General features: G+C 37.9%; 2 protein-coding genes across 3 annotated transcripts; one reads left to right on the top strand and one right to left on the bottom strand.

Annotated features, from left to right (window-relative positions):
* Positions 1-2,545: 2,545 nt before the first annotated feature.
* Positions 2,546-107,242, top strand: UTP20 (UTP20 small subunit processome component). Its single transcript, XM_047740132.1, is given in 63 exon segments — positions 2,546-2,751; positions 3,693-3,773; positions 7,185-7,251; positions 7,383-7,515; positions 8,619-8,807; positions 11,514-11,595; positions 12,360-12,497; positions 12,950-13,105; positions 14,018-14,164; positions 14,248-14,382; positions 15,611-15,688; positions 17,339-17,517; positions 23,274-23,429; positions 23,576-23,664; positions 25,153-25,258; positions 26,957-27,107; positions 27,762-27,824; positions 28,583-28,741; positions 30,185-30,261; positions 32,983-33,062; positions 33,299-33,539; positions 37,610-37,795; positions 42,206-42,296; positions 43,322-43,407; positions 44,004-44,129; positions 47,998-48,164; positions 50,154-50,362; positions 55,956-56,099; positions 56,805-56,884; positions 58,581-58,798; positions 59,318-59,462; positions 61,263-61,350; positions 62,194-62,337; positions 62,732-62,782; positions 62,907-63,059; positions 65,091-65,142; positions 65,145-65,245; positions 65,712-65,852; positions 66,745-66,882; positions 70,339-70,478; positions 70,689-70,771; positions 73,489-73,778; positions 74,841-74,980; positions 75,198-75,354; positions 79,316-79,414; positions 80,521-80,688; positions 82,052-82,218; positions 89,699-89,840; positions 90,704-90,820; positions 92,216-92,386; positions 92,624-92,755; positions 93,451-93,561; positions 95,494-95,573; positions 96,012-96,081; positions 96,203-96,385; positions 97,102-97,233; positions 97,987-98,119; positions 99,414-99,601; positions 100,266-100,337; positions 103,380-103,679; positions 103,907-104,033; positions 105,874-106,019; positions 106,300-107,242. Coding segments are annotated over 63 exon segments (8,376 nt in total). The 5' UTR covers positions 2,546-2,706; the 3' UTR covers positions 106,456-107,242.
* Positions 107,243-110,537: 3,295 nt separating this feature from the next.
* ARL1 (ADP ribosylation factor like GTPase 1) lies at positions 110,538-120,941 on the bottom strand. Of its 2 annotated transcripts, XM_047740134.1 has the most exons (6): positions 120,709-120,936; positions 118,337-118,474; positions 116,339-116,420; positions 115,003-115,114; positions 111,676-111,854; positions 110,538-110,952 (listed from the first exon to the last, which is right to left on the bottom strand). In XM_047740134.1, the coding sequence occupies exons 1-6, from the start codon at positions 120,710-120,712 to the stop codon at positions 110,922-110,924; spliced, it is 546 nt and encodes a 181-aa protein (XP_047596090.1). In that variant the 5' UTR covers positions 120,713-120,936; the 3' UTR covers positions 110,538-110,921. The 2 variants fall into 2 exon arrangements, with proteins under 2 accessions (XP_047596090.1, XP_047596091.1); XM_047740135.1 differs by lacking the exon at positions 118,337-118,474 and having other exon boundaries at positions 120,709-120,941.
* Positions 120,942-144,179: the final 23,238 nt, after the last annotated feature.

The raw sequence follows: 144,179 nt of genomic DNA on the forward strand, positions 1-144,179 counted from the left end.
GTAACTAACTGAGATTTAAGTTAAAACCTTAAAAAAATATTTTATGATAAAAAGTGCTAACCATCATCTAAGCTTTCAGCAAGTCATAATCTCTGATGACAGTTAACTATAACAAATATAATAGTAATGAAACAATTTGAAAAATTGCAAGAATTACCAAAATGTGACACAGAGGCAGGAAGTAAGCAAATGCTGTTGAGAAAATGGCACTGATAGACATGCTCGATTCAGAGTCGCCACAAACCTGCAATCTATAAAAAAAAAACAGTATCTGCGAAGGGCCATAAAGTGAAACACAATAAAATGAGGCATGTGTGTATATGAGGATCATGTAATCGGTAACCATGCAATATGTAACAAACAAGTGTCGGTTCTTTTAGTGTCCTTGATTTTCATTTTTCTCTCCATTCCTTATAGTCCCATTAACTCCATTACAAAAAATAAGTAACAGAGAAAGAAAAGGATGCAATTATCTGGGGAGTGATTTTAGCAATTAGCTGGGAATATTGCTTAGAGTGGGGCCTCCTACCTTCAGATGACTGCAGACTTCTGATTTTCTGAAATTATCTCCACACTTCAGTGTGAATGACCTTATTGCTCTTTTCTGAGGAGAAGGTCTACAGCTTTTACAGACTTCCTTAAGAGATTGGTGACGCATTGGGGTGCCTGGGTGGCTCAGTGGGTTAAAGTCTCTGCCTTCAGCTCGGGTCATGGTTCCAAGGTCCTGGGATCAAGCCCCGCATCAGGCTCTATGCTCCGCAGAAAGCCTGCTTCCTCCTCTCTCTCTGCCTGCCTCTCTGCCTACTTGTGATCTCTCTCTGTCTGTCAAATAAATAAATAAAATCTTAAAAAAAAAAAAGAGAGAGATTGGTGATGCATTAAGGTGAAGAACCACCGAAAGAAAAAAAAGCCAATTAGCTTACTGGAAGCCAGCCAAATATTGGGCACCTCTCTATTTTATTTTTTAAAAATCCAGGGTGCCTGGATGGCTCAGTTAGTTAAGTGTCATGATCCCAGGGTCCTGGAATCGAGTCCCACGTGGGGCTCTCCACTCAGCAGGGAGCCTGCTTTCCTCTCTCTGCCTGCCTCTCTGCCTACTTGTGATCTCTCTCTCTCTGTCAAATAAATAAAATCTTAAAAAAAAAAAATCCATGAATGCTGGGGAGGGTATGTGCTATGGAGAGTGCTGTGAAGTGTGTAAACCTGCTGATTCACAGACCTGTACCCCTGGGGCTAATAATACACTATATGTTAATAAAAAAAATTTTTTTTAATTTTAAAAATCCACATTAAAATAATATCCATGAATGCTATGGAGCCATTAAAAATATTTACAACAACCCCATAATGACATAGAAAATACTGATGTCATAATGCTAATAATAATACAAAAGTGTTACACCTAATTCACTTCTTCACCCAATTTCCTCCACAATCCATGCATATTTTGCTTCCTTTCTTCAGCACTGGACTGTACTTGTCGAGGTCACCAGCGACCTTCACCTTGTCAGATCCAGCAGCCACTTTCCTAGTCTGGGCTTTCAGCATAGTTGACCACTGGTTCTTCTTCCATGCCAAGACTAGTCTGTATCTACCTCACTGACTCTCCATCCCATTCCCCTTCCAGTCCATTGCTAAATGTTGGAGCACTCCGAGGTCCAACTGGGTCTTCTTCATCCTCCTTTTCATCACTTTCTCCCTAAATGATCTCAACCAGTTCTGTGGCTTTAAATACCCAACATGGTTCAGCAGTGACGAGTATTTAAGGCATTTAAGCCACACCTCCAGCTCTGACCTATACGTTGAACTCTGGGCAGGAATATATTCAATTGTCTACTTAACATCTCTCCATGTGTAAGATGTAAACATCTCACTAAATACCTCCAAACAGAATTATAGTAATATTATTATTGTCTGTCTTATTCAGCTCACAGAACAGGGCATGGCCCATAGATTCTCAAGAAATACTTGTTGAGTGAGTAAGTGGGAAAAAAAAAACCAAACATGTAACTGTTTGTACAATTATCTTTCACAAGATAAGAGTGATAGGAAAAATACCGAAATATCAACTGACTGAACACGAAATTATAAGATTTTCCCCCCTAAAACTCCTTTTCTGTTTTTCAATTTTATTTGAACGGATAGTGGTTAAGAGTATCAGTCTTTGAGGCTCGGAGACTTCTGCTAGACTACCACTTACCAGCTGCATATCCCTGTTTCTTCGCATCCAAAGGGGTTTAAAAATATGCTCCTTAATTATGCTCATGCAGCGTTCACAATGAGCCTTACTATGAAATTATTGATGTAAAGAACCTTGCAGGGTGCATAGTTGAAGGGAAATGACTGTTAGCTAGCAATGCGGACTGGCTTGTTTTCTTTTATAATAAAAAATACACGTTTTTCTAGAAATCTTAACTGAAAGGACAAAAAGAACTCTACACTAGCACCCACGACAGCTCTCCGCTTCCTCGCGGGGGTTCCCAGGAGGCTGCGCCTGCTCTGTCACTTCTTCCGCCCACGTGATCTTTTTAGTCTCCTCCCCGCCTTCAACATGGCGGCGCCCAGAGGCATAAGCCGCACGTGATGAAGTCTGAGCATCAGGGAATCCGGGAGTGCGAGTGTGTGAGCTAGTTTCCCTTCGTACCGTCCGTTGCATACCCTCCCCCCGCGACCTAGGTCCTCGCGGGCCCCTGCCTCTCTGCAGCCATGAAGATAAAGCCCGTTTCCCACAAGACCGAGAACACATACCGGGTGAGCAAAGAGTCTTGGGCCCAGAGCCGTGGTGTGGGTCCCTGCTGCCTCAGCCTTGCTACCGGGTCTGAGCGGGATTCTCGGGGCTTCAGTCTTCTGGGCCGAGCCTGAGTCCCTTATCTGGCAAAGGAGGGAGACTTTCCGGGTGTAGTAAACATAGGGTGGGGAAAGACGTCTGGATAGCCGACTTCGCGCGTGGTTTGGGGGGCCTGGCCTGCCTGGGAATTTCCTTAGTCCAGAGTGAAATGCATGGTCTTAGACTTAAGTGCTTAGGAGATGTTCTCCACTTCTCTTTTATCCTTAAAGACTAAATTGGGGGGCGAGCCGGCGGGAGGAAATGAGTGAATGCCAGCTAACGGCTGTGACATCACTTTCTATTTGTTCCCTTAGAATTATTTTGTTACTGTACAACCGTTTATCTGTATGTTTTAAAACACTATTGCTGCAACGGCTTAACCAGACCCCTGTGCTTGTAGCGGGTTGTGAAACCTAACACATTTGGCGAGGCCACATCGCCAACTTTCACCTGGGTGCACCACAATCTAGCATGGAAATTTTATTTGAAATGACATGATTGAACTTTTGCAAATACATTCATGGAAGTATTTAATTATTTTCATAAAGTGGTGCAGGGCATTTAAGACTGTGTCTTTGAGTTTGTTCTTACACTTTGGTGATTCATCAGTGATGTCTGCTTCTAGTTACAAAACACAATTATATATTTTATGATTGATTGAAAATACAAGTCTGAAATTGCAAGCAAAGCAAACCATTATTTCTAATGATAGTACAAGAGTACTGTCTTATAGTACAAGCTTATTGAAACTTTAAACTTTGCGCAAGGAAATTGTCAACATGTGATTATTATACAGTACTCAAAACAGGTATTCAAGATGTGATAAGTATTAAATGATGATTGTATATTAAATATCCCCCAACAGTTTCTTACATTTGCTGAACGGCTGGGGAATGTGAATATTGATATTATTCACCGGATTGATAGAACCGCAAGCTATGATGAGGTAAGAGAACATTGTATTAGCTAATCTTCTAGTATTCGTAGTTGGTTTTTTAGTCTCTCCTTTTAGTATAAGTGAATTGTTTTTCAGGCCATTCCTTTATTTACATGAAATGCATTAAACCTGTGTGATCTTATACAGTAGCTACACACAGCAAATTAAATGTAAATTAAAGTAAATTAAAAATTCAGGGACTCAGTAGCCATATGTGGCTAGTTGCTACAATATTAAGCAAGTGCAGATATGGAACATTGCCGTCACTGTAGAAAGTTCTATTGGGTGATGCTGTGTTGGACAGTTAACTTGACACTTAGGTGACTTCTGTGATTCCAGCTTCTTCCTTTCCCATGTGTATTCTGAGCTGTGCTGCAGATTCATATTCCTGAAGCTGCCATTTTAAAGAGACTGAGCACATCACTTTCATGGGGCTTAGTTTCCTCCTTTATAAAAAGAAGGGGGCTAAACCACGTATTTTTTTCCAGTTCTAACCATGCTCTCAGTCACACCTCTACTGAAAAATCTTGTTTTGCTACATGAAGTCATTGTTCCTCCGTTAGCCTTTTAAGGTCCTGTATATCATGCCTTGAACTTAAGGGACTCATTTTCAATTCTTACAGTTCTTCACTTGGCTGTAGTCACTACTCACTGTCTTTTTGGATGTCTTATCTCCAGTCTGTGAATTTATTTCTTTATTTTTTTATTTTAAAGATTTATTTATTTATTTGACAGAGATCACAAGTAGGCAGAGAGGCAGGCAGAGAAAGGGGATGGGGGAAGCAGGCTCCCTGCTGAGCAGAAAGCCCAGGCCTCCATCCCAGGACCCTGAAGGCAGAGGCTTAACCCACTGAGCCACCGAGGCGCCCCCAGTCTGTGAATTTAGTGTGTTAACTGATGTGATCTGGGTAAGCACATAAGGCTTTGGCAACTCATACTGAAGGAGCCTAACCTAAATTCCTTGTGGGTATAGGGTGGAGTGTTGAAAAGGTAATGTAGACAAGATGATAGCTGAATTGAGTCTTGTTATTTGTATTTAGCATGGCAAAGAAGACAGGAAATGCTGGTTCAGGCTGAGAGAGAAGCCTGTATAAACAGACTAGAAAATGCATGTCACATTCAAGAAACTGCAGAACATTTCAGTGTGCTTATAATTGTATGTGTAATGTTTATGTGTATTGATGATTACTGGGATTGGGGAGGGACACCCTGGTGAGAGATAAAGGTGAAGATATAGTCAAGGAGCATAAAGGACTTCATATGTCAAGCTAGGTTTACATTTTATCCTGAAGCTGTAGGATGTCATTCTAGGACTATAAGGATTTTAAGTCAGTGAGTGACATGATCAGGTCTAAGTTTTAGATCTTTCTGCTTTAATGTGGAAGAAAGAGTAGGATTGGAGTCAGGACAACCAGTTGTGAGGATATGGTAGTTACATAAGTAAGAAATTATTGTAGTAGCAGCAGTCAAGAGGGAGAGAAGGGAAGGATTCCAGAGATATTAAAAAAGTAGGATAGGACTTACAACCTGCTGGTTATGAAGGGAGGAAGGGAATTAAGGTTTTTGTTCTAACAACTGAGTAGTCGAAAACATAACTTACCAAGATAGATTTATAGGAAGAGAAGCACAGGGTTGGTTCCATTTGGGTCTTGTTGAATTTGGTTGTTGAATTTGGTATACCTACTGAATTTGGTATGCCATCATCCAGATGATGGTATCCAAAAGATATTTGAATATATGGATCTGGAAGAGTACAGGTGACTTTGGAGGTTGAATTACAGATTTAGTGTTCAGTAGATGGTTTATAGTTTAAGCCACAAGAGACATAGATGAGTAAGAGGTAGAATGTTGAATTAATAGAGAATAGAGTCTAGGATAGGATCTTGTACTGGATGGTCCTCAGTGGTCTCAATCACATTTGACTGGGGCTTGTTAGTCTTGGTTGTCCTCATGGTCTCTTATTCTCCAATAAGCTAGACTAGGATTCTTTTCATGGTGGTAGGTTCTTTTCGAGAGAGGAAAAGCAGAGGCTACAAAGCCTCTTAACACCTAACTTTGCTGGTTGCATGTTCATTTCCATTGCACGTTATGGTCAAAGGAAGTCAGAAAAGCAAGGCCAGATTCAAGGAGTGAGGAAGCAAACTCCATCCCATAGGGGCTATGAATCACAATGCAAAGGGAAAGTGACATATTTTGAGATCGTAGAAAATTTGGCATGCTGTTTGTGTGTATACTAATTTGAACTCTCTCTCCATACACATACACACAGGGTAATAATTTATTGATTTACTTTTCAAAATATAATGTAGGGGCGCCTAGGTGACTCAGTGGTTAAGCCTCTGCCTTCCGCTCAAGTCATGATCTCAGGGTCCAAGGATCGAGCCCTGCATTGGGCTTTCTGCTCATCAGGGAGCCTGCTTCCCCCTCTCTCTGCCTGCCTCTCTGCCTACTTGTGATCTCTCTGTCAAATAATAAAATCTTTAAAGAAATAAAGTATAAAGTAATATATACTGTGGTAATAAGTTAAATAACATGACAACATAGGTGAACTTAGAAAAAAACCTGTTATCTCACCCCTCCCATTCCTTATTGTCAAAGAAACTAATATTGACATTTTGGTATATATGTATTCGTCTATACTTCTCTCTCTCATGATATGTGCAAATATGTGTATTTATAGAAGTCTTTTTAAAAAAATTGGTTCCTCCGATTTGCTTTATTATGTTTCTTGCTGTTATCACTGTGAGAGTTTATCATCAACATCCTTCTAATTCAATATAGATAGAACTTTTTAATAGCTGTATAATGTACCTGAGTATTTATGGGCCATAGGTTACATTAAGCATTTTCCTATTGTTGCATAGTTAGGGTGTTTGGTGTTTTCCCCCACTACAATAGAGCTGAATAAACATCTTCATACTGGTATGTTTTGTAAGTTTTATAAGAAATACTCCAGAATGGGAATTGATGGGTCAGAGCACATACCTGTTTTGTTGGTTTCCTTTTTTTTTTTTTTTTTTTTTTTTTCATTTTAATAATTGCCAGAGTACTAACCCACAAGGTTATAATTCATATTTCTAAAAGCAGAATGAAAGAACTGTTAAGAGCACCTTTTTTTTTTCCTGGGCCTAAAAGTGTAGAAAACAGAAAAAAAAATTTTTCTCTTTAGTATGGCTATTACTTGGGTTTTAGAGAAGTATTTGCTACAACCAAATTAATAAAATATTGTTTTTATAAATCATATGCCTATATTGTACAGCTGATTACTATTTAAGTTTGTTAGTTAATGCCCTTCATAAGAAATATTTTTAAACTCTTGACTATTATCATTGTCTCAAGGTATTACTGTTTCATTATTCTTATTTACTTTGATCATAGGTTTTGAGTTGCCAAATTAATGGACTGCTTTAATCTTGACAGGAAGTCGAAACCTACTTTTTTGAGGGTCTGCTGAAATGGAGAGAATTGAACCTTACAGAACACTTCGGTATATTCCATTTTGTTTCTATTTTATTCTCCCATCATTTGCACTTTATGTGTTTAAAACAACTAAATAATGGTATGGTAGAAAAGCAGAACATATTCTCTCTCTCTCTCTCTCTTTTTTTTTAAACCCAGGCAAATTTTACAAAGAAGTTATTGACAAATGCCAGTCCTTCAATCAGTTGGTCTATCATCAAAATGAGATAGTTCAGAGTTTGAAGACTCATCTGCAAATCAAGAACAGTTTCGCCTATCAGCCCCTTTTGGAGTAAGTAGTATGTTGAGAGAAAGCCCAATGACACTTACCTGAATTTTAAGGTTGTGTTTTAAAGGGTGCTGGGGTGGCTTAGTTGGTTAAACAACTGTCTTCGGTGGAGGTCATGATCACCGGGGTCCTGAGATTGAGCCCTGTGTCAAGCTCCCTGCTCAGTGGGGAGTCTGCTCTTCCCCCAACCCCTGCACCTGTCCCCCGCTTGTGCTCACTCTCTCCCGGGCTTGCTCTCTCTCTCAAATAAATAATCTTTAAAAGAGGCACCTGGGTGGCTCAGTTGGTTAAGCGTCTGCCTTCATTTCAGGTCATGATCTCTGGGTTCTGGCATCGAGCCCTGTGTTGGGCTCCCTGCCCTATGGAGAACCTGTTTCTCCCTCTACCTCTGTTCCTCCACCAGCCCTGCTTGTGATCATGATTTCTCTCTGCCCCAAATAAATAAATAAAATATTAAAAAAAAACAACTAAGAAATGTTGTTTTATAGCTACATTTGCCTTGATCTGGTGTTTGAATTTAAAAACAAGAATTTGCCTTTTCTGTTAGATTAGAACATTAGTGCTTTACCAAAAAGCAGAATCTTAATGGTATCCTTTTTTTTTTTTTTTTTTGCTGTTTTATATGTTTAAGAAGACCCCATTTTTTTTTCACACTACAGGAATGACTGAGTGTAACTTGTGATGAAGTGCACCTTCTTGCTCCAGCCTCATTTCTTTGCTAAACTCTTTTTTTTTTTTTTTGAAAGATTTTATTTGTTTATTTGACAGAGAGAGAGACACAGCGAGAGAGGGAGCACAAGCAGGGGGAGTGGGAGAGGAAGAAGCAGGCTTCCCGCTGAGCAGAGAGCCCGAGGCGAGCCTCAATCCCAGGACCCTGAGATCTTGACCTGAGCTGAAGGCAGACTCCCAACAGCTGAGCCACCCAAGCACCCCACTTTGCTAAACTCTTAAAATGTGAAAAATGTTTTACATCTCTTAAGACTTAGTTTGGAAGGTTAAATTAATCCTGAGATCATAGGCAACCTGCTATCATTTGTGAAATAGATTTACAGACTTTGTTTTTTGATACACATGCCTTGATCAGTTACTTCTTATTTTTAATCCAGCTTGGTTGTACAGTTGGCACGAGATCTGCAGACGGACTTCTATCCACATTTTCAGGATTTTTTCCTGACTATCACCTCAATCTTGGAGACTCAGGACACAGAGTTACTAGAATGGGCTTTCACTTCACTGTCCTATCTTTACAAGTACCTGTGGAGACTAATGGTGAAGGACATGTCCAATATATACAGGTGACCCTTTTCTCTCTGTAATACAGTTTGGTTTAGGGGTTTGTGACTTTTAAATTTTCTTTTATCTTATTTACAATTCAGTGCTGTTTAGTAAATTTATAAAATTGTGCAAATATCACCATAATCAGTTTAGGAACATTTCCATCATCCCAAAAGGTTTCTCATAGTTCGTCTCCCACCCTGATTCCCTGCCCCTTCACTTTTCCTTTCCTTCTCCTAATGTCTTCCATGTCAAGATTTTATTTTTTGGTCAAGTACAGTCTTTTATCAATACTGACAACAAGGATTTCACACTCCCACCCCATGTTTAGTTAAAATGTGCACAGTATCCATCATGTTTACCTGCTGATATGGCTGCATAATTCTGACATGCTTTTTTTATTGTTTTGGTCCTTGTTTATTGTTTTGTTCCTTGGGAGTCTGACAGATCAGACTCCACACTGCCTTTCCAACTCAGTCTCTAATTATACGAAATTGGTTCTCCAGCCATAGTGGTCCATAGTCTGTTCTATTAGTCTGCATTGACCTGATCTTCTCTTATCTCCAGCTACTGAAATCCTGCTTCATCACCAAAGTCAAGCTTGGTTTTCATAACCTCCACAGATATTTCTGGGCACCTTACCCTAAAGTGAAAACTTTGTACTCTGAACCTTTCTGGCATTCTACACATTTACATCACACAACTTCTGTTATATTTGTTTGTTCACAGTGTAATGATGTGTTTTATAAACCTTGAATTCTTCAAGAATCCAGTCTTAAGTATCTGAATTTACCTAGCCCCTAACATATTTATTAAGCCAAAAGAGGTACTCAGGGAACGCTGTGAGCAAATGTGAACAGGGAAAGAGGATGAATCCCATAGTCGCTTTCTTGCTTAAGAAAAAAGATGGATTATAGTCAATTTCAGTCAGGTACTTGACGGATTTTTCCCCTTGGTTTACTGGTTATTTCTGCATACTTTAGTTGCCACAGAACATGAAGATTTATGCCCTCCTCCTAAGTATAGGTGTCAGTATGGGATAGAACTGTTGATTTTGTTTTTGTACCACCCCCCCTTCACCCTCCCCTTTGTTGAGCCACCCTTCCCTTTACCCCACTTTGAACAAAGAATGAGAAAGAAATATTTTTTCAGCCTTTACTAGTTTTCTATGAAGCTTTTGGTAAAATGTATTAGAAACCAAGATTACTTCATTCAAAACCAGCAAGATCATTGGGCAGTGTGCAGTATGTCAGGGGTTTATGTTCCAAGATCCCCAGTAGATACCTGAAAGCATTGATAGTACTAAACCCTCTATGGGTTATGTTTTTTCCTACACACACATACCTATGATAAAGTATCATTCATAAATGCAAGTAAGAGATTAATGGCAATAACTAGAACAGTTATAACGACATACCATAATAAAAGTTGTATGAATGTGGTCTCTCTTCAAAAATATCTTATTGTACCATACTCAGCCTTCTTATGATGTTAGATGATAAAATGCCTGAGATGACATGAGGAGAATGACAACTCAGTTCAGTGAGTGTTTATTGAACACTACCTATGTGTTCAGCACTTGAGATACAATTGCAAATAAAACAGATAAAAATCCCTCTTTGGGCAAACTTTATAGATTAGCAGGAGAACATCCTAGGTGCATGCCTGGCATGTGCAAGGAAGAGCAAGGAGTCCTGGGCCGTGGGGCAGTGTGTATAAGCAGAGGGTAATTAGGTGGTGCCACACTCTATTAGTAGGGTCCCAATCATATAAGGTTCTTGTGGGCACTGTAAGTTCTTGGCTTCCACTGTAAGAACTCTTGAAATGCCTCTTGGATCCATCTTTCAGCATTTCCCTCTACCATAAGCCTCTTTCATGCCCTTGTTCACCCATGCTCGTATGACTTGAGCAGCTTTCTGGTAGGACTGCCAGCATCTTCATTTATTTCATCCTGCATACTGTTACTAAATTAATCTCTCCAAAACACTCATTTCCCACTCAGCCAATATTTATTAGTACCTTCTGTGGGCCAGATACTGAGAATATGGCAAAAATAGGAGACCATGCTTAAACCATGTGACCAGTTTAAACAATGAGATTATACAAGTAATTATTTAGTTACAGCTAAGTGTCTTTATGACCTTGAGCAGGTTGCTTGGCCTTTCTGTCTTGGGCTTATTATCTGTGGAATGGGGATAATAGTACCTATGCTCCATGGGGTTGTGTTGGTTAGAGGAAGTAACACAGAGTGAGTGCTGACATAGATAGAAGCTAAAGTCTAGATTCCTCTGGTGTTCAGAGCTACCTGTTTACCTGGGGTGGCTTTACCTGCCGCAGTCATCCTCAACCTCACCACCCTTTTCCTTTCAGACAGACTGGCTTCTTTGTCCTTTGACTGTGATCATTTCTGCGCACCCTGCCTTTGTTCTCACTTTTATCTCTAATCATATGTACGCCAGTACCCACCTGAATTCTTTTCATCATTCAGGAATCACTACAAGTTTTAGCTATTCATGGAGTCTTCTCTGTAAGATCTGTACCACCAATAGATTTTTCTTTTCTATTATCTTCATCTTCTGTCTTGGTAAATGAACGAGATTTTAAACCACTTGCTTTATACTGGCAATGTATTCCTCATATACCTAGCTCAGTGTTGGACATAGAGTTGATGTGGAGTGTGTATTTATTAAAATGTTAATAAACATGTCGTATTTTCTCATTTGTAGCATGTATAGTACACTCCTGGCTCATAAAAAACTACATATAAGAAATTTTGCCGCTGAAAGTTTCACTTTTTTGATGAGAAAGGTTAGTCTGATATCTTATATGTTTATTGCTCATTAATTCTCAAGAATCTGATGAACAGAAACATATCTTTTATAATGCGGTTGCATGGACTAATATAGGTAGATAGATAGATAATATAATCTATATATTATATAGATTATGAAATATGATAAATGAATTATGAAATATGAAAACATTAATATATAATATAACATATATATAAGAAGAAATCTTTACTATTTTATTTCATGTTTAGGTTGTCTTTGCTCACTAATGTGAAATAATTTGAGTCACTGTTTTATTGTTATTTAGGCTTATGGTAGCTTTCAGTATAAATATCAGAAGTACCCTCTAATTCAAGTCAGTAAATATATGAATGGTGAGAGTAATAGAAACTTTTATAGTAATTTCACAGAAGAAACTCTTATCATGATGTCGCTTGTGTTTCCATAGTAAATTTTAGAGGATTCTTGTAATGAAACAGAAACACTGGTATTAATTACTTTTCTACTCATAAGTGTATGATTTACTTCGAAAGATAGAATGTTGCTTTATGTAGTTTTTCGTGGCACAGACCTGTACATTATTTCACTGAATCAGTGCTATGTGTGAAATTAGAAGTGATATACTATTAGAAAAGTTTGAAATCACTGTAAGTGTCTCTTCCTTTTAGAATTTTATCCTAATTACATTTAACTATGAACCTGTGCAACAGTAAATAATATGTCTTCATTTGGATTTCTTGTGTTGTAAATATAATTTTCCATTTCCTTTATGTGTTTTAGGTTTCTGATAAAAATGCACTTTTCAATTTAATGTTTCTTGATCTTGATGAACATCCGGAAAAGGTAGAAGGAGTTGGACAGTTGCTCTTTGAAATGTGCAAAGGAGTTAGAAACATGTTTCATTCCTGTACAGGGAAGGTAAATGACTGGGAAGATCTTTTGAGTCTGTATGAAAGGAAAATGGACAAGATTTATGTAAATAGTATGGAGGGAGGATAGTCTGGAATAAATAAAAAGCACTAGTGGGAAGCATTAGGGCTTTAATAACAATGCTTACCTAGGCTTTAGGTGATTAGGTATATTTACTTATAAAATTATTACTGTTTTCTTTATCTTGGATCCTAGAAGATAACATAAATTGATTAATGAGCAAGGAGTGAGCATTTGGATGATAAAATTCTCCCTCCTAGTTTGAAAATTCCTTATGGGACATGTAGTTAACCATCAAAGCTGCCATATCTTTGATCATTCCAGATCAGATTTTAATATAGCTTAATCAAAGTGGGGAATAATCAGAGTGGGAAATAAGAGTATAATGCTTAAAAATAAGAGTGTACACGTCCATTTTAATGATTATTGGATTCCTACAGGCAGTGAAACTAATTTTACAAAAACTAGGACCGGTTACTGAAACAGAAACTCAATTGCCATGGATTTTAGTTGGAGAAACACTCAAAAACATGGTCAAATCAACTACGTTCTACATCTACAAAGAACATTTTGGTACATTTTTTGAATGTTTGCAAGTAAGTTCTAATTTTTTTTTTCTTTTCAGCATAACAGTATTCATTGTTTTTGCACCACACCCAGTGCTCCATGCAATCTGTGCCCTCTCTAATACCCACCACCTGGTTCCCCCAACCTCCCACCCCCCCACCCCTTCCACGTTGATACAAAAGTTGGGTATTCATCCTTTCTGATGGAGGCATAATACTCCATAGTGTATATGGACCACATCTTCCTTATCCATTTGTCCGTTGATGTAGTGAAAAGAGGGGCCATCTGTACCCCAATGTTTATAGCAGCAATGGCCACGGTCGCCAAACTGTGGAAAGAACCAAGATGCCCTTCAACAGAGGAATGGATAAGTAAGTTGTAATTTTTAAGGATTTGTATGTAATAAGGAGCCCGAGAGTTGATTGTTCTTGCTCTTAGTTTAGCAGACCACTCCTGGAGATTGTATTTTATAATTGTTGTCTTTATACTTTTACACACATAATTAGGATTTTTGTTCCCCTTTTTTGCCCCCTTCTCTATCCCCTGTACTTTTTTGATATTTTGAGATGCAGTAGAGCACTATGGTTAAGAGCACAGCCTTTGGAGCCAGACTGCTTCTGTTTGAATCTTGGCTTTGTCACTGACTTGGGAAAGTTACTTAAATCTCTCTTCCCCAGTTTTTTCATCTGGTGGGATTATGGGACAGTAATATTTTCTACCTTCTGGTTGCTATGAGGATTGTGAGTAAATACTTATAAAGCACTTTATAACCGTGCACTCAAAAATGTTAGCTATTACTATCCTTAGTGACTTCTGGGAAGTGTGTCTTTCTTTCAAAATTGTGAAAATTTGAACCGCTTCATCCAATACTTTCATTATTGGATTAACAGATAAGTTTGATATTTTATAGTTATTCTTTCTGTTAAATTCCCCATTGGCAGGAATCACTCCTAGATCTACATACAAAAGTAAGCACAACTAACTGTGGGGAAAGTTCTGAACAGATAAGAAGGTTGTTAGAAACATATTTGATACTTGTGAAACATGGGAACGGATCAAAGATAACCAAACCTGTCGATGTTTGTAAGGTGAGTTCCCAGCTTCATTTGCTTAGAGTCTGTTCATTAAAAGCTATTGCTAAGTGTGCACTGTTTTTTCTTTTATTTTATAGGTATTATCTCAAACATTACAAATAGCCAATCTTTCTACAACTTGCCGGGAGACCCTCTTGGCTGTAATTTCTGCTTTGATCCTGGGTGAAAATGTTTCCTTGCCGGAGACCCTTATCAAAGAAACCATACAAAAAGTAATTTACTTCAACAGATATTAATTGAGTAGTTAATAAGATATTTAGCATTGAGTAAGCCTCCTGGGGAATACAAAAGAAATGTGGCAAAGACTCTGCCTTCAGGGAATTTATAATCTCGTCAAGGAGATGTGAATTGCACACAATAATGGAAAGTGGCAAAACCAAAGGTGAAAAAGTAAATGGCAAATATTCAACAAACATGTATAGCTTACCATGTGCTGGGTATGGACTAGGTATTCCAGGGTGGGCATTGTGGTACCTGTGGTTTTTGATTGTTAGGGAGGTGGGGCCCTGGAAGTGAGTTATTATAATGTGTTGAATTAATCTGTTGTTGTCATATTGAAACATAATGATTAATTCTGCCCAGGGTTGAGGGACAAAGAATGCTTTCCAAAGGACTTATATTTGGGATAGTCCTTGAAGGTTAAATAGCATCTGCCAGTCAGTGAAGGGGTTAAAAATGGCTGGAGAGGGAATAGCACAAGATGCATCAAAAAGTCCAGAAATGGAAAAAAAAAAAAAAAACAAAAAAACAAATCCAGAAATGTTTGCCTACTGAGTATATGGACACATGAGGAGGTATGGCGTATACCAGCGAGACTCTGCTTGGCTTCGCAAAGTTAGGTTGGCTTTTATCCTGTAAGTAGTGAAAAGCCCTGGAGAAGTGTTAAGCAGGGTAATGATTTGATAAGATTTGCATTTTAATGAGTTTAGAAGATGGTTTGTAGGGTTGTGGGATTGAAAGTAGACCAGTTAGGTTCCTCCTAGACTCATGCAGTGCAGCAGTATATTGCATGGAAAAAGGGTATAAAATAGTACTGCCTGCCCTTTCGTAATTCTCTGTCTCTGGGAAAGAACTGAGGAGCTCTTAGGCAGAACCCAGCATCATCACTAAAATCCAGTGCCCCTAACATTTGTAAGTAAGTTCATGCAGCCAAAGGGCAAGCATTTGTACAGAAAACTGGTTGAAGTGTGCCTGCCACTTCCTTACTCCATCTGCTTTCCCAAGGAGAAGGGTACAGTGCCAGTGTCACACCTGGATGTGTCCTTCCACACAGTAGCAAATTCAGCAGTCATGTTCTTTTTGCCTCTATTAACTTGTGCCAAGTGTCCCACCACTTCCTGCTTGCAAATGAGAGGACCTTGAAGGTTTAAGATGATTTTATTTTCAGGAATGGGGAAAGTACTCTCTGTGTACTTAATGTTCTTTACCTGTGGTCCACAGGTTTTTGAGAGCAGATTTGAAAGACGTTTAATTTTGGATTTTTCTGAAGTTATGTTTGTTATGAAGCAGTTTGAGCAGGTGAGCAACTCAAGTTTTGGATTTGTTTTGTTAATCAATCTGTCATGATAAAATAATCAAACTTAAAAGTCCTGTGATTCTTGTTTGAGAGGAATAGAATAAATATTTGATATTTTAGTCCATATATTTTAAAGCAATTATATTTCAGTTTTAGTTCACGAGTAAAACTTTATTCCATATGCTAGGGCATTTAAAATGACATTATATAATCGACTTGTTTTTAAATAATCCTTGAGGAAGTTGTAGAACCATGTGGTAAAGTTGAAAAAAGACTATAAGGAAGTTTTATGTGAGTTTGAAACATAGAAAATAGTTTCTGAAACATTTGGATTGCAGGATAGTTGCTAATGCACTTCACTGTTAGTGTGTAAATACCTGATGTAGTGAGGTAGACATCTTTCCTGTTAAATCCTGAGTTTATTTTATCAAACATTTGCCACTCCTTGTAACTGATCTTCCACAGCATACCTCATGGAAGCCTGTCTCTGTATCTGTTCTCTGATTTCCCCTTTAGGCATTAATATATTCTCATTTGCTTCAAGAAAAACCTTCTTCATTCGTGTCCTTCCTTCCTGTCCAATGAGAGCCCTTTATCTTGCTCGGGTTTTCTTAGCAGCTACATCTTTTCCTTCTCCCCTTTTCCCTTTGGTCTTTTTATGAACATCTTATTTTTTCAGAAAAAATATGTAGTTTGTATATAGTTTTAAAAGTCAAGCAGGGCTAAAAGTTAGTCACTTGATTTCCACTCACATGTTCCTCGCCAAGAACAACCACATCTCGTGTTTATTTTTCTCTTACTTTATATTTTCTAATCATTCAGATACACTGCTTTTCCTTGATTCATTAGTTCTACTACTCTTCTGCAGACTTCCTCCTATGGTGGATATGTTCTGGTTTTTTTATACCTCTAATCTTCTCAACAAAGTTACATCACAAATTTTGGTTGGATTCCTATTCACCGTATAACTAATCCTTCTAAGCAAGTATTTTATATTTACGTTTCCTTTTTTATATACCTTTTCATTTTTCCTGAAGTTATAGATTGCCTCATTCTTTAAAAACTGGAAGTGATTTTTCTTGACTAGCTGGTTAGTGAGTCTATCTGCCAACAGCATTCTAAAATGCTTTCACCTGTCAGAAAATTTAGCAGCTCATTTTTTTTTCTTTCCTTTCCTAGACACATTCCTCCTTGAGCAGTGCGAGTCTGATATGGGTTGCTTTCTCAGCCCACGGCACAGATGGCATAATGGGACTCCTTTGCTTTTTTTCCTATTTCCTGGGTCCCACAACTTTCCCTTGCTTTAGTTTACTCTCTCATTTTGATGGTACATATTTTCCAGAGGTTCTAGAGAAAGGACAAATGGAAGTAAAATTTTGAGATTTAGTATCTTAGAAAATGTCTTTATTCATATTGCTAGCAAGATAGGTATAGAATTATAGATTTTGTCATTTCCCTCAGGTTTTTAGGTATTGCTCCATAGTCTTCTAGTTTTCATAGTTTCTGTGGAGAAGAGGTCTGATGCCTTTGTGATTCCTGATCCTGTATTTATGATTGATTTTTCCCTCTGTGGGAGTCTTAGAATTGTCTCTTCCTTAAGTGTTATGAAATATGTATGTGTTAATAAATGTGATTTCCTTTCTTATTTTTAGCTTTTTCTACCCAGCTTTCTTTTGTATATTGAAAATTGCTTCATGATTGATGAGGCTGCTGTCAAAGATGAAGCTCTAGCCATTCTGGCCAAGCTCATTCTCAACAAAGCAGCACCTCCCACTGCTGGCTCTATGGCAATTGAGAAGTATCCCCTCATCTTTTCACAACAGACGGTGGAGTAAGTTCTAAGATTTTATTCCCTGTAATGTTGGTAGGATTACCTATTTTATAATACATAAGAATGTAAAAAATGAAGATCTCTGTATATTAGCTGGGAAGATGTCCATGATATATTATTGTTCTGTGAAAAAAGGAAGTTGTAGAATAGTTGTTTAGTATGATACCATTTTGCAAAGTTAAAACAAAAAGTGTAAATAAGCAAAGGAAAAGACATGGAAGGCTACATAAACAGGTTAACCTGGTTAATGTCAGGAGGGTGGTATATGAAAGAGGTGACTATTGATTTTTTTTAATCTTTTATTTTTAAAATAATTGTACATTCATTTGTATTTGAAAGAAATCATACAGAGAGGTTCTAGGTACGCTTCAGCCAGCTTCCCCTGGTGGTAACATTTTGCACAAGTTAACTGCATATATCACAATGATAAAATTGACATTTTTCAGATTTCATCAGTTTTACATGCACTCATCTCTAGCTGTGTGTGTATCTGGCTGTATGGTACTATGCGGTTTATCACATGTGTAAATTCATAAGCACCAGCAAAGTCAAGATAACAGAGCTGTTCCATAACCACAAGGCTCTCTTATGCTACCTTTTAATAGCCACACTCACTCTGATACTCCTCCCTCCATTTTTTTTTTTTTTTAAGATTTTTATTTATTTGTGTGTGTGAGAGAGAGAGAGAGAGAAAGAGAATGAGAGAGTGAGAGAGCATGAGAAGAGGGAGTCAGGGAGGGAGAAGCAGACTCCCTGCCGAGCAGGGAGCCCAATGCGGGACTCGATCCCAGGACTCCAGGATCATGACCTGAGCCACCCAGGTGCCCCATCTGCCCTCCATTCTTAACCACCGGCAATTATTAATCCGTTCTCTGTTTTTATGATTTATCATTTTAAGAATATTATATAGATGGAATTAGAGAGTACACCTTTTGAGATCAGCTTTCAGTCATGCAATTCCCTTGAGACCCATCCAAGTGGTATACGTCAAGAGACCATCCCTTTGTTGAACATCTTTTTGTGTGCTTGTTGTGGAGTAGCATCCCATGGCATGGATATAGTGTAGCCCATGTAATGATTCACTTGTTGAAAGACATTTAGGTCACTTCTAGTTTTTGGCTAGTATGAAGAATAAAGCTGTTAACGACCATTCATGTATGTAACTTTTTGTTGCTCTGAGATAAATACCCAAAAGTGGAATTGTTGAATTATAAGTATATCCCTCATTTCATGAGAAACTGCCAGGAGTTTTCTAGAGTAGTTGGGCCATTTAATAGTCCCACCAGCAGGAGTGCCTGGGTGGCTCAGTTGGTTAAGCAACTGCCTTCGGCTCAGGTCATGATCCTGGAGTCCTGGGATCAAGTCCCAATGGGCGCCCTGCTCATCAGGGAGTCTGCTTCTCCCGCTGACCTCTCTCCTCTCATGCTCTCTCTCTCTCTCTCTCTCAAATAAATAAATAAAATCTTTAAAAAAAGAAAAATAGTCCCACCAGCAGTCTGAATGGTCAAGTTTCTCTGCATCCTCTCCAGCATTTGGTATCATCACTGATTTTTATTTTTTGTCAATCTAGTAGGATGTAGTAAGATCTCGTAGTGGTTTTAAATTGCATCTCCTTAGTGGCTAATGATGTTGACCATCTTTTTCTGTGTTTATTTGCTATGTGTATATCCTCTTTAGTGAAATATCTGTTTATTTCCTTGGCCCATTTTGTAACTGGATTGTTTGTTCCTTTACTATTGAGTTTTGAGAACACATTATATATTCTAGACAAGGGGTTTTTTTGTCAGATAAATGGTCTGCAAATATATTCCTTTAGTTGATAGTTTGACTTTGTTCACTTAAGATTTTTCACAGAGCACCGTTTTAGATTTTGATGGGGTTCTGTTGACCAACTTTTCTTTTATGGATAATGCTTTTGATGTCAAGTCTAAGAACTCTTTGCCTAACTGTAGTTCCTAGATATTTTCTCCTACTTTTCTAAAAATTTCATAGTTTTATGTTTTACATTTAAATCCATGGTGCATTCTGAGCTAATTTTTATATAAGGTGTGAGGTTTAGGTCAAGTTTCTTTTTTTGCCTGTGGATACCCACTGTTCTGGCAACATTTGTTGAAAGGCTGTTCTTCCTCATTGAATTGCTTCTGTACCTTTGTCAGATCAGTTGGGCATATACGTGTGGTTCTATTTCTGGTTCTCTATTCTCTTTCATTGATCCATGTATCTATCCTCCTCTAATACCACACTGTCTTATCACAATAGCTCCAAAATAAGTCTTGAAATCTAGAAAAAAAAAATTCCTCCCATTCTTCTGTTTCTTTTTGGATTGTTTCAGCTATTCCTGGTCCTTTGCTGTTCCATATAAATTTTAGAAGAATCTTGTCTATGTCTACAAAAAAACTCACTGGGAATCTGTTTGGAGTTGCCTTAAATCTAGAGATCAGTTTGGAGAGAACTGACATTTCCCTAAGGATACACAAAAGTTTTAACTTTATGTCAGGAGGATGGGAAGGGGAAAAAAGAAGTGACTGTTAACTTTTAGATTATATACCTTTGCATTGTTTGAGTTGTTAAGAGAGCCATGGATTATTTTCTTAATTTCATTAAAAATATCACATACTCTGAGCCACCCAGGTGTTAAGTGTCTACCTCCAGCTCAGGTCGTGATCTTAAGGTCCTGGAATTGAGCCCAGCGTTGGGCTCCCTGCTCAGCAGAGAGCCTGCTTCTCCCTCTACCTCTGCCTGCTGCTCTCCTACTTGTGCTCTCTATCTCTCTGTCAAATAAATAAATGAAATCTTTAAAAAAAAAAATAAAAATAATACATACCATTCAGATATTAAAAACAGGGTTTGTATAAATAAGTGAGAGGATTCTGCTTATCATTTTTCCAGTAGTTGTGCATGTGATTTTAGAAATTATACGTTAGGAAACCAGTTACTTGTCATTCCTATGTATTTATACTTAAGATTTGTATTTCTCTGGGATTTGTTAGACTTGCTGCATTTGTGGTTTGCTTTGGGGCAGTAGGAATAGATGGACATTCCTTGAGTTTTTGCTGAGTACTCAGTTTTAAAACATCACAGCATCCCTTGAGATGTGTGTCATTGTCCCCATAGTCACACAGAGTTAGTTTTTGATTCTGGATCATCATGAAATTCCGGAGGAACTCATCTTCTTCACATGTTGCTCTTCTGCAGACCTTAAAAGTAGCTTTTCTATCAAAACTTGCTAATAGAATCTGTTGGTTTTCCAGTTTACTGAGCTCTGATTCCTGAGGCAGGAATAATTACTAACTCCTGTAGAATTATTCCCTTGGAACTTTCCTCTTAAGATTGCAACACCAAACCAACTCCCGACAGGCATATTCCTTGCCTGTAGCCAAAGTTTATTCCCAAATGGAAATGAAGCTGCTTTGTTGGCTTGTGTGAGGCCATCTCAGTCATCTCAAATCCTCCTTGAAATGTGCCCTGATAAGAATAAACAAGTAAATGGAGGTATATTAGCTTAAGGCAGGTGCCACAGTTTCTGTGCTTTTTCTCTGAGAATATATACCTCTGCAACTCCCACAGAGATAGGATATATGTGAATCGTCACCTTTGTCTGAACATTCTTAGTAATATTCCATCCATCTATCTCACAGATTGTTGTGAGACTAGAAAGAAATAATAGATGTAAAAAGATTCTTTCGAAGATTGATTTATTCTATCAGTAGACACATGCTAATTGTATCAGGCACTATTCTAGGCTTTGGGATATAATAATGAATGAGAAGAAAGTTCCTTCTTTTTGGGGGAAATGACATTCTTGGACTGGAGGGATGTGAGACAGATAACAAATAAACAAGATAATTTTAATGATAAAAAGAAAAATAAAACTAGGGTGTTGAAAGGGAGAATGAATGGAGAGGCAGCATGACTCCTCTCCAGGGAAGGGACCTTTGGACTGATTGTAATATTGGGAAGGATCCAGCCCAGCAAAGGTCTAGGTGAAAGACTTTCCAGGCAGAGGGAAGACTTAGTGTAAAGGCTTTGGGATAGGAATAAGCCTAGTATGTTTGAGGAACAAAAGAAAGTCTGTGTGTGTACAGAGCATCAAGTAAGGAGGAGGGTGGAATGAGAGGACATGAGAGGCAGGCCAGGATCAGATCACATGGGGCCTTGTAAGGTAAGATAGGGAGTGTGGATTTTATTGCAGGAGCTCATCAGCAGATGTGATGAAGCAGCCAAGCTATGACTCACCTTTTTTTTTTTTTTTTTAAAGCATCTCAATGTTTTCTTGTAAGATTTTTACAGATTGTTGAGTCTTTACTACTAGAGAGACTATATATCAAGGACTTTCAAAAATTGTCAGTGAAATTGACTAAACTGTCTCTTACAATTTCCAAACATTGAATATCTTGATAAGTATGAAACAAAAAAGAATAGAACTTTTTAGTTGATTTTCATAATAGGGACACGGGAATAAAAACCTGATCTTCCACTTCTGTTATGTAACAAGCTAACCAACTGGACATGGAAGATAAATTATTAAAACAAATAATTTTACTTACTGTTTCTGTGACTTTTCTTTCAATTAGATTTCTGTCTTTCAAATTGAACTGAGGTGTAGTTCATTGGCAAAAGGGAAAAGAGGCAAACAAGAAAAGTGCCAAAGTAAAAAAAAAAAAAAAGAAAGAAAAGTGCCAAAGTAACAGATACCTAAAGCCAAATGTCATGTCAGAAAATGTCCTCGAATAAACTTTATGAGATTAAAGAAGCAGAGACGGTTTTAAATTGTAATCACTTTAGTGGCATTTGTCAGATTTACCACTATGTGTAACATCGTTCTACCTTTGTGAAGTAGTAAAATTTATGTCAAAAAGGAAAGGGGGAGGGCGCCTGGGTGGCTCATGGGTTAAGCCTCTGCCTTCAACTCAGGTCATGATCTCAGGGTCCTGGGATAGAGCCCCGCATTGGGCTCTCTGCTCAGCAGGGAGCCTGCTTCCCCCTCTTTCTCTGCCTGCCTCTCTGCCTAGTTGTGATGTCTGTCTCTCTCTCTCTCGTCAAATAAATAAATAAAATCTTTTTTAAAAAGTGGGGGTGGGGGAGAATAGAGGAAGTCCATTCATTACAGTAAGTTACCTCTGCAGTTTTTAAAAACATGTCCATCGGGCGCGTGGGTGGCTCAGTGGGTTAAGCCGTTGCCTTCGGCTCAGGTCATGATCTCAGGGTCCTGGGATCGAGTCCCGCATCGGGCTCTCTGCTCAGCAGGGGGCCTGCTTCTCTCTCTCTCTCTGCCTGCCTCTCCATCTACTTGTGATCTCTCTCTGTCAAATAAATAAATAAAATCTTAAAAAAAATGTCCATCAGCACATCGGACAGAAAAAAAGGAATCAGAATCAGAAAATTCAGAAATAATACAAAAAACTAGGAGAGACTTGCTTTAAGTTATGAAGCAAATTAAAATAACAAATAGAAAAAAGTAGAACCAAAGGCACCGAAAAATCTTCTTACCGAAAATCAGTAAATGACTCGCATTTGTTTGGTTATTTATATTCAACCACTACCACCAGTTCCCTCCTGCCCACAAATCTTCCACGTATGGAAAGGAATCAGTTTTATTTTAAATTTCAGGAGGCAAGAGCAATTATGTTCTCTTCTGTTTTAAACATTTGTTTTTTTTTCACAGACCTGTACCCCTGGGGCTAATAACACATTATATGTTTATAAAAAAATTTTTTTTAAATACATAAACATTTGTTTTTCTTCTCTTCCTTCAGATCCTATTTAAGGCAGAAGAAGACCAGATCCAAGGGAGGAAAAGAACAGATCCCAGTATTGGACCACCTCTTATCTATAATTCAGTTACCCCCAAATAAAGATGCTACTTATCTTTCACATTCTTGGGCAGCCCTTGTTGTGTTACCTCATATTAGGTGAGAAAATAAACTATGGTTAATTGTGAAAGAGTTACTTAGCATGCTGATTTAAACGTTTATTAGCCCTTCCTTGCTATTATTCCCTGAAAAAGCATTGAATGCCAGTTTGAACTTTTGCCTTTGTCTCCCGACTTCTTGGACAGACCTCTTGAGAAAGAGAAGGTGATACCACTGGTCACATGCTTCATAGAGTCACTCTTCATGAATGTTGACAAGGGAAGCTTTGGAAAAGGTCAGTTACAATCCCCGTTTGTTTTCTTCTCTTTCTTTTCTGGCACAGCCAAGGTGACTAAACACATGGAATACCAGACAATAGTGCTAACATTGTGCTCTGATGCAACCCCCTCTATGGTAAATACAGGAAAAAGAGGATAAGGTGGCAGTTGCACTTGTGCCTCATAATGTGGTGAGCACAAGCTGAATCTGAGGACTAAGTGTCAGAGGTTGCCATGGTATCTAAGACCCCTCGTTTCTAAGCCCTAGCTTGTGTCTTGTTCTCTGTCTCCCATTCACACTCTGTATACACCTTATACCCCAGGCACTTCCATGTGCTTTACCCTGCCCTACTCAGAACACCCTTTCCTGCTGTATACTTGAATATCTCCTCTCACTAACTTGAGAACAGCAATTTGAAAGTAGGTATTGTGTTTCATTCTAGTACAGTACTTCTTTTCTAACATTATGTATAGTAGTTGTTCATTCATTTAGAAATTACTGTGCTAGATTCTCTGTTAGATACGAAGCAGACACATTAGAAAATAAAGTAGACTCACTGCATTTCAAGTGCTCAGTAGTCACATGTTGCTGGTGACTACGGTATTGGACTGCAGCTGCGTATTGGCACAAGTACAGAACATTGTTATCATTGCAGCAAGTTGTAGAGGACAGTACTTTTCTAGTATCCAGAGCAGGGGTTGGCAAAATTTTTATGTAAAGGACCAGATAGTAAATATTTTAGGTTTTCATAGTCAGTCATGGCATATTCTTTACTGTTGGCTTATTGTTTCAAACAACGCTTTAAAAATTTAAAAAGCATTCTTAACTTGTAGGTTGTAAAACAAACAGGCTACATACAAATCTGGCTTGTGGACCAATGTTTGCCAGCCTCTGGTCTAAGATTAAATGTATGTCTAATTAAAAAAAATAGTGAGGCACCTGGGTGGCTCAGTGGGTTAAGCCTCTGCCTTCAGCTCAGGTCATGATCTCAGGGTCCTGGGATCGAGCCCCACATCATGCTCTCTGCTCATCAGGGAGCCTGGTTCTCCCGCTCTCTCTGCCTGCCTCTCTGCTTACTTGTGATTTCTCTCTCTGTCAAATAATTAAATAAAATCTTTAAAAATAAATAAATAAATAAAAATAAAAAATAAATAGTTTATTAGCTTTTGAAAAGTACAGATGCATTTCCTTAAAAATTCTAATTTGGATAATGCCAGTGAGTGGGACCATCAGACTTCCTCTTTATCCTCATTAATGAAACATATACTTTATTCTGTGTTTTTTAATATATTTTTCCCTTAAGAAAGCTAAAATACAAGACTTGAGAACCTTCTCTTTTCAGTTCCTTCCTGTTATATTCTGACATTTGACAGATGATAAGGAGGCACAAATACATTTTAATTTAAGAACTTCTACAAATAGCAAGTATTAGACAAATGAGACGTCTGGTAGTTTTTGTGTCAAAGGAATAAGTTATATAGTTTCTTCTTTTTTCTGCCCTTAGGAAACTTATTTGTTCTTTGTCAAGCTGTAAATACTCTGCTAAGTTTGGAAGAATCATCTGAACTTCTTCATTTGGTTCCTGTGGAACGTGTGAAGAATTTAGTATTGTAAGTAAAAATACCTCCCATTTAATCACAAATAATATATAAAAGCATCTGTTCTTGTGAAATCTTGGGCATAATGAAAGTCCTTATTTTGATCTACTTTATACCTAAGTTGTATTCATATTAGAAATTTATTATTGATTTGAATCCTTAACGTAAGTTTATTTTTTACACAGTCTTTAAATGCATATTTATCTTTGTGGAGAGGTATTTTACCATGTGTGTTAACTACTGTAGTAGACTCTGTCCAACCCTAACATTGCACTATGTTGACCTTCTAGAACTTCCTGAGTCGTTCCAACATAATATTTCTACTACACTCCTTCTGTCTTAGCTTGACATATTCACCATTTCAGAACACTTTCCTGTGGTACTTTTACTACCTACCGACACAACCCAGCTTCTTGTTTTTGTTTTTGTAAGTTGATGTCAGCCAGCTCCCGACTTTGGTGTAGCACTGGGCTGTTACCAGGAAGCAGTTTTCTACTCAGCTCAGCATCCTTTCTAAAGGTCATACCTTTTCAAAACCTGGTAAAGCAGTTAACTTCTCTTTCTAGAATCTAGTCCATTTTATTTTATTTTATTTTAGATTTTATTTATACATTTGAGATAGATACAGAAATAGAGCATGAGCAGGGCGAGAGGCAGAGGGAGAGGGAGAAGTAGACTCCCTGCTAAGCCGGGAACCCAACGTGGGATGCAGTCCCAGGAACCAGAGATCATGACCCGAATCGAAGGCAGACACTTAACCATCTGAGCCACCCAGGTGCCCCTAGAGTCTAATCCATTTTAGCTCCATGCTTTTTAAAACAGATTTATTCATTTCCTTCATTCAGTAAATATTCATTTGCTTTTTTCACATACCAAGCCCTTTTCTAGGCTCTGGGAGACACGCTCAGTGGCTGAAACACACAAAATACCCTGTCTTCGTGGAGCTACCATTCTAGCAAGAAGAAACGCTAAACAAAATAAGTAAAATATATAGCACTTTAGACAGTGGTAAGAACATTAAAGCAGAGTCAGGATAGGAGAGTCTGGAGGTTGGGGACAACAACAGTTTCAAATAGGGAAGGACTCATCAGGAAGGAGACATTTGAGCAGAAGTAGCAGGGAGTAAAGCACGAGGGGATCTGGGATTTGGGGCTCTCTGTGTTCCTGAACCGGGGAGACAAGAGTGTCACTGCTGTCGGGGGTGCCCCACAAGGAGCCGTCGTGGAACTTTTCTCTTATCTCAGTGCCAAGCCCACTTCCAACAGGCATATTCCTTGCATGTAGCCAAATCTGTAGGTTCTGAGCAGTGGGAATGGAGCTGCTTTGTTGGCTTGCATGAGGCCATCTCAGCCATCTCAAATCCTCCTTGAAATATGTCCTGACAAGAATAAATAAATACATGAAGGTATACTAGCTTAAGGCAGGTGCCACAGTTCCTGTGCTCTTTCTCTGAGAAAACATCCCTCTGCAACTCCCACAGAGATGGGATACATGTGAATGCTTGTACCTGTCGTCCTCGACCACATTACTCACTGTTGCAAGAAAGACCTCAGATTCTTTGTCTCTAAAATGACGCTAAATGTCCTCATTAAACTTTTACCTGGTCCCTTTTACAGTTTCTTCACCGGTCGTAATTTTCTGTAGTTTCTATTATAGTCCAAATATTCGACTATATGGCGCAGGTCAGGGCTAATAAATATCTTGTTGCAGAGCATTTCCTTTGGAGCCATCTGTGTTGCTGTTAGCTGACCTCTATTACCAGAGATTATCCTTATGTGGCTGCAAAGGGCCACTTTCTGAGGAAGCTTTAATGGAATTATTTCCCAAGTTACAAGCAAACATTTCAAGTGGTATATCCAAGGTAATGGTGTTTTGTGATGTGTCCTCAGTCTCTCATCTTTTGGTTCTGTATGTGTTGCCAGTGGTTGTCCGAGTTCCTTAATCAGAAGATGCTGCTGTGGGATGATTTCTGTTTAATGCAGTGATTCCTAAACACTGACCTACAAATTGATTGCAGCAGGTTTAATTGGGGAGCTTAATGGAAATACAAATTCTGGGTCCTCACAGGCTAAAATTTTGACTCAGTAGGGCTGAAACTGAAAAATCTGCATCATTTTTTAAAGCCCCCAGGTGATTCTGCTGTTTGGTCAGGTGTACGGAAATACCTAAATATGTTAACATACAAATAAAAATCACTAGTTACATCAAAATTGTAAACTTAATCAGATTCTTTGCACTTATTGATAGAGATGCTTATAGTGTCATAGTTGAAAGAAAAACATTGTTTCATGAGCAACTTTATCTTCTAGTCTCTTCTGGTCATTAAATTGTTCCATATACTATTTGAATAAAGTGTTGGTTGGTTTCTAATATGAAGTAAGGGATAGAGTAACATGTATTATCTCTTGACAGTGGAATATTTCCCTTATTCTCTAACACTTAGATCTCACTGGCTGTAAATCAGTTTCTTATGGGTAAACTTTGGAATTTGAAACATGCCTTTTATTTTCTCTAGATTCGGCTTTTGACAATAAGGATCCTAAACCATTTTGAGGTTCGACTTCCAGAACTGATGGAGGTATTTTAACTGTTAATTTGGATAGCTTTTTAAAAACGCAATTCTTTTTTATTTCCAAAATGACACTTTTGCAGAAAACTCAAACACTATTGTATAAATATCTATCTTAAAAACTGAAAATTTTATTGTAATTCTTACTCCTGCCCACACTGAAAATTCACAGGTAATTGCTGAATATTCTTTCAGATTTTTGTATCCACATGTATATTTTAAATAAATGGCATCATGGAGGTTTTGTCATATAGCACCTCGAGGTTTACCTCATTTCTTTTGAAGTGTGAACAGTATACCATAGTTTAAAATATCTTGCATAACCAACTCTCTGTTGATGGATGCTTAGGTGGGATGTTTGTAGGTTTTCAGCTTTTCCAGTAAAAGGGTAGTGAACATCCTTTTGCTGATAATAGGGAAATAACCCCATAATGCAAATTACTACTTCTAAAAATAGAATTGTAGAGTGGAAGTATATATACACATTTTTATTTCAACAAATATGGCCAATCGATTTTAGTCACTTTGAGAATAAGTTTCCTAGTTTTTACTGTTCATTTCTATGCTAAACGTTAGTCTTAAATTAACTACCAAAATGTAAATGCTGTGAGGAAAAATTAATTATTTACCCAAAAAAGTGTTGCTTATTTAATTTAAAAACATTAACATAGCCTAGTTTCTCTTTTTTAGAACTTTGGCCACATTTCATTGTCTTTCTGCGAAATCAAAGTACTGATCTACCTCCTTGGTTTTCTCCATTCACTTAGGATGATGGGCTCTCAGAGCGTCAGTCTGCCTTTGCTATATTACGCCAGGCAGAACTTGTCCCAGCAACTGTGAGTGATTACAGAGAGAAGCTTCTTCATTTGAGAAAACTAAGACATGATGTGGTACAGGCCGCAGTCCCTGATGGGCCATTACAGGAGGTATAAAACAGTGTCCATGTTTTTTAAACTTAATTTATACTTTATGGTCTGTTTTGCTGGCTTTTTAAAAATAATTTTTTAAGGATTTTATTTATTTATTTGACAGAGAGAGAGAGAGAGATCACAAGCAGGCAGAGAGAGGTGGGGAGCAGGCTCCCTTCTGAGCAGAGAGCCCAATGCAGGGCTCGATCCCAGGACCCTGAGATCATGACCTGAGCTAAAGGCAGACACTTAACCGCTGAGCCACCCAGGCGCCCCTTGCTGGCTTTTGAAAAGAGAAGGCTATCAGGTAGTTAAAAAATTTTTGTAAACTAGATAAATCTCCAGTTTTCTTAGATGGTTTGAATTATATGGCTCTGCAAGCTTTTTCAAAGTGGAATTAATTTACTCTCCTCTGTTCTCCTGAATAGGTGCATAAATATGTGAAGATAGGTAGGAAGTGGCAACAGGAGTTTAAAGTTTAAAACTTGATATTCTTCTCCAGATTTGTTCACCACCTCAGGATGTCAGGCCTCTACCTTTGGAATTGGGGATTTTTCGTCCATGACCCTTGGAGATAGGTCACAGATCCCTTTAGGAGGAAGGCCAAGTGGAAGCATTCCCTTTAGATCAGAGTGGTTCCGCTCTTAACCTGTTTTATATATTACTGTCCTGTGTTGTTTCATTTTAGAAAAGGGCTCTGCTGCTAAAAGAGTAATAAACATCTCACCCCCAAATATTATTAGAACTACCATTCTATATGATGCCTCCCTTGCACATGGAGATGTAAGTAATACTGATGGTTGTTCTCAAGGCAACTGAGAAAACTTCAGACCCTCTGAACTGCCTTTAATGCCTAGTATTGAAAACTCAGCTATCTGCTTGCAAAGCCCCAGCTGCCATTCACAGTGTACTGTCTTGGGTTTTTGGTATGTTTACTGCTCAGGTTTTGTCCTATAAGGTGACAGTAAGAGCAATGTTTGGTAGGTAGGAATTTGATCATGAGTCGAGTCTGTTGATTCAAATGCTGTGTCCTTTGTGAACATCTTAAGTGAGTTTGAATTTGCTTTAGTGATTCTTCTCTGTTAAATAGCGAGTGACATGGAGCGCCTGGGTGGCTCAGTGGGTTAAGCCTCTGCCTTCGGCTCAGGGTCCTGGGATCAGCCGGGCTCTCTGCTCAGCAGAGAGCCTGCTTCCCCCAACCTCTGCCTGCCTCTTTGCCTACTTGTGATCTCTGTCTGTGTGTCAAATAAATAAATAAAATCTTTAAAAAAAAAATAGCAAGCAATGTTTTGGGGAGGGTTGGAAAATTATACACTGAATTTTGGATTGGTACCTACAACTTGTTCCTTAAAGCACATGCTTCTTTCCAACCTTCGGTTGTCTGAATTGGAATATTTGTATTTTGGGGTGTTCTATTGTAGTTTATTACCCATTTACTGAACTTGCCTCCTATCATTGCAGGTGCCACTTCGTTATTTATTAGGGATGTTGTATGTTAATTTCAGTGCCCTCTGGGATCCTGTCATTGAACTCATAAGGTAAGTGTGTTAAACAGATGAAGCCGTTACATTTTTAACTATGGCAGAGTGATCAGGCCACTATTATACTTCCTCTAGGTGTGATTTAAATGAATGAGTGTGTATAGTATCTGTAGCTCCAATCCTTTTGGGGCAAAGTAAAGAAAAAGGAAACATCAGTTATTCTGTCTATTCTCTCCAAGTTTTTTGACAGTTCAGATGTTTTGTGTATGTTTCTTTGTGAAGTGAAATAACTTCGGAGGACTTTCTCTTTTTACTTTATATGATACATCTATATTGTTGAATTTTTTTTACAGTGACAAGATACTGTAGAATAATTACAAAATTTTATTTTATATATATTGAGTCAGTGAGCCACACTTCAGTTTAAAAATAAGGACTTTTTAAAACCCTAGTTGTCTAGTGTCCAAAATTCCCTTAGCTCTAAAAAGGACTTTGATAATCATATAGAAAATACATATACTGTGTCTCATATGTAGTCTGTCCTTTTGCAGGCATTTGTCTTCAGATGGTCTACTCTGGCTTTTTGTCAGATTAGAAATACATCATGTGTGACTTCTCAGAACCCTAACCATTAGTTTTTATCTGATAGAAGTAGAGTAAACAAATCTCTTCCCAATTTGGAACCAATATGTCTGCCTTTAAGAACCATCAAACCATTATACTGAAAATAAGGCCTTCCTTACATCAACTTCATAATTTTGTTTATTGCACTTAAGGAAGAATCTGATACATGTGTTACCAATAGCCCACTGTTAAAAATGTTGGTTTCTCACTTACTGAATGCCTTTAATGTTCTCCATGGCTGGTTGGCTGTCTCCCTGTTGGGTACATCTATCTGTCTGAAAACTGGTTTATTTGTCATGTATAGTCATCAACATTTATAATTCAGTTTTGTATAACACCTTTGCCTAACAATCTCTGTTTTGCCCAGGGATGTCCCTGTGGTCAGAGGCAGTGATGACTAGGAACTGGAGACTGATCTTTGCTAAGAAGCCCTTTAATCTGGACTGACACGGGCCTCAGAATGCATGAAAAAAGTAGCCAGGAAAAAGGGAGACAGGAGTCCAGCCTGTGTCACTATGGAGACTATCTTCAGGTTGCTGCTCAGTAGAGCTGTCGTCTAAGACCTGCGTAAGAGTCTCCACTGGCCCCTCATCTATTCAGGAACACAAACACCTAACACAGATACAGACACACACACACGCACGCACACACACACACTTAATCACAACCCGCTATAGCAATAAAAAGGTATTGGACTGTGGCATTATTAAAGATGATATCTAATCACCAAATGTAAAAAAAAAAAGGCTCTTGCTTCTCACCTATGCCTCTGACCAGGTGCTGATCAGGAAGGGCCACATCAGGAAGGCCAGACCTGCTCCTTCAAACTGCATCTCATGCTCCCTTCTGGGTGCTGGTGAATGTTGACCCCCTCCTTGGAGTCCATTTGGTTAAGCACAGGCCTAGAGGTGACCAATAAAATATTAGGAACAGGAAAAAAAAATCATTCTTGGAAAATTATTGGCAGAAAGAATTTAAACATTTTGAGCTACTGTTGCTAAGATACGAGATAATATAAACATTTACGTGATTCAGCTCTTCAAATTCAGCTCTTTGAAATGTTTGCATGTTTCATGTAGTTTTTATTTTGCCTTTTTGTTAACAATAAATATATTTTAATTTGGTGGCAGAAAAACCAACACTTAACATTAGCTTTGAACAATTTTCTCTCAAGTCCTCTCCTTTCTTTACTGTGCCATATATCTCATATCTGATGCCCTGTTCCCATTATTGTACCTTTAAAAATAGTCTACTTATGGGAGTCTGCTTAGATTTTTAAAAATATCCTTTAGTATTTTATGAGTATAAAAATAATTCCTCTTCAAAAACTTAAAAATAGAAATACCATGTGATTCAGTGTTTCCACTACTGGGAATTTACCAAAGAAAACAAAACACTAGTTCAAAAAGATATATGTTTGCTGCAGCATTATTTACAATAGCCAAGATATGGAAGCAACCTAAGTTGTCCATCAGTAAATGAACGGATAAGAAAGATGTGGTGTATGTATACTATAGAATATTATACAGCCATGGAAAAGAGAGAGATCATACCATTTGAGATAATGTGGGTGGACTAGAAGGTCCTATGCTAAGTGAAATAAGTCAGACTGAGAAAGATAAATATCAGATTATTCCACTTGTAAATGGAATCTTAAAAAAACAACAAAAAAATAAATAAAAAGCAGAATTAGATCTATAAATACAAAGAACAAACTGATGGTTGCCAGAGGGGAGGGAATGGGAGGACTGAGCAAAATGGGTGAAGGGGAGTGAGCAATACAGACTTCCCATTATTGAATGAGTAAGTCACAGAAGGCAGAGCATAAGGAATATAGTAAGTGATATTATAGTAGCCATGTAATGGAGCAGGTGGCAGCTACGTTTGTGGTGAGCATAACAAAATAATAAACTTGTGAAGTCACTAAGTTGTACACCTGAAACTAATATTGTGTGTCAGCTATATTCAAATTAATAATAATAATTCCTGCTCAGTGCAAGCATTTTGAAAAATATAAAGAAGTACAAATGTTGTTTAATTCAGGTATAACCTAATTAAGTTTTAGTTGTATCTTTTCACTTTTTTTTTTTTCCAGTGAGAGATCTTTTAAACAAGATTATAGCACATATTCTGTTTTGTGATCTTTTCTCTTAGTTCCCATGCATATGAAATGGAAAATAAGCAATTTTGGAAAGTCTACTATGAACATTTAGAAAAAGCAGCTATACACGCTGGTATGTAAGGGGAAATAAAGGGGAGGTTGGGAAGAAAAGAGGTTGTTTATTTAATTTTTTACTCCTTTATTGCACATGAATGGGGAAACAAATGAGAAATAAATTACTTGGTAAAACCTTCAGATATAATTTATTGTTTCCTCATATATTAGAAAAAGAAAAGTCCTCACTTGAGGAAACACATAGGACAAATAATAACATTTCTCTAGTGGTTCTGATGACTTTTTTCCTTGCAGAGAAAGAGCTGCAAAATGATGTCAGAGACGAGAGGTTCATTGGAGATGAAAGTTGGGAGCAGACTCAGGAAGGAGATGTTGGAGCTCTTTATCATGAACAGTTGGCATTGAAAACTGACTGTCAGGAAAGATTGGACCACACCAACTTTCGTTTTTTGCTCTGGCGAGCTCTGGCAAAATTCCCAGAGAGGGTAGAGCCACGGTCCAGGGAGCTCTCCCCACTTTTCTTGAGATTTATCAAGTAAGTATTCCTTTCTAGGAACATCCCTGGTAGAGTGTGAAGAAGAGAAGATGCAAAGTCTTAAGCTTCCAAGTAGCCTGAGTGTTTTTATAAGTCAGTCATGTTTTCAAATCATGGACATATCTGTTTAGCACTGGCTCTCAGAGAGCTAGTTTTTGTCACCACTTAATTTTAAAGGAGTCAGATTCTCACCAGCCTAGAAATGATGTTAATAAAAATTCCAGGTTAAATTTAAAAATCTAAAAATAAAAATTACAGGTTATAAAATAAGAAAGGCCGTGTTGAATTCGATCAATGTATAAAGTCCTTGTTGTTTCTTGCCCTGTTTGTTATTTTATTTCCTGCCCAGGGCTTTATTTTCCAGTAACCCAAATCCAGCCACTCTGTTGTGAGCCTCCTGATGTTTCCCAGAATGCTGAGGGAATGTACTCTCAAAGAATAACAATAACTTTCTGGAGCATTGTTTAATTGTGACTAGGTAGGCTGTGTGAGAGTTGGATTACTTTAAAACTCTAAAGGTAAGGGATGTGATGTACAGGACCGTACTAATCATTCAATAAAAAGTATCTTTTCTAGTAGCATTTCATTTATATGGGAAAATGCCATAGGTGTAGGTTAAGTGGGCTACAAAACACAACATGCTTGGTTTGTTCAAGGAACAGCCAGGAAGTCTCAGTGGCTGTAGCAGTGACCCTGGGGAGAAAGCAGTTGGAAATAGGGCAAAAACTTAACAAGAGACCAAACTGTGTAGGGCCTTTATTTATTTTTTTTTTTTTAAGATTTTATTTATTTATTTGACAGAGAGAGATCACAAGTAGGCAGAGAGGCAGGCAGAGAGAGAGGAAGGGAAGCAGGCTCCCCGCCGAGCAGAGAGCCCGACGCGGGACTCGATCCCAGGACCCTGAGATCATGACCTGAGCCGAAGGCAGCGGCCCAACCCACTGAGCCACCCAGGCGCCCCTGTGTAGGGCCTTTAAGTGATCGTAAAGGACTTTGTTTTTTTCTCTTAGTGAAATGGAAAACCATTAGAAGGTTTACATAGAGAGATGGCATGACTTAAATTTTCTTGAGGATTTTTCCAACTGTCATATTGAGAATAGACTGTAGGTTGGCCAGAGCAGAGAGACAAGTTTCAGAGATTATAAAAGTCCAGGCAAGAAATGATGGTGACTTGACCAAGGTACCAGGTACTAGTTATACCTTGTACATAGCACAACTGATGAAAGGTAGTTGAATTCTGGATATTCTTGGATTTTAATTCAGTAAAAAATATTTTTGAAGGATTGCAACCAGGTCAGCCTATGGGGTGTGGTCAGCCAACAGATTAGATGTATGGGTGTTTGGGGGCAGGAGTATGGCCTAGGAGGGTGGAAGGGAGGAACTAGGGATGTGTCTTAAGGGTTTGATCTGAATGACTGGAAGAAGAGAGTCACCATTTATTGAGATTGAGAGGATTGCAGATGTTTGCACGCTTGTGGGGAAGATTGGGAGTTCATTTTTAGACGTGTTCAGTTTGGGATACTGAATAGACATCTAAGTAGGGGTGTTAAGTGGGCAGTTGAGTTTGGAGTTTTGAGCTGAAGGGACAGGTTTGGCCTAAAGATTATAAATTTGAGGATCATCAGTATACAGGTGATTTTTTAAGTTAGGAGAGCCCAAATGAGGCCACACCTAAAGTGCAAATGTAGAGAGAGAGAGGACTTCCGAGGACTGATACTGATATTTAGAGGTTGGAGAGAAGGAACCAGCAAAGGAAGCCAGGAAAGAGTGACAGAGGAGGAACCAAGACTGCATAGTACCTCAGGAGCCAAGTGAAAAAAGTATTTCAAAGAGGTAGTTATCAGTTGGATCAAACGTGTATGAGGCATCAGTCAGATGAAGCATAAGGCTTGACCGTTGGCTTTAGAAGTGGTCTTAACAAGAATCGTTTTGGTTAACCTGGTAGGGATGAAAGCCTGATTAAAATGAGATTAAAAAGAAATGAAGAAGAAAAATGAAAACAGCAAGTATAGACAGTTCTTATAGAAAAGAAGCAGACAGGTGGAAGGAGATGCAGGAGCAGAGAGCTGATTTTGCTAGGTTGCTATTTAAGATTTAGACATCATATATCTGTATAATACTGGTATGAATGATCCAGAAGGCGGGGGGGTGGGTAGGGGGAATATGTAATGCAATAGAGGGAATAAAATTGCTGGAGTCATGTCATTGAATAGTTAAGATAGGATCCAATGCATAAGTAGAAAAGTTTACATGAATAATTCATTCTGGCAAAGGTTATAAGCAAAGATTCAGGCTGATCAGTAGATACCATGGTAGAAGAGTAATGGTTTTTCACCTGACTCCTCAGGCTTTAATTTACTTACAGAATGAAAACAGCGATGTTTAGCTTCTTTGCCTTGTTTTGAAGATCATATAAAATAATATTTATCATTTGTTTTGTGTGCATAGAGCTATACTTATGCAAGCTAGGACTAAGGGTGTTACTAGCAAATAAATTTCTTACCATGTTAAGTTTCCAAATTATTCCCTAAGAAAGAAGTAGATTACAAACGGATTATTAGAGATGGAGAGAGGAGTCTGTAAAAACAAGTGGTTTTGAGTTTAAGAAGACTTAGAGACTGAAGACACAATTTTTTTTAAAAAGATACACAATTTTTTAAAATATTTAAAATTAGTTGGCAATGATTACCTGTAGCGAGTACTTTTATAGATGATCCAAGCCAAGTAAAAACTCAAATGTCACCTTTAATTCCAACTTCAAAATATATTATGGGCTTTTATTTTATTTTATATTTTAGTTTTTTATCTGACATTTATATTTCTAAATATGTTTCAAATAATTCAGTGTTAGAATTTGTGAATCCCTTATAACCGTTCTTTGAAGGAACCAAAGCAGAAGTAAGAATGACTAACAATGACAATAATATACCGATAATAGGTGACGTCTGATGAGTACTTGCTGTGTACTAGGAGCACTCTTAAAAGCGCTCTGTGTGAGTTATCTCACTTAACAAACATGAGTGAACATGCAGTGCATGGAGAAAAGGTTTAAACAAATATGTCCTGTAAGGTTAATTGAGTGTTGAGAATATAGCAGGGATGTGATTAAGTAGATGATGGTATGGTTTATAACTGACAGAGCAACTTTGCTCATTTTAATTCACTCATCCACTTTTAATGTGTTAAGTGCTGGATCCTGCTGGGTGAGAAAAGCTAAATATGGTTTAGCATCCCAGCTCTCCAAGTATCATTCAGTGTACTAACCTGGAGTTTAAAATGTGTTAACCTGGAATTTCTTCTATGTGTTGGTAAGTTGCTGTCCTCAAACATGTTATTTTATCAGTTTATTTTTGAGTGAAGACCTATGAATAACTGCTGAATGAATGAATTAAAGTGACACAAAGCCAGTGCACTATGTGACAGCCTTCAAGATGATATTAGTTACTTAACACAGTGGGCCACAATTAAAGGGATAGAATTTCATAAAAATAAATGTGAATACCAATTGCACAAGCTTAGTTTGAAGAGACAAAAGGTAAAGACTTACTGATTTTCATGGCCTGTACATTCAGTTTGAGTCTGTGTCATGTTGTGACTGCCCCCTAAAGCAACAGAGTTGACTGTTCCATCTGTCTTACCAGACCACATCCAGAAGACTGAATTTCGTTGCAGCACTGTATTTTTGCAAATGGACATTGGCAAAGCAGAATATGTCTGGTGGAAAGTGACCAGCACGCTCTTAATGCTATACTTTAATTAGTTATTTAATATAATCCCACCCTACACCACTTCCTCCAGTTATGGTTCCAGAAAGAGGGAGACTGATTTCAACTCAGTCCAAAATATTTTCAAATATTTTTAACAGTGGGATTTTTAAAAGCATAACTGCCATTAGTGGTAGATTTGTCAAATAGGGTACTTAAGCGGGGCTGAATAAAAAAAGGCTGACATGAGGAGGCATGGCTAAGGTGCTGCTGATGACTCCTCAGTGCATGACTCTGAACCGTGGCCGTGCATCCAGCTGCCATGAACAGAGTGAGGAAATTCGGCTTCCTCTCTTTCCACTATAGCAATGAGTATTACCCGGCAGACCTGCAAGTGGCTCCGACCCAGGATCTGCGAAGGAAAGCCAAAGGCGAGGCAGCAGAGGAAATAGGAGAGGAACCTGCTGCTGGAGATGCCGAAGAGCTGGAGGAAGAGGTGGCGCCCGTGGATGAACCCTCACAGAAGAAAAAGACAAGAAGAGCCGCAGCAAAGTAAGTTCAGCGTTGCTGACAGACCATAGGTCCAAGGTTCTAGGAGAAATGGGAAGAGACCTCTGATGGCCTGTGTGTGACAGAGCCTTGGACAAGGTGAACCACCCAGATAATTACTTACATAAGTGCTATATATCCTGGAGATTGTCTTTTACAGCCCAAAGAAAACTTCCTGTCTTCAGAGTTTTTTGGTTACTTTCTTGTTATTATTTTTTTCTTATTTAGCCTCAGACTGTTAGAATTGGAGGGACTTCGGGGGTCATCTAATCATAAGTTGTTTTTACAGATAGAGCAGTGGGCCTGGAGTGTTTGAATGCTTTTTGACCTTTGTCCTTCACGTTGATGGCACCAGGTGTCATGTTTCTGTGCTGGGGGACCACATAATGGAACATCTCTTCTCTTATAAATAAACGTGTCAGCACTTTTACTTGGCCTTTTGACTTCTTGCCTGGCTGCCTTTTTTTCCTCATGCTTTTACATTCTCTTTCCTATTCTGTGGGTTGTTCATTTACCTAAATTGTTAAGAAACCTTGGAAAGAGTGGAGGTGATCAGGCTTTCAGAAGTTCTTGTAGCGTACTTGAAGACTGCACTGGGGCAGCGAGGATCCAGTGTACCAGTGCTACCGTGTTATTTTAAAACTTAGGATCTCAGTCTGATGTACACATTTGTTGAGTCTTCCCACAAGCCATTTATTGGTTCATCCATTCAGCAGCGGTATTGAGTGCCTTCTGTCTGCTAAGTGTTGGGCTGCAAAGATGAAGGGGTACTTAGCTTCCACTGCACAGGAAGTACAGTCTGATGCCTGGTCGAATTTTTTCACAAAAGTATTTCTAAAGGAGTTCAAGGACAGGACAGATACAAAAACAAAAACAACAACAACAAAAAAAAACAAGGCATTATAGGAATATACTAAAAAAGTGACTTATTCTACCACTAGAAGACCGTTAAAAAGGAGAGGGCCCCACTGAAGCTGAAAGATGAAAGTCGGCCAGGCAGCTGGGGCAGGGAAAGACTCTGCTAGCTAATGGAAACAGTGTGTAAGGCCCCAGGGCAAGAAAGAACATGGCCGCACGTCCTGAGACTGTAGTTCCTTCTCTGTTTCTACCTGGAAGATCTCTTGAGCGTTCTGTCCCCTCCTACTCCCTGTCAGACAAAGACTGCTATTTTGTTCTTCATGTTCTCAGCAAAGAGCTAGCAGAAGATGAGTCCTCCTCATCTTTGGTGAATAAATGAATAAGCTGTTTATCCAGTCATGCCCCTTCGTTTCTCACTCCTGGACCTTTGCTGTGTGCTCCCCTTTCTGCTATGTCCTTGACTCATTTCTGCCAACTGAAATTCTACTTATACTTCCAGAAACAGTTGCTGTGCTGCTTCTTCACTGAAGCTTTTCTTGTCTTCTAAACTGAAAGTTCTCTTAACTCGGCTTCAGACTTTCGAAGAGCCACCCATGCCTCTATCATGGTGCCTCTCCTTTCCTTGGATATTCGTTAATTTCTTATAGATCTGCCTTGTAAATTAGAAAGTCTCTAAAGATGAGGTCCACATCTTAATTTTTCTGCCCCTTGTAGCCAAACTTAGAATATTGCTAACATACACCATTGAAAATGTGAGTAAATTGGTAATCACATTCCTAGTGCCACCTCAGTACATTCATAATCCCAAATTTATAATCCTTCATGGAATATACTTCTCACTGGCAAGTATTTATTGAAAACATGTAAACTGGCTTCTGTTCTCTTTGGCTTTTTTTTTTTTTTTATAATAGTCTCCACCCTGGGCATGGAGCCCAAGGTGGGGCTTGAACTCAACAACCCTGAGATCAAGATCTAAGCTGAGATCACAAGTCAGATGCTTAACTGACTGAGCCACTCAGGTGCCCCTCTGTTTGGCTCTTTAAGGCTACGTGGTTCATAAAAATATAATAAATGTTGGGGGGAAGGAATGGATGTTTTGAAAGAAAGTTTTAAAAGTTTATTTGTAAAACTGCAAGGACTCAGTGGTAAGTGTATAGGGACATTGTATCAGTCAGAGCTCTCCAGAGAAGCAGACCAAGAGGATGAAGGCGCGCGCGCGCGTGTGTGTGGTGTGTGTGTGTGTGTGTGTGTGTGTGTGTTTGTATGTGTGTGTGTATATAAAGAGATCTATTTTATGGAATTGACTCATGATTATGGGAGCCAACAGGTCCAGAATTTGTACAGCAAGACAGCAGGCTGGAAAATTAGGAAGGATCCAGTGCTATAGTCTTGAGTACAAAATTCACAAACTAGGATTTCTATGCCACAGTCTTGTGGCAGAATTCCTTCTTCTCTGGGAAACACCAGTTTTTGCTCTTCAGACCTCATGAATGAGGCTGATCCACACTATTGGGGGTAATCCTCTTTATTTATGGGCCCAGCACGCTTCCTCTGCGTGACTCTGCTTAATCCTCTTAATATAAAGTCAACTGATTTTAAGTGTGAACATCTACAAAATGCTTAATTGCAATACATAGATTAGTATTTCATTACATGTAATTTAATGTTCTAATTAAATATTGTCATTTAGACTGGTTGACACATAAGACTAACCCTCATAGACATTTAAGCTGAATGTAAGCAGAAGTGCTACCTTCCCCCCATTTCTGTATCATATGTAAGAAGGTCATCACTTCCAGATTATTTTCTCTGTGGTAACCAGTAGGATTTTTTTTTAAAGATTTTTATTGGGTGGGAGGTTGGGGGCACCAGGTGGTGGGTATTGTAGAGGGCACGGATTGCATGGAGCACTGGGTGTGGTGCAAAAATAATATTGTTATGCTGAAAAAATAAAAATTAAAAAAAAAAAAGATTTTTATTTATTTATTTGACACAGAGAGTGAGAGAGTGCACGAGGAGGGAGTGCTGCAGAGGGAGAGGGAGAAGCAGACTCCACGCTGAGCAGGGAGCCCAACACGGGGCGTGATCCCAGGACCTCGGGATCATGACCCGAGCCAAAGGCAGACGCTTAACTGCCTGAGCCACCCAGGTGCCCCTAACCAGTAGGATTTTTACAGTTTTGCGTTTTTCTGCCCAAGAGCAGAGAAGGGCGTTGTTGACTAAACTTAGGAACAGAGGCCCTGCAACTCTTATTTTTTCATTCAATCCTTACATAAAGTGCAGGAGATCTTGTCTTTGTCAAGATGAGGAAAATGAGACTCTGAAGCATTCAGCCACCTTCCTCAAAGTCAGTACCACACAATGCAGCTTGGTTTCTGTTTCTCTTCATTCTCCCTGCTTTTGTTCCTGAGACAGGGAAATAAAACCTCTCCAAATTGTTAAGAATTTATTCATTTGGTTTTTTTTTAAAGCCCTAATACATCTTATCAATTATAAACAGAGAGAAAATAGTTTGTTTCCTAAGTATTTTTAAAGCTTTCTAAAAGAAGTCAAGTGAGTAATTATAGTAGAAGCTCTCTTGGTCTCTTGTAGTGGATGATGTCATTGGCTTGGAGTCACATCTCCATATTTAACTTTTGACCACAGTGTGTTGTTCTTTCTTCTTCCTTCTTAGTAAGCAAAAGCTGTGGTTACCAAAATATGGACCTCTGTTTCCTGACATCAGTGTTTATGTCATATGAAAATGAGGAAGAATATTTTTTACCACCTTCCTGTCTACTGCATAGAAACTAGATAAGGAATCATTCCAAAAATTATCTGTGTTCAGCTTTGCAAATATATCACTGTTTTGATTACTTCCTCCTGTGTCTGGTTTAATTTAAAGCATTCTGAGCACATCCTGAATGATTTTCTGGGGTGGGGGAGCCTGGATTTCAGGGGAAGGCCTGCCTGAGAGTTAGAATTTCTGGAGAATAATTTAAGCTTCTTTGTATAGTTAGCAGGTGTTTGGTATATTTGTCAGAAAGACTAAAATTGATGGGCACTATCATCTTAAGAAAATCTCTGGGGATGAGGTACCTGGGTGGCTCAGTCAGTTAATCATCTGCCTTCAGTTCAGGTCATGATCTCAGGGGTCCAGGAATCAAGACCCACATTGGGCTCCCTGCTCAACAGAGTCTGCTTCTCCCTCTCCCTCAGCCCCTCCTCCTTGGCTTGTGCTCTCTCTGTCATGCTCTCTGTCTCCAATAAATAAATAAAATCTTCAAAAAAAAAAAAGAAAAGAAAAGAAAACCTCTGGGGGCACCTGGGTGGCAGTTAGTTGAGCATCCAACTCTTCATTTTAGCTCAGGTCATAAACTAAGGCTCATGAGATGGAGCCCTGCATTGAGCTCCACACTGGGTGTTATGCCTGCTTGGGATTCTCTCTCCCTCTCCCTGTGCCCCCACCCCCCCCCACATGCATGTGCTCTCTCTCCCTCTCGCTAAAAAGAAAAAAAGGAAGTCTCTGTTCTTTAATTCTGTATTAACCTACGGTTTTCGGTTTTGTTTTTTTAGGCAATTAATTGCTCATTTGCAAGTTTTCTCTAAGTTTTCAAATCCACGAGCCTTATACCTGGAATCCAAATTATATGAGCTGTATCTTCAGGTAAGCAAAATAAATTCTTGCCACTGCCATCTTTTTGACTTTTCTGTCATTCATTTACTTTACCAAAATCATTTTTAGCTTTTTAATAATTGTTGATGAGTAGGGCCCGTGTATGCATTTTAAGTACAGTGTTTTAAAAATTAATAATTATTTTCTCTATCCTGAGAAACAGTTTTAGACTGTACTAATAATTGTTAATTTTAAAGAAATTTTGGGTGACTAAACATTGATCAGCTGTATTAACAGTGGAGGTTATGCCAGAAAAAGGTAGCTACTTTTCACTTCTAGGTAAGTTAGCCTTACGCAGTGCTGGGATTTCAGGATCTATTACACTGAGTGAAAGCTGATAGTTGGAATAAGAATCTGTTGCAGTCACAATAACAAGATCTTCAGTTACAGAAAAGATTGCAAAAAAATTTAATGTCAGAAGCAGAGTAAACATTGGATGTCATTCTAACCCATCTGGGGAAACAAAATTTCCTTTTTTCATTCGGATGTTTTTTAGGTGGAACTTACATGATTTCAGCAGAATTTATCTTTGTTCTGCCCATAATTCAGATACAGTTTGTTTATAAAGCTGGAGTTCAAAACTGCAAGAAGCAGAATTCTTAACTTACTGACCTGAAAGGCTCAATGCCAGGGTCTTCTTTCCTGGCTTCTTACTGACCGTCATAGCTTTCACCGCATTGTGGGAGCTTTCCCTCATCACGGGACCAGCCCCGCTGTAAACTCAAATTTATGAAGGGATTTGGCCTTGACCAAAAGACTGATAGACCAGAGGGTCTGTCATATGGGATTCAGGGGTCAGAGTTTTGTTTCCATTTAGTTCCATTTAGCATGTATTCTATTCATGCTATACCTCCAGGAAGATGTAAGGCTCTTCTTGTTAGCAATTAGCTTTAACCCACATCTAAAAATTTAGATGATAAGAAACCTAGTTTAGCAAATTAACACAAGTAAGTTACTATCCCATGGTGTGTGTATATGTGACTTCATTAATTTATTTTATAAAATATCATTCTTAGTTATTGCTACATCAAGATCAAATGGTGCAAAAAATAACCCTGGATTGTATAATGACATATAAGCATCCACATATCCTCCCTTACAGGTAAGTTATTTGAAGCTAAAGAAATGCGCTTTCCTTGGCTGGTTTTTATCTTTCTGCCTTGAGAGCCTTTTCTAAAATAATGTTCTGAAGGCCTAGAAATTTCCTTTTTCTACTATAGTCATAATGCTATTTTCAGGTAACAAATGAAAATTGAAAGTGTGTTTGTGTATTAAAAATCCTTCTCCATAGATAGTAAGGTAGTAAAGAGACTACTAATTTATAAGTATGTGTTGAGAAGGTTATATCATTTCTTGTTGCTTTAGTAATGTCAAAATCTTAATGATTACTTAGGGAATCATAATGATTCACTCTCAATAAGAACTGAAGAAAGCTTTTATATTAATCTCTTTTAAACAGCTGAATTATTGACTAAGTCTTAGTTCCTCATAATCACTTTTACCTTTTAAAATTTGAAAACTTGTCATTTTGTGAAAATTTTCCTTTATAGATATCAACCACAACATAGGTATTCTTATTTCATTTCATATCAACATAGATATTCCAATTTCAGTTATACATATTACTGTACTATATTGCATTTTTTAAAGTACCATTGATTATTAAGTGATGATTTGTGCTATATTACATTTTTAAAGGGAAAACTTACAAAGATTGCTTGAAGACAAAAGCTTTAAGGAAGAGATCGTACATTTTAGCATTTCTGAAGACAATACAGTAGTGAAAACAGCACACCGAGCTGATCTGTTTCCTATTCTGATGAGGTATTTACACTTTTTAAAACTGATTTGTTTACAAGTTGATCACAAAAACAATTGTGAATATACTGCTTTGATTTTTGCAGGGATTATGATTTTTTAAATTTTATTTTGTTTATTTAATTTTATTTATTATAAAAAAACTTATTTTATTTTATTTTATTTTGATTTTTTTTAATTGAACCTTTTGGGGAAATCAAATTGTTATAGAGACTTACTTTAAAATATTTTGTTCCTAACATAAAGAAAGACCTTGCCATGGAGTCATTTCAACAGTAATGTTAGAATTAAATCCTCTATTCCTCTAAGCTTTATTATTGAGAAATAGTAAAAATAATTCACTGGGTATATAACTATGAGATATTAAAAGCTATTGATTTTTGGTGTTGATTATTTAATCATCCACATTACAAACCTTTCTTATTAGTTTTAATTGTTTTTATTGGCTTTTCTTGGTTGAAAAAGTAATAATAACAGTCATCAAAGTGTTAGTTCCTATTTAAAAAAACCCTTTGAGGAGGTGCCTGGGTGGCTCGGTCAGTTAAGCCTCTGCCTTTGGCTTGGGTCTTGATCTCAGGGTCCTGGGATCGAGTCCCAGGTTGGTCTCCCTGCTCCCTGGACACCCTGCTTCTCCCTCATCCTCTGCCTCCCACTCCCTCTGCTCTCTCTCAAATAAATAAATAAAATCTTTTTTTTTTTTTAAAGGGGGGGGAAAGGAAAAAAAAATCCTTTGAGTTTCCATTTTACTGGGAATAAAGTAAAAGTCCTTCTTCCTCCTTCAAGAGCCTGGTATGACCTAGCTGCCGACTGCCTGTCCAGCCACACCACGCGTTCGCTGCCACCCCCCTCAAAGCCCACTTCCATGACAGTGGACCTGCTCTTCCCTGTGCTTGAAACACATGACCACTAGCTCTCCTTTTTCACTCAGTGTCCTCAAATGTCCTATTGTCAGGATGCCTTCCTCTATTACCCTTGTGTAAAATCACACCTTCCTCTATTCACCCGTTAGTCCCTGACCTTGCTTTATTTTTCCTCACAATCGTGTGACATAGCCTCCTACTTACCACTTGTCTCCCCTGCCAGAAGGTAAACCCCATGGCCTGTATAAAATGTTAGTCACATTAATTTTGCGTTCTTTTATGATTTAAAAAAAAAAACCTCTTTTTTCTGTCTTTTAATTTACATAGGTAATCTACACAGGATAGCAGAATTAACAGTGGTGGTAGTGTTTGTAGTTATCCCTGTCTTGCTACTGGATTTAACAGTAATGATTCTAGAGCAGCCCTTCTTAAAATTCGGTCTTCTCCTTATCAGGGGCTGTCAATGAGATGCTTTCAGGGGGTCCAAGAGGTTAGAGCTTTTTTCATAATACTACTAAGAATTTACCTTTTTCCATGGTGCCTATATTTGTGCTGACAACACACACACAAAAAAAACCAGTGGGTAAAACTGGTGGTGCCTTAGCACTTATCAGGACAGTGGCTTCATTACCACAACCTGGAGTTTAAAAAAAAAAGAAAAAAAGCTAGTTTCATTTAATGTTCCTGGTGAATCTTAAGCCCTAAGTACTTGTCTTTTTATTGTTTTATATGACAAAGTAGGAACTGTGCATAAAGCACCTCTGTGAATACGAGTTGTCTCATGGAATGGCATGTTTTCCAGATAACTGATACAGGTTACAGAATCATTCATGGCTAAAGATCCATTCAAAGTGCAAGATAGACAGACGGATTTTAACGTAACAGATCACAAAGCTTCTTAATATGGTTTCAGATTCTGCATTGCAACCAGCCTTTAAGAAATAATCGCTTATTGGGGCGCCTGGGTGGCTCAGTGGGTTAAAGCCTCTGCCTTCGGCTCAGGTCATGATCCCAGGGTTATGGGATCGAGTCCCCCATCGGGCTCTCTGCTCAGTTGTTAGCCTGCTTCCCCCCCCCCACTTCTCTCTGCCTGCCTCTCTGCCTCCTTGTCATCTCTGTCTGTCAAATAAATAAATAAATAATCTTTAAGAAGCAATCACTTGTTGAAGTTTGGTGTAGTATCAAAGTGGGATATCCACAATGATCTCAAAGAATTACCTGAAGGCTTACAAAATATTTTTTCCTTTCTCCAACTGCATATCTATTTAAGGCTAGATTTTCTTCAACTATAATATGCTACAGTTGATTGACTACAGAAACAGGAAAATCTAGTTATTTTCTAATAAGCAAGACAATAAAGAAATGTGAAAAAAAGAAAGTAAAACATGCCTTTAGACTCACTATTTTTGGTGGGGAGAGATTTGGAAAATAAAATTATTTTTCATTAAAAATTTTTTTTTAAAGATTTTATTTATTTATTTGACAGAGAGAGATCACGAGTAGGCAGAGAGGCAGGCAGAGAGAAGGGGGGGGGGGGGAGCAGGCTAACAACTGAGCAGAGAGCCCGATGCGGGACTCGATCCCATAACCCTGGGATCATGACCTGAGCCGAAGGCAGAGGCCCAACCCACTGAGCCACCCAGGTGCCCCTTCATTAAAATTTTTATGTTAACTCATTTTAATTTCTACCAAGATAAATATCGATAGATAAAACTTACATACACAAAACCTCTTTGGAGACCTCAAAAATGTTTAAAAGCATAAAGGGGTCCTAATATTGAAAAGTTTAAAAACCACTGTGTTTCAATTTTGAATGTTAAAGTAGTAACATTTATTATAAATTAACATTTGTCATTCTAAGAAAGTAAGTAAGTCCTATCACTAGGTGGTATTTTATCAGGAATGGATAGTTGAATTTTATTAGAATGCCTATTAAGCATGTATTAAAATGTTTATATTAACTTTTTCTGTGAGCCATTGATCTATATCAGTCCAATAGGCTTTACTAGTGATTCCTGCATTCTTGGGATAAATCTTTATTTGGCTTTAATATTGTTTTAATGCAGCACTGCATACTGTATTTAAAGAAATGGGTTTTACATTTGTAAGCAAAATCAGTATATAATTTTATACTTTTATTTTTGTTCTTCAACCCATCTCAATCTCACAATTATACCACCTTCATAAAAGAGAAAGGACTGTTCCTTCTTCCTCTTAGCTATGAAACTTTATAGCATGAGAATGTTTTCCTTGAAAATTTAAATAATTCATTTGAAAAACTATATGGGTTCCATGTTTACTTATGATTAGTTCTATTCAGGTTTTCTTCTTAAGTTCCTTTTGCTTATTTGTTTTGTTTTCTTTTCTTTTCCAGAAGATTACGCATATAAGTCTTTCCAGTTTCCTTATTTTAGTTAACATTATATTCACTTATTTCCTTTTAATCTATGTATTTTCATTTTCATTTGGCTTGCCTATTTTACTGCTTTTTTCCTCCTACAAAGAACCACCTTTTGGCTTTTAATCTTTATTATTTCCTTCTTCCGGCTTCCCTCAGCCTTGTTGTTGTTATTGTTGTTGTTGTTGTTATTGTTGTTTTGGGGGTTTTTTGTTGTTGCTGTTGTTTTTCTGATTTTTCTTTTTTTTTTTAAGATTTTATTAATTTACTTGACAGACAGAGATCACAAGTAGGCAGAGAGGCAGGCAGAGAGAGGGGTCGGGGAGAAGCAGGCTCCCTGCTGAGGAGAGAACCTGCTGCAGGGCTAGATCCCAGGACCCTAGGATCATGACCTGAGCCGAAGGCAGAGGCTTTAACTCACTGAGCCACCCAGGCACCCCGTTTTTCTGATTTTTCTATGTTAAATATCTAATTCTATTTTCATCCTTACTTGTTTTATAATAACCTTTTAAGTCTGTTTTATTGCTGCTATTCTAGCCTCTTAGGAAAACAGAATGACTAGTATTGTGTTTTAGGATTAATGTGCAAACAAAATAATGTTCTTTTGACTTTTTAGAATTTTGTATGGCCGAATGAAGAATAAGACTGGCAGTAAAACTCAGGGGAAAGCTGCTTCAGGCACCCGCATGTCCATTGTCCTGAGGTTCCTTGCTGGGACCCAACCGGAGGAGATTGAGATATTCTTAGACCTGCTGTTTGAACCTGTGAAGCACTTCAAGAATGGTAGTTCTCAAGTTTCTGCTACTTTGAATGTGTATTTTCTGCTGTAGACTTAAGATTGTCTCTAGCTAGGTTTCCCATGCTCTTAGACATCTTTCTAATGGGATTGTTCCTCCCAATCTCATTGGTGGCCTTTTGGCTGAAGTGGAGTTAGTTATTTTAAATTTTGATTGAATTAGGTGGAGCTCACAGTTTATCCTGGGGGTTATCATCATCCATGGGTTAGTAAGCCCCTGATGAGAAAATGTGTATTTTGGGGCATGCCTGGCTGGCTCAGTCTGTGGAGCATATGATTCTTGAGCTTGAGGTTGTAAGTTCGAGGCCCACGTTGAGTGTAGAGATTATTTTTAAAAAATAAAATAAGAAAGAAAAGAAGTGGGGCACCTGGGTGGCTCAGTGGCCATCAGTGGCTCATCACCTGCCTTCGGCTCAGGTCATGATCCCAGGGTCCTGGGATCGAGCCCCACATAGGGCTCTCTGCTCAGCAGGGAGCCTGCACCCCCTCTCTCTCTGCCTACATGAGCTCTCTCTCTGTGTCAAATAAATAAAATTTAAAAAAAAAAAGAAGAAGACAAGAAAGAAAAGAAGTGTGCATTTTGTCGTTGTGCATTTAGGCCATTTGAAAAATAGTACTTACCCAGATAGAATGAATAGTTTCTCCTTAGAAACTTAGGGCATGCTGAGAAATTAATTTTAATTGTCTTAGTATTTATTCATTCACTGAGTCATTCATCTGTTGAATATGACTTGTTGAATACCTCCTGTGCCCTGGATACTTTTGAAAATAGAAAAGTAATTATTTATTCTCTCAACCTTACCATGTAAATGAAGTGAATAGTATAGGTATATCCAATGAGACAAAATGCTCTCTGGTATGCAATGTTAGTAGTTAATAATAATAGCTAACATTTATTGAGTGCTTACTCCATGCCGAACATTATGATGGGCCCTTTTACATACAACTCAGTTAATCCTTAAAACAACCACCCGAGGTATCATTACTTAACTGTTCCCATTTTACCAATGAGGAAACTGAGGCTTAGAGAGTTTACTATTTTGCTTATGACCATTCAGCTAGAAAATGGAAGATCTTTCTGACTATAGAATCTCTCCTCTTGCCCCATAATTGCTTTGCTTTAGGCAAACACAGGTATTTATTTATACAGCAAAATGTTGTATGAAATTTTTTATTTTTTTTATGATAATGGATTCATCTGTTAAAATGTTTTCGTTTAGTGTAATATTACCCTGTGAAGGAAGCTGGCTTTGATGAAGACAAAGGCATTTGTTCAATGAAACAGCTTCCATTGTAAGAGGAGAGCTATATATGATACTGTTTTTGGATATACCATTTAGGTGTATGAATTAGCAAGCTCATGATTTCATACCAGTGGTTTGAAGTAAAGTTCAAGCAAAAACAATTCAAGTCTTTTAAGTAAATTACGAAATCAGTTTGGCACCAGTATATAAAGGACTGTTGTTTTATTTATTCACCAGTGGTGTCAAGAGAAAACATTTGATCTTCAGCATTCAAGAAACTCCTAATGTAGCAGGCAGTACATTTTCTTTGAAACTGCTCAAGTCAACATAGACAGTGAAAGCTGAGAGTGAGAAAAATGCATGGGAGTTGCTAGGTGGAATGAAAGACTAATGCTATTTTAGGTTTTGGGAACTAGTCTAAATAGGATGAGAATGGAGATTTAGTTCTGGCACAAGTTTCTCCTTTATTCTCAGTTTCCTCATCTGTATGTGATAATACTAAAACCTCCCAGGCCTAGTTCACTGAATTTGGTAAGAGAATCAGAGGAAAATACATTAGGAAAGTATATTATCATGTATAAATCATTGGAACTGTAGAAAATACTTTATCGTTGAGGGAATTGAAAAAAGGAAGCTGTAATTACAGTGTAACTAACATTTCCAATTGAAAAAAGGAAGCTATAATTAGAAAGTAAGTAATATTCCTTTTACGTGATATCTTTGTTTCATTAGGAGAGTGTCATTCTGCAGTCATTCAAGCAGTAGAAGATTTGGATTTGTCTAAAGTTCTTCCTTTAGGTCGTCAGCATGGTATCTTAAATAGCCTTGAAACAGTATTAAAGAACATCAGTCATCTGATCAGTGCATGCTTACCGAAGATTTTGCAGATACTGCTGTGCATGACAGCGACGGCATCACACATCCTTGACCAACGAGAAAAGGTGAGACAAATTCACTGTAGTTGCTTTTTTCTTGGGCTAGTAAGAGTCTGCATTTTACTTGGGAACTTGGTTGGGACCTGAATATCTCATAGTCTTCACTGTTTTAAATATTTATGAGTAGTTGGAGGATGCAAATTATAGGTGACCCTGGAACAACATGGGTTTAAACTGTGTGAGTCCACTTAAAAATGGAATTTTTTTTCTGATAAACATAGTGCAGCACCATAAATGTACTTTCTCTTCCTAATGATTTTCTTTCTTTCTTTCTTTCTTTTTTTTTTTTTTTAAAGATTTTATTTATGGGGCGCCTGGGTAGCTCAGTGGGTTAAGCCTCTACCTTCGGCTCGGGTCATGATCTCAGGGTCCTGGGATCGAGCCCCGCGTTGGGCTCTCTGCTCAGCGGGAAGCCTGCTTCCTCCACTCTCTCTCTCTCTGCCTACCTCTCTGCCTATTTGTGATCTCTGTCTGTCAAATAAATAAATAAATAAAATCTTTTTAAAAAATAATAAAAATATTTTTTTAAAAGATTTTATTTATTTATTTATTTGACAGACAGAGATCACAAGTAGGCAGAGGCAGGCAGAGAGCGAAGAAGGGAAGCAGGCTCCCTGCTGAGCAGAGAGCCCGATGTGGGGCTCGATCCCAGGACCCTGGGATCATGACCTGAGCCAAGGGCAGAGGCTTTGACCTACTGAGCCAACCAGGTGCCCCCCTAATGATTTTCTTAATAACTTTTACTCTACCTGACCTTATTTTAAAGAGTACAGTATATAATATATATAACATACAATGCATGTTAATTGCCTGTTTATGGTATCGGTAAGGCTTCCAGTCAACAGCAAGCTATTAATAGTTAAGATTCTAGGGGGTCAAAACTTACGACTATGCAGGGGTTCAATACCCCTGACCCCTGCATTATTCAAGGGTCAGCTGTATATCACTTGTATATTTTAAAGAGATTTTAAATAATAGATTGTGAGTTAGTTCTATATACAGGAATATAGCTAGTTAGTTCTACATACAGTATATATAGTATAGTTAGTTCTATATACAGGGATAGCTGATCTGGTATTTCACATTTTAATTTCAAGAGCCTAGAGGTATAAGACATCTTCCAACTTTATCCAGAATTCTTGGAGAATGAACAGAATAAAGTTAGCATCACCCTTGTTACTTTGAGATAAGAGCTGCACCGAGATCTTTTGCAAGTAAAGGTTGCCTACTATAAGTGCGATATTTTGAGTAAAGATAAGTAGCAAGACCTGGCAGCCAGCTAACTGCCAGAAGCTTCACAAGATGGTGCTCAGTAAACATTTTCTGAATTGTATTAAAGACAATATATTTATGTTCTGTTGAAACAAGTTTGTGGGCATAAGTATTTGGAAAGCTTAGGGAAACTTAATGTCTTTATGGATTAAACGCTTCTTAGTGGGACTTGAAGTGAAGATCTAGACTCAAAGATTTTTGCTGTTGATTCTCAGTTAATGATAAATGGGCACAGTTTTAATTGGGCTCAAATTTGTTTCATTTGATTTGTTGATATGTCTGGTGAACTGCCTCTCAGATATGGTCATGTTAACTGAAAATTGACAGCCAGGATTTTATGCTGGTTTTTGTTTTTTTTTTTTTTTTTGGACTACACATGGACATAAATCTCCTTTAGTTGATGAAATGCTGTCCTCTGATTACCAAGCTCCAGGGATTTAGAACATACCTTCTGTTTTTTAGGCACCATTTTATTTTCTTTATTCTTTCATTCCTTCAACAAATATTAATCGAGCCCCTGCTATGTGATAGGGACTGTTGTAAGCACTGGAAATGGAACAGTAAACAGGGAAAACAAAAATTCCTGTCCCCTTATTTATTTAGTAAATATTTATTTCATGCCTACTATCTACTAGACATCATTCTAGGTGGGGAATGAGACTCAGGTAAGGACTCAATATAATGGGAGAAAAAGACTTAATAAATACAGAAATAATGAGAGTAATGTCACTTGGTGGTGAGACCTGAGAGGGAAATAAATGAGAGCCTCTGCAGATCTCTCTCTAGCTTTCTTCCCTCCAGTACTTCTGCCTGTCAGTTCTCTCCAAGCCACACTACTCCATCTCCTCATCTTAGGAAGATGACTGGCCTGTGCCTGGACGCTTCCTTCTCACACTTAGCCTGAAACTCCAAGCAGGAATCTGGGGAACGTATAGGATTCCCCTTATCTGTTTACCCCTTCAGAGCTTACTGCCCTTTGCTGCCTGCTATCTAGTATCTGAAAATTATTATCTCATAGATTCTCTTCAGTTTTTTAGTTGCTTGAGAAGGAAGGCCAAATCAAGTCCCTGTTGATCCATCTTGAACAGACATGGAAAAACTATGAGAAAGGAGGAGGCTGAGAATAGTCCTTTGACTAATACAAGGCTAAGAATGGCTCCTGTTGCCAACAGCCAGAGCAGAAATCCCATAAAACCCAAGGCACCAGGAAGAATCCTAGGTAGGGGAGTGCCTCAGTAGTGGAACCAGATTAGCTCTGGAATAAAGGCTGCCCTGGCAACACCTAGCAAAGCTTACAAAGATCATGCTTTTCCCAAGTAAATTAATTATATCAGAGAACGAAACTCAAAAGCTTTCAAATGATTTAAATGAAAACAAAATTCAGTGTCTCTGACATCCAGTCAAGTTTTCCCAGGCATGCCAAGAAGGATGAAAATTTTACTCATAACAAGGAGAAAAATCAATCAATAGAAGCAGACCCAACCATGGCTCAGATGATAGAATTAGCCAAAAACTTAAAACAGCTATTAGGAATATACTCCATATATTCACAAAAGTAGAGGAAAATATGAGCATGTTGAGGAGAGACGTGAGGTTGTGAAGATTTTAAAATAAAATGAGAGGATGTGATAGGAAGTGACCAAACTAGGAGTGAATGGGTGCTGCTTTCATTAGGATGGCCAGTGTCCTGTCTAAGGAAGTAGTATTTGAATTCCTCTATCTATCCAGCTGTGGGAAGAACATTTTTAGGCAGAGAAAATGACCAGTAGTGCAAAGTCCCTGAGGTGGATTTGTCAAAAATCTAAGAACAGACAGAAGGGCAAGTTGGATAGAGCACAAGGAGGGAGAAGAATCATGTAAGATAAAGTTGAGAGGTAGGTAGGGCCTCTTGTGCTCTGAGATGGATTTATTTCAAAGTGTACTGGGAAAACTGGAGAAGTTTGAAGCCAGGGAGTAATAAGGTCTGTTTGATGTTTTTAAAATTTCACTCTGATTAATTTGTGAAAAAGAGGCTTGTGGGGGGCCAACACTGGAAGCTGAAAAGAGGTCTTGGAAAATTCTTTCTCTGTGTTATATGAGAGCTTCATGGTATTAGGGAGAATTCTGTGAGAAATTTTCATTTATGCCTTATAGTGAGTGCTAGTAACTTCATACCTGGGTATATTAAATCATAAAAGGTTAGAGATTTTATAAACCCTGTATAATTTCTCTGACTTTTTGGTTAACTTAGAAGAAGTTACTGAGTAATGCAGCCTTACTTCTGAGTCAACAATCAGTGACTCAAAAGATCATTTATGCAATTTTATAGATCATTAGTTAGTGAGGTGCTAAGCTTTTTGTCAGTTTGGAGCTTTTTAAAAAAAATTCTTGGGACAAGTTCAAAGAATTCCTTGAGGTACTATAATGAATTACTGAATAGTAATACTGCTTAAGTAAGTTAAACTTCTACATGTGCGTATTTGAGCTAAGTTATACATTTACTTTTTTTGTATCTTTTAATTCCTCCAAGACATTGACTGACACTGAAGAGTATATCATGAGGGTTATTTTAGTTTGATTTTATTATTTTGGAACATTTAAAAAACGGATGGAACATTTAAACAACGGAGTAACTTAAATGTACATGAAATTCAGTCATATAGACTGTTCCTCTAGGAACTAAAGTCTACAATTTTCTTCATGATGTTGTGGCCATAAAACTTGATAGTCATTATTTAGAGTATTGTATTGTCTTCATAAATTTCAGGGTGGTTTTTAGATTTTGATGTAGGTCACTAAGGTCACATGTAAAAATAAGTTGGCCACTTATATATCCAGAGACCACAGTATATTAATCAAATGGAAAAGCATTTAGTGGTTGCGCCTTACCCCATTTGTTTGGTTTTTACAACATTCCTTTAAGATCCACTAGAAATTCTGCCTCTTCCCTGAAGCTTTTCCCTTTTCAAATTTATAATCCCCCCCCCATTGGATATCTTTGGCATTTCCAGTCTAGCACACTATTTAATACATTTTCCTTCAGTGATACTTTTTTTTAAGATTTTATGTATTTGACAGACAGAGATCACAAGCAGGCAGAGAGGCAGGCAGAGAGAGAGAGAGAGAGGGAAGCAGGCTCCCCACCGAGCAGAGAGCCTGATGTGGGGCTCAATCCCACGACCCTGAGATCATGACCTGAGCCAAAGGCAGAGGCTTAAACCACTGAGCCACCCAGGTACCCCCTTCAGTGATATTTTTAAGCTGAGATCAGACCTTTGGCTGTCATGCCATTGGACTTAATGGTGGGGGTTCAATAACTTATTCTGCTCTGAGCCTGAACAAACTGGCCACATATTTGATTTTGTAACCGGTATAGAAGGAGATGCCAGTAGAAGTAGCAGAGTCTGTTATGGAAGAGGTTTGCCGTTAACTCAGGCATCCACCCACTCCAGCCTCTGTGCCTCTAAACAGACAATTTTTGATTTTTTTCCAAATTGCATTTTTCTTTGAACTATATATTTTGAGATCTTCCCATACCTTGATTCAGTCGCCTCATTCTCTTATACTATATGAAGCATTCCGCTATATAGAGAGACCATAAATTCTTTAACTAGTCTCCTAGACTAATGTTAACAAGAATGATTGAAAACTCCTAGTTTTAGAAAAAGTAAAAAATAATACAAGTTATGAAAATGAAAAAGTCACTTCATTTGAAATAAAGGTTTATTGCCGGGGGGAGGGAGGGTAGGGAGAAGGTGGTGGGGTTATGGACATTGGGGAAGGTATGTGCTATGGTGAGTGCTGTGAAGTGTGTAAACCTGGCGATTCACAGACCTGTACCCCTGGGGCTAATAATACATTATATGTTTACAAGAAAATAAAAAATATTTTTAAAGAAATAAAGGTTTAATTTTTCCCCCTAATCTAAGGCATTGTGATGACGAAAAAGAAAGGTTTTTTTTATTTAGAATGTTCTGTTCATAGGAAGAAATCAGGATTTTATTTAAGACAATTACTTAGCTGAAGAAATACAACAATGTAGGACACCGAACAGCTGTTCCACTTGTGATTTTTTTCCCCTGCAAAGGACACTTTAATGTGATTTTACTGGGCAGTGATAATGGAGCACATCTCACCATTTGATTTTTTAAGTCTCTGCTTTCCTATCTTGTTCAATGAGAAAAGCAGTATGATATGATGAGTTGAATTTCCATGTAGATTAGATTACAGTCAATAGACTTAACAGGATGTCCATCTTGATTCTTAGCCATCTGAGCAACAGTGCCTCCTTGAGGAATCAAGGATAAAAATGAAACATGTTTTTTTAAGAAAAGATTTTGTTTTACAGATACAGCTCAGGTTTATTAACCCACTGAAAAATTTAAGACGTCTTGGAATCAAAATGGTAACTGACATCTTTCTGGACTGGGAGTCTTACCAATTCAGAACAGAAGAAATTGATGCTGTATTTCATGGTGCAGTTTGGCCCCAGGTAAACTTTATTACTACCCTCTTCCCGGATACCTTCTGCTTCTTCCTTTGGTATGACCTTAACTAGTACAGTCTGTACCCAGACATGAATGCCTATCCTGGCCTTTTCTTTTACATCGAGTCTTCCTTTGTTTCTGAACATTTTAGAACACTTTGCTTTGCCTCCGCTATCACCTAAAGCTCAAGAGCCGGTTTCTTTAATACCACGACATTTATAGTTAAGGTTAATTTGAATATGGTTGTGTCTCTTAAGCAAATGGAATAAAACTATTACAGCACCTCAGTGATATGTCTCTGGATTTTTGACAAGCATAAGGGAAAATACGCAGATATCCTTGTTACCTTGTTGGTAACCATTTTGTGATGACTCCTGTTATTTAACTATAGCTAAAAAGACTGTGGAGGAGACTTGATTTTAGGAATTCTAGCTGCTTGAGCTCTGTCGTTTCTAACCAGTTGAAACCTAAAGTACCTCATTCCTTCTAAGGGTCTAGCGCTTCTTGCTCCATCTTTGCCATTTTTCCCCTGTAACCATTATTTTGGATTCCTTTATTTTTTTCTTCAGTCTGTCCTTTAAATGTTAATCTCTGTCCCTTGGCTGTTTATCCTCTTGGATTTCTGTACTTGCTCTGCTTTTTAGTTGTTTTTTTCCGACAATTCTGTGTGTGTTTTTATTTTGTATTCTGTTTTTATTTTGTGTCCCTAGATCAGAAGGCTTGGATCTGAGAGTCAGTATTCTCCTACTCCTCTGCTGAAACTAATTAGTGTCTGGAGCAGAAACGCAAGGTATGACCATTTTTCTCCCACCTTTAAAAAGGACAGTGTTTTAGACCATTCTAGTCAAAATGAGTCAAGATTACTAATAATATGATTTATGGTGAAATACTCTAGGTGCAGTTAAAGAGAATAAGGTAGCTGAATTTCAGAATACACAGGTTTAAAGAAAAACACAAGCTGCTGAACAGTGTAACCCAAGAAAAAACCTGTGCATGTGTATAAATATAAAATGAAGTAGAAAATGCCTAGAAGGATACGTGAGAAACTGGTAATGTTAATATAGCATGTGGAGGTTTGGGTACCCCAGAACAGGGAAGAGGTAATTTTATGATATATCTTTAGAGTGTTCATTTATTATTTTTGAAAAAGGGAAAAATAGGGGGCACCTGGGTGGCTCAGTGGGTTAATAAGGCTCTGCCTTGGGCTCAGGTCATGATCTCAGGGTCCTGGGATTGAGTCCCATATCGGGCTCTCTGCTCAGCAGGGAGTCTGCTTCCCTCTCTCTCTCTGTCTACTTGTGATCTCTCTCTGTCAAATATAAAAATAAAATCTTAAAAGAAAAAAAAAGGTAAAATAACATTTTGCAATGTAAGTTAAACTTATACATATTTTAGTAAAACTTATGCATTTTTGCTAGTTTTACAGTTTCATTAAAACTTAAAAATCAGGGGGCGCCTGGGTGGCTCAGTTGGTTGAGCGATTGCCTTCGGCTCGGGTCATGATCCTGGAGTCCTGGGATCGAGTCCCACATCGGGCTCCCTGCTCAGCGGGAAGTCTGCTTCTCCTGCTGACTTCTCTTCTCTCATGCTCTCTCTCTTTCATTGTCTCTCTCTGCCTCTCAAATAAATAAATAAAAATATAAAAAAAAAAAAACTTAAAAATCAGAAGTACTGTTATTGTTAGGGACGTACTTCCAACTTTTCCTCAGTTTGTTAGCACTAAGTATGTTAAAAGTGCTTGAGCTCTTTTTCCAATGATGATAAAGTGGTAAAACTATCTGAATTGTTTTGGTTTTACCTTCCTGCTGATCGTTAGAGGACTACATCCCTGAAGTAGAACAGTTGCTGGTTTGCCACTGGCTGGAAAACCTTTGTGCACTCTATCCTTGTTGGTGTGTTTCCTCTGGGTAGGATGCTCCTGTCATTTGTGTGTGTCTTTCATCTTTCATACTTGGGGATAGATTCACCACCTCTCGCAAAAATGATGCTGATCTCTGAATATTGCATATCCTTACACGGTAAATGTTTCTTTGGTCTATACTCCTGATTCCCATGTGGTACAGCATTGGTTTTTTTGTGAGTGTATAAACATTCACATTCTAGAAGGTTTATAGTTGAAAAATAGCCTGTCTTCAGTACATTTCTTTTAGAAAAGGCTCATACCATGTTCACATCTCAGCTTTACAACTTAACTACCTCAGTGGCTTTAGACACGTCTCAGTTTTTTTATCTGTAACGTGGGGACAAGGTTACCAAATTATAGAGATGTTATGAGGATTAAATGAGAGATATACATAAAGTGCCTAAATAACAATCTTTGTGAGGTACCTGGAATTATCCATCAAATTTTAGATTTTAAAGTAATTTCCCTTTTGATGTTGGTACACATATATATTTAAACTCAATATGGAAATTCTTATTGAACTTATTTTCAGATAAAGATATATTGAGAAATAAGATGACAACTTCAGTGTTTTTCCTTGCAGATATTTCCCTTTCCTGGCTAAACAGAAACCTGGGTACCCAGAGTGTGATATCCTGACCAACGTTTTTGCAATTCTCTCAGCAAAGAATCTCTCAGAAGCCACAGCCTCTATTGTGATGGATATAGCCGATGACCTTCTTAACCTTCCAGATTTTGAACCCACAGAAACACTTTTGAGCTTGCCAGTAACTGAATGTGTGTACATGGAAAGTGCAGATGGTATGTGTGCTGTACAAAGTAAATGATTCTTAGATTTCTGAAGTAGCATTTGTGCCCTCAGAATGGAAAAATATCAACACAATTTGATTCTTTTAATTACTTTTATTATTAAAAGAATTTCTTTTCTGTAGGAATTAATACCAATTCATATAAACTGAATTTTCTGTGTAGTGGTAGAAATTCAGATTATTTATGCTCCAGAAAGCTCAACTATCCATCAAGAAATTTAATGACTTCCTCTGTCATGTCTTTGAATTCTTCTTGTCAAATTATCCTAACAGTTCTTTTCCTAATACCAAAAATGGCTTACATAAAGCCTCAGGGGTCTCATATATAAATTTATAATTTAGCTAATAATACTGCTATTATGACTAAGAAAAAAGTTATTTAATCTTTACAGTTAAAATTTATTATATTTTTATGAAAATTGAGTGCTCTCCTTGTCTATCATTATGAAGATAGTATACGATTATCCTTTAATAGTTCATTAAAATCAAAACATTTATTACTTTTTTTCAGAGTCTATCACGATGGGAGGACGATTAATTCTACCTCATGTACCTGCAATTCTCCAGTATCTTAGCAAAACCACAATAAGTGCAGAAAAGGTGAAAAAGAAGAAGAATAGGGCACAAGTCAGTAAGGAACTTGGCATTCTGTCAAAGTAAGTGATATATTGGTCCTTAAAAGATAACATAACTATCCATGGTTTTAATTTTTGCTAATTTTACCCAGTTTTTCAATTATTTTAATGTGGTAATAAGCTAAAAAGGTTTTAAGTATTTTTAAATGCCCTCCATTTTTAAGATAACATAGAATTCTTTTTCTCTGCCAGTATATTCATTAGAAAACTTTCATGGCATCTATCTTCATTTTATTATGAGAGAATAATCTTCAAAATTCTAAAGTAGGCTAATAGCTTTGTATATTTTGTTCAGTTAGAATTTTGAGTTATATGAGATCACATACTTTTCATATTTTTTTTTATTTTAATTGATAAAAATAATTCATTTAAAAGAGCATGTTGTTATGCTGAGTGAAATAAGTCAAGCAGAGAGAGTCAATTATCATATGGTTTCACTTATTTGTGGAGCATAACAAATAGCATGGAGGACAAGGGGAGATGGAGAGGAGAAGGGAGTTGAGGGAAATTGGAAGGGGAGGTGAACCATGAGAGACTATGGACTCTGAAAAACGATCTGAGAATTTTGAAGGGGTGGGGGGTGGGAGGTTGGGGGCACCAGGTGGTGGGTATTGTAGAGGGCACGGATTGCATGGAGCACTGGGTGTGATGCAAAAATAATGAATATTGTTATGCTGAAAAAATAAAAAAATTAAAAACAAAACAAAAAAAAAGAGCATGTTGTGGTTGTTCTGTTTATTTGTTTTTTAAGGTTCAAGATCTTGCAAGGATTTTTAAAGATTCTCTTTGACAATAGACCTAGTAATATAAAATTATGTCTTCTGTAGCAGGGTTGTTAAACCAGACTACAAAAAATGTTTGCATTTTAAACTCTGAATTGTGGGGCACCTGGGTGGCTCAGTGGGTTAAAACCTCTGCCTTCGGCTCAGCTCATGATCCTAGGGTCCTAGAGCCCGCATCGGGCTCTCTGCTCAGCAGGGAGCCTGCTTCCTCCTCTCTCTCTGCCTGCCTCTCTGCCTACTTGTGATCTCCGTCTGTCAAATAAATAAATAAAAAATCTTTTTAAAAAAAAATTAAAAAAATAAAAAAAACTCTGAATTGTTACAGGACTTAACTGTTCAAAGTTTTTTTTTCTGTTACCTCAACAACAACAAAATATGATATATTAGAATCTTTCAGGAATTGCTTTGAAATGTTTTATTCATACTGTTGTATTTCTAAGTTATACAGAATGGGAAACCGCACAAAATACACTCAGTAAATTTTATCACAGGCTGTGTGTAGTGAAAAGAAGGTGAGAGATTAGGCACCATAAAGACTGGGTTTGAAAGGCCTGCTCTGCCACTTATTAGATGTGACATCAGCTTCTCTGAGTCTCAGTTTTCTTTGGGCAAGATGGGGCTAAACATTTCTATATGGAAGGCTAACGTGGGAGTTAAATTGAATACTGCGTGTAAATCCTTAAACAAGTCTTGGCACTTAAAATGTTATTTTCTTTGTAAAGTGAGAAATTACTAATTGTCAAAACATAGTAATAACAAAAGTAATTTTAAAAAAATTGCTAATATTCAGATTATAGCATCAGAGTTTCCTCTAACTCACCTGCAAAATCAGATTTTGCAAGAGAAATAGATTAGTAGCCATGAGCCTGAAGTTGGAGAGAAATAAAAGTGGACACTGCATGTAAGTCAGTTAAACTTTTCCTACATGAACACATAAAAGCCACCTGTGTCTGTCACATGTTTTCTACAAAACGTTTAACTTCTTAGAGAAATACTCTTAACTTGTGTATCTTACATATCAGTTTTTCACCTTCTCTAGGATCAGCAAGTTCATGAGAGACAAAGAACAAAGTTCTCTGCTCATCACACTTCTTCTTCCTTTCCTCCACCGTGGCAATATTCCTCAGGTAAAAATTCATAGGACATTGGCTTTGTCATTAAAGTAGTACTTTAGTATTAAGGTTCATCCATGAGCAATAATTTTCATTGGTTAGATTCTATGATGTATTTGCAAAAAGATTTTATACAGAAATATAAAATTAAAAATAGAGGAGACACATTGGGAAAGAGGTAGGAAAGGGGGGAACAAGAGGCTGGAAGCACCATCATCAATCCTTTATTTTTCTTTCTTTAGCTTCTAATCCATTTTTTTTTCCTCACTTTTTTTTTTTTTCCCTCTCACTTCGATCAATAACAAATCTGGAACCCAAGAAGCGCATCATATAATCTTAAGTATGCATCACAGTTGCAGAACTGCTAATGAAAAGTCAGACTATATTAATATTACATGTAGCTAGGAGTTTCTAAAATGATTTTCCAACTTTTAGTTTAATCTCAAGTCAAATCAAATGGCTCAAACTCAGTGAGGCTTTAGTAGCTACACTGAACATCTCTTACTATACAGTAATTCAGTATAGAAGACCACAGATCTGTAGAGAACCAGAAGTGAGTATTTTTCTTCAATAACCTCATTTTTCTTGGCCCGTTTTGGACTGGACATAGAAGAAATTATGTTCCAAAACCATGTGTATTTTCTGTTAGAATTAAAGGAAGAAACTGTTAATGGACATTATTGTGGATTTTATGTGAAATTAAAATGCTAAGAACTTTTAAAGGCCTATGAAATAACTTTTCTGATTACTACTTGTGCTTATTGAAAGTTATTTATTTTCTGTGCTATAATATTAAAGCCAAGTTGACCAGTTTTCTGAATTACTGAAATGTGATTTCTCTTAATGTTCCTCCCTAAGGATACAGAGGTTGATATTTTGGTGACAGTACAAAACCTGTTGAAACATTGTCTGGAGCCTACAAACTTCCTCAAGCCTCTAGCAAAGCTCTTCTCGGTTATTAAGAATAAGTTGTCAAGACAATTGCTTTGTACAGTTTTCCAGGTCTGTAGTGCTCATTTTATCCCAAACCACCCCTTTTTAAAAAGATCACTGTGACATGCAACACATATTGACAGTTTCCTTGGTGTCAACATGATGTTTCATATAAATTTGAGTGGAAAGAGGGAATTGAAGGGAGGACAGAAAAGTTAAGATTTGGGACGCCTGGGTGGCTCAGTGGGTTAAGCCTCTGCCTTCGGCTCAGGTCATGATTTCAGGGTCCTGGGATCAAGACCTGCATTGGGCGCTCTGCTCAGCAGGTAGCCTGCTTCTCCCTCTCTCTGCCTGCCTCTCTGCCTACTTGTGATCTCTCTCCATCAAATAAATAAATAAAATCTTTAAAAAAAAAAAGTTAAGGTTTTATTCAATAATAATATACTATTTTCATTCCTTTTAGAGTCTTTCTGATTTTGAGAGTGGATTAAAATATATTACTGATGTTGTCAAGGTAAGAAAGTCTTATATTTTTCTTATGCTTCAAAAGTATTGTCATTTTTGTTTATTTAAGATTTGTATACCTTCATCTACGTTTTTAGTGTTTCACAGTGTTTCATTGTTTTCATTTCTTGTAGCTTAATGCCTTTGATCAAAGACATCTTGATGATATCAACTTTGATGTTCGCTTTGCAACATTCCAGACTATCACTTCTTACATTAAAGAGATGCAAACTGTGGATGTTAACTACTTAATTCCAGTTATGCATAATTGTTTCTATAATATGGAGGTAGGTTTTTATAGCAGAAATTTATGAATTGTTTTTCATTGTTTTGATAATACAACTACATGACCTGATTTCTTTCTTTCTTTTTTTTTTTTTATTAACATATAATGTATTATTTGCCCTAGGGGTACAGGTCATGAATCTTCAGGCTTACACACTTCACAGGACTCACCATAGCACATACCCTCCCCAATGTCCATAACCCAACCACCCTATCCCTATCCCCACCCCCAAGCAACCTTCAGTTTGTTTCATGAGATTAAGAGTCTCTTATGGCTTGTCTCCCTCCTGATCCCACCTTGTTTCATTTTTCTCCCCCTACCCCCCACCATGGTCCCCTATTCTGCCTCTCAGATTCTTCATATCAGAGAGATCATATGATAATTGCGTGACCTGATTTCTTAATTTGTATTGTGAGTAAGACACAGATTTTTGTGTAAAATTTCTTGTAGCTGCAGACTGTTTTGTTTGGTGAAGACCATATTGTTATTCTCATGATCTAAAGGACAAATATTTTGAATAAAATAATATGTGGAAGCACTTTAAAAAATACAAAGCCATGTGCTAGAATAGGGGAAATTCATAGAGACAGAAAGTAAATCTGTGGTTACCAAGGGCTGCCAGGGAGGGAGAAATGGAAATGGTGAGGGAGGACTTCTGATTGGCACAGGGTTTTATTTGGGGGGGGATGAAAATGTTCTGAAGTTAGATAGTGGTAATGGCTGTACAACCTTGTGAATATCCAAAAAACATTGAATTGTACACTTTAAAAGCGTGAATTATATAGTATTTCAATTATATCTCAGTGTTTGGAAGTTTTGTCACTGTATTATTTGACAGTTTGCCCTCTTTTATTGATTCAGAAATATAAAGGGTTCATACTATTTTAAGTACCATGTTGCTGGACTGAATTAAAACCCAAAACTGGGGGAAATGAAACCTTTGATTTATAGTTAACCATGTAATGTCATCAGTAATCTCTTTGTGGCATTTTATAATGATTCATCTGGTATTAATGATTGTGTAATATATGAAAAAGTAATCTCCCCATTTGGGGCTAATTCTTCATATTTCATATCAAATTCTAGCATAAAGAATTCCAAATCACTGGCTGCTTCGCTGAGTTGGCAATACTTTCTCCACATTCACTACCTACATTGCTCAAACTGGGAATTGGAGCACAACTAACCAAAATTATACCAGCCAACTCAGTTGTTTTCAGTTATCACATGATACTGAATATTGAAAACAAGCTTTAGTGAATCTTTTATTCTGTTTGCTTTGAGAAATAAAACTAATCAAAAAGTCTGTTGCATCATATTTTCCAAATCAGAGTGTGACTTCTCAGTAAGCATGATTTTTCAGTTATTTACTACAGGACTACCTCATTTTATCATGCTTTACAGATACTCTGTTTTTTGGTTTTGGCTTTTTTTTTTTTTTTTTTTTTTAAACAAATTGAAGGTTTGTGACAACCCTGCTTTGAACAAGTCTTATCAGCGCCATTTTCCAACAGCATTTGTTTATTTTATATCTCTGTGTCATATCTTGATGATTCTCACAGTATTTCATTTTTTCATTATGATTATATTTATCATGATGATCTGTGATCAGTGATTATGATGCACTGAAATAACAGATCATGGTAAGTATTTTTTATTTAAGGCATGTACCTTGTTTTTTTAGACATAATGCTATTACACACTTAATAAATTATAGTATAGTGTAAACATAACTTTTATGTGCACTGGGAACCCAAAAAATTCATTTGTTCATTTCACTCACTTTATTATGATTTTCACTTTTCTCTGGTGGTCTGGAACCAAAGTCACAATATCTCTGAGGTATGCATGCATATTCCTCACAGCCCTACATTTAGTTCTTCCTTAGATGTGATGTACTTGGGGAACATTTCTTAGGAGGGATCTTTACAATAGAGGAGTATCAACATTTTGTAAACTGTTCATTGGGAAATAATATTCCATGTTATAGTTATTACACAGAATAATTTTGTTTTGTTTTTCTTGTTTCAAGTTAGGAGACATGTCTTTAAGTGATAATGCCAGCATGTGCCTGATGAGTGTCATCAAAAGCTAGCTGCCTTAAATGTCACGGAGAAAGAATATAGGGAAATCATTCATCGTTCACTCCTGGAGAGGTTGAGGAAAGGATTAAAGAGCCAGACAGAGGTATTGGGGTTTGTAATTATATCTTTGTCTTTTATGTACTACTGTTATGGATTTTGTTTTTGCTTTTATTTTTCCCTACTTAAGTTATTGTTAAAAATAGCTTAGTACATTTAATTAAAATACTTAATTGCATAAATACAAAACTCTTAAAAGAAGAGTGGGAATATAAAGGAGAGTGATCACTTCTGATCTTATAGTTGAGTTTACAGTGGGAATGTTTTATGTTAAAAGAAAATTGTAAACATTATAGTGGTTTTTTCCTGTGTTTCTTTATATTATCTAGAAAGCAAATTCTTTTATTTTTATTTTTTTAATTTCTTTTTTAAATTTTATTTTATTTTTTTCCAGTTCCAAAAATACATTATTTATGCACCATACCCCAGTGCTCCATGCAATGTGTGCCCTCCTTAATACCCACCAAATTCTTTTAAAAAAAAATTTGTTTTTCTCAATTTGGCATTTGCAGAATATACAACAGGATTATACCACAGTGCTTTCCTGTTTAATTCAAACCTTTCCAGATCAACCAGAATTTAAAGACTTGATACAGCTCACTGATTGCCATGATCCAGAAATGGACTTCTTTGAGAATATGAAGCACATTCAGGTAGAAGACACTTCCGTGTTGAGTTCTTTTTTCCTGCCTATAAAATAAGCATCTCAGGGGCGCCTGGGTGGCTCAGTGGGTTAAAGTCTCTGCCTCGGGGCACCTGGGTGGCTCAATGGGTTAAAGCCTCTGCCTTTGGCTCAGGTAATGATCCCAGGGTCCTGGGATTAAGCCCCGCATCGCATCATCGCATCGCATCATCGGGCTCTTTGCTCAGCAGGGAGCCTGCTTCCTCCTCTCTCTCTGCCCGCCTCTCTGCCTACTTGTGATCTCTGTCTTTCAAATAAATAAGTAAATAAAATCTTTAAAAAAAATAAATAATAAAGCCTCTGCCTTCAGCTCAGTTCATGATCCTGGGGTTCTGGGATCGAGCCCCGCATCAGGCTCTCTGCTCAGCAGGGAGCCTGCTTCCTTCTCTCTGCCTGCCTCTCCACCTACTTGTGATCTCTGTCTGTCAAATAAATAAATAAAATATTTCTTTAAAAAAATAAGCATTTCAAACTGTTCTATCTGATTTAAAAAGATATATTTTACTTTTCCAAAAAGTTTTGAGCCTCTCATTCCTTGGTCTTCATGATTGTCAGTCAGATTAGCATAGGAAATGATCAATTTTCCTTGGGTCTGTTTTCTTTCATGGTATCATAAACTACAATAATAGTGTCACATTTCTTTGCCATTTCCTAAGTATATAAATGCTTTAGGATCCTTTGTTAAACAAATGCTATGGATTATATCTCTGGAAGTAAATCAACGCACAGGTGTTTGTTCATGTAACACATGGACTGTATTTCACTCCTTTAATCTTTTCATGGAAAAGTAACATGATACTGAAATGGAGCTGGTTGTAGGTGAGTGTATTCAGTAACTAATTCTTATTTTATCTAACTCATAGATCCACAGACGAGCAAGAGCCTTGAAGAAACTGGCAAAACAACTAATGGAAGGCAAAATTGTTCTGTCTTCTAAATCTCTGCAGAATTATATCATGCCTTATGCCATGACTCCAATTTTTGATGAGAAAATGCTCAAGGTAGGACATTAGATCAGGGAAACCATTAAACATCTACCTATACCATGACGCAGTTTTCCAAAGTGCATATGGGGTTGGTGACATTCATATTGATGTCAACACAAGTAGAGGCTTAAAATAGTTCTGAAGCCCTGAGAATGGTACTTGGCACATAGTAAATGCTCTATAAATGGTAGTTTTAATTTTTATTTTCACTATTATTAGCCCAAAGAGGCCAACCACAAAATAGTTCCCCTCTTAGAAATAAATGATCACATTACTAACATAGCATACTTTTATTTTTGTATTATAGGACTTAATTCTGATAATTAATTAGCAAGATCATTGTTTTCCCAAATGGCTCATAAGAAAGGAAGTTAAACAATAACTACCTTTTCTTGAGCACTATACCAGATATAGGAACTTAACATAATCAAGTACTTAACATAAACAAGTACTTAACATAATCTTACTTCATCCTCATCATAGCTTAACCCTATAGGTGCTGTTGTCACTATTTTACAGGAAAGTAAACTGGGAATAAGTGAGGTATTTAACTTTCTCAAAGACATACAGAATGAGAATCTCTATTTGAACTTAGGACTGTCTTCATTATTATACTACATAGTGCCAAAAACAGTGTCGTGCACATTGTAAGGCCTTAATATTTACTGTTTAGATTGATGAAAGACAGCACCCAAAAATTCAGGTCTAATTGAGGTGATACCAGGAGTTGTGACTTGAATTTATACTGTGTTGACCACATGGTAGTGTGCAAAGTTAGGTTTCCCCTGTTGTTTCAAAAATTTTTAAAGAATTACCTAAGTAGGGGCACCTGGATGGCTCAGTGGGTTAAGCCTCTGCCTTTGGTTCAGGCCATGATCTCAGGGTCCGGGAATCAAGCCTGACATCAGGCTCTCTGCTTGGCAGGGAACCTGCTTCCCTCTCTTTCTTTCTCTCTGCCTGCCTCTCTGCCTACTGGTGATCTCTCTGTCAAATAAATAAAAAATAAAGTCTTTTAAAAAAATAATAAGTAAATTTAAAAAATTTTTTATAAAAAGAATTACCTAAGTAAATGAAAGAATACTCCCCGAAATTCCAGTTTAAAGAGTTAGTAAGCCCATCCAACTTAAACTTTGATGGCAGTAAAATAGGAAAGAGGTGTAATGGAAAAAAATAAATTGTCTTTAGTTTTGGTTGATGTTAACATGGTATACCCTTTTCGTGTTTTATTTTTAACATATTTGTGACTTTTTTATTTACTGTTGGTTTCTGCTAGATAGCATATAACTGATTCTTGGCGGTTTTGTCAAATCGACCTCTGCCTTTTCATTGGTTTTAGGCCATTTACATTTAATATCAGTATTAATATGGTTAGGTTTAAATTGTTGATGTTTTTACTTATTTTCCATTTGTCCCTCTTTATTCTTTCGTTGTATGGGATTAATTGGATTTTTTTTAATTATTTTATTTTATCTCTATTGACTTACTAGTTATCATATAGCTATTTTTATATAGGTTTTGGCTTTACATCAGTTTTAAACGACACTATCCATCGTTATTTTTGGTTTAAACAGTCAATTATTGGGTTGCCTGGGTGGCTCAGTCACTTAAGTATCTGCCCTCAGCTCAGATCATGATCTCAGGGTCCTGGGATTGAGTCCTACATCTCCCTCCTTGCTTAGTGGGGAGCCTGCTTCTTCCTCTGCCCCTCTCCCTGCTTGCTTTCTCTCTCTTTCTCTCAAATAAAATCTTTTTTAAAAATAGCCAATTATCTTTTAGAGAGATCTTTCAAAATAAGGAAAGATCTTTTGTATTTGCTTACATATTTGTGATTTCTGGTCACTTCCAGTTAATTACAATTTTCCAGTCATTCCTTTGGGTAGATCCAGACATATTCCTGTTTCATTTTACTCCTGACAGGAAGCCCTCCTTCAGATTTTTTTTGTGGCACGGGTCTACTAATGATGAGGTCTTTCAGTTCGTATTTGTCTTTTCTCATTTTTGCTTTTATAGGTAATGTTTCTAGGTATGGAATTCTAGATTGACAGTTATTTTTTTTTCTTTCTGTTCTTTAAAGAGAATTGCTCTACTGTCTTCTGGTTTATATCACTTCCAACAAAAAGTCATTCCTATCTTTATTCTTCTGAGTGTAATGTATCTTTTTTTTTGGCCTGCCTTGAAATTTTTCTCTTTATCACTGGTTTTAAGCCATATGATTACAATGTGCCTTAGTGTAGTTTTCTTCATGTTTCTTGTGCTTGGGCTTTATTGAGCTTCTTGGAGCTACTGAGTTGTAGTGTTCTTCAAATTTGTAAATTTTTGGCCATTATTTTTTCAAGAATACTTTGGGTCCCCTTCTTGCTTTTGGAGACCCCACTGTATATTAGACCACTCAAAGTTGTTCCAAACACACTGAGGCTCTTTTCTTTTCTTTCTTTTTTTTTTTTTTCCATTACTTTTTTGTCTGGGTTTCATTTTGTTTTACTTTTTATCACTGTGTCTTCAGGTTGACTAATCTTTTCTTCTTCCGAGTCTAATCTGCTTTTAATCCCATCTAGTCTTCCCTCCCAGAACTGTCTTTTCCATTTCTAGACATTCAGTTTGGGCCTTTTTTATACCTTACCTCTTTCTCTTTAACATGTTCTTGCTTTCCTCTCCCTTCTTGATCTTATGGAATGTAATTTTATCATATGTCTTACTGCCTTTGTCTACTATTTGTCTATCATGTGTCATTTTGGGGTCTATTTCAATTGGTTGATTTTTATTCTTGTGAGAGGTATTTTTCTGCTTCTTGGTATGCCTGTGCAACTTGCCACTCTGTGTAGCTCTCTCTTCTCTGGTGCTCTGCCCTGTGGACTCTAGGTGCCACAGCCTCAACTCTGTCTCCTTACATTAGGGAGACCACTGAGCCTTTTTGAGTTTCTCCTCTTGTGCTGCGACACTGTGAATTAGGGCAATTATAAGACATGCTTCATTTGTTACCTTTCTGTCAGGGAAGACTGAACTGTGTTGTTTGATGTCCAGAGTCTGAAAACTGCTATTTCATATATTTTTGTCTACTTTTCTAGTTTAAGATAGGAGGGTAATTCCAGTCCTTGTTCTCTATGATGGCATGAAAGAGATGTCTCCAGTGCAGTGTACTGTTGAAAGTTGAGCTGTGCATTAAAGTTAACTTTAGTGTTTGTCAACTTTTACACATGAATTTACTTCATTTACTGTTTGTAGACTTGAACCCATCAGAGAGGTCTGAGTGGGAAAAAGCCCAAAGTGTATTAATATCCTTTAAAGTACAGTGTCATTCCTTTAATTGATAGTGCCTTTTCTTAGAGCTAGGGGGAAAATGGAGTATAGTTTGGGCATTCCTTCCTTATAATTACTGATCACCTACTGTCTAAGCTTTTTAATGTATGAAATTTGCTCTGTATTTTGTTGGCAAATGTTATTCTATGTTACTGATCTTGATTTGTTTTACAGCATGAAAATATAACCATTGCTGCCTCAGAAGTTATTGGAGCTATTTGCAGACACCTTTCTTGGTCAGCATATATATATTACTTGAAACATTTCATTCATGTTTTACAGACAGGACAGATCAATCAAAAGTTGGGTGTCAGGTATGTATGGTCAAACTTCTTATTTTTGTTTTGTTTTTAAAATATCAGCATTGTATTATTTCTTGAAGTGGTCTTGCTAATCTCAGTTTACTTATAGCTTGTATTAATGAGGTTATGCTAATGTTTGTAGGTCTTCATATGTTTCCTTTTAATCATCAAATGATGTTGTGAATCAAATAAACATTTCTGTGTACCTTCTTTTTTTAACAGTTTGCTAGTAATAGTGTTAGAAGCATTCCACTTTGATCACAAAACTCTTGAAGAACAAGTAAGAAAAATCCAGAATGATGAAAGTAAGTTTTTAAAATTTCCATACTAAATTTTTGTTCTATTCTTGGATAACTGATGATGATGAATTAAAGTTGGCAAAATTCAGCTTACCACCTTTTTCTACAGTGACCAGTGAATGAATCAGGAGGAACTTAAAGCAGATGGTTTGAGTATTTGTGTAAAAACTTCTTTAAGAATAGAGAAGGCCAGTCTAAATTGTATGATTAAAAAAATGAGCTGTAGGGACGCCTGGGTGGCTCAGTGGGTTAAGCCGCTGCCTTCAGCTCAGGTCATGATCCTAGGGTCCTGGGATCGAGTCCCATATCGGGCTCCTTGCTCAGCAGGGAGCCTGCCTCTCTCTCCGCATCTGCCGCCTCTCTGCCTGCTTGTGTGTTTCTCTCTCTCTCTTTCTGACAAATAAATAAATAAAATCTTTAAAAAAAAAAATGAGCTGTAGATTATTTATATAGAAACCCAGTTTTACCACCTGCATTATGGAAAGAACATTAAGCAACAGATCCAAAGAAAGTATAAGATAAGAATTTAAATTAAAGTAATAGTTAATGAAATATAAAGTAGATACAATAAGAAAAGTTCATCAAAGCTAAAAATAGATATTTGAAAAGATTATAAATTGGCAAAGCTCTGTCAAAATTGGTTAGTGAAAAGTGAAAATAGAAGGCATAATAAACAACATTGGGAGTTTTAAAAGGTCATAGTTAAATGAAAAAGGTAAAATAATGTTATGATCTTTGTACTTATAAATTTGAATACTTGCATGAGACATACAAATTCTTAGAAAAATAAAATACAGGGGCACCTGGGTGGCTCAGTCATTAAGCATCTGCCTTCAGTTCAGGTCATGATTCCAGGATCGAGCCCTGCATTGGGCTCCTTGCTCAGCGGGAAGCCACTCCCCCTGCTTGTGTTCCCTCTCTCATTGTCTCTCTCTCATTCTGTCAAATAAATAGATAATCTTAAAAACAAAAATACATAGTCTGGCTTTAGAAGAAATAGAAAATCTGGATGCATCTCTAACCACTAAAGAAATTGACTCTGTAGATAATTAAAAACCATCTTCTAATGAAAATACCATGTTCACACTGTTTTATAGGGAGGTTCTACAAATATTTAAGGACTCGATAATTTCAACCTACGCCTGCCATTTTAGATGATTGATCGAGGAAGCCTCCACTAACTCATGAAGTTGTTATAGTTGGTTAATGGAATTTAACATATTAGCATCCAAAAAACATGTGGTCGTCTAAAGAGACACAAGGGAAATATTTGATTAAATTCAGCTTCTATTCATGATATCAGATGAGGACTAATTAGAAATTTCCTTAACCTGTTAAAAGAAAAGAATGAACACTTAAACGGACCAGTGAGCTAATTGTTTTTGCTAAAGACATTGAAATATTCTGGCCCTCAGTTTGCACTACTCCAGCATTCCTTCCTATTCAGAATTTTCTAATTCTGTGATTCATAGTAAAATCACTGTAGAGTCACACTAATTAATAACAAAGACTGGCTTGAATTTGTAGGCATTGTGTGTGTTTTAAACCACTAATATACTAAAGCCCCTTAACAGTTTTTCTTCAGGCAGTGGAATCTACATTTTGTAATTTTGCATAAACAGAAACATTAAAAATTAAAATACTTTATTTGCTTAACTATCTCTTTTCTTCTTAGATATGTTTGGAATATTTATTGAGCACCTACTATGACCTGGGCCTTTAAAGACATGGTCTTATTTGTTCTTAGAAAAATCTTACAAGAATCTTAGTTGGTAGTTACCCCATTATTTTTTATATGAAAAATTACATTTCAGAAGTGTAAAGGAATATGGTAAGTATAAAGCTGTATGGCCAGTAAACAAAGACTAATAGCTGCTATTTGTGAAAGTTAATGAAGTGTCAGAAACATATTTTGGGTGCATTGTTGACTTTATCTCATTTAACCGTCACAGTAGTCTTATAAGGTAGATGACGTCTCCATCTTATTGATAAAGAATCCAAAGCCTGGGGCGCCTGGGTGGCTCAGTGGTTAAGGCCTCTGCCTTCGGCTCGGGTCATGATCCCGGGGTCCTGGGATCGAGCCTCGCGTCGGGCTCTCTGCTCGGCAGGGAGCCTGCCTCCTCCTCCTCTCTCTCTCTGCCTGCCTCTGCCTACTTGTGATCTGTCTGTCAAATAAATAAAAATCTTTAAAAAAAAAAAAGAATCCAAAGCCTACTCTGGTCACATGGCTTGTTAGCAGAGCCAAGCCTGGACTTGCTTCGCAGCACTGTACTGCCTAATTTTCTTTAATAACTGAACCCTATAGTAAGGGACATTTCTGCATGAGAACTCTTGGCTGCCATTATGATTTTCATGCTCATGAGTATAGGTTTTTCTTTTTGGAAACCCCCAACCACAGTACTTTGGAAGCTTTTTGTTTTGTTTTGTTAAGACCCGCCCCCGCCCCTGCTGGCCTAGCCTCCTAGTGTATTCCCAAAGTACCCTGCACTTGCTCTCCCACCCTCATAATTGTGAGTTTACTTGTCTCTATTCGTCATTGGGCTCCAAACTGTAAGACACCAAAAAACCATAACCCTCTCATTTAGTGCTCTTTCCTCAACACTTATCTTGCCTACACATAGTGATGATTCGTTTTTATTAGATGTTGGTGGGAAAGACTATGTGACAAATTGTGTTGTTTCCTTACTTGATTTAAGGTGACTTTTGTTGTTTACTAAACATAGATGCAATAGAAGTGATCGAGTTGCCAGAGCATAAAACCATGGAATTAGAGCAAATGGATGAGGAAGAGAAGGAAAACAAATGTAAGAGTTTGTCAGATGATAACAAAGAATTGCAAAATCCTGATCCACCTGATTGTGAAGAGACATCAGCTAGAGAACCTGAGTGTATCTCGGGGTCCATCTCTTTCCTTCCTCGGAATAAGGAAGAATTGGAGAGAACAATTAAAAATATCCAAGGAACCATAACTGGGGATATCCTACCCAGGCTACATAAATGCCTGGCATCTACGGTAATCATTCTGTTTGGGACGCAGGATGTCTGAGTGAACCCCGGGTGTTTGTGGGGCCCTGTCAGTCTGAGGCTCCTAAACTATAATTGATTGACTTCAGCTTTGGGATTTTTCTTTTACCTCAGCATTTCACAACTTAGCTCCCTTGATTTGTCTCATCATCTTTAGGTTCATCTCCTGCTGCAGCTAAGCAGTGGTATTTCTTTGTTATGGTTTTCATATGGTAGACATACGCTTTCTATCTCCAAAGCAGTTAATTAGAGGACTCTCATTTCCAAAAAATAAAGGTTTTTAAAAATTAGAATATGTTTCCCTTTACAACATCTTGGCCACTTTTCTGCTGTTCAAAATTCATCTTCTTCCTGGTTAACAGGGATAACATTTAGCTGTGGATTCTCAATAAGTCAGAGCCTTTCCTTCTCAGTGTAAAACATGGATTGGCAAACTGCGGTCCATGGGTTAGATCTGGCCTGCAGCCTGTTGTAGATGAAGTTTTATTGCAACACAGTTACACTCATTGTTTTACATAGTGTCTAATTCAGCGTTTGTGTTACCGCAGCAGAATTGAGTAGCTTCAGCAGAGACCATAAAGCCAAAAATGCTTACTTATTAGACCCTTTACAGAAGTTTGCCAGCCCCTGGTATAAAATATTAAATAGATTACTTTGTATATTTGTAAATATAACTTCTTATTTGAGGCACTGTATTTCTTATATACCAACAGTGTCACTCAAAGTCTGGAAAATCCCAATTGATACAGATTTCTTAGGATTTTTATATATTTCATAGCAGTCTTAATTTACATCAATGAAAATATGGCTTTACTTTTTTCTGGTTACTCCTTTAGAAAAAATTTTCTTATTCCTACTAGTTTTATAAATTTTAGATGGTTATTCTCAAATTGCATAATTTAATTTGTTTTTTAAGACACTAGTTGTGGAAATGTAATGTAATGGAATAAGATGTATCAAAAGAGCTTACTTTTCAAATGCAAGGTTGCATGTTTGCAGGTCCCTGATCCACTTATTTCTATTTTAGTTTAACCCGAATTTTTTCTTACAGACTAAAAGGGAAGAAGAACACAAGCTCATAAAATCCAAGGTTGTGAATGATGAGGAAGTAGTTCGAGTTCCTTTAGCTTTTGCCATGGTTAAACTAATGCAGTCCCTTCCACAGGAAATTATGGAAGCTAATCTGCCAAGGTATATTGTGTGACATATTAGAAAAGTTCAATGAAACTCAAAAATTGGTTCTTTCTTCCTGACTCTTTTGTGAGGAAGAGGAGAAGTACTGTCACAATTTGCTGTGATTTCAGATTTTAACTGGGAAATTTGGGTACCGAATAAGAGACAAAAGGATGGTTGTATTTTTATTTGCTTCTGTATTTTTACTAGTCCTTTTCAACTTTTCATTTTCTAGTATTTTGTTGAAAGTGTGTGCCCTCCTCAAGAACAGAGCACAGGAAATCAGAGACATTGCACGCAGCACTCTAGCAAAAATCATAGAAGATCTGGGTGTGCACTACCTACAATATATTTTAAAAGAATTACAGACTACCCTTGTCCGTGGGTATCAGGTAAATTGTATTATGTGCCTTATATTCATTCAGGTTGGACTGAAATTCAAATATTTACAATTTGAACACGGTAAGTGGTAGTGCTTTGGGTCTATCTTCAGTAAAGTTGATCCACTATGGTAGCAATCAAGAATATTCACAAGTTTCTAATTTTAAAAATCTATTTTTTAAGAAAACTATATTTGATTTTTATAGACACTTCTAGGCCTGGGTTATATAACCTTTTTTTCCCAAGTCATTTGATAGACCCAAGTTTTGTATTTTTGAGTTCTTAAAAATACTTTTGTTGAATCCATGTCAAATGTATTAACAAAAATGTAAATGATAAAGAACATATACCAAAAAATAATAATAATAAATTAAAAATTAATAAAAATAAAGAACATATACATTTGTTTCAGAGTTGAACCATATAGGTAATAAAAGTAATAGGATCTCTAGGTGGAATACAAAGCTCTTTGAGTAGTGACATGGCTGGTTAGCTACTCCCAAGTGTGGATCTTGGATAAGCACCATCAGCAACACCTGGGAGCTTGTTAGAAATGCACAATTTAGGGGCGCCTGGGTGGCTCAGTGGGTTAAAGCCTGTGCCTTCGGCTCAGGTCATGATCCCAGGGTCCTGGGATGGAGCCCTGCATCAGGCTCTCTGCTTAGCAGGGAGCCTGCTTCTTTTTCTCTCTCTCTCTGCCTGCCTCTCTGCCTACATGTGATCTCTGTCTGTCAAATAAATAAATAAAATCTTTTTTTTTTTTTTAAATGCACAATTTAGAGCCCTACATCTGATCTATCTGCATTTCAGTAAGATCCCTGAGTGATCTCAAGTTTGAGAAACACTGTAGCTTGTTCTTTTCAAGTACCCAGTCAAGACTCCTGGTAGTTAGCTTTACTTCTGTACCCGAATTTGCTCAAAGATAAGCTTCCTGTTCTATAGGTTTTAAACCTAACACACTAAAAATATCAGTCTCTCTTTATATAATTTTTTGATGGTTGCTCTAGGAATTACCATATACATACATACTTTTAATATTCTACTTAGAATCAGTATTTTATGAATTCAAGTGGAATATAAAAATCTTACCACCATATGGATCCCTTTACCCTTTTTTAACTTTACAGTCGTTTGTTTATCTATATATTAAAAACTTCATCAAGCAGTGGTCGAGTTATTTCTTATAATTGTCAAGCATATTTTAAAGAGCTCAAGAGGAAAAAAAATAGTCTTTTAGTTTGCCCAGATATTTATCATTTCTGCTACTCTTCTTTCATTTCTGAATTTCCAGGTTTCTTTCTGGTAATCGTTTCCTTTCAAGTCTAAAGAACTTCTGTCATCAGTCTTGTAGGGCAGGTATGATGGCAGCAGGTGCTCTTAGTTTTCTGTCATCATTGACAATACTTTTCTTCCAGCACTTTAAAAATGTTGTATCACTTCCTTCTGGCCTTTCTGATGAATAATACTATTATTCAAATCATTGTCCCCCTCTAAGTAATGCATCGTTTTCTCCTCTGACTGCTTTTAAAGACTTTATCTTTGCCTTTATTTTCCAATACTTTGATTATGATATGTCTGAGTTTACCCTATTTGAGATTTGCTGAGCTTCTTAACCAAATTTGGGACGTTTTGAGCCATTATTTCTCCATAAACTTTTTCTGCACTATACTCTGTCCTCTCCTGGAACTGCAATGAAATGAATGTTAGACTTTCTATTTTTGTCCCATTGGTTCTTGAGGCCATGTTCATGTTTTTTATTTTTTCAGTTCTTCCTGGTTTTTTGGTATAAATTTTTATTGATCTGTCTTCAAGTTCCCTTACTCCTTCCTTTTTCATCTCCATCCTGCTGCTGGGTCATCCAGTGAATTTCTTATTTTGGTTGTTGGGTTTTTAGTTCTAAAACTTACATTTAATTCTTTATATCTTCAGTTCTTTGCTAGCACTTTAGTTTTCCGTTCATTTCAGTCCTCTGGGTAGAAAGCTAGGGCTTTATTGCTCCCACTCTGCCATGGGACCAAGCGGTGGTGAAACAGAGAGAGAAGAGCAGCTAGAGTTGGCCTGCTCTCAGCATGCACTTCCACTGAGGCAGAGGAAGGTCCCCTCCCTCAGAGTTGTGTCTCCTGCCAATTGCCATTTCTAGTCCATTGCCACCACCACCACTATAGGATTGTAGGGGGCTGGGGTGTGGAAGAACGGAAAAAAGAAAGGAAAAAACAAACAAACAGGGATTTCTGTCCTCTCTTAGAGCATTCTGTGTTCCTGCTTGTACTCATCAAGCCATGGGGCTTCTGGAGTTCCCTGCGTCCTGGCATCCACTTCATGTTAGCTGAGGGATACTTTTTTTTTTTTTTTTTTTTTTAATTTATTTGACAGAGATCACAAGTAGGCAGAGAGGCAGGCAGAGAGAGAGAGGGAAGCAGGCTCCCTGCTGAGCAGAGAAGCCTGATGCGGGGCTTGATCCCAGGACCCTGAGATCATGACCTGAGCTAAAGGCAGAGGCTTAACCCACTGAGCCACCCAGGCACCTCTAGCGGAGGGATACTGAACAGAAAACAGTGATAAATGCCCTGCAAGTTTGGTGGTGCTTGTATTCTGGTGTTCTTCCCTGGTAGCTATTCCATGCCCCTTTTCCAGGTGTTACAGCTGCTTTCAGTGGGAGAGACAGAGTAGTGTGTGCTTTCTCCATCTTACCTGGACTCAGAGCCCTAGTCAGTACTCATTTTTATTCTTTTCATTCAGCCAGCATTTATTTCATGGCTGCTTTATGTGACGTGCTGTGTTAGGCCTGAGCATAGAAGGATAAATACAGTATATCTCTGTCTTTTGGATTTATTCACATTTTAATGGAGCACCTGAGATACTTAAATGAGTAGCCCTTTTTTCTCTAACCACCTGTTTTTTTAAGTCCATTCCATGATTTGTTAAAATAACTAAAATAGGGATGGAAGAACAACTAGTTTGAGTTTTAATGTTAATTGTGTAGACACTGTCAAAAGTGTATTCTTCAAATGTCGTTCTTCATCCCCCACAAAAGGACTTTTAAGTATAAAGCTCTCAGCAAACATTTTAAGTATATAAAAGTACATGAAGATCTCCAGTAGATATATATGAAATTATGCCTTTAGAATCCAATCACAGGGTACCTGGCTATCTCAGTTAGTATAGCATGCAACTCTTGATCTTAGGGTTGAGTTTGAGCCCCACGTTGGGTGTAGAGATTACTTAAAAAATAAAATCAAATCTGTCTATTGATAACCGATTATGTACTGACAACCAATTATGTTTCCTTAGCCTTTGATCATTATCTGACATTCACTGTGATTATTTTATAGCATTAGAAGCAGCATAAAGAATGCAAAAAGCTTGAGAGGCAACATAACATAGTGATACAGAGCAGAGGCTCTGGCACCGGTCTATACAGTTTCAAATCCTGACTCTCCTCCCCATGCAACCTGTGGCAAGTTACTTGATCTCTCTATGCCTCAGCTTCCCTCTCTGAAAAGTGATGATAATATAGCACCTACACCATAGATATAGTAAATAAGGATTAAAGGATTTAATACATCTATGTGGTGTTAATACAACAGTATTAATAGCCAACAGTAAGCTCTTAGGAATGTTAGCTATGGTTACTGTTAAGAGCAAAAATGTGTTTCCTTCAGAACAGCTTTGGATTGCACTCAACATTGGCAAGCTCCTTAATTCACAAGTTGGTTTTTAAAGTTCAAGGCTTTTGTGCCTTTCTTTATAAATCAGTGGCCTGGTTTAGTCACAGTAGTAGAGCCTAAGCATGGTAATGTTCAAAATGATCATTTGGTTAAAGTCTCTTACATGGTGATACTTGTCAAAGCTTCTCCCTACAGTAATGACAGATACTACTCTAAGTGCTCTCTGTAGTACATCTTAGATCTTACTTTTTTCCTCATGTGTTATGCTTCACCATTCATACTCTTACTGTGCATTTCATTTTAGGTCCATGTGCTGACTTTCACTGTTTACATGTTGCTTCAAGGCCTCACCAACAAGCTACAAGTTGGGGATTTGGACTCTTGTTTAGATATAATGATTGAGGTAAGTTTTAGAAAAAGGAAATTCCACTGTTTTCTTTAACTGGGCAAAGGACACAAAATCAGTTCACAAATTAAGAAATAACTATAGCCTGCAGAAATGAAAATAATGTACTGTTTTATCTCTTAGATTAGTGGAGATTTAAAAAGCTGATCAAATGATGTGAGATGGGCACTCTGCCTTTGCTAGTAGATCATGAGTTTTGGTATAAACTTTCTGGAAAGAATACTAATGTTGTGTGTCAAGAGCTTTAAAATAAGCAAAAATTTCAACTACTTCCAAGAATCTGTTTTAAAGGAATAGTCAGAGATATATTTAGTCTGGGGTTTATATAAAAGTATAAAGCTTTACCTAAATAATGAAAAATAGAATAATGACAAATTAATAACAATCAATTTTTAAAATTGGATGATGTGATAATGGGGGGGATTAAAAAGAAACTAAATTTGCCACACAGCCTTTGTTCATTCATTAAAAAATGTAGATACTTAAAAACATTTTGAATTAAATGTATCAGTCTTGATAATTAAGTTGCAAATATCATGAGTTTTTTAAGGAGAAATTACTCTTTGGTAAAATCAAAGAATATCAAAGAATATCAAAGAAGAAGTGCCTGTCTATATATTCTATAATTATATATGTAAATCTACATAGTATTCTTCTTTTGTTTCCCCTTAGAAATAACCCTTCAGGTGTCTCTGTATTTGCTTGTCTTTCAGTAATTGGTCCCTGAACTACCTTGAAAAAGTGAAATCTAGGGCGCCTGGGTGGCTCAGTGGGTTAAGCCTCTGCCTTCGGCTCAGGTCATGATCTCAGGGTCCTGGGATCGAGGCCCGCATCGGGCTCTCTGCTCAGCGGGGAGCCTGCTTTCTCCTCTCTCTCTCTATGCCTGCCTCTCTGCATACTTGTGATCTCTCTCTCTGTTTCAAATAAATAAATAAAATCTTAAAAAAAAAAAAAAGAAAAAGTGAAATCTAATAGGAATTCCTACCATCTAATTTCAGTCCTGTCCAACTTGCTTTCCCCTGATCTAGATGTATCAGAGACTGCTTATGTTGACGTATCTTGCTGATTGCATTTAATTGCCATTTGGCTTTTTTCTCTCAAAGATTTTTAACCATGAGTTGTTTGGTGCCATTGCTGAAGAGAAGGAAGTGAAGCAGATCCTCTCCAAAGTCATGGAGGCACGAAGAAGCAAGAGTTATGATTCTTATGAAATCCTGGGCAAGTTTGTAGGGAAAGATCAGGTTACAAAACTTATTCTTCCATTAAAAGAGGTAAGGACTTGAATGTAATACAGGAGATCTCCACGTTACATATCATGAGTTCTTGGAAGGAGCCATGCAGGATAAACCTTAATGCTGGGTCTGACCACCGGGATTTCCGTTAGTGCTAAGGGCACCTGTACCATATAGCCACTAGCTGGCAGCCCTAGTTGGGCATTCTAAACCAAGAACCAGACTCCTAGATGTAAACCATGCAATGCAGAAGCAAAAAAATTGAAATGCAGGTGAATTTTATGGCTGGGTTAAGTCAGCAGCTAAGAACATAGCTTTTGTGGAGTCAGACGGCTAAGAGGGAGGAAAGTGGCATTTGTTGAACATGTATTATGTTCTAAGCATTGTTTCATTATCACTTCTAATCCGCACAACCACTCTGAGATCAACAGTACTTCTTTCATCTAACAGATAAGAAAATGCAAGTTCAGAAAGGTAGAAAAGTTGTGGTGAAGGAGGAAAATAAGGATTTAGCTGTAGATCTTTCTGTTCCAAAGCTCACATTCTCTGCACTGTTTTCATTCTGCCTCCTGTTGGTCAGGGACTGTAGTTTGCTTACCTTTGTAATGTTCTCTGTGCCTACCACAGGGGTGAGCATTCAGTAAATGTTAATATTTTCTTTTTTTTTTTTTACAGTATTATGTACTAAAACCAGCACTATTTAATGACATGAATTAACCATAATTCCAAATGTTTTGGTGTTAGATGAACTCTGTAATTGTTTCTACAATGCATTAATCTTATCTAAACCTAAGAATGTTAGATATGTCTTAAGGATGAAAAAGAGTCAACAGAATACATAGTTTTCCGTGTATATTATCAAGTCCCTCCAAGGTAATTAAAGTTATTAATACCATGTCCTGTGCAAGGGAATAGCTATTAAATGCTGAGGTATGTGTTGGGGTTGATGGTCCTGGATTCCCATTAAGTTTCTCTGATTTGGCCCAATGACTAATATCAAACCCTGAGGCTTGGCCATCACAGCACTTTATTAGTATGGCTTTAGATGAGTAGTGACTGCATTTTGTAAATGTTGTGTATGTGTGTGTGCTTGCCTATAACACACTTGGAGGGCTGACATCTTCCAAGTGTCACTTCATATCTCCAGCCCTGTGCCCTAAGGTCCCACCAAGAAAAAGCACAAGATATCCAGAGGCACACTTGCTGCTGACAGTGGTTGTCTCTGGGATTGAGGTTATATATTTGTATGTTCTGTTTTAAATTCTATTAAGAATGTTTCTTTTTTAATTAGGAGAAAACCAAACATATATTAAAAAGTAAATACATATTTTAAAAACTACCATCATAACAAATAAAAATGCAATTCTGTTTTACCTTCGCATGATATTTATGTTGCCTCTAGATCTTACAAAATACTACAAGTTTAAAACTGGCCCGGAAAGTTCATGAAACCTTGCGCCGAATCATAGCAGGATTAATTGTAAATCAGGAGATGACGGCAGAATCCATTCTATTGCTCAGTTATGGTTTGGTCAGTGAAAATCTCCCCCTGTTAACAGAAAAAGAAAAGTAAGTTTGAAATAAAAACAAAAACAAAAAAACTATCCTTAAGTGCTTGCTTCTGATAAGCCATTCAGTTCTTACTCGTAAGTGGATTAATTTAATAATTTACCTTAGTAGTGTGTGTGTGTGAGTATATATATATATATCTATATATCTATCTATATTATATATATAGATAGATATATAGATATAGATATATAATTTGCCTGAGTTATAAAGTGGTACTACTTTGTGGTGTTTGGGTTAACATCCTTCCAAGTGATAAATTTCACCCTCGAGATTAGGTTTTCCAGTAAAGGAATGACTTAGCTGTGACAGCAGCCAGGTATTTTGGCACTTCTCTGAGACCATTTTTGTTTTATCTACTGAATCAAAGTTAGGATAGATTTTAAATATTTACTGATTATATATTTTTATATATATAAATATATACTGGTTAAACAGATTTTTAGATCTCAAAAGGTTTTAAAATACCTTCCTTTGGATTTTACTTCTGGGTTCTTTTTTTTTTTTTTTTTTTTTTTTTTTTTCAGCATAACAGTATTCATTATTTTTTCACCACACCAGTGCTCCATGCAATCCGTGCCCTCTACAATACCCACCACCTGGTGCCCCCAACCTCCCACCCCCCACCCCTTCAAAATTCTCAGATCGTTTTTCAGAGTCCATAGTCTCTCATGGTTCACCTCCCCTTCCAATTTCCCTCAACTCCCTTCTCCTCTCCATCTCCCCTTGTCCTCCATGCTATTTGTTATACTCCACAAATAAGTGAAACCATATGATAATTGACTCTCTCTGCTTGACTTATTTCACTCAGCATAATCTCTTCCAGTCCCGTCCATGTTGCTACAAAACTTGGGGATTCATCCTTTCTTTCTTTTTTTTTTTTTACAGCTTTATAAAACATATATTTTTATCCCCAGGGGTACAGGTCTGCGAATCGCCAGGTTTACACACTTCACAACACCACCATAGCACATACCCGCCCCGATATCCATAACCCCACCCCCCCCCCCCAACCCCCCCCCCCCATCAACCCTCAGTTTGTTTTGTGAGATTAAGAGTCACTTATGGTTTGTTTCCCTCCCAATCCCATCTTGTTTCATTGACTCTTCTCCTACCCCCTCGACCCCCCATGTTGCATCTCCTCTCCCTCATATCAGGGAGATCATATGATAGTTGGTCTTTCTCCGATTGACTTATTTCGCTAAGCATGATACCCTCTAGTTCCATCCACGTCGTCGCAAATGGCAAGATTTCATTTCTTTTGATGGCTGCATAGTATTCCATTGTGTATATATACCACATCTTCTTTATCCATTCGTCTGTAGATGGACATCTAGGTTCTTTCCATAGTTTGGCTATTGTAGACATTGCTGCTATAAACATTCGGGTGCATGTGCCCCTTCGGATCACCATGTTTGTATCCTTAGGGTAAATACCCAGCAGTGCAATTGCAGGGTCATAGGGTAGTTCTATTTTCAACATTTGAGGAACCTCCATGCTGTTTTCCAGAGTGGTTGCACCAGCTTGCATTCCCACCAACAGTGTAGGAGGGTTCCCCTTTCTCCGCATCCTCGCCAGCATCTGTCATTTCCTGACTTGTTAATTTTAGCCATTCTGACTGGTGTGAGGTGATATCTCATGGTGGTTTTGATTTGTATTTCCCTGATGCCGAGTGATATGGAGCACTTTTTCATGTGTCTGTTGGCCATCTGGATGTCTTCTTTGCAGAAATGTCTGTTCATGTCCTCTGCCCATTTCTTGATTGGATTATTTGTTCTTTGGGTGTTGAGTTTGCTAAGTTCTTTATAGATTTTGGACACTAGCCCTTTATCTGATATGTCATTTGCAAATATCTTCTCCCATTCTGTCAGTTGTCTTTGGTTTTGTTCACTGTTTCCTTTGCTGTGCAAAAGCTTTTGATCTTGATAAAATCCCAAAAGTTCATTTTTGCCCTTGCTTCCCTTGCCTTTGGTGATGTTCCTAGGAAGATGTTGCTGCGGCTGACGTCGAAGAGGTTGCTGCCTGTGTTCTCCTCGAGGATTTTGATGGATTCCTTTCTCACATTGAGATCCTTCATCCATTTGAGTCTATTTTCGTGTGTGGTGTAAGGAAATGATCCAATTTCATTTTTCTGCATGTGGCTGTCCAATTTTCCCAACACCATTTATTGAAGAGGCTGTCTTTGTCCATTGGACATTCTTTCCTGCTTTGTCGAAGATGAGTTGACCATAGAGTTGAGGGTCCATTTCTGGGCTCTCTATTCTGTTCCATTGATCTATGTGTCTGTTTTTGTGCCAGTACCATGCTGTCTTGATGATGACAGCTTTGTAATAGAGCTTGAAGTCCGGAATTGTGATGCCACCAACTTTGGCTTTCTTTTTCAATATTCCTTTGGCTATTCGAGGTCTTTTCTGGTTCCATATAAATTTTAGGATTATTTGTTCCATTTCTTTGAAAAAAATGGATGGTACTTTGATAGGAATTGCATTAAATGTGTAGATTGCTTTAGGTAGCATAGACATTTTCACAATATTTATTCTTCCAATCCAGGAGCATGGAACATTTTTCCATTTCTTTGTGTCTTCCTCAATTTCTTTCATGAGTACTTTATAGTTTTCTGAGTATAGATTCTTAGTCTCTTTGGTTAGGTTTATTCCTAGGTATCTTATAGTTTTGGGTGCAATTGTAAATGGGATGGATTCCTTAATTTCTCTTTCTTCTGTCTTGTTGTTGGTGTAGAGAAATGCAACTGATTTCTGTGCATTGATTTTATATCCTGACACTTTACTGAATTCCTGTACAAGTTCTAGCAGTTTGGAGTGGAGTCTTTTGGGTTTTCCACATAGAGTATCATATCATCTGCGAAGAGTGATAGTTTGACTTCTTCTTTGCCGATTTGGATGCCTTTAATTTCCTTTTGTTGTCTGATTGCTGAGGCTAGGACTTCTAGTACTATGTTGAAGAGCAGTGGTGATAACAGACATCCCTGCCGTGTTCCTGACCTTAGCGGAAAAGCTTTCAGTTTTTCTCCATTGAGAATGATATTTGCGGTGGGTTTTTCATAGATGGCTTTGATAATATTGAGGTATGTGCCCTCTATCCCTACACTTTGAAGAGTTTTGATCAGGAAGGGATGCTGTACTTTGTCAAATGCTTTTTCAGCATCTATGGAGAGTATCATATGGTTCTTGTTCTTTCTTTATTAATGTGTTGTATCACATTGATTGATTTGCGGATGTTGAACCAGCCTTGCAGCCCTGGAATAAATCCCACTTGGTCGTGGTGAATAATCCTTTTAATGTACTGTTGAATCCTATTGGCTAGTATTTTGGCGAGAATTTTTGCATCTGTGTTCATCAAGGATATTGGTCTGTAGTTCTCTTTTTTGTGGGGATCCTTGTCTGGTTTTGGGATCAAGGTGATGCTGGCCTCATAAAATGAGTTTGGAAGTTTTCCTTCTATTGCTATTTTTTGGAACAGTTTCAGGAGAATAGGAATTAGTTCTTCTTTAAATGTTTGGTAGAATTCACCCGGGAAGCCGTCTGGCCCTGGGCTTTTGTTTGTTTGGAGATTTTTGATGACTGTTTCAATCTCCTTACTGGTTATGGGTCTGTTCAGGCTTTCTATTTCTTCCTGGTTCAGTTGTGGTAGTTTATATGTCTCTAGGAATGCATCCATTTCTTCCAGATTGTCAAATTTGTTGGCGTAGAGTTGCTCATAGTATGTTCTTATAATTGTCTGTATTTCTTTGGTGTTCGTTGTGATCTCTCCTCTTTCATTCATGATTTATTTATTTGGGTCCTTTCTCTTTTCTTTTTGATAAGTCTGGCCAGGGGTTTATCAATCTTATTAATTCTTTCAAAGAACCAGCTCCTAGTTTTGTTGATTTGTTCTATTGTTTTTTTGGTTTCTATTTCATTGATTTCTGCTCTGATCTTTATGATTTCTCTTCTCCTGCTGGGTTTAGGGTTTCTTTCTTGTTCTTTCTCCAGCTCCTTTAGGTGTAGGGTTAGGTTGTGTACCTGAGACCTTTCTTGTTTCTTGAGAAAGGCTTGTACCGCTATATATTTTCCTCTCAGGACTGCCTTTGTTGTGTCCCACAGATTCTGAACTGTTGTGTTTTCATTATCATTTGTTTCCATAAATTTTTCAATTCTTCTTTGATTTCCTGGTTGACCCATTCATTCTTTAGAAGGATGCTGTTTAGTCTCCATGTATTTGGGTTCTTTCCAAATTTCCTCTTGTTATTGAGTTCTAGCTTTAGAGCATTGTGGTCTGAAAATATGCAGGGAATGATCCCAATCTTTTGATACCGGTTGAGACTTGATTTAGGACCAAGAATGTGATCTATTCTGGAGAATGTTCCATGTGCACTAGAGAAGAATGTGTATTCTGTTGCTTTGGGATGAAATGTTCTGAATATATCTGTGATGTCCATCTGGTCCAGTGTGTCATTTAAGGCCTTGATTTCCTTGTTGATCTTTTGCTTGGATGATCTGTCCATTTCAGTGAGGGGAGTGTTAAAATCCCCTACTATTATTGTATTCTTGTCGATGTGTTTCTTTGATTTTGTTATTAATTGGTTTATATAGTTGGCTGCTCCCACGTTAGGGGCATAGATATTTAAAATTGTTAGATCTTCTTGTTGGACAGTTCCTTTGAGTATGATATAGTGTCCTTCCTCATCTCTTATTATAATCTTTGGCTTAAAATCTAATTGATCTGATATAAGGATTGCCACTCCTGCTTTCTTCTGATGTCCATTAGCATGGTAAATTCTTTTCCACCCCCTCACTTTAAACCTGGAGGTGTCTTCGGGTGTAAGATGAGTTTCTTGTAGGCAACATATAGATGGTTTTTGTTTTTTATCCATTCTGATACCCTGTGTCTTTTGATTGGGGCATTTAGCCCATTAACATTCAGGGTAAGTATTGAGAGATATGAATTTAGTGCCATTGTATTGCCTGTAAGGTGACTGTTATTGTATATTGTCTCTGTTTCTTTCTGATCTACTACTTTGAGGGTCTCTCTTTGCTTAGAGGACCCCTTTCAATATTTCCTGTAGAGCTGGTTTGGTATTTGCAAATTCTTTCAGTTTTTGTTTGTCCTGGAAGCTTTTAATCTCTCCGTCTATTTTCAATGATAGCCTAGCTGGATATAGTATTCTTGGCTGCATGTTTTTCTCATTTAGTACTCTGAATATATCATGCCAGCTCTTTCTGGCCTGCCAGGTCTCTGTGGATAAGTCTGCTGCCAATCTAATATTTTTACCATTGTACGTTACAGACTTCTTTTCCCGGGCTGCTTTCAGGATCTTTTCTTTGTCACTAAGACTTGTCAATTTTACTATTAGGTGACGGGGTGTAGACCTATTCTTATTGATTTTGAGGGGGGTTCTCTGAACCTCCTGGATTTTGATGCTTGTTCCCTTTGCCATATTGGGGAAATTCTCTCCAATAATTCTCTCCAATATACCTTCTGCTCCCCTCTCTGTTTCCTCTTCTTCTGGAATCCCAATTATTCTAATGTTGTTTCGTCTTATGGTGTCACTTATCTCTCGAATTCTCCCCTCGTGGTCCAGTAACTGTTTGTCCCTCTTTTGCTCAGCTTCTTTATTCTCTGTCATTTGGTCTTCTATATCGCTAATTCTTTCTTCTGCCTCATTTATCCTAGCAGTGAGAGCCTCCATTTTATTATGTACCTCATTAATAGCTTTTTTGATTTCAACTTGGTTAGATTTTAGTTCTTTTATTTCTCCAGAAAGGGCTTTCATATCTCCCGAGAGTGTTGCTTTAATATCTTCCATGCCTTTTTCAAGCCCGGCTAGAACCTTGAGAATCATCATTCTGAACTCTATATCTGACATATTACCAATGTCTGTATTGATTAGGTCCCTAGCCTTTGGTATTGCCTCTTGTTCTTTTTTTTGTTGTGAATTTTTCCGCCTTGTCATTTTGTCCAGATAAGAGTTTATGAAGGAGCAAGTAAAATACTAAAAGGGTGGCAACAACCCCAGGAAAATATGCTTTAGCGAAATCAGAAGAGATCCTGAATTGTGAGGGGGGAGAAAGGGGATAAAAAGGGGTTCAGAAAGAAAGAAAAAAAAAACTATTAAAAAAAAGAAAGCCGATAAAGAAAAAATATAAAAAGAGGAAAAAATATATATATATTAGATAAACTATTTAAAAAACGTTAAAAAAAGAAAACGGTAAAAGTTAAAAAAAATTTAGCAGAAGAAGAGAAAAAGAAAAAAAAATTGAAAAAGAAAAAAAAATTAAATTAACTGCAAGGCTAAAAAATCATGGGGAGAAAGCCATGAGTTCCGTGCTTTGCTTTCTTCTCCTCTGGAATTCCGCCGCTCTCCTTGGTAGGTGAACTTGGTCCTGGCTGGGTTTCCCGTTGATCTTCTGGGGGAGGGGCCTGTTGTAGTGATTCTCAAGCGTCTTTGCCCCAGGCGGAGTTGCACCGCCCTTACCCGGGGCCGCGCTGAGTCATCCGCTCGGGTTCGCTTTCGGGAGCTTTTGTTCCCTGAGCGCTTTCCGTAGAGTCTGGAGGACGGGAATAAAGATGGCGGCCTCTCGGTCTCCGGCCCGGAGGAGCCGAGAGCCCGGGGCCCCACTCCTCAGTGCGCCCTCAGAGAACAGCACCAAATGACTCCCGTCACCCTGGCCTCCGGCCGCGCTCCGAGCTGACCGAGCCTGCGACCGGCTCAAGGCAACCCTGAGCTGAGAGTCACTCCTCGGCTCTGTCTCTGCAGCCGGCTTCCCCGTTCTAATACCGGTAAGCTCTGCGACACTGAGACACCCCCGATCCTTCTGCGACCCTGCGGGACCTGAGGCCGCGCTTACCCCGCCTGGGCTTCACCCCAGTTAAGCCTCTGGAGCGATGTCCCTCAGCGGAACAGACTTTTAAAAGTCCTGATTTTGCTCCGTTGCTCTGCCGCTTGCCGGGAGCCGGCCCCTCCCCCCGCGGTCTATCTTCCCGTCGCTTTGGATTCACTTCTCCGCCACTCCTACCTTGCAGAAAGTGGTTGATTTTCTGTTTCTGGAATTGCTGTTCTTCTTCTCTTCAATCTCCCGTTGGATTTGTAGGTGTTTGCAATCTTTAGATAAGCTATTTAGCTGATCTCCCGCTACCCGAAGTAGTCTCAGCCTGCTACTTCTCCGCCATCTTGACTCCTCCCTCTTACTTCTGGGTTCTAAAAGAAACTCCTTGTCATACGTTTCAAAATTCAAATGGCATGTCCCCTTACTATTCATCTTAACTGTGTGTTTGTCGATCTGGTATCTCTTTGTGAGGTTCTATAGCCTTGATAACAACCTAAGAATCTTTCTGTTTCTTATGGTTAAAGGAGAGAAAATGCCCACAGTGAACATCACATTATTTAGTGCTGGGCTCCAGTCACCAGGCAGGGCCACTGTAACTGCTTGGAATGCAACATACAGTGTTCTTATCCCTGTTTCTCCTTTGTGATTGACAGAAATCCAGCCCCTCCTGCACTAGATCCACGTCTCCCACCCGAGAGCTGTCTTCTGCTTCCCCCAATTCCAGTTCGAGGTGGGCAGAAAGCTGTTGTGAGCAGGAAAACCAACATGCACATATTTATTGAGTCCGGGCTTCGGGTAAGAATTAAAGTGCAATTTGCTACCCACAGTGATGAGTATACTAAATTTCCAGTACTGCTCATTTCCACTGTAAACGCCTTATCATAAGTAAATTATTAGTTTTTTAAAAGGTGAATTGGCCCATTTACCCTTTTCTCTCTTCCAGTGCTTATTTTGATGATATAACTGTCTCAGAATTAATGATTCTGACCTAACATTTATTATGGGTTTGCTATTATTTTGTATAGGCAGCTCTAAATTTATTTTGGAATTTTTTTTTTTAAAGCTGTGAGCTTCTAAAAACAAAAATTTGATCATTTATTTCCTTTTAAAAGCCTTCATTGGCTCCCAGTTTTCCTAAGAGCCCAGTCCTCCTTCTGGGCTATGAGGGCCTAGCCTCCTGTTGTACCACTGCAACACATCCCAACCCCCTGGCTTCTGTTCTGTAGTCCCCACACTCTTCCCACTTCAGGACCTCACCACCTGCTCCTCTCTTTGCCGGGGTCCTCACAGAAGTCTCAAAGCACACCGCATTTACAGTTAATTAATTATTTGCTCGTCTGCCTTCCTGAGATCCATTATGCAGGGACCATGTTCATCTTGATCACTGCTGTGTCCTGTGTGCAGAGCCAGCGCCTGAATCAAAGTAAATGCTGAGTAATCACTTGGTAAATGAACTTAGCATCTCAGCCCCACCCTGAGCTCCCACTTTCCTCACTTATAAGAGTCTCCCAGGCTCTTTCCCATTCCTTCAGAATTTCTGCCACATTAGATAGAAGCATCTTAATATTTCATGCTTGTCTCTCAAAATCATTTCACCTTTACCTAACTCAGTTGGTCTTTTGAGCAACTGGTGTGAAATACCATTTTAAATCTTTTAGCTGCTACATCTGAGTCTGAAGACTTCCAAGATCAAGTCTTCAAGTGAACCTATTCTGGAAATGTTGGATCCTTTTGTCTCTCTCCTCATAGACTGCCTGGTTTCTATGGATGTGAAGGTGAGTTCTGTTCCTTCACAAGAGCCGTGTCATACAAAATATCCAGAACTTCAAGGCCTGTTCTTTACAAGATGATTGAGTTTTTAAGTGGATTTATGATATTATCAACTCCCTCTGTTCCCTGCATTACATTGCTTTTTAGTGTAACAATCCCATGTATTTGGATAGCCGTTAACAGTTTTACAAGCCCTGGAACATCCATTACTTATTTCATGACAGTGTCATGAGGGTGAGTAGTATGGTCCCATGTCAGCTGTAATCATCTTTATCATCCTTGATACTACTGCCCCTCACTGGTATGAATCCTCATAATGACCCATGAGGTACATATTATTAATGCTTCTGTTTTATCAAAGAGAAAATTAGGCCTTGGGCTAAGTGACTTGGCCCGATCACAGATTTCGTATATGAGCCTCAGTCTATCAGACTCCAGAACCTACACTTCTCCCATTTCCCAATTTCCTCTCTTACAGTGAAGGTGCCAGGAGGTTAAGTAATATCTCTGTAGTCAAATAGCTAATAAACTGCAGAGCTTGGGATATGAGCCCTGGCCTTTCCGACTCCCAAGGCCTTTCCTTTGTCTTCATCTAATTCAGTCCAAAAAGACCATTACAGCAACCAGACAGCATGGGTCTGTTAGGTAGAGTTGAACTAGGTGATGTCAGCAATTTCTAAGGTTTAGCCCAGAGGTTCAGGGGTTCTCATGTAATTGCTTGGTTCCAGCATATGTTTTTCATATCTTTTGCATAGCACTTAACTATATTAAAGTCTATAATATATTGTTCCCATGCTTAGTTTCTGAGCCAGCTGTCTGTTCCTTAAATAGAGGGATGGTGTGGGGTACCTGTCTCATTTGGTTGAGCTTCAACTCTTGATCCAAAGGTTGTGAGTTCAAGCCCCACATTGGGCATGGAGCCCACTTAGTAAAATTAAAAATTAAAAAAAGGTTGAAAACAGGGGGGCGGTGTTCTCTTTATCTTTGTATTTCTAATATTTAGAATGCCTTATATACATAGGCTTAGAATGGATTAAAGTACCAGTCTAGAAAATAGAAGTCATTTATAACGTATTTTTCCACACACAAAACAAAGGTGCTAAAATTAGCCAGCCCATCCAATCATTTACTCGTACAGGTTAAGAATATACTGACCACTTTTTCTTATTTGCTTGGGATATATCTTTACTTGCCATGGAGAAGCAGTAAGTTCTACCACAGAGAAAAGGAAACCTCCCTCTCTTCTTAGGCTTTTGGTACAGTTCTTCCAGACTGAGCTGGACAGAGTATTTTATTTTACTCTTTCAACTTGATCACTTTTAGAGCCTACATAGCCTTGGGTGCTGGGTTATTGGATTTGGTCACTACACAGGTTGATTGGTATTATTTTTGTTTTTCAGGTGATCACAGGTGCTTTACAATGCCTGATCTGGGTCTTGAGGTTCCCTCTGCCTTCCATAGAAACAAAAGCAGAACAACTGACCAAACACCTTTTCCTTTTGCTGAAGGACTATGCAAAACTTGGAGCTGCCAGGGGCCAGAACTTCCACCTGGTGGTAAATTGTTTCAAGGTGAGGTGTTTTCAATTGTACTTAAAATAACCAGGACCAGAATTAACATCAAAATTATAGTTTTCCCCATTGTCCTTTGTGGTCTTGGTCAGAATTTTTTCCAGATTAGTTTACTAAGGCCAGAGGGTTGGTATCCTGTGTAAAAAAGCACTGATGTTGCATTAAATCCATAATCATTTCAATGAATCTTCATTTGTAAGATGTCCTAGTTATTAACCTCACTATTGTAATTTGCAGTGTGTGACCATACTTGTGAAGAAAGTGAAATCTTACCAGATAACTGAAAAGCAGCTTCAAGTTCTACTAGCATATGCTGAGGAAGACATTTATGATACTTCAAGACAGGCCACTGCATTTGGTCTTCTGAAGGTATGTACGGTGTCACCAGCATGTTGGATTTTATACTTTATGAGTCTTAGGTTAGATACTTAGAATAATGTGGAACATAGTGTTTTGACTAGCTATAGATTTCCAAAATTAATTTGTAAACATTGTTATGATTTTGGTGGATTAATTGTAAGTTAATATATCTACTTATTAAGATGTTTGAACATAAACTCACTATCAACACTTCCAGAGACTTCTATAAAGATATAGGAAAATATAGGTTAAAAAATACCATGCTTGTGGGGCGCCTGGGTGGCTCAGTTGGTTGAACATTTGCCTTCGGCTCAGGTCATTGTCCTGGGGTCCTGGGATCAAGCCCTGTATTGGGCTCCCTGCTCTGTGGGGAGCCTGCTTCTCCCTCTGCCTCTTGTTTGCCACTCCCCCTGCTTGTGCTCTCTCACTCTGTCAAATAAGTGAATAAAATCTTAAAAAATAAAATACCATGCTTGTATTCATTGTATTAGACATTGGAGTTTTTTCCTTTATTTTTTAATATTGTAAAATATATATAAAACTTAAAATTCACCATTTTAAACATTTTTAAGTGTATGTTCTTTAGCTTTTGGCGATTACCATGATTATTTTTGAGGTTGCCTATGACTGCTTTAACATCAGGTCAGCTTACACCCATCTGCAGTAGAAGATGAAATGAGATGTCTTTTCCTTTTGTATCTTAGGCCATTTTATCAAGAAAGTTGTTGGTCCCGGAAATTGATGATGTCATGCGGAAAGTATCCAAGTTGGCAATTTCCGCTCAAAGTGAACCTGTCAGAGTCCAGTGCAGACAGGTTTGTCGAGACACCTTATTCCCATGGGAAGGGTCAGGTCCTGTCTTCTCAGTTTGGTTTTTAGAGACATGTCAACACTGGCTGAATTCTGTAGATTATTTTGTGTCACATGGTTGTTACTTTATTCTAAGACTCAGGAACCCATTTACTTATCAAGTATGAGGAGCAACTCTGCTTTGTCCTAAGGGCATTTTCAGTTAACAAAGAGCACTTTGGGTTATAGCCCATCACAAGTGGAATGTTTCTAATAGGTGAAGACATTTTCCTTCTGCAGCATAGTAGCCTGCACCAAAGGTTTCATCCCTTAGTTCAGTCAATTAATTGTGTGTATCACTGTGTGCCAGGTGCTGCTGGAAAATCAGTCAACAAAATTTTTATAGTCTCTATCAATGAACTTTTTACAGTAGACATCCACAAAGCAAAAATTCCACAGTTCTTTAATTACAGACCATCCTAAGTACCGGGAGGGGGAAAGCACTGTTATATTTCATCTTTTACAAGACACACCATTATTTATACACCTCAAAGAAAGAAAAAATCTATGACACAGTGTAAGATGCCATCAATTTCAAGACATAGCCTGATTTCAGAGATGTTAAAATAAGAAAAACTGTGCCTCTTAGAATTGAGAAAATAGGGAGGAGCATATGATCAGGTTGAGGACTACCCTAGTGTTAGAATCAGAGCTTTCCTGAGAATTGGCCTGTAAGCCAAAATGTGAAGGAAGAATAAGTCTTAGCTTTCTAGGTAAAAGGGGATAGCCAGTGCCTGCAGAAGGTAAACCTCGAGGTCAGTAAGGGCCTCGCTTTTTGGAAGAGCTAAACAGAAGGAGCCAAGTCAGGCAGGACCTTATGGTCTTGTTGAAGATTTTAGGGTTTTATACTACTAGCAGTAAGCTATTGAAATCAAGGGAGGAGAATGATGTGAGAAGATCTATTTTTATACATTTGTTCATCCATGATTCTATGAGTGCATATCACATCCAGGATGTAGAAGGGTCTGAATTGGAAATAAAAACTCGGGGTTGAAGGAATCTGTGGGCTGCTGAGACAGCCACATTGGAAAGGGAGGAAGCAGGTCTCTAGAAAAAGTCTCCTTGAGTATTGTAGGAAGAAGGAGGGCCAGCTGTTATTTATCAAGCTCTAGCTATGTGTCCAGAACTTTACATACATGACTTCCATTTGTAGTTACCCTTCAGAAGAAATAATACCCCCATTTTATGGGGTATTTTGAAAATTATTATGGGGTATTATGAAAAAAAAAAGGCCTTAAAAAGTATAATGATGTGCCTTAGCTTTTGCAGTTTATTAATAAAGGAGGCTGACTAGTATAATGGCTTGAAAACAGAGCGTTTGGATGCAAATAGACTAGGCATGGAATTCTGGCATTGTCAGATGAGCAAGTTAACTTGCCTCTCTGTGCTATCGTTGTCCTCGGCATCTGTAAAATGGGGTTACTTATCCCCTACCTTCTAAGGGAGTAATGACAGTTAACTGAGAAACACTTAGTACAATGTTTGGCATATAGAAGAGATTTAATAAATGAAATAGTTACTCTCATCAGTATTAATATTGTCCTCATTGTCATTCTTATTCATGGGGAAATCCAGGGTTGAACCATAGTCCATACTGAATCCACCGCAGCATGCCACCTATGGAAGAGAGGTGCTTCCTACAAGTGAGCGTAGATTTGGAGCCCAAAACAACCATGCCAGTGGTAGGCCAGGACTTGAGTCTTAAGCAGGCATGTGGGATAGGACCTGAGTAAGTCAGGTCAGAGGAGAAAGGAAAGTACATTGTTGACTCTGAAGGCAGGCTTCACCTGATTGATTACTCTTATGAAAAGCCTTTATAACTTACCAGTGTGCCTTAGGAAGCAGGAATCCTGGAGAGACAGGACCCAAATAATCATCTGTGTGACTTCTGTTCCTAGGTTTTTCTGAAATATATTCTTGACTATCCCTTGGGTGACAAATTGAGACCAAACTTGGAATTCGTGCTTGCTCAATTGAAGTAAGTTTAAGCCATAAACTACACAAGGGCAGAGTTAGTATCCTCTCTCATTTTAATGTGGCAGCTGTCTTAAAAATGATAAAACCTAAACCTGATGGCACCTTCTCTAAGGGTCTTACCCTGTGCATCATTGACTTGATTATCAAACAATGTGCATGGCTTCCTTGACAGTTCTCTGAAGGTTGCTTTTCGAATTCAGTCTGAGCATTGATTTTCATTAGCGTCTACTTAAGGAGAATGGTAAAAAATCTAACACAATTACATTTAAAGCTGTATGGTAGCATGATAGACATATATAAACATTAAAGTTGGGAAAATGGATTTTTTTCCACTTTTTAAGAAATAGATGAACACCTTAAGACAATGTTTAAAATTTTTAAAAACAATTATTGGTAAATTTAAAAATACTAACAAGTCTGTCTAATCTTCTTGCCCTAGTTACGAACATGAGACTGGGAGAGAGTCTGCTTTGGAAATGATCTCCTGTCTCTTTGACACATTCCCTCAGGTACCTTGAATCACAAACTGTGTGTGTGTTCCCCTTGAGCCCTGGGAGCCACAGTCCTCCGATCTGAGCACCTGTGAGAATTCCAGTCTGAGTATGCTCATAACTGCCCGTTTTCTTTTAGGGACTGCTCCATGAGAACTGTGGAATGTTCTTTATTCCTCTTTGTCTAATGATGGTGAATGATGACTCTGCCATGTGCAAAAAGATGGCATCCATGACAATCAAATCCTTACTCAGTAAAATCAACCTTGAGAAAAAAGATTGGCTTTTTGATATGGTTACCACCTGGTTTGGAGCAAAAAAGGTTAGGGTTGCTTTTAGTCATATTTCAATGAAAAGTCTTAGTTTTTGGTGTTTTAAGTAAGAATACATATGTAGTCGCACTACATGATTGTCGGCCAGTTACACTGCCACATGAATGTATCATTTATATACTTAACCAGTCCCCATTGATGAATCTTTGTTTTCAGTTTTGCTTATTCAGCTAATGAAATATAATTTTTGTCAATGATTATATCCCATGCTGACTCTACCATCATCATCAATGGCCTCTGTTTGTGGAATATAAACAATGTATGTCATATCTTAATATTGGCTTTAAGTATTAAAGTCAGAATGGGGAATGGGGGTACGAAATTTATTTCCTTTTTTTAATTAAAATTTTTTTATTACTGAAGTATAATTGACATACATGTTATATTAGTTTCAAGTATACAACATAATGATTTCACAGTTCTTTATATTATTTGGTACTTAACCATGATTTTTTTTTTTAAACTTAAAATGGGAGGAAGGTATTAATAGGTAATGATGAGTTCCATTTTTTTCTTTTAATGTTATTCTTGGGTATGAAGACTTCTCCATATTTTTCATGTTAGCCACCAAAGATCCATATTCTGTTGACTTCTGGCATCATAAAGAGATATTAAGGATAAAGTCATGCCCACCTTCATTTTATGATTTTGGAAATGGCCTCCCAAGTTGTGTTAACATTGTCTTCTGGTGGTTTATTTTTGGTAGAGGTTAAATAGACAACTGGCTGCCCTCATCTGTGGCCTGTTTGTGGAAAGTGAAGGAGTCTCTTTTGAGAGAAGACTTGGAACTGTTCTTCCTGTGATCGAAAAGGAAATTGATCCTGAAAACTTTAAAGATGTAAGTAATTTGCCAAAGAATAAAACTTGTGCTAATTTTTGTACTTTTACTTAAGGTGGCTTAGCTAATAGATTAAGTATTATTTGTGTTCAAAAAAATGTTATTAATGAAAGCAAGAATGTAGTGTAGTTGGGGGGGGAGAGAAGAATTGTGTAGTTGAATCTTATTTATTTTTTTTTCTAAGATTTTATTTATTTATTTGTCAGGGACAGAGGGAGAGAGAGCGAGCGAGCACAGGCAGACAGAGAGGCAGGCAGAGGCAGAGGGAGAAGCAGGTTCCCTGCCCAGCAAGGAGCCCAATGTGGGACTCGATCCCAGGACACTGGGATCATGACCTGAGCCGAAGGCAGCCGCTTAACCAACTGAGCCACCCAAAGGCGTCCCTTGAATCTTATTTTTTTAATGAGGTTTAAAGTAAGTTATCTTCCGTAGTATATGAAGAGTGAAATTTCTCCTGCATGGTTGATTTCACCAGCCCACCACCAACCACTCTACACTTAGCAACATATGAAGACATTTTTTTGTTTGTCACAACTGGAGGGTGGAGGCTGCCACTAACATCTAGTGGGCAGAGGCCAGGAATGCTGCAGATCATTCCACAAAGCACAGGGCAGCTCCCATAACAGAGAATTATCTGACCCAAAATGTCAGTCGATGTTGAGAAACCCTGGTACAGATCTACATGCTGGAGTAAAAACATCCATCAGAAACTTTGAAATTATCGTACTTGATTTACATTCATCCTGTTTTTAGATCATGGAAGAGACTGAAGAAAAAGCGGCAGATCGCCTTCTGTTTAATTTTCTTACATTGATTAGTAAACTCATCAAGGAATGTAATATCATTCAGTTTGCCAAGCCCTCTGAGACGCTGAATAAAATCTGGAGTAAGTGTTTCCTTTTTATTTAAAGTTAAAAACAAACACATTAGTTGTAATAAAATTATTGAAAACGGATTTGGGAAATTAGAATATGAACACTTAGAAAGTATATAATGTCAGGGAAAAGGTCCATGAGAAAAAGATTTAAAAGGCCCTTTCAAATTGATTACAGTGAAAATGTTTCTTTCTAAGAAAAGTAATACATATTTATGACTTCACTAGTAATACATTTCATTATCTTGTTTGTACCTAAATAAGAATATTATTATACCATAACACACTTAGTAGCTGGTTTTTTAAAATAGCTATAAATAATCCACCATGCAAATGTGCCATGATTTAGTAAACCATTTAACTTCTCTGGGACATTTATTATATATCACTCTCTAAATGAAAAATAAGATCCTAGAATTTTTTTGTTTAACATACTCAATTTTGATTAGTCTACAGGAAATAGACATTGGAATGAAAGCTTTAAGTACAGTTGCAGAGTTACTATATGGCCCACTCTGGTATGACTTCACTGAGGCATGGCCAGATTGTTACAAAATAGAACACACAGAGAACAAAAGTAAAACCCTGTTAATGAAATAAAGCAGCATAGACTAAAACTCAGATATGACATGGTTCATCCAGAATTTTAATACTGTTCCCTAAAACCCACAAGGCTTTTCAGATTGGGCATGTCACTCAGGAGTATAAGCATTAGGGCCAAATCAAGTTGGGGCCCAGGCCTGGTTTTGCCTGTTACAGTTGGCACATCAGCTAGCCCATCTGAAAGCTTTCCTCATCTTTAAAATGCAACTGACAATTCTGATTCACATAACTGTTGTGAGGTCTAAACAAGATAATTTATCTAACATACTTAGTCCTGTGCCTGGCACACATAAAGCCTCAAGAAATCAATGATAAGTTTCCACTGATTTCAAGAATTATTAGAAACAAACGTGTGCCTATATGCATTATTTATGTTACTTAATTTAGAAATTGTAAATGTTACAGCCACCTTCTCTCCTTTGAACCTGAAACTAATTCTAATAGAACAGGTCTGTTTCTGGGCTTACTCGTACCTCTTTTGTCATTCACCATGTTAGGAGTTGGTTTTCTAGTTGTTTCCAGTATGTCACCACCTCACTTACCCCTAGCTTCTTGAAAGCTTCTGGGAAGCAGTGACTATTTTGTCCATCTTTGGTTCCTAAATCCAGGCACATAATAGATAATGAATGCCTACACTAATCACATTTACCACCAAAGAGTCAGGAAAGTTGAAACATCTGAAAATGCATTTTGGTTCCCTTAGGTTATGTGCACTGTCACCTGAGACATCCACATAGCTGGGTGTGGCTCACTGCAGCCCAGATTTTTGGATTACTCTTTGCCTCTTGCCAACCAGAGGAACTTATTAGAAGACATAAGGCCAAAAAAACTAAAAAGAGACTCTCAGTACCTGTAGCAATAAGGTTCTTAACAAATGACCTTGAACAAAAGGTAAAGTTTCCCTAAAATCTTTTTCTTTCTTTGTGATCTACATGAGATGTTCATTCTGCTTCATGTAACTGTCTTGGGGTTGGTCCTTGGAAGAAACTCTTTTTAACAGCTGACTTGTTGCACATGTTATTCTATAGGAGTAGTGGGAACTAGAGAGTTCAAGGCCAAGGTTTTCCATAATAATTTATTGACTATCCATCTAGTCAGTCTTCTGCTTAATCGATCCTGCATCCTAAATGAGTTGATGTTCATGAAAATATTAGTTAGAAACCATGTTGTATCCATCTCTGATTTCTTAGGGCCTAAAACGATGCATGACTCATAGTGGGAACTCTATAAATACTAAACAAGTAGAAGATGGAAGGGAAGGAATGAAGGGAAAAAATATTGGAATGTTGTCAAGTTTTCTACTAATAATCTGAGGGATTGTATCACCCCAGAGCTTGAAAGTATCCCATTTTTTTGAGCTGAAGTCCTTGGGGCAGGTAGAAGGAGACAGTGACACAATTTCTGATCATGGACCTTCCCTCTCCAGACTTGTACAAGTCATTCAGAGCAAAATCAAGCATCTCAGTTGCCTTATTATGGGTAGTAACTTGGAGTTTTTAAAAACAATGAAAAGTATCCTGCATTGTGTCTGCCAATGTCCATTTTCTTTTCACAGATGAAAAGTATTTCCCTAGCCTCTTGCCATCAGTTGCATTCCAAATTCTTAGATCAGTCTCTAGGAGAGCAGGTAAGTATTGTCATCATTCCGGTTTAATATAAGGGATCTAATCTACTAAGTCTAGGAATAGGCTTACATTTCGTATTTGTGTTTGTTTTCCTATTTTTTTAAAGACTTTATTTATCCATTTGGCAGACAGAGGTCGCAAGTAGGCAAAGAGGGAGGAGGAATAAGGCTCCCCACGGAGCAAAGAGCCCGATGCGGGGCTTGATCCCAGGACCCTGGGATCATGACCCGAGCTGAAGGCAGAGGCTTTAACCCACTGAGCCACCCAGGCGCCCCTTGTTTTCCTATTTTAATGCTTGGGGTATTAGATGAAATAAAGACATAACACTGAAATATATGTTCAATTATCACATAAATCTAATCAGTTTTGGGATCCATGTTGGGGGTATTCTTGGCTTAATTTAAAATTCCCAATAAAGGTGATACAATGGGAAGCTATTAATCTTTTCGTGTTCAGTTTTAAGAACTATTCCACATTGTGACCAAAGCTTTGAAGGGCATTAGTTGGTTGACTGAGTTGATTGATTGTTCCTGTAATAAACTATATTTCCTTCCCTTAACCCTGGAAGCTGAAAATAAAGTAATAATGGTCATGATACAGTGTGGTCTGAGAATAGTCTATCCCTAACAGAAGGCAGATAAGTCACTAAAAAGTTTTAGGGGTTTTCATATGATAAAATGTCACTATAAGTAAAATGTAAATAGGGAAGCATTTATAAATATGCAGCAGATATAAATAACTTTTGAATAGGGTCTACTGTTACCTTTATTTTTTTTAAAGATTTGTTCCCTTTATTTTTAATCTCCTTTGATAAAGCCATTGGGTTGGTAGATGATGAGATGACATAGCTGTGGTATCTGGTTATGAGCAAGGCGTTTGATCATGACTCTTGTCGTTACGGACAAGATGGAACAGCAGTGTAGATGAAGTGACGGGACAGTGGAAACCGAACGCTGTATCCAAAGAGCGATCTCAAGTAGCATGCCATAAACCCTGATATTCTATCACTTTTTCATGAAAATATAGCATGCTTCATTATATGGCAGGGCCAGAGAAAGAATGGAAAGCTGTTCGGTGGATAGCAAAGTGAGATCAGAGAAATCCTGCCAGGGTAGTAGCAGGTGGGGTCTCATAGAATACCAGTCTTTTTTTTTTTTTTTTTAAGATTTTATTTATTTATATTTGAAAGAGAGAGAATGAGAGAGCAAGCATGAGAAGGGGGAGGGGCAGAGGGGCAAACAGACTCCTTGCTGAGCAGGAGCCTGCAGTGGGACTTGATCCCAGGACTCCAGGATCATGACCTAAGCTAAAGGCAGTTGCTTAACCAACTGAGCCACCCAGGCACCCCATACAATACCCATCTTTTTTATTTATTTTTAAGATTTTATTTATTTATTTAGCAGAGATCACAAGCAGGCAGAGAAGCAGGCGGGGGGGGGGGGGGGAGCAGGCTCCCCACCAAGCAGAGAGAGCCCGAGGTGGAGCTCGATCCCAGGACCCCGGGATCATGACCCGAGCCAAAGGCAGAGGCTTCAACCCACTGAGCCACCCAGGCACCCCTACAATACCTGTCTTAACAGAGGTTGACAGATACAACCATAGAAACTTGGGACAGGATAAAATCTTTAAAAAAAAAAAAAAAAAAAAAAAAGGGATGCCTGGGTGGCTCAATTGGTTGGACGACTGCCTTCGGCTCAGGGCATGATCCTGGGAGTCCCGGGATCGAGTCCCGCATCGGGCTCCCAGCTCCATGGGGAGTCTGCTTCTCTCTCTGACCTTCTCCTTGCTCATGCTCTCTCTCACTGCCTCTCTCTCAAATAAATAAAATCTTTAAAAAAAAAAAAAAAAGAAACTTGGGACAGGGATTTACTAGTACTGACCCAGGATGAAAGAAATTATAGAATTTAGTTCACCGTAATCTTAGGGTGAAATGGCTGCCACAAGGGGAAAAGGCCTCCAAAACTGGGACTGTCTTCAGGAAGGCCAATGTTCCAGAAAAAGGAAGTAATAATCTTGGTATGAATTCTTGATGGCCAGGCTAGCCTTGGACAGTGCGTGGGGTTCTGAGTCCTTCATTTAGGGGAAACTTTTGACACACAGCACCTCTAATAGAGCATCCAGGAAGATAAAGGAACCGAAAACCAACTTGGCTTCCTCCTTCACATAGTTAGTATGAAATATCTGTATCAGAGATTTCATGGAGTTCAATTAGGGACTCAATATATGGGTCCATTACTGTAAGTCTAAAATTTAGGTCCCTGGGCTGTTTAACTGGATCAGATGGGATTTGAGGAGAAAGAGCTCAGTGCCTAAGAACGTAGGCTTGAATTCTAAAGACCTTTAAATCCTGGCTGACCACTTTCTTTGTCTTTGGGGGAGTCATTTAATAATTCTGAGCTGTGGTTTTCTCTCCTGATAATAGTACCTAATAGTGATATTTTGGAGTTGAATTAGAATGCTGTGTATAAAGTCATTGCTCAATAAATGGAAACTCTTGTATCTATGAAGAGATTTAATGGAGGAGAGATGAAAGCGCTCTTAAAAATGTAAATGGAGGGACGCCTGGGTGGCTCAGTTGGTTGGGCAGCTGCCTTCGGCTCAGGTCATGATCCCAGCGTCCTGGGATCGAGTCCCGCATCGGGCTCCTTGCTCATCAGGGAACCTGCTTCTCCCTCTGCCTCTGCCTGCCATTCTGTCTGCCTGTGCTCGCTCTCTCTCCCTCTCTCTCTCTGACAAGTAAATAAATAAAATCTTTAAAAAAATTGTAAATGGATAGTCTGGAATGAAATCGTTTCCTTAGTATCCTTTGTGACCTTAAGGGTAGAACTAGGCCAAGTAGATGAGTTACATGAAAATGGGTTTGGATACACTATAAGGTAGACCTGAAGATTATCAAAATCTGGAACAATCATCAGTTTAATAGTACAATACCCACTTACATTTTTTTCCCTTATTGTAGAATACCTATCTTTTACTAAGCTGTATTTATTTCAAAATCAAAGTCCCAATTCCTCCCTTTATCTCCCCCCCCCCCTTTTTTTAAGGTTGTTAAGAATTTGTTATTTGTAGCCAAAGTCTTACATTTACTGGAACCTGAATCTGAAGATAAGCCAGGTGAGATAAAAGAAGACATGGAAGAACAAGAAACTTTAGGAGAGGGTATGGCCACAGGGGAAGTAAAACAATACAAGTCCTGTGCAGATGAGAAGATGGACTCTGACAAAGAAGAGAACGAGGAAGCAAAGGAAGAACACAGCAAGCCAGCCACCCTGCTGTGGTTGATCCAGAAGTTGTCCCGGATTGCAAAACTGGAGGCTGCCTATTCACCTAGAAACCCCTCAAAGGTGCGATGAATGTACAGAATAACTGAAAGTTCTCATTTTTAAAAAAATAGATTAAAAAAAAGCATTTTAGTGACATTAGTAATTCTCCCAAGTCTTAGGAAATTTTTAACCCAAAACTGCATCAATAATATCTGCCCCAAAAGAGACCTTGTTTTCTAAGTTAACTGTTTGTATGGCTACAATAAGACAAACACTTCAAATGAACAATGAATGATCTCTACTTTCAGAGAACGTGCATCTTTAAATTTCTCGGAGCTGTAGCGATGGATCTTGGAGTAGACAAGGTGAAGCCGTATCTCCCAGTGATCATAGCCCCTCTGTTCCGAGAACTGAACAGCACATACTCGGACCAGGGTAACTGCAGCCTGTCTTTGAATACTTGCACCTCAGGAATCTTCACTTCTTTCCTGAATGCTTCCTTCTTCCTCCCTCTTTGCCAGAGTTTAAGAAAACTTGATAGGAATCAAAACAATTAGTAGCAAACAAATAAGGCATATTCGACTGCTTTCTATGTGCTTTCTTGTGTTGTGAATGTTTCTCTCCTAAAAGAGGTAAATACACCTAAGCATAGGTTAAATATTCAAAGAAATCTATAACTTGAGGTGGTTCTAAACCTCATGCTGTTGTGGACAATAATGAATAATAAACTGTATATTGTCTTATTGTGAATTATAAAGCCAAAGTTGAATTTTTTTTTTTTTTAAGATTTTGAGAGAGCACAAGCAGGGAGGAGGGGCAGAGGGAGAAGCAGACTCCCTGCTGAGCAGGGAGCCTGATGTGGGGCTTGATTCCAGGACCCTGAGATCATGACCTGAGCTGAAGCAGACACACTTGAGGCAGCAGCTTAACCCACTGAGCCACTCAGGTGCCCCAAAAGTGTGAAATATTTTTACTTTTCCTATTTTTCATTTTTTTTGCCTGGGCATTTGGTGCATTTCCCTCACGGATTCTAAATGGTCTCTCTAGATCGTAGAAAAAGAGACCAGAGGTAAAGTAGATAGTAAGTTTTAAAACAAAGCAAAGTGAATGTCAAAGCAGGAGTTATTTTAGTCTTACAACCTAGAGAAAACTTATTTCCTCTCAAGAGGAAAAAGCAATGGTCAAGGACAGGTCTGCTTTGGTTCTCCTCACCCAGCATTTTATTGCATCCCTAGTATTTGCCAGGCACTGGAGGTTCAATGGTAGAAAGGACCCTACTCACCATCTTCAAGAAATCCATAATCTAGGGCGCCTGGGTGGCTCAGTGGGTTAGGCCTCTGCCTTCGGCTCAGGTCATGATCTCAGGGTCCTGGGATCAAGCCCTGCATCAGGCTCTCTCCTCTGCAGGGAGCCTGCTTCTTCCTCTCTCTCTCTGCCTGCCTCTCTGCCTACTTGTGATCTCTCTCTGTCAAATAAATAAATAAAATCTTTTAAAAAAGAAAAAAACTATAATCTAGAACAGCTCCTGGGGGCGCCTGGGTGGCTCAGTGGGTTAAGCCGCTGCCTTCAGCTCAGGTCATGATCCCAGGTCCTGGGTTCGAGCCCCACATCGGGCTTTCTGCTCAGCAGGGAGCCTGCTTCCTCCTCTCTCTCTGCCTGCCTCTCTGCTTACTTGTGATTTCTGTCAAATAAATAAATTAAAAAAATCTTTAAAAAAAAAAAAAAACTTTATAGAACAGCTCCTGAAATTGAATACAAAAACCTGTGGGTCATTTGCATTTGGGAGACAGAAGGCAGGGAATGGTGGGAAAGCAAAGATTTTTGTCAGCTTCTCAGAGTCTTTGATCCCCCCTCGAGAAAAGGTTATGGCCAGAGCTAAACATCTATGACCCATGAATTAGAGAAAGCCTAGAGACACACTTACCTTTCCTTTGTCCGCACAAAGTTGAGGAGGCCAACAAAGTAACCCAAATTGTTTCTGTCAGGTTCTCAAATTAGTGTCTTCCAAGCCAGGATTCCACTGGAAACTGGGCTTCATGGTCTGTGATCTCTTGGTGCATCCCAGAGGAGTGGTGCCTGGGACTGTCATGCCCAACACTTGCATCATCCCATCTCAGTTACGTAAAGGCTGATTTAGATCAGTGTTTAATGTTCAAGTAATAAAAAGTGATAATGCCGCCAAGAGCTTAAATTTTGCATGTTGTTGATTTTATAGATGTACAAATGTGTCCTTTCCTACATGACTACCTCTGATTATTACTCTGTGTGTTATCAGATCCTCTGCTTAAGAATCTATCCCAGGAAATCATAGAATTACTCAAAAAGCTGGTTGGACTTGAGAGCTTCTCCTTAGCCTTTGCCTCAGTACAGAAGCAGGCTAATGAGAAAAGGGCACTCCGGAAAAAGAGGAAGGCTTTAGAGGTATGTCAGCTGTTTGAAACTATGGTGTTCCTTAGAGTTAGTATTATTAACCAGGGGTATGTGCATGCATGTGTGTCACACTTACCCAGGCAGGAAAGAGGAACTGCCTATGTTTGAGAAGTGGGGACTTTACAGCTGGGGCTCCAGATTGTCTTTAATGGGAATGTGTTACATGTGTGATATTTAAAGGTGAATAAAATGGCCCATTTCTGCATTTGATTTTTATTGGTTTAACATTTACTTTAAAAGTAATATAAAATTTCCTTTTTTTTTTCCCAAGTTTGTAACTAATCCTGATATTGCTGCCAAGAAAAAGCTGAAGAAACACAAAAATAAAAGTGAAGCGAAGAAGAGAAAGATAGAGTTCCTGCGTCCAGGCTATAAGACCAAGAGACAAAAGCGCCACAACCTGAAAGATTTAGCAATGGTGGAGTAATGTGCTCCCTCTGCTGATAAAATATCTCAATCTACCCCAAAGCATGAACTTCTCAGCATATCTGCTGGTCTGAAATCACAGCAGGTTTTATTATTTAAATTAAACTGGCACAGATTGTATATTACACAGTTTAATATAATCATGCTCATATATTTTTAAATTAAAACATCTTCATAATATTACTGTTACCTTCACTATCTAAAAAATGTGACACTTTTTTTTAAGACAACAGCAAAAGAGAACGTGTAAGTTAGGAATAAAAGTGATTTGCAGTATTTTTATGGGGAAAATTATAAAACTTTATCAAAAGGCATTAAAAGAAATCTGTGCAAATGGAGAAATAACCATGATCATGGTCAGGAAGATGTAGTATCACAAGATACTAGTTCCTCCCAAGTTGGATCCCACTAGTTAAAGGCATATCTGTGTATAATTGCAAGAATTCTTCATATTATCTTAACAGATTCTAAAATTTATATGGAAAATAAGCTGAAAATAGCCATGATGTTCTTCAAAAGCGGTAACAGCATTTTTCCCTGGTCAGATATCAAAAGTAAGTCACAAGAAGTGCTATCCATAGTGAACATGTGATAAATTCTACATGAAAATTAAAAAATTTCTATTTGCGCAGACACAACTGGGATATGGTATGTAGCATATACGGATAATAAAGGTAGTACACAGGTTATATAATGAGTAAGTATGAATCAACAAAGGCAATCCAGTAGAAAAAGTGTCAGGAAGGAGAAACAGGCATTGCAGAGAAGAAAAATAAATGGCCCTTAAATATTAATACTGAGCTGATGTGGCTTTACTGGTTCTTAAACATTCAAGTACTTATGTACTAGTTGGTATGTAGTCACTGCCTTGAGACACACAAGTGCCACCCTGGCTATGTGAGTCCTGGTTTCCCTATCTCCCCACACCAAAAATTACAGAATTAACACCTGGACTGGCAAGGGTCCTCCCCCTACATCAGCTATGTCTGGTTATTAAATATTTTGAATCACTCCTGTATTCAACCTCAATAATTACAAAAATGCAAATTAACATCAATGAAATTCCATTTTGAATTCTTTAGGTTGATAAGGTTGACAATGCCAAGTGCTGGCAAGCTTGGTGAAGCAAAGGGAACTCTTATAAACCACTTTGGAAAACAATTTGGTGTTACCTTATTCACCTATGTGGTATCTTTGTCTCACCTACAATTGATGTGGAAGCAATATTTTAGTGCTTGATATATGTGGGGCAGGGAGGGATCTGGGTGGGCAGAGAGAACAATCCATCCTATTTGCCAGGCATTTTGCTAACATTTTATTTAGTCCTCATAGTATTCCTAAGAACTGCCTAAAATTGGTTCTTACTTTACAGATGAAGAAACTGAGACTGAAGTTAAATAATTTACCTAAGGGTAACATAGGCTGCAGGTGGCATAATCAGGATTCACACCCAGGATTGAAAGCCTATGCTTTTTATAATTTCTAATTATGGAGTCAGAATACAGCATATGGCATAGAAATCAAATGTTCAAACATTCCTGAACTTTAGCATCTGTGTTTTGATGTAGCTCATCTCAAACAGGAGTTCTCATACTTCCAAGGGGTTTATAAATGTGCCAAAGGCATAAACATGGGGCATCACAGAAGGCTGACTGCAATTAATTCTGAGTGATTTAAAGTGCATGTACTGGTTTTACAAAAAATTTTTAATATAAATCAGGAGATAACACTAAGGCAAAAAGCAGAAAGAACAAGTATCTCAGGGATATTAAGAACAATTTAGTAAATATTTATTTAGTGCCTACTGTATGCTGAGTACACCACACTAGATGCAAGGGACACTAACAATAAATAAGGTATGGTCCCTACCCTCAAGGAGCTTACATTTCCACAACTTAAAGTGCATCTCAAGTATTCTAATAACAAAATTCCACCACTCCTTTTTCAAATGTGAACACATAACACAGCACAATTACCAACCAGGGTTATAAACAGAATATCAGAGCTAAAAGAAATCTTTGATATGATTTGTCCAAGTCTCTTGTTTTATGGAAAAACAAACAGACAAACAAACTGAAGGAATGGCCATTTGTGCCTAGAACTCATGCGTTCAGATTTTAAGTTTGGTGCTTTGCCCATTTTCATGGTTCTCCAAAATAATATTCAGTAGATTTTTATAAATATCATTCAAACTCCTGTAATTTACCTATATAGTCATTTTCTGCTAGACAAGGACCTCATAATTTATACCATATTAAAATCAGTATATGCTCTATTTACCACATTCTAGTCTTTGTGAGAAAACAGAGATAATGATCATTCACGTGGTGGTTTGGCTATTACTTCAGGTGTGCTCAGAGTTCAAGACACCAAGAGCTATTGCTGCCCAGCATCTGCCTGCCAGGGCCTCTCTTCTCCCATACCTCTCAACAGTACTCCTAAAGTGGGCGGGTGGGGGGGATGCACTGAGCTACTTAGGTACAGACCCAGCCACTGACCAGAAAGGAACCCAAAAGAAGCTGAAGAGGTATTTTCCTAGCTGACATATAGCCTACTATTTCAACTATGCATATACTCTAAGGTGCCACAATGTGCCAGGCACCACACTGGATTCCAAGGAGATATATATATATATATATACATACATATATATATATATATATGGAGATATATATATATACACATACATACATATATATATATAAAGTCTATCCATCAGGAATGATTTGGAAACTATGAAACAATGTTAATTACATGCTCAGTAATAGTAGGAGCAGCATTGAGAACAATTGGGCTTAGAAGCTGTTCTTCAAAATAGACTTCAGAAACCAAATTAAGAATGGGTGCTGGGGAATGGGTAAAAACATTGAAGTCCCACAGGTGAAAAGAGAAAGCCACAATCATTTGATCTAAATGATCAAACTATGAAGCAAAGAGGCTAGAGGCCTCCAAAAAGGCAGTGGCAGGAACAGGGAATGGACCACTAGTATGAGGGGCATCAAGTTTTTTAAATGCTGGTTGTCCAACTTAAAGATTTCCCCCAGTTTAAGTAAATACAAGGGACCATATTCTGTCACCACCATAACCAATCCTGTGGTAGACTGGATAGTTTGAAAAGTTCCTTTGAACATAACTGTTTTTGATATTCTAGCACTAAGTATTTTTTAAAGCCAAGAATGCTCAGTTTCTCCCTGTACAACCAATAATGTTTGGCTTTTCACCAAATTTACATGTCCAATTACAGATAAATAAATGAAAGACAGTAAAGATACCTCTTACAGTGCTTCTTAAAATAGATTTTTTTAGGGGCACCTGGGTGGGTCAGTGGTTTAAAGCCTCTGCCTTCAGCTCAGGTCATGATCCCAGGGTCCTGGGATTGAGCCCCGCATCGGGCTCTCTGCTCAGCAGGGAGCCTGCTTCCTCCTCTCTCTCTTTGCCTGCCTCTCTGCCTACTTGTGATCTGTCAAATAAATAAATAAAAATCTTTTAAAAAAAAATATTTTTTTAAAAATTTCCTTTAATATGTTGTGGATTCCATCAAATATAACCATTTGGGATTGTTTTTACTACCTCTACTAGTACAGACAAATTTACGGAAATTATTTTGAATATACCGTGTCTATTTCAATTAGCATAATTTTATGTAAGCAATTAAGGATGTCTATCTTGCCAGTACTGAGTTTCAGGAATTTACGATACAGTTTATGGGATAAGCTTGACACCGAAATCTCACTCTGAGCCCTGTTCTGACCTCACTAGCTGATGACCCTGTGCAAGCCAACTAATCAGAACCTTGGGTCCATGTCCATAAAATAAAGACATTACAACCTGTCCTACCTCTATCACAGGGTTCCTATATATATAAAAATTTTTTTGGCAACCATACAAGTACTATAAAATGACAATTACAGACATCAACTAGGTTAACCACCAAGATAATTTTTCAGCTTCATGCCTACCCAAAAGCTTTTAAACAAAACAGCTTAAAGTGGTCATTAACCAAATGAAGACTCTGTTACCCAAACCATGTCCCTACTCTAAGTCTAATCTTTGGAAGAACTTAATTCATTTTAGTGGAAAAAATCGAGGTTAAGATATTTATTAGTGTTTATACAAACAAGCTGCAACTACTAATTCAAAAATAGGAGGGTTTTTCCTCAGAAAGAGTACATTCTTTAATAGGACTCTATTTGAATAAGAATTCCATACAAATAGAATATATACTTAACACAAGAAAGCAAGGGAGGATTTTACATTACACAGAACATTCAGTTGGTTCAATCATGGGTGAGTTACCCTTCCAACCAAATACTTATATTTTATATTTATTACAAATATTGCATTCAGTTCAGTATATGCCAACAATCACACAGTTTTAACATTTAGTAGCATGAAGCACACTTAACTGTTTCTTTCCAAAGGGATATAGGATGTAGTCTTCATTTCACAGGGGTAGAAGTGACTGAACTACTGTCTGCTCTTTAATGTTTCAACTAACCTGTGAAGACAAAACAGTTTTGTAACATTAACTTCAAACTTTCAGGTATAGAGCATGATCACTTATAGTAAGTTTTATGCTGACAGTGGATTTCAAAGCATTTTAAATGATGAAAGCTAAGACAGTTACACTGAAGAATAACATTATGGACCCAATTTCCATGAAAGCCTTTTAGCTTTCACTTTTATCTGTGCTCTGAATGAATAATCAAAGAGATCAAATATCTTTTTTCTGGGCTGTTAACTACTTGCAGCATGGCCAGATGTGCATTAACTCAGAGGTGAAAACTAGTCTCAAATTGCACAAATCAATTACAGGACAGTGTAACTACTGTATCACTGGTCTGTGACAAGGACATCCAACTATGTGTGTGTGTTAAGGCAGAGAGCATGGAGATATGTAAGGGAAAGTTCTTGAGAAGAGGACAGTCTTAACCTAAGTCCTGAAGGATAAGGAATTGGAGGATGTGGTGAAGAAGGGATAAGTTTAAAAAAAAAAAAAAAAAGGGCAGAAAGCTGGCTTATCTATCTATAATCAGGTAGGTGTGGCTGAAATAATAGCCGATGTATATGAAGACCAGCAGAAGAAAAGGCTGGAGGAACTTAATATGATAAGCTGCAAAGTAATCTGAATTTCATCCTTAAGACTAAAGGGAAAGCACACGTGTACAAAGAGCTACACACACAAACAAATGCACAGATGGCTTCTGTAAATATACTTTACCATTCCATTGCCTCATCAAGGCCAGTGCCTTTGGTTGCTGAAGTTTTGAATATTTGCCATTTTCGGTCCTTCAGTGCCGGTAACCCAAGTGAATTTGCCATCTCTGAGGGAGTCATGGCCTGTTCCATGTCCTGCTTATTTGCAAACACCACTAAAATAGCTTTTCTCAGCTCTTCTTCCTAAATAAAATAGAAGGTACTTAATTTTCTCTAATCAATTTGCTTCCTTGACTTTAGAAAGAAATGTCAACAATTATATTATTTTAAAAGTTTATTCTATAATTATGAATCTATAATGTTCATTATAAATTATTTGAAATTATAGAGAAGTATGAAGGAAAAAAGCTTCATCCATAATCCTACCTCCCAAAAATGATCACTCTTAACACTCGATATTTTCTACTGCTTTATAATTCAGATACTTACCGTTTATTAATATATACATTAACACATTTAAGATCACATTTATATACAGTTCTATACCTGCTCTAAAAAATAAACATTAAATCATGGATATTTTTCCAAACAATCAAAATTTTCCAAAAAAATGTAATGGTTAAATACACTCTATACTATGAATGCATGTACCATCAACTATGTAACTGTTCTCCAGTATTAGACTTTCACTAGGTTCTTTTTTTACTTGACTATTACAGAAACCCAAAGGACACAGTCATTACACAGAAATCTTTGTGTGAATCTCTAATTCCTTAACAAATTCTCTAAAAGTAGAATCAAAGTATGAACTTTATTGGGGTTCTTATTATATATATATTAATAAACTACTTTCCAAAAAGGTTATAACAATTTAGGCTCCACCAACAGTATATGACAGCCTTGGAAGAATTAGAAATTACATATTCTTCCAAACACATCATCTCATTAAATATTATCAGAGTATTAGAAATGCAAATGTTATGTGCAATATAGTTTTCTCCTGTGCACCTTAAGTTCATGCCTTTTGCTCAGTTTTCTATTTATTTGCAAAGGGTCTTGATAGGATTAAGAACACTAATCCTTAATCGCTGATTGTAGAACTATGTACTGTTCCCTGTTTTACACTAATTTGTATTTGCAGGGTTTTTGTTTGTATTAATATAATTAAATCTATCTTTTCTTTTGTAATTCCTTCCAATCCTTTGATTTAGAAAGATCCTCCCTATCTAGAAATGTTAAACATATTCTCTTACATATTCTTGGAGTTAACAACTTCAATTTTTTACATTCAATTCTTTACTCCAGGAAGAATGTATTTTTGTGTACAAAAATAAGATAACTTAAATTGGTTTTGTAAGTTTGAATGTAACAGAACAGACCTGACTCATAAGTTACATGTACTTTATATTATATATACAGTGACTGAATCAATTAAAAATTACTTCCTAAAGAATGAATAATTTTTAGTTCTTACTCATAAAATTATACAAGTCAAATCCCAATTTCACAAATAATCCAGCACGACTCAAGAAAACTGTACACTGAAGATAATAACACATTTCTTTTATGTAGTACTTTTTATGATAAAAATCCATACCATTTAGATTATATCTAACTAAGTAAGCTTTTATTTTAAAAATCCATTACACTGAAAGCAGTTAAACAGTCCCTTAAAATTCCTTACACTTGAATTTGGTCTAAGAAGCTCTTATGATAAATATGATGCTACATTGTGAAAAAAAAATAAGCAACAGTTTAAAACCAGTAGGTCTGCAATTTATAACTCAGAAAGCATTAAGAAGTCATTAGTAAAGAAATCAGAAGTCCGAAGTATTCTGAGAATGCTTCTACCCTGGTAATCAAATGGCCTAGAAAACATTTAAGCATTCAACAACTGGCTAAGTCAGAATCATAGTTCTGGCAGGAAAAGGGAACATACTCATCTAATTTTCACAAACAAAGGTAATTTCATTATTACTTAAATGAACCATAAGCACATTTGCAAAGCTTATTTAACAACTGGAGATTTTTTAAACTTTTGATTATTTAATGCATCCTCTGAATTCAGCTAGCCACTAAATTACCTTATGAACTTCAGTGACTACAATGTTTTGAGTTCTTAAGTGTTGGGCACTGTTCCACACATCAGGAATATTAGGGTAAACTCAACTTATATTTTAGGGTGGGAGACATATATGAACAAATATATTTTAAAATACTGGAAAGAAACAGTAAGTTGTACAAAAAATAAGGCAGAATAAGGTGTTAGCAAGTAAGTGAGGCTCCTCTCTGAGGCAGAAACATGAGATAAAAGATAAAACATGCCAAGACGGTAGCCATGCAAAGATCTGGAGGAGAGCATTCCAAGCAGAAATATGAGCAGGTGCATAAAGCCCTAAGCCAAGTGTCGAATGTACAAGCTTGGAGTATCCAAAGAACAGAGAGGTCAGTATGGCTGAAGGACTGTAAACACTGGAAAGAATAAAGAATGAGAAAGCTGGAAGAGATAAACAAGGGCCAGAGGTGTGCCAGAAACCCAGAAATTCTAAAACAAACAAATAGGCTTTTTATACCCTAATCTGCTCCCATAAACTAAGTTATACAACTAGAAATAGATTTTATGGAAAAGTACTTCACAGAAGTAACTTAAAATAGTTTCTTCAGTTTAGAGAGAGTTTTACCTCTGAGCTTCCTAGAAAGAGTTTTACCTCTGAGCTTCCTAGAAAGAATCTACTTTAAAGAACGGGCGCCTGGGTGGCTCAGTGGGTTAAGCCGCTGCCTTCGGCTCAGGTCATGATCTCAGGGTCCTGGGATCGAGTCCCGCATCGGGTTCTCTGCTCAGCGGGGAGCCTGCTTCCCTCTCTCTCTCTGCCTGCTTCTCTACTTGTGATCTCTCTCTCTGTCAAATAAATAAATAAAATCTTTAAAAAAAAAAAAAAAAAAGAAGTTCCTGTTTGGGGGCGCCTGGGTTGCTCAGTGGGTTAAAGCCTCTGCCTTCGGCTCAGGTCATGATCCCAGGGTCCTGGGATCGAGCCCCGTGTCGGGCTCTCTGGTCGGCAGGGAGCCTGCTTCCTCCTCTCTCTCTGCCTGCCTCTCTGCCTACTTGTGATCTCTGTCTGTCAAATAAATAAAATCTTTAAAAAAAAAAAAAAAGAAGTTCCTGTTTGGAATTTTTTTTTTTTAATTTTTTTTTTTTTTTTTTTTTGGTCTTTTTGTCTCCATCTCTCTTCCCAACAGAATTTCTGGAATAGGAAGTAATTTATATAAAAAGAAAATGATACTAAATCCAAGGGGGGAAAATGTCCTGCTTTTAATTATTCCTCAAGTAGTAACAATAAAAACAGCAAGCAAATGTAAAAGATGTCCCTACATTTGAATAAAGTTTTCTTACCTCCAACATAGCAACTAACTCTGATTTGGAAATGCCAATTCGATCTCGGTCACAACTGTCTACCACATAAATGACTGCATCTGTGTTTGAATAATAACATCTCCAGTATGGCCTAAAGAAAATTCAGAAAGGGAGAATATATTATTATCTGAAAGAAAAAGAACAGGTTATGTTAATTTATATGCTAGGACTTGGCAATGATGGGGATTAGGGGGTTTACATGCCAATCTTGCCAGTCCCCCGTGTGAGAATCAATGCCATAATTCATTGTTTCTGATGGTATGTATCATATCCTTCAGATGTGATGGAGTGGAATGATAAACATAATTCACAGGATCAAGAAGTTTCAAAACGAGTTCAGACTTTAGGCTAAGAGAGTACTTTATAATCAATCTATAAAATCACTAACTGTACTGAGATAAAGTTATACATAGACCTTACTATTACATCTAATAAATCTCTAACTAGGAACTCCTTAAGGAATGGGTTCTTAAAAAAAACTTTTAATATGATTTTATACAGCAGACATTAAATTGACTACTGAAGACTTCATGAGCAGAAATGGCTAAAATTAGAGAAGGACACAAAAGTGGTTCAAAAAATAAAACCAGTTAAGGGGCACCAGGGTGGCTCAGCCATTAGGCATCTGCCTTCAGCATGGGTCAGGATCCTAGGATCCTGGGATCCAGCCCCATTTCAGGCTCCCTGCTCAGTGGGAAGCTTGCTTCTCCCTCTCACACTCCCCTTGTGTTCGCTCTCTCACTGTGTCTCTGTCAAATAAATAAAATCTTTAAAGAAAATAAAAATAAAACCAGTTAAAAGGCAGGAGGATGTTTGGAGAATGTCCTACTTATGTTTTAAGATGGTAGGTACCACAGTGAGCAACACTGACAGTCACCAAACCCTCACAGTGGCCATGCCAAGCATAGAATGCAGGGCAGGAGACCTATGGAGACCTAAGTTCTACAGGGTATCTATGTTCACATTAGCCCTAAATGGTGGACTGAAAGTTATTTTTATAAAATCCAAAACAGTCTGTTTCAAGACAGAGTGAAAAGAACTAAATGGAAGACCCTTTTCAGATAAAAACTACTGAAGGAATTAGATCTTGAGATTTTCATGAAAAAACTTTTCATTAAGGTAGTATCTGAAGAACTGGCTTCCTTAAATTTTTTTATTTTAATTCAATTGAGAGAATAAGTAGTTTTACCTCATTTTAAACCAGGTGGTTCCCATTTAAATTACAAAAGAAAACATATTTGACTTACTGCTCTTAACCTTTAAAGGGCTTACTAAATGTTCAGTACTATAAAGTAATCTGGTCTCTGTACCATACCTGATACTTGTCTGTCCTCCTAAATCCCAAACTTGGAATTTAAGGTTCTTGTATGTTACCGTCTCAACATTGAATCCAATAGCTAGAAAAGAAATCAAAATCAGTAGTCTATGTAGACTAATGCATTCTACCTTCAAAGTATCCAATCCAATTTTAGCAATTAACGAATTACTACTGAATCACATTATTGGTTAAATTATTCCACTTAAGACAAAGACAAAACAGTTGCTGTGCTATACACACACACACCATCAATTAGCAATATCAGTTTCAAGTTATATAAGAATCCCTAGTCACCTCTACAAATATAGAATTTTTAGCTCAATGGAAATCATACTGTTAAACTCCCTGTATAATACAACCCTGGCATACAAGTGTTTAGGAGGTTATGTTTAGAAAGAACAGCCACAGATGTATTACAAAAAATGGAATTTTGATAGACAGCAAGTAAACAGGGAACAAAACCAAGAAAGCCTAAATTCTAAACTTCAGTAGGTAAGGATTCGGCAACAGCTATATACCACTTTATGGAAACTGGTTTCTCTAAGTGTGGCAATCTCACAGATCCTTTGCAGACTTCCTCAAGAGCTCATCTGTAGTAAGGTTGTGGCTAGACAGTCAATGGGGAGGTGTCCCATCTCTCTTCCCTCCGATCCTTTTTAGGGGGAGCTCTAACACCACATGACTAAGGCAGGATACTGTTTTCATTGAAAGGAATCTAAGGGAGGGTGGAGAGGATTCTGAGAAAACTGGTTTCTAAGATTTTAGAAGCTTAAAAAATCAAAGTGAAAAATGACTTATAGCTATAACTGGACAATTAACTTTTGTTTTAAATTTAAGTCTATGTTGGTAAATGATTCTAATGAGTATACAGTAAACATTCCCTATCACAACTGAAAAATAACTATACTACACCTGAGTGAAAAACTAAAAAGCAAGTTTATGATGTCTCCCTTAGAATTAGGTAGGAGTGTAATCACCATTTTTACCTCAATTACAAACACTGTTTATATGCACAGGACAAGAGTATGCTGTAAAGTTTATTCACTGAAATGCAATTCACTGGGCTGTGTGCACTGCAAGGGCCAAGACTTAACCACAACAGAGATGGGTTACTTTGAGAAGCAAGAACCACGGGAACTAAAATTTATTGAAGATGGCACAAAGAAAATAACCGATGCCACGGGGCTTAAAAAGTTCTTCTTTCATGAAAACTAGACTTTTTTTTAATCTGGAAATTTAAATACTACTAAATATAAAATATCTTGAGTGATGAGTGATTTTAGAGGCATAATTTAATACTCTTCAGCAAATTCTACAAACTCTTAGTTTAAATATATTAATCTTCTCTAAGTAAATTCACATCAACAAATTTAAAAAGTATAAACAGTATTCTCATGTAGTCAAACAGGACTGTTTGAGAATATCCTTCTAAGGTATCAACGACTGATTTAAAATTGAGGTGTTTCTTCTCTTGATATAAAAATATCAGTAATACCTAAAAAGGTACCAGATTAATTCAAGAGTCTGTCTCTTCCACTCCATTCTTTATAAGCGATCAACAGAATTAAATAAGAGAAACAAATCTTAATTAAAATCATTTAACAAATAGGGGGAAAAAAGCCTATCAGATGCAATAACACCACTTAACACCTACATAATTCTTTAAACAAGTTTACAAAGTATTTTATGTACTTCATAAAGTCAGTGGGTGTTATCTTCATTTTGTCAATAAAGATAATGGCTCTCAATGAAAGTGGCTTCATTTCCCTTCATTAAAGTGGCTTAATTCCAGCCAACTTTAAAAAATAGCTCTAAAGAGCAAAACCCAGCCATGCACAGGGGTTTACAAACTGCCTCTAAACTTATGAAAAATAATGTTACCAATATTATGTCCATACTAGAAGTTTACAAACCTTACTATATTAAAATTACCTTATTATTACATTAAATGGAAAACAAGAACCCCTACAATTAGTTTATCATACCAACACTTACTAGGAATAGTAGTAACGACTTCTCCAACCTGTAATCTGTATAAAATTGTAGTTTTTCCTGCTCCATCTAATCCCAAAATTAAAATCCTCATTTCCCGAGTTCCAAACAGACTGGAAAAAATACTTGAGAAAAACCCACCTGAAAAAGTAATAAAAGAAAAAATGCATTCAGTATCATTTTGTGAACTAAGTCCATAAAACATTTAATCTTGCCCTTTGAAAGTGATACCGAATTAAATAATACTGTTATATTCTCCTCAATTCTTAGGTGCGTAAGTTTGCTACCAATGATATATGTTAATCAAGATCAAACTAGTAATTACTGATTGTCACCAGTCCTAAATAATGTGTCAGGAAGGCACAAAAAGATATATTCCCGAATAAGAGAAACAGAACCACTGTCCTCATGGAGTTCACTGCTTTATGTAAATTGTTTTAAAAGATTTTATTTACTTATTCCAGAGAGGTAAGAGAGAGAGCACAAGCAGGAGCAGCAGCAGAGGGAGAGGGAGAAAATATAGCAAGCGGGGGCAGCAGAGAAAGAGGGAGAAGCAGGCTCCCTGTAGGGAGCCTGATGAGGGGCTGGATCCCAGGAACCTGAGATCATGACCTGAGCCAAAGGCAAGTGCTTAACTGCCTGAACCACCCAGGCGCCCCCTGGAGCTCACTTTCTAATCATGAGAATATAGATACCTTAGCATGATCTCCCCACAACCCCTAAACACTAAAGGACAAATCAGAATGACAGTGGGACAATAAGGTTCTCACATGTGAAAAGCTATTGTTTTCCCTGTACTGCACCACCATCATCTCTCTAAGCAATATAACTTGCAAAAGAAATTGAGACACAGAAGCCCAAAATAACAAAACCTAGTTTTGAGAGAAAATTCATTTAAAAAAGTAATAAATGTATCAATGTATCATTAAATATTTCCAGAAAGTTTCCTATACATAAGGCATTGTGTAACATAAAAGCACTTGTGAACAAGAGTTGTGATTATCAGAATCACCACTGATTGGTGATTAAAAGCTTCTGTGGCACCGGGATGGCTCAGCTAGTTAAGCCTCCCACTCTTTTTTAAAATACATTTTTTTAAATGATTACCAGAAAAAAAAAAAAAAAAAACCACTTTGGCCCTTTCCCACCAAAAGCCATCAGAGAAGATTAAAAGACAGTTACATGAATATAAAAAAAAAAAAAAAGTTGACAACTGAAGTGATGTCACATGCAACGCATGGTTATCTGACACAGAAATGACACAATTAAGAGCCTCAAGTCTAGAAAAATGAAGAACCATGGGCCAGAGAACCTTAGAAAAGTGTAACAGAAGGTGCATAACTTGATAAAATCCTTTCTACCTTTTACACTGTAAAAAAAACAACAACAACAACAACAAAAAAAAAACAAAAAACCTGGGGCACCTGGCTGGCTTAGTCTGTGGAGGATGCAACTCATCTCACAGTTGTAAATTCGAGCCCCACCTTGTGTAGAGATTACTTAAAAAATAGAATCTTTAAGGAAAAAAAACTTAAGGGAGTTATGGAAGAAAACAGGAAAGCACTTATGTTCCAAGACAAGAAGTAAATCCCCTGGAAAAGGGTAGAGGAATTAAAATAATCCAAAGAATTTGCATCATTTGGACAGTTGTAAACCAGTTTAAAAATCTGCACCTTCATTTGGGTTCCAGCCGGGAGGGAAGCTAGCTATAGCTGGTGCTTGTGAGGACAATGTAGTGCCCTCAATTAGCACTCCAAATACTGATATTAAAATTTCACTCACTGACCAGTAATGACCAATACAATCCCTATTTCCTTCTCCACCTTACTCTATCATTTACATGAAAAGCTACAGATAAGCAAGCAAATGCCAAGTTGGCTAGAAAACACTGGAGCAACATTCCCTTTGGATTTTTTAAACTGACGCAATCCCAGGGACCAGGACAAGAGAATCAAGCTTCCACTGTGAGGTCAGATCTCATCTTTAACGCAAGAAACCTGCGACTGACAAATTGCCAAGCTTCTCAAGGCCAACTCTGTCCCCCAAGTCAAGGTGGGTCTGAGGAGGTGAGGCAAAAGTTCATGGTCAGGGGAAAGGACTCAGGGTTCCCACGCCGAAGCGCTCTCCGGGCCCGCGCTGTCCCCACCCCCCTAACCCTTCTGGGATTCAGGGGACAAGAGTGAGAGCAGGGGCGAAAGTTCCAAGCAGGGTCCACCCCCACAGGTGAACAGCCAAGGTAAGTTAAGTCTTCAGCGACCCGCCCCTGAAAAGCTGACTACTCTGGGCTTCCCCGGCTGGCCCCCCTCCTCTTCCTGATCCTAGCCCTCGGCCGCAGCACCTCCACCGCTCTTGGGAGCCTTTCTCGGATTCCTCACCCATGGTGAACCGCCTGTCCGCCCTTGTCGGTGGTCAGAGACAGGCTCCGGCCTCGGCAGCTACTCCTATTCGGGCCTCGGCGCCTCCACCTCTGCTCTCCTTGGCCTCCGGGTCCGGCTTCGGCTCCCAAGCGAATCCCTTGGAAGTCCGGTCCGCCAGCAACTTCCACGTCGGACTCCTGGCGGGGGCGGGAGCGAAGGGCCGCAGCGACTACGCGCCAGGAACGGCGACCTGAGCGTCCGCGTCGTCGCTTTCGACGAAACTTTTCGGTGCGCTAGGTGGAAGCCAGAAGATAAAAATATTCAAGGACCCCAAATCTCTCTTGATTCTGTTTTCTTGTACTTAAAGGGCTTCCAAAATAGGGAAATTCGAATTTTCATTTTAAATTCTGACACCCAAAAGTGGCGAATCTGCCAACCAAAAATTCGAGTCGGGCCTCCATACTGCAGCTGGAATGGACGCCGGCACAGGATGTAGCGTCGCTGAAGTTGTAGGTGCTGAAGTACCCTGCGGGGGAGACGTACCTTTCCCTGGGTGCTTTTCCCACACGGAAATAGGACTGCATAATAATGGTAGAAATAGCCCCGGACGGCCAATACCAGTCAACCTTACACTTGAGGTCGCTAACTGGGGGTTTTTGGAGTCGCAGTGGCGTGCAGGGTCAGCGTTAGAGGCGTTCACCCCTTTTTCCACCTGAGCACCTGACCCCCCTTCTGGGATAGGCAGGATGGACGAGCTGGTTCAGATCACAAGGACTGAGGACCTGTTCCCTCCAGGAGCGTGAGAGTAATGCTGGTCTTGACAGGAAATTGTATTGGGAGGAAGGAAGTGATACTTGGAAGATGGGAAGAAGGGATTCCCCTCGATTCTGATCTTTTTTTTTTTTTTTTTTTTAAGATTTTATTGATTTATTTGACAGAGAGAGACACAGCGATTGAGGGAACCCAAGCAGGGGGAGGGGGAGAGGGAGAAGCAGGCTCTCCACTGAGCAGGGAGCCCGAAATGGGGCCGGATCCAAGGTCCCTGGATCATGACCTCAGCCAAAGGCAAACGCTTAACCGCTGAGCCCCCAGGCGCCTTTAGACTATAACATTTTTAAAAGGTTGAGTGTGGGTGTCTTAAAAATTCTTAAAGGTGGTTACCTGGGTGGCTTAGTTGTTAGCCCCGCCTCCGGCTCCCTGCTCAATGGGAAGCCTGCTTGTGTTCCTATTCTCTCTCTCTCTCTCTCTCTCTCTCTCTCTCCATCTCGAATAAATAGTCCTTTTTAAAAAAAAGTCTTAAAGGTACACAGAAAAGTAAACCTATCTCTAGCCCTCAATCCCACAGTTCTTCATAGAAGTCACCATTGTATACACTTTCTTAGGTCTCCTTCCAAATATAATTTTTGCATATGATGTTTTTATTTAAAGTAGAGATTTTCATCCATTCAAAAGACGTTTATGGACTGCTTCGTTTTTACTTCAATTTCAGACCTCTCCAGCTGCCTAGGCATTGAACTAGATTTGCCTGTTGCTCTCGCCTCCCTTCCTGGCTTCTCAATCATAAATTCACAAAAATTTTCCTTACAAGGAAAAGTTCGGTTTTATTTGTTATTCTTTATTTATTTATGGGAGAGTTGAGCCACTCTTTATCTAAACATCTAGACCTTTTTAAGGTTGTGCTTTGTAAGCATTATGTTATCCCAGCTGTTGGACCTCAGTGGGCTGAGATTCCACTGACCTTTTTCGACCTGTTTTTCTTTTTTTTTTTTTTTTAAAGATTTTATTTATTTACTTGACAGAGAGAGCTCACAAGTAGACGGAGAGGCAGGCGGGGGGGGGGGGGGGGGGGGGGAAGCAGGCTCCCCGCCGAGCAGAGAGCCGATGCGGGACTCGATCCCAGGACCCTGAGATCATGACCCGAGCCAAAGGCAGCGGCTTAACCCACTGAGCCACCCAGGCGCCCCTCGACCTGTTTTTCATCCACCTCCAGTCCATATCTTCGCCAGGCTGAGCTACTGCCACTTGGCAAATCTTGTCCATTACCACTTCAAATTTTGTCCATGCCAGATTTATGTTTCCAGTATAATGCACATAACTGAAAATACGAATTCCTTTTAAGGGAGAACTGAAAGGAAAGATACACTGTAAAGTTTATATTTGCACCACATATTCTGAACCAAATAAGCAAATGAGACCTATATGAGGACGCTGAGTAAACTGAAGCACTATATACAGATGAAAAAGCATTGTTAATACTATTAGGTGGCATTTCAGCCTTTTATAAGGTGTATTAAGCACCTATTACAAGTCACAATGGAAACAGTATAATAAAAACCTTTTAGGTGATTTGATCAAAAACTTTATTTTTAGGGCACCTGGGTGGCTCAGTTGATTAAGCAAATGCCTTCAGCTCAAGTCATGATCCTAGAGTCCTGGGATTGAGTCCTGTATCAGGCTCTCTGCTGATGCATCTGGGAGTCTGCTTCTCCCTCTGGCCCTCCCCTTCTTGTGCTCGCTCTCTCTCTCTCTCTCTCTCTCATTCTCTCTCTCTCAAATAAATAAATAAAAACTTTTAAAAAGCTTTTTTTTTTTTTTAAGATGTATTTACTCATTTGGGGGCAGGGGTTGGTGTAGGCAGAGGGAAAGACTCTCCAAGCACACTCCTCACCAAAGGGCAGGGCTGGATCTCAGGGCCCGTGAGATCATGACCTGAGCCAAACAGAGTCAGATGCTTAAGACTGAGCCATCCAGATGCCCCCAAACACTTTATTTTTAAAATTTACCCATTTAACTCTTTGCCTTGTCTATTAAGATTTGATCTCATTTCCTGGTTGCATCAAAAACTCTTTATTCTCAGAAACATTTGATCTACAGAAAAATCTGCAAATACTAAGATATTAAATTTTTTTCTAACTTAGATTTAGAACAACTAAAATAACTTTCCTGACCATGTTCAAGGCCTTATGCTGTGCCTATTAAATAGTTCTAAAACAATCCCTACTCTCAAGGGTGCACTCATTAACCCAAGGATACTTAAGACAGAAAATTTAAATGGTTTCACTAAGTGCTGAGACATTTGTAAAAGCAAAGCCATAAACCGCTTGAAGAAACTTGGCTAGTCTTTATTGATGGTAACATCGCAGCTCTACCTTCTCCTCCCTTCTCTCAATTCCCGATTCCTAAGGCTATAGCAGTTCCTACTTTCATAGGAACACAGTTTTCAAAGTGTAAAGGCAAATTTAAGGTTGTGAAAAGTTAGATAACAAAACTTCCACTTCCTGTATCTTTATTGATACTAAGGACAGTCATTATCTAGGAAAGATACTTATCTTTAGGGCAATATCATTTTTTAAAATGTAGTCATTCTTATTATATTGGCCTGGTATTACAGTTCCTGCTTACTAAAAAGAAATACTTAAGGAAACAATTTATAGTGGCATGCTGGAATTAAAGCTAAATATTTAGATTGTAGGTCTGTGGAATTTTATTATTCAAACAAGCACAAAGAATTGACCACACCTTTTGAGTTTTGCTCAAATGTCATTCTATTTGAAATTGCAATCTTGGGGGGGGGGGGCACCTGGGTGGCTCAGTGGGTTAAAGCCTCTGCCTTCAGCTCAGGTCATGATCCCAGGGCCCTGGGATCGAGCCCCGAATCGGGCTCTCTGCTCAGCGGGGAGCCTGCTTCCTCCTCTCTCTCTGCCTACTTGTGATCTGTCTGTCAAATAAATAAAATCTTTTTTAAAAATAAATAAATAAATAAAATTGCTATCTGAGGCACCTGGGTGGCTCAGTGGGTTAAAGCCTCTGCCTTTGGCTCGGGTCATTATTCCAGGGTTGTGGGATAGAGTCCCACATTGGACTCTCTGCTCAGCAGGGAGCTGCATCCCCCTCCCACCTCCCTCTGCCTGCCTCTGTGCCTACTTGTGGTCTGTCAAATAAATAAATAAAACATTTAAAAAAATAAAAAATAAAATTGCAACCTACCCAACATCCTTCTTATCCTGATGTTCTTTAGAACTTGCCACTAAATATACTATCATTTACTTATTATACCTATTACATACTGTGAATGCCAATATTTCTTGTACTTGGGCACTAAAATATTTGTTGAATTATAAAATAAGTTTTTAAGGCCATGCCATGAGATTAGTTAACTTAAACGTATATTGTGCAATATAATTAAATGTGTTTCCTAAAATAGCTACACCAGAACCACTTGGCCAAACTATCATTTTCACAAAGGTTGTCTTATTTAAGGAGAGGCCACCAGGGGGTGGTATTGCTTCAGACTAATTCTCCATAGACAGAACTCATTTGGTCCGCTTAAAAGCTGAGTGGGTAATCCTTTTCAAATCTCACGGTCTAATAATAATTTGCTAAATTTTAAAATGCGAATGTTTTAATGCAATCCAAGCAAGTAAAACAAGTTCAAAAGTCCTTTTACTATAAAGTCATGATAAGATCAAATAAGTTCAGAATTTTAAAGCTAAGAGGAACCTCAATTCTATCCACCTCAATTATAGATGAAGAAGTAGAAACAAGTTAAGAAGCAGAGCTGGGACAGCAACCCTGAACATTTAACTTCCAGACCTGGAGTAACTAGATGCTTTCTGTAACTGAGCCATGATCTATACATTTGGTAAATTGATTTTCAAACACATGACCATGACTCAAGAATCTGTAATTTCCAAAACCTGGAAACTTAATATTTCTGTATGTTCCATTACCTAGTGGAAGTTACGTTCTTTGCTCAGTTCATATTCCATGAAGTGGAAACGTATGAAATATAATAAATATGAATATATAATAAATATAAGCTTCAGAAGGGTTTAGCATACTGTGTATTTATAATTGTATTTTAAACTAAGGAGCATTTTGAAATCATAACTAGGCACTAATTTTCACAAAGCAAGATGTGTATTTATATTTCAAATGTTTCCTTTCAATGGTATGTATTTTGTCAACAGAGAATTTCTCTTTAAAGGTTTTTTTGTTTGTTTGTTTTTTGTTTCTTGTTTTCTTGGAGTGCCTGAGTGGCTTAGTCAGTTAAGCACCCAACTCTTGATTTCGGCTCAGGTCTTGATCTCAGGGTCATGAGATGGAGCCCCATGTTGGGCTCCATGCTCAATAGGGAGTCTGCTTGAAGATTCTTTTTCCCTCTCCCTCTGTCCCCTCTGCTCTCTCAAAATAAATCTTTTTTAAAAAGAAAGGTCTATTTTTCTTATTGAGATGTAATTCACATACAATAAAATTCACAATTTTTAAGTTAAGTACAATTAAGTGACTTTTAGTATATTCACAAGGTTTGCAATGATCACCCAAATTTCAAAACATTTTCATCACCCCAAACAAAAACTTTGTACCCATTAAGCAATAATTCCCAGCTGACCCCACCCCTAGCCTCTTATAACCTCTAATCTATTTTCCTATTCTAGATATTTCATATAAGTGGGACCACAAAATATTTGTCCAATTTTTGCCTGGCTTATTTTACTTAGCCTAATGTTTTCAGGGTTCATTCATTTATAGCATTTATCAAACACTTCATTCCTCTCTATGGCTGAATAATACTCTATTAAATGGATATACATGTTTTGTTTATTCATCAGTTGATGGATGTTTGGGTTGTCCTCGCTTTTGGCTATTTGAATAATGTTGCTATGAACATTTGTGTACAAGTGTTTGTAGGAATAAGTGTTTTCAATTTTGTGGGATATATACCTAGGAATGGAATTGCTAAATTATACAGTAACTCTTACGTTTAACTTTTTTTTCTGTGTTTCACTTTTTGAGGAACTACCACGCTGTTTTCCAGCTGCATTGTTTGCTGAAAGTATTTTCCACCATTTTACATTTGCACTAACAAAGTTTGAGGGTTCTTATTTTTCACATCCTCACTTATGCTTATTTTCCACCTTTTAAAATCTGGCCATCACAGTAGGTGTAGAGTGGTCTCTCAATATGTTTTTTATTTCAATATTTGTGATAACCAATAATTCCTGATAACTAACAACCTTTTCAGGTGCTTATTGCCTATATGTATATTTTCTTTGGAGAAATGTATATTCAAATCCGTTACCTATTTTTTAATTGAGTTATTTTTCTTTTTATTATTGAGTTGCAGAAGTTTTCTATATGTATTCTGGATACCAAAACTATATCAAATATATGATTACAAATACTTTTCCAATTCTGTGAGTTGTCTTCGCTTTGTTAATGGAGTCCTCTGATACACAGCTTTTAATTTTGATGAAGTCCATTTTACCTATTTTTTCTTTTGTAGCATGTGGTTTTGGTATCCTATCTAAGAAACTATTGCCTAATCCAAACTCATGAATATTTACACCTACATTTTCTTCTAAAAGAAAAGTAAAACAAACAAAGCCGCCTAAATCTGGTTCATTCTCCCAATTTCCCTGTTTCTCTACTCAGTGATCCAAATTCCGTCTTGCCTTAACACCTCTGGTTAATGCAGACTTGCGCCTTTCTAGGCTATATCCATCAGCCTCACGGTGACCAAACCCTATTCATTTCTTCTTTTACTTCCTACTCTTAAGCAGTAATCACTTAACTGATTTATCACTCTCAGATACCCCTGAACACCACCGTTTTGCTTCTAATGAAAGTCTACCATGTACTAGGTACTCAGTAAATGTTAACGGAATAAAAGTCGTGTTAATTTCTCTATCATAAGCCTTTAAAACTCATTTTACAAAGATGTTTGTAGTTGTTGGTTACTTCCTTTTCTAGGAGACTGTGAGGCTTTTAAGGGCAGGGCCTTTCTTATTCTTCTCTGTATCCCCAATGCTACTACATTGGAGTTCAGTTAACGTCTGTTAAATTCATGAATGGATGAGGCCTGAGCTTCTTAATTGGGCATTCAAATACTTCCACAGTCAGGTCCAGCTTATTACCCTTTCTAGATTAGGCAAAACACTGTGAACTGGGGGGAAACTCACTGTTTCCAGGACACTCTAGATTTTGGTTCTGAAGTAAAGTTTACCGCTATTATCAGGGAAGGCACCCACTGCTCTGTGGTTCAGATTCCTCTGCAAAATGAAGGATTGGACTAGATTATAGCTTCTCAGCCTTTAATGTATGTATACAAAGCACCCATAGACCCTGAACATGTGGGATCAGATTCTGATCCTGTGTTTCTACAAGCTCCTGGGGATGTTAATGCTACTGGTCCACAGACCACCCTTCAAGGAATTATAAGACTGTCCTCTATAACTTTGTTATACCTTCTGGACATGCCTTCTGTGTGACTGAAACTATAATGTTTTCTATATTGCTTCTCCTCCCTGGGATGCTTTCTCCACTTATTTCCTCCTGTATGAATCCAACATATCTTTTCAAAGCTCTTACTCCTGGGCAAGGTTTTCTCTGACTGCCCTAGTGCCCCTACTCAATCTTTTTTCACTCTATTAAAATATTTATTGTTGGGCACCTGGGTGGCTCAGTTTTGGTTAAGCGACTGCCTTTGGCTCAGGTCATCCCAGGATGGGGTCCAGCAATGGGCTCCCTGCTCAGCAGAGAGTCTGCTTCTCCCTCTGCCTGTCCCTCCCCCCTGTTGTGTGCTTTCTCTCTTTCTCTCTCTCTCTCTCTCTCTTTCTTTCAAATAAATAAATAAAATCTTAAAAAAAATAAAGTATCTATTATTGTTGGTGCTTGGTGTTTGACCCATCATCTGCAGATAATTATTGGTTCTTGTATGTATGCAAGTACCCAGTTAGTTTTCTTTACTGTAAGGCTTAACATAATGCCTCACATATGGGAAGTACTCAACAAATCATTGTTGAATAAATGAATGAATGAATGAATGACTCACTTCAGCATTACTACTCCAAAGAGAAATCAAATGTTTTACCCTACTATATTGTTTTCTAGAATATAGAGGAAAGATCTAATATGGAATTTCCACAGTCTACTTACATGAGGCAGTTCAATCTAAACAATTTGATCTTTCAAAAATAAATGATATCAAAATATCTAAAATGAGTTATATTAAAATTCAAATTTCTCTCTGCAGTTTCTGAAATGATGAAAATGGCTACCACTGGTTTCTGTCCCAATTTCCAAAACCAAATATGCATAATATATTACATGTAGGAATATACATGTAGGAATATAACATTGGCATTTTATGGATTAAGAGGTTGGTCCTATAGAATAAGAATTAGTATTATATCATGATTCCAGTAGCCTGGTTAAGCAACCTGCTTTATACCCAACACTATGTTATATATCAAATAATGAAGCGAACTCTGGTGAAAAACAAAGTCTTTATTATTGATTTAGAGAAGTTGTTTTAAATTTTAAAGTTAAAATAAGGAAGTTCTTTGAATATTGCCTAACTCACTATTGTGGGAAAAAAGTTAGAGGCATTTCAGAACATAGTACCCTGCTTTGCATTCTTATTAAAAATTTTTTTTAACTTGCAGTATTTGTTTTATAAGATAGACTTTAATTCAAATATCCATTTATTATTTTTGACAAGAGAAAAGAGCTATATTGTATATTATCAAATTCCTGACCAGACAGATGTTTTGGTTGTAAATTATCAAACTATAAAAATTTCTTGGTAGACTGTAAAGTGCCAGCTCCACAAATATAAAACACTTTAATCATGATTATGCATAAAGTATAACATTTCTGCAAAGTGCTAGAAAATATGAGTTGAATGAGTATACCTAGTAGAAGTGCTGTATGGCTTGAGTGGAGATATTAATCACAATGAATCTCATTGTTAGTAGGTTTTAATGATCTATATCAGTTTGTTTTATTTAAACTCCAAACGATTTCCATTCTTAACTTAGTTTACCCACTTCTGATGGAAACTCCTCCCCACAAAATAAATAATGAAGTAAAAAGTCTCATCTTTTATTTACCACTCTAGCTCTGATAAAATATTTATGGGAAGAGGTTATTTTTAGTTCAGACTTTGCAAAGCTCTGTCACCTCCCAATCTGAGTTCAGCAGAATGGAGCAACACAGGATATACAATTGATGGAAACCACTAGGACTAAGAAGGAGCTTTTGTCATTCTTAAAAATTGTTATCTCTCTTGAGGTACCTGGCTCAGTCAGTAGAGCATGCGACTCTTGATCTCAGGGTTGTGGGTTCGAGCACCATGTTGGATGTAGAGATTACTTAAAATGAAATCTTTGGGGGGAAAATATTATCTCAATAGAATCTTGAAGAACACCTGAGATCTCCGGGGCCAGTCTCCTAATTTTACAAGTGGGAATATTGCCCAGTCTCTTCTGTGCTGGCTGGGGACCCCTACCAGTTTATCCATACCCCGCTCAGCTCTCAAGAGTCAGCCATCCTTGATAGACTCAAACTTCAACCACTGGCTAGAAATGACTAGATGGTAATTACACAAATGGTACTTTTTAAATGTGTCTTATTATCCATATTTGTCACTGGATGTCCACATTTTTCAAAAAGGGAAACAAATATTGACTTTCCCCATGAATTTTTCCCATTATTGTCCTTCATTTTCATCATATGCACTTTCTAATATAAATTATCAAATATTTACTTTGGGTCAGTCAGTGTGCTAATCTCTTTAACTGTTTTACTTCATTCCATTTTCATAACTCTGTAAAATGCATACTGTTTGTTATTCTCCTGCATTAAAAAAAATATTTTATTTATTTATTTGAGAGAGAGAGTATGACCAGAAGGGACAGAGGGAGAAGCAGATTCCCCACTGAGCAGTGAGCCAGACATGAGCCTAGATCCCAGGACCCCAGGATCATGACCTGAGCCAAAGGCAGAGATTTAACCAAGTTAGCCACCCAGGCACCCTTCCCACTTTTTTTTTTATAAGATTTTATGTAATTATTTGGGGCAGAGAGGGCACAAGCAGGGGGAGCAGCAGACAGAGAGGGAGAAACAGGCTCCCCACTGAGCAGGTGCCCAATGCAGAACTTGATCCCAGGACCCTGGGGTCATGACCTGAGCCAAACGTAGACACTTAACCAACTGAGCCACCCAGGCATCCCTCCCACATTTTAAAGAAAGAAAGAAAAAAAATGAAGCTTAGATGGGTTAAGTAGTTTACCCATGGTACAGAGCTAGTATTTGGTAGAGCTAAGACTGGATCCCAAGTTCTTTGGCATGAGAACCAGACTTCTTAAGCAGAATTGCTAGGTTCTGCTACTGAGAAAGAAACTGACCTACCCAAAATAAGAAATTTCCTTATTATTTATAATTTATATTCATATTTATATGTATATGAAAATATTTACATATTATGTTCTTTTTAAAAAGACTTTATTTATTTGAAAAAAAGATTTTATTTATTTGAGAGAGACAGAGATCATGAGCAGAGGGGAGGGGTAAAGGGAGAAGTAGACTCCCTGCTGAGCAGGAGCCCAATGTGAGACTTGATCCGGGGACTCTGGGATCAAGACCTGAGCCGAAGGCAGATGCTTAGGGACTGAGCCATCCAGGCGCCTTAAATATTTTCTAAATGGTGTGTTCTTTGCCTTTTATTTGGGATAGATAGTAGTAATCAATATGAGGAAGTTTAGACCAATTTATCAGTCATTTTCAACTTAAATTTTATTCTTTGCGATGCAGAGTTTTTTAAAAGTTATATATATTTATATATCCCAAAAAGTAAGTTCAAGTGTACAAAAGGGTGAAGGATGTAAAGTCTCTCTCCTACACTGACTTCCATATCTAGAGTCATTTCTCAGAATTAATCACTATAAAGAGTTTTAGGTATCCTTCAAAATGTATTCTATGCATATGCACTTGTACAGGCATATCTCACTTTATTGTGCTTCACTTGACTGCATTTGGCAGATATGTGTGTGTTTTACCATTTGAAGGTTTATGGCTACCCTGCATAGTGCAAGTCTATCAGCACTATTCTTCCAACCGTATTTGCTCACTTCGTGTTTCTGTGTCACATTTTGGTGTTTCTCATAATACTTCACACTTTTTCATTATTGTTGTATTTGTTATGGTGATCTGTGATCTTTGATGTTGCTATTGTAAGTTTTGGGGGGCCCCATGAACACTGCCCTTCCTTACAAGACAGCAAACTTAATTGATAAATGTGTGTGTTCTGACTGTTCCATTAACCAGCTATCCCTCATGTCTCTTCCTCTCCTTGGGCCTCCCTACTCCCTGAGATAACCATATTGAAATTAGGCCATTTAATAACCCTACAATGGTCTCTATGTATTCAGGTGAAAGGAAGAGTCATATGTGTCTCATTTTAAATAAAAAACTAGAAATGATTAAGCTTAGTGAGAAAGGCATTGTCGAAAGCCAAGATAGGTCAAAAGCCAGGCCTCTTGCACCAAATAGTTAGCCAAGTTGTGAATGCAACAGAATAGTTCATAAAGGAAATGAAAAGTGCTTCTCTAATAATCACATAAATGATAAGAAAATGAAGCAGCTTCATGGCTAATATGGAGAACGTTTTAATGATCTGGATCAATCAAACCAGCCACAATGTTCCCTTAAGCTAAAGCCTACTCCAGAGCAAGGCCCTACCTCTCCAGTTCTATGAAGGCTCACAGAGGTGAGGAAGCTACAAAAGAAAATTTGAAGCTAGCAGAAGTTAGTTCATGAGGTTTAAGGATAGACGGGATCTCCACAACATAAAATTGCAAGGTGAACAGCAAGTGCCAATGCAGAAGCTGCAGAAAGTTATCCAGAAAATCTAGCTAAGACAATTAATGAAGGTGGCTGCACTAAACAACAGATTTTCAATGTAGACAAAACAGTCTTCTCTTGAAAAAAGATGCCATCTAGAATTTTCATAGCTAGAGAGGAGAAATCAATGCCTTGCCCCAACATTTCAAAGAACAGGCTAACTCTCTTGGTAGGGACTAATGCAGCTCTCAGCTTTAGGTTGAAGTCAATATTCATGTATTATTCTGAAAATCCAAGGGCCCTTAACAAATATGCTAGATCTACTATGCCTGTGCTCTATCAATGGAACAACAAAGTCTGGATGCTAGCACATCTGTTTACAGCATGATTTTTTAAAATAATTCTAGCTCACCGTTGAGAACTACTGCTCATAAAAAAAAGATTCCTTTCAAAATAGTACTGCTCATTGACAATGCACCTGGTCACCCAAGTTCACTGATGGAGATGGACAATGAGATAAATGTTATTTTCATGCCTCTTAACACAACATCCATTCTGCAGCCCATAGACCAGGAAATAATTTAGACCTTAAAAAGCCTTATTATTGAAGAAATAAATTTTGCAAGTCTATAGTTGCCATAGTGATTCCTCTGATGGATTAGGGAAAAGGAAAGAATTCATCATTCTAGATGACATTAAGAACATTTGGAATTCTTGGGGTGCCTGGGTGGCTCAGTGGGTTAAGCCTCTGCCTTCGGCCCAGGTCATGATCAGGGTCCTGGGATTGAGCCCCACATTGGGCTCTCTGCTTGGCAGGGAGCCTGCTTCCCCCTCTCTCTCTGCCTGCCTCTCTGCCTACTTGAGATCTCTCTCTCTCTCTCTCTCTCTCTGTCAAATAAATAAATAAAATCTTTTTAAAAAATTTGGAATTCATGAGAAGAGATCAAAATATCAACATTAACTGAAGTTTGGAAGAAGTTAATTCCAACGCTCTTGAATGACTTTGAGGAGTTCAAGACTTCGGTGGAGGAAGTAACTGCAGATAGAGTAGAAAAAGCAAGAGAACTAGAAGTGGAGTCTGAAGATGTCACTGAATTGCTGCAATCTCATGGTAAAACTGTATTGATGGGGAATTGCCTCTTATGGATGAGCAAAGAAAGTGGTTTCTTGAAATGTAATCTGCTCCTTGTGAAGATGCTATGAAGATTGTTGACATTACAACAAAGGACATAGAACATTACATAAACTTAGTTGATAAAGCAATAGGGGGTTTGATAGGATTGACTCCAATTCTGGAAGAAGTTCTGCTGTGAGTAAAACGCTATCAAACAGCATCACATGCTACAGAGAAATCATTTGTAAATGGAAGAGTCAATCAGTGTAATAAACTTCATTGTCATCTTATTTTAAGAAATTGCCACAGGAACGCCTGGGTGGCTCAGTGGGTTAGGCCTCTGCCTTGGGCTCGGGTCATGATCTCAGGGTCCGGGGATCGAGCCCTGCATCCGGCTCTCTGCTCGGCGGGGAGCCTGCTTCTCCTATCTCTCTCTGCCTGCCTCTCTGCCTACTTGTGATCTCTGTCAAATAAATAAATAAATCTTTAAAAAAAAAAAAAAAGAAAAGAAATTGCCACAGCCACCCTGTCTTTCTACAAACACCAGCCTGATCAGTCAGCAGTCATTAGTATTAAGGCAAGACCTCCACCAACAAAAAGATTATGACTTGCTGAAAGCTCAGATGATGGTTAGGACTTCTAATCAGTAAGGTATGTACAGTTGACCCTTGAACAACATGGTTTTGAACTACACAGGTCCATTTACATGTGGATTTTTTTGACAAATACAGTACAGTACTGTAAACAATTTTCTCTTCCTTGTGATTATTTATTTATTTATTTTGAGAGAGCTAGAGGTAGATGGAGAGGGAGAGAGAGAATCTTAAGCAGTCTCCATGCCCAGCATGTGAGCCTGACACACGGCTCAATCTCACAACCCTGAGATCATGACCTGAGCCAAAATCAAGAGTCGACACTTAACCAACAGAATCACCCAGTAACCCCTCCTTGTCATTTTCTTAATAACATTTTCTTTTCTCTAGCTTTATTGTAAGAATACAGTACATAATATATATAACATTCAAGATCTGTGTTAATTAACTGTTGTTGTCAGTAAGGCATCTGGTCAATAATAGGTTATTAGGAGTTAAATTATGGAGGAGACAAGTTATATTGTGGATTTTTGACTGTATGGAGGTTGGTGCCCCTCAACCTCACCATGTTTGTAGCAAATATACATTTTTTTTTTTAGGACATAAAGCTATTGCCCATTTAGTAGACTATAGTATGATTAAACACAACTTTTATATAGACTGAGAAACCAAAAACTTTATTTTACTTGCTTTTTTATGATATTTGCTTTATTGTAGTGGTCTGGAAGTAAACCTGCAATATCTCCAAAGTATACTTGTATATGTATGCTTCCCTTAATCTACATGGTAGCATAATATTTACACTGTTCTGTATCTAAAACTTAACAATAATTTATCTTGGCACATGCTCTATATCAATACACATAAATTTACCTCACTCTTTTTAAACAGTGGCAAAATGTTCTACTGCAGAAGAACAGGAGAAAAAAGTGAAATGAAAAGGTGAAAATTCATTAACATCAATAGACAGTGTTTCTTTGTCTCATTCTGTATATGTGACTAGAAGATTTCTAGCTCCTTGCCCTGAGTATCCCACAGATATGTCCTCTCAGCCTCCAAGAGATGAAAGACATAGGTGAACCCTTTGGTGCCATCACACGGAAAAGTTCATACCATGATATTCTGCACAACAGCTCTTCTCCTACCCAATTCCACTAAACCTTTTGTGTCAGGGTAACTTATCTAGTTATTGGCTTTGAAATGATGCACAAGCCCTTCAAATCTGAGTGATAAACAACATGCAACACTCAAAATTGGCTTTCTTCTACAGTAATTTCCTTGGAATAAGTCTTCCTATGAAGCTCAGGGGTTTTTTCATGCAAGGAGATCTCTGGTAGACCCTCTTCAGCTAAAGTCCAAATATTCCGAGTTGAGTCTCACTCCATTTAATGAAACCATATTCCTTAGTTTAAGACAAGTCACGCACACCACCCCACTCCCACCGCTAAACATACACAATGAAGTGCTCCCATAGAATCCTCTTTCCTCACATGAGCTTTATTGGCATGCATGGCAAAAAGGGACTTTTAGTAATGGACATCAAAATTGAGTTTTTTGTTTTGTTTTTTAATGTTTATTTATTTATCTACATACGTAGGCTCCACACTGGTTGAGGAGCCCAACATGGGGCTTGAAATCACGATGCTGCGATCAAGACCTGAACTGAGATCAAGAATCAGATGCTTAACCAACTGAGCCACCCAGGTGCCCCTGTTTTGTTCTGTTTTTAAAGTTTATTTTTTAAAGTAATCTCTAAACCCAACGTGGGGCTCAAACTCACAACCCGGACACCAAAAGACGCATGCCAGCCAGGCACCCTGAAGTTGACGTTTTATTAATGGACTTCAAAATTGATATTATTATTGTCACTTACAACTGAGAAAAGTGAGGATAAGTATCAAAGATGGAAAAAAGTGGGTCTATTGTTTTCAAGCAGGAAGCTGATATTAACTGATTTTAAAGTCTTCTATTTCTCCAGATTCCCTCACCAGGGTTGGTTCATTCCCAGCCATTACAAGCACAACCTGAACCCAAACTCCTTTTAAATTCTTTCTTTCCGGGGGCGCCTGGGTGGCTCAGTGGGTTAAGCCTCTGCCTTCGGCTCAGGTCATGATCCCGGAGTCCTGGGATCGAGCCCCGCATCGGGCTCTCTGCTCAACAGGGAACCTGCTTCCTTTCCTCTCTCTGCCTACCTCTCTGCCTATTTGTGATCTCTGTCTGTCAAATAAATAAATAAAATCTTTTAAAAAAAATTCTTTCTTTCCTTCTTTTTTCTGTGTAATCTCTACACCCAACATGGGGCTTGAACTCAGGACCTGAGATCAAAAGTCACATGCTCTATCAACCGAGACAGCCAAATGTCCCTCCTTTTTTTTTTTAAGATTTTATTTATTTATTTGACAGATAGAGATCACAAGTAGGCAAAGAGGCAGGCAGAGAGAGAGAGAGGAGGAAGCAGGTTCCCTGCTGAGCAGAAAGCCCAACGTGGGGCTCAATCCCAGGACCCTGGGATCATGACCCGAGCTGAAGGCAGAGGCTTTAACCCACTGAGCTAACCCAGGTGCCCCTTTCCTCCTTTTAAATTCTAAGTTCATCACAGCAGGTGTGTGTACTTGGGCACTACACGTGTTTAATTATTTATTTATCCATTCATTGAACAAATATCATTGAGCCCGGGTGATAGGCCAGCCACTGTGTTTAGTCCTGGGTACTTCCCTGCAAAGGAGAATGTGTTGCGTTCAGCATGTAAACAAATAAATAAACAAGCTATGTGTAAACTGCAATAAATGCTATGGAGGAAATGGGTAGGGTAATGTGATCAAATGTAACTAACTGGGTAGAAGGGGCTATTTTAGATGGAAGGGTCAGGGAAGGTCTTGAAGAAGGTGACATTTCAGCTGAAGCCTGAAGGGTGAAAGATGAGAAGGAGCCGGTCATACAAGGACTGGGGAACAGTGTCTGGGCAAAGTGGACAGCCGCTACTTGATCCTTCCAGTTCACTTCAGCACTGTTGAACTCAAAATACACTTCTCAAATGAAAATGAATTCACACTACTTTGCCTACTACTAAAACATATTTTAAGGCCAACTATTACCTGGCCCATTGCTATTAAAAGTAATACACTAAATAATAGTTTCCATTATTAGTTATTTATTTTTATAAATTTTCTAATGTATATTATAAGGGATAGCCTCTCTCTGTTATTGACTGAGGCAGCGTAATATATTCCTTCAACAAATATATATGAAGGCCCTACTATATGCCAGATCTTCTGCTGGACTCTGGTGATAAAGTAGTGAATCAAAGAAATTTCATTTGAAATGAGTACTGGATTGACATTGGATTGGGGTCCTCAGTCCCCTCTCTCAAGAGTAGTATTCATGTGTTTTATATGTTGACCTTCCAGATGAGAGTTTATTATAGAAATCAGTTCCTCTGCTAAAAAATAAGAAAGAAAAAGGAAAAGGAAAAGAAAAAGAAAAAGATTGGAAAAATCACTGGAAGGGTCCCCAGTGTCCCTTCTGTAAAAAGATAAATGTATTATTATGGGGAAATTTTTTTCTTTTTTCCTTAAATTCCTTATAAGCTACATGTGGACCTTTCGTTTGAGACAACACAAGAATCATATGAAATAAAGTGAATTATTATGCTTCAATGAGTGAAAAAAATCATACTTACTTTTAATACAATTACAACATTTTCCCCTAAGGATATAGAATATTAACCAGAGTTCCTTGCCCTCTCAAAACACAAAAAACAAAAACAAACACCCTTATATTCAATTGTTTCTGATTTTTAACATTCTTCTTGTTCTACCAGAATTCTTAAAGAAGAGTTTACATGCATTTTAATTGAATTCTTCTCTCCTTTCAAAGATTCTGACAATCTTTTAAGCAATAAGGAAGGAAATATCAAACTGGCAAAATGTGGGATGTGAAAATGGTGCCTTGGGCATGAGAAAACTGCTCCTATTATGTTAGCAAGTTTCGAGTCCTTTACAAAAAGAAGAACTGACTTATTAATATCAGTTTTGCTTAGTCATGTATTTTTTTTTAAGTTATTTACAGCTATGTATTGGCTTTTTCGCTGGCATCAACGTGGGAAACAAAGTCACGTGAATTGAACTTAGTGCTAATTTTTTCTGTCCTTTTCCTCTTTGACACCTATCTAGGGTATACAGATGTTATGAAATTCATAGCAAAGACCTCCAGTCACTTCAGGGAAAAAAAGATCACACGCTTTTCTTCTCTGGCTTAAAGTACTTAGACTATTTCTTTCATTAGACTGTGTGAGACCAGTATTCCACATTATTATAGTGCTTGGTATTAGGTAATAAGTTTATTTGGTAATGAACATGCCAGGTGTTGATTATCAGCCCTTGGCAACATTACCAAGTAATATTATTCCTTGATCCTTCGTTTGGGTTGTCTCTTCTGCCTTGCAGCAAGGGCCCTCCTAGAGCATACTAACCTCTGTGCATTCAGACCCAAGTGTCTGGCCAAGTCTCTCAAGTTCTAGATCTTTCTGAGCTCTTTCCTTCCTTTATTCCTTAGTGACTTCCAACTAGTACAAGACATTCACACTCAAGTCTTAGGAAAAAAAATTATTAGTAAGTGTTCTCCCCAATTAATACTTTCATTGTAATTCAAACATTTTCTGAAGTCATGAATACTATAAGGTTTCAGGTAACTAGTGGGGAGATATTTCTCCCTCTTGCAGCTTTCTATTGGTACTTTTCAAATTCTACTCCAGAGAGGGTCATCTTTGCTAAATGGATATAAACCTACTGCCTTTCTTACTCAATGAAACTTGCTTACTCATAGTTCACAAAGTTCCCCTGAAGATGATTAGTAAGCATTATTCCAAAGTTTCAGCAAAAACATTGAGAGAGACTGCCTAACAGTATTAGATTTAAATTAGTGGTTTGAAAAGAAGTCACGTTGCCTTGTCTGCTAGCCAGTGTTTCTGCTAAATTAGTTTTTTTCTCACTTAAAAAGTGTTCATACAGGGGCGCCTGGGTGGCTCAGTGGGTTAAGCCTCTGCCTTTGGCTCAGGTCGTGATCCTGGGGTCCTGGGATCAAGCCCCGCATCGGGCTGTCTGCTCAGCGGGAAGCCTGCTTCCTCCTCTCTCTCTCTGCCTGCCTCTCTGCCTACTTATGATCTTGCTCTCTGTCAAGTAAATAAATAAAATCTTAAAAAAAAAAAAAAGCTTTAAAAAGAAAAAAAAAGTGTTCATACAGGGGGACGCCTGGGTGGCTCAGTGGATTAAAGCCTCTGCCTTCAGCTTGGGTCATGATCCCAGGGTCCTGGGATTGAGCCCCACATTGGGCTCTCTGCTCAGCCGGAAGCCAGCTTCCCTGCTTCCCACCTACCTTGGCTGCCAAGCCAAGGTACCCAAGCTCACCCAGCTAGTGATAGAGCACATTTCTCAGTTACAGACTCTTGTAGCACTCTTGTCTTCTCTCTTCCTCCAAGCAGAGCATTTTGCTACTACTTATGTCATTATTCAATGAATGCCTGTCTCTCCCATTAGACTATTATTACCATGATTACAGGAATTCTGGTTTCACTTGCCACTTACCAGAGCAATCAGGCTTGTAGTCAGCGCTCAATAAATATTTGTTGAATATCAGTAAACATAGAGTCAACTATCAGTAAAGATAAAATCAAAAGTATACTTAGTCTTTTGAGTAATTATCGTTATTCACAGATTATGTGGATATTACTTATATATATCCACACATTATGTGGATATTACTTAAATTAATCAACAAAATGTTAGATTCTACTATAGCAAAATATAAACTTTGAAATTTCAGTGGCTTAGGGCAAAAGGATTTACTTCTTATTAATTTGAATCCTATATGTGATAGGCGACCCATCCCCATCTTGTAACTACTCCACCTAGAACATACAGCCTCCAAGATCATGATGGCAGGGTGAGAGCAAGATGACGGCAGTACACTAGCTTGTGAGGACCTCTGTCCAGAAGCGGCACGCGGGACTTCCACTTGTAGTCCTGTGACCAGAATTGATCACATGGCCCCACCCCCATGACAAAAGAGGTTGAGAAAGTTTTAAGGGCCTACGTCCTTTGTAACACTTTAAAATCTTGCTTCTAGGAGGCAATTCAAGATCACACATTGCAATTTGTGGTTCTCTTAATCCCCTTACGTCTGGAGGAGTTCCTCAGTCTTTCTTTACCCATCATAGCACTGGCATTTTTGAAGAGTGCTGGCCAGGTATTTCATAATTTGAGTACATAAACTCAATTCGGGTTTTCTTTCAATTAGATTCAGATCAGAAACTTTGGGCAGAAATGCTGCACATACTGTGTTCTCAGTGTCTCATCAGGATACACATGGTCTCAGTTTTCTCCACTACTGGTGACATTAACAATAGACACTTCAACTGAATAGCTAAATTGAGGTCATTTATCATCACACAAATGGATTTTATAATTCTTATTATTAAAAACCAATCTGTTGTTCTTCAAAGCCTTACTCTGATGAATCACATAGGTGAGATTAAGTTAGAGTGGCTAGGAGCACAGGCTTTAGCACCTGACATGTTGGTTCAAATCTCTGATCCCACTTAGCAATTGTGACCTTGAGCAAATTAACTAATCCTTTAGTTTCTTCCTTTAGAAACTGATCATAATGAGAGTGTTGGCAGTTCATTTGCCTGTAATGAGGATTAAACAAAACAATGAATGTAATAAAGACTTACTAATTCTTGACCTAGCACAAAGTAAGTGTTAAACAAAAATTAGTGATTGTTATTATTTTAATTAGTCCCTGCAAAGGAAATCAGAGATAGCTGTTTGAAGGTCATCATATCAAGGTTGCTGAAAGGAAAAACCTCAGTTTTCCACCTGTGTGTTTCTTCCCTTGAGTCTCCTTTATTGCTCACACAAAACACTTCTGGTCACCAGATGTGTGGAGATTTTTTCCCCCACACCAAGTAATTCTTTGTGACACCAACTGAGTGTCCTACAATTTAACTCCATTCTGACACTATTTACCTGGAGATAGTGTCAGATCCCACACATAAGGGTTCAGTCCAAATGCCAATCATGAGCCCAGGCTGTCACCTGTGTTTCTGACCAGGCAGTTATACATTGGAGGTCCTAGTGACCCTCTCCTTAGATTTGATTAATTTGCTAGAGAGGCTCACAGAACTAGGGAAACACTTAACATTTATGAGTTCATTCAAGGATATTATAAAGGATACAGATGAATAGCCAGATAAGAGACACATAAGGAGAGGTCTGGAAGGATCCTGATTATAAGATCTTCTGTCTCCACAGCGTTAGGGTGTGTCACCCTCTGGTGTGGATATGTTCACCAATCTAGAAGCTCACCAAACCCCATATTATTGGGATTTTTATGGAGGCTTCCTCACATGGGCATGATCAAATATAAACTCCATTTCTAGCCCCTGTCCCCTCTCTGGAGAACTGGGAGTTGGGGCTGAAGATGCCAAGCTTCTAATCAATGCTAGGTCTTTCTTGTGACTACCCGTATCCAGGAGCCATCCAGGAGCCCACCCAGAGTCACTTCAATAGAACAAAAGATGTTCGTACTGCTCTTATCACTTAGGAACTTATGATAGTTTCAGGAATTCTGTGTCAAGAACCAGAGGCAGAGACCAATATATATCTTCTACTATCTCACAGTTATATAAGAGAATGTCCTTGTTTTTAGGACATATACATTGAGCTATCTAGACATAAAGCCATGATGTCTAAAACTTGCTGTCAAAGGATTTGTAAATACATGTATAAAAAAAAAAGATAAGCAAATATAGCAAGTCATTAACATTTGCCAAATCTGTAATATTCTTAAAATTATTTAAATCTTGACTTATTTCAAAATAGAAAGTTTTAAAAAAAGAAACACTTATTTGTGTTCTCTTTGGCATCAGGCACTACTCTAGCCACAGAAAATTAAGTTTTTGGCAAGGGTATGTACAGAATGCTACATAACTCACTGTAGATAATTCACTATAGATTAGACTGGTAGAATCCAAATGCAATTGTCTTTCTTTAAAAGGCTTTTGATTCACTAGGCTTGCTTTTCAAAGCAAAGTTATGGTTCCCTCTCATTGGAGGTTTGAAGGAGGGGAAAAAAAAGAAGTTTCTGAGTGGGGTGGTCGGAAGGGGCCATGAATTTTTGTAACCATTATTTCCATGGAAATATAAAAACTGAGGAGAAATGGAAATCCCCTTTGAAAGCAAAGGCATTCATTCTGGCAATAGACATACAAGGTTCTGATGGGGGTGACTGTGATTTAGAAAAACCATCTCTTCCGTTCAAATTCATTCTTGCTTAAAGTATTGATGCACTGAATCAATCACTCAACAAAAAACACAGATACTGGTGGCTTCCCATCCTCCCCTAAAGCATGGGGACATGTAAATTACCTGAAAAAAAGCAAGCAAACAAATGGCAAAATTTCCCAACCTCCTTTCCCCATGTCAGAAGAGTTTTTGAATCACCATTGTGTAGAAGACCTTAAACTGGGAGAGTAAAGTTTTGTTTAAAAGGGATATAAATAGGTCATAAATCAGAATATTACAAAGCAGAGAGAAACTGTGAGAAAACAAAATCACGGGGCGCCTGGGTGGCTCAGTGGGTTGGGCCGCTGCCTTCGGCTCGGGTCGTGATCTCGGGGTCCTGGGATCGAGCCCCGCGTCGGGCTCTCCGCTCGGCGGGGAGCTTGCTTCCTTCTCTCTCTCTGCCTGCCTCTCTGCCTGCTTGTGATCTCTGTCTGTCAAATAAATAAATAAATAAAATCTTTAAAAAAAAAAAGAAAGAAAACAAAATCACTTATATACAAAAGAAATATTTAACAGAGCATTTTTCCATTTCCTACAGATTTGTCCTATCTAATCAGCCATCATCATTTCTGAAAGAGGATGGAAATCTTTTTAATACCTCTTTTCAGCACACATGCTTCTGATTAATACAAGAAGTTTAGAATAAATGATTTAACAAAGACAAGGTGCTCAGAGCAATGTAAGGCACATCCTACATTGCCAATAACTTATATTTTAAAAGAGCTAAAAGCTATTAGCTGAACAGAATTGAGATTGGCTCCCACTTAAACCATAGTTATATGGGAATAAGTCAGGCCCCACTACAGTGTCCTAGGGACCTAGAACTTCTTCTGAGGACAGTTCTGAGTATGATATTTTAAAGTGCCTTTCCAAGGTCCCTTCTCTCTGTGGCTTTTCCTGATTCATGCAGACCTTCATCTCATATCCACACATAACTAAACTTTCAAAATTCTTTTCCTGCGTCTGTTTGTCTTGCACAACTCCTCCAGCTGTTTCCTCATACAGCTCCCTAAAGACTTTCAGGACTGAAAGGACAGAAGTCTTGTACTGTTTTTGTATAGGCTCAATCAATGGGTTAAGCTGAATTTTGCTGAATTCCAGGTTTTAAACAGGAGGGTCAGGATTAATTTGTCTCTACATGGTGTCACCATAAAAGTGAAGATTTTCCATGGGTAAATACTTGGGCAAGTTATTTAACTCCTCTGGGCCATATTATAAGTAATGTCAGTGATGTCATTATTAGTGTTATTGATATTAGGCACAGGAAAATTTTAAATTAAAAATTAAAATAGGCAGAGCTGGGATTTCAACCCAAGAAGTCTGTCTCCAACCTTAAGAGTCTGCACTCTTAACCATTGCTCTTGATTTCTTAAATTGAAAAAAAGACCCTGGATAGCTATTGATCTGGTCTGTGACATTGTAATTTTTCTTGTTCTAGAATTTCATATAAATTGAATCTTACAGTATGGTGTCTTTTGTATCTGAATTCTTTTACCAAGCAAAATGCTTTTGAAATTCATCCATGTTGAGTGGGTGTATAAAAGAGTTTGTTCCTTTTTCTCCTAGGTAAAATTCCATTGTATGGCCATACAGCAATTTGTTTATTCATTCAAGAGTTGATGGAAATTTGGATTATTTCCAGTTTGGGCATATTATGAATAAAGCTGCTATGATCATTTTTATACAAGTCTTTGTGTGGACATGTATTCATTTCTCTTGAGCAAATATCTAGAAGTGGAATGCCTGGGTCATATAGTAGGTGCATGTTCAACTTTATAAGAAACGAACAGACTATTTTCCAAATGGCTATAACAT

This window comes from Lutra lutra, chromosome 8 (assembly GCF_902655055.1).
Source record: "Lutra lutra chromosome 8, mLutLut1.2, whole genome shotgun sequence".
NCBI lineage: Eukaryota > Metazoa > Chordata > Mammalia > Carnivora > Mustelidae > Lutra > Lutra lutra.

What these genes read in the sequence shown, in the direction of transcription:
- ARL1 (XM_047740134.1), bottom strand. An exon ending in AGTTAGTTGCTATGTTGGAG is followed by an intron (nt 111,855 to 115,002) that starts GTAAGAAAACTT and finishes TATTTTATTTAG; the next exon opens with GAAGAAGAGCTGAGAAAAGC. An exon ending in CTTGATGAGGCAATGGAATG is followed by an intron (nt 110,953 to 111,675) that starts GTAAAGTATATT and finishes TTGTCTTCACAG; the next exon opens with GTTAGTTGAAACATTAAAGA.